The 120,148-nt window shown below is 37.5% G+C and overlaps 6 protein-coding genes across 9 annotated transcripts; 2 read left to right on the forward strand and 4 right to left on the reverse strand.

Moving 5' to 3' along the window:
* Nucleotides 1–8,712: 8,712 nt before the first annotated feature.
* On the reverse strand, nt 8,713–11,347 carry LOC147762341 (uncharacterized). Its single transcript, XM_087010179.1, has 3 exons — nt 10,902–11,347; nt 9,917–10,726; nt 8,713–9,568 (listed from the first exon to the last, which is right to left on the reverse strand). The coding sequence occupies exons 1-3, from the start codon at nt 11,345–11,347 to the stop codon at nt 9,382–9,384; spliced, it is 1,443 nt and encodes a 480-aa protein (XP_086866305.1). The 3' UTR covers nt 8,713–9,381.
* Nucleotides 11,348–13,232: 1,885 nt separating this feature from the next.
* On the forward strand, nt 13,233–39,252 carry LOC106156355 (uncharacterized). Of its 2 annotated transcripts, none has more exons than XM_013531570.2 (3): nt 13,233–13,494; nt 35,454–35,707; nt 36,072–39,252. In XM_013531570.2, the coding sequence occupies exons 2-3, from the start codon at nt 35,472–35,474 to the stop codon at nt 37,087–37,089; spliced, it is 1,254 nt and encodes a 417-aa protein (XP_013387024.2). In that variant the 5' UTR covers nt 13,233–13,494; nt 35,454–35,471; the 3' UTR covers nt 37,090–39,252. The 2 variants fall into 2 exon arrangements, with proteins under 2 accessions (XP_013387024.2, XP_013387023.2); XM_013531569.2 differs by lacking the exon at nt 13,233–13,494 and adding an exon at nt 30,357–30,553.
* LOC106156370 (uncharacterized) lies at nt 17,987–24,323 on the reverse strand. Of its 2 annotated transcripts, none has more exons than XM_087012280.1 (2): nt 23,039–24,323; nt 17,987–22,312 (listed from the first exon to the last, which is right to left on the reverse strand). In XM_087012280.1, the coding sequence occupies exons 1-2, from the start codon at nt 24,316–24,318 to the stop codon at nt 19,069–19,071; spliced, it is 4,524 nt and encodes a 1,507-aa protein (XP_086868406.1). In that variant the 5' UTR covers nt 24,319–24,323; the 3' UTR covers nt 17,987–19,068. The 2 variants fall into 2 exon arrangements, with proteins under 2 accessions (XP_086868406.1, XP_086868405.1); XM_087012279.1 differs by having other exon boundaries at nt 22,991–24,323.
* A 12,122-nt stretch (nt 39,253–51,374) lies between the features above and the next one.
* LOC106156383 (uncharacterized) lies at nt 51,375–64,729 on the forward strand. The gene is made up of 5 exons (XM_013531602.2): nt 51,375–51,669; nt 52,553–52,649; nt 55,832–56,368; nt 57,199–63,650; nt 63,862–64,729. The coding sequence occupies exons 3-4, from the start codon at nt 55,863–55,865 to the stop codon at nt 63,632–63,634; spliced, it is 6,942 nt and encodes a 2,313-aa protein (XP_013387056.2). The 5' UTR covers nt 51,375–51,669; nt 52,553–52,649; nt 55,832–55,862; the 3' UTR covers nt 63,635–63,650; nt 63,862–64,729.
* LOC106156384 (L-fucose kinase) lies at nt 58,250–92,289 on the reverse strand. 2 transcript variants are annotated; one of them, XM_013531605.2, is made up of 29 exons: nt 92,205–92,289; nt 85,261–85,328; nt 84,571–84,722; nt 84,194–84,244; nt 83,794–83,919; nt 82,660–82,741; nt 81,264–81,355; nt 80,815–80,844; nt 78,650–78,730; nt 78,182–78,301; nt 77,028–77,208; nt 76,419–76,561; nt 75,977–76,144; nt 75,153–75,275; nt 74,787–74,888; nt 74,445–74,569; nt 74,008–74,085; nt 73,289–73,431; nt 72,664–72,812; nt 71,097–71,252; nt 70,594–70,755; nt 69,924–69,958; nt 69,643–69,746; nt 69,280–69,417; nt 68,709–68,803; nt 68,057–68,275; nt 67,630–67,729; nt 66,998–67,221; nt 58,250–66,343 (listed from the first exon to the last, which is right to left on the reverse strand). In XM_013531605.2, the coding sequence occupies exons 2-29, from the start codon at nt 85,322–85,324 to the stop codon at nt 66,251–66,253; spliced, it is 3,336 nt and encodes a 1,111-aa protein (XP_013387059.2). In that variant the 5' UTR covers nt 85,325–85,328; nt 92,205–92,289; the 3' UTR covers nt 58,250–66,250. The 2 variants fall into 2 exon arrangements, with proteins under 2 accessions (XP_013387059.2, XP_013387060.2); XM_013531606.2 differs by lacking the exon at nt 80,815–80,844.
* Nucleotides 92,290–92,804: 515 nt separating this feature from the next.
* Nucleotides 92,805–117,847, reverse strand: LOC106156368 (phagosome assembly factor 1). The gene is made up of 14 exons (XM_087011053.1): nt 117,631–117,847; nt 115,775–115,857; nt 111,423–111,506; nt 105,664–105,707; nt 103,884–103,963; nt 102,924–103,003; nt 102,383–102,486; nt 101,928–102,040; nt 99,713–99,789; nt 98,858–98,998; nt 98,425–98,507; nt 98,035–98,143; nt 97,506–97,637; nt 92,805–97,182 (listed from the first exon to the last, which is right to left on the reverse strand). Exons 1-14 carry the CDS (start codon nt 117,692–117,694, stop codon nt 97,108–97,110), a joined length of 1,269 nt encoding a protein of 422 aa, XP_086867179.1. The 5' UTR covers nt 117,695–117,847; the 3' UTR covers nt 92,805–97,107.
* Nucleotides 117,848–120,148: the final 2,301 nt, after the last annotated feature.

The following is a 120,148-nucleotide window of genomic DNA, read 5'->3' on the forward strand; positions in this document are numbered from 1 at the left end:
TTTTTTGTTCTTTGCAATTAGTTACTTTAAAACTTGCGTTGATTATCTTTGAAACTATTATTTTTCAACAAGCGTTGGTTTTACTTTATAAAATAGCTGACATTGACTTATCAATTCACAGTTTTAAAGCATGCAGCAATTTGCGTTGTTTGCAAATGTGGCCTTAAATTGGTACAATATATTCGCTCGGTCTATTTATACATAAAAAACCTCGTTTATATAAAACGGCCGAGAGGACTCGAGTCACCTTTGGTTTGGGGTCACCTAGCACATGATGACCACTTTAAAGGAGTTTTGGGCGGTTTTATCTCAAAGTGACCACTTACAACACGACGATGAGTCACTGAAATTGAGGAAATGGTTTATTATTGCTTGTGTGATGTTTTAAAGTACACCGAAGTTTACGCACATGAAACCTACTATCCATCATCTTGTGGGTTTGTAAATTCTTTGGCGCATGCAGGTAACGGTCTAAATTTTCTGTTGTCAAAAATTATGTTTTCTGATTGATTCCCGAAAATAATATACATGTATGTCTACTCGTTTCTCAAAATTTAAAAGGATACTCATACTTCACACTACCTTGAAATTTTGATGGATTGATTTTTTTCTGTAACCAATTAAAAACACGAATTTCATAAATTGTAGAATGGGCAATAAATGAATAAATAATGAATGACTGCATGAATAAATATGAAAATATAGTAAATATGTAAGTACACAGATGAATGTACAAACCATAGGGTTTTCCAGAATGGGAATTTGCATTGTAATGAGAAAATGGCGTGCACGTTTCTGCCGTTATGAACAGATCTTGTCGAGATCACCTTGCACGGTTCGCGATAGCGTAACAGGACTGTCCTTTGTTTTGTAACACTTCAAAAGCGTTGCAACAATTCATTAGGGAGGTCTTATCTACGGGAAAGCACTAACTGAAAAAAACTGCTATGACCAGATAGGCAAATGCAATCACTGAATATTGCATGCACGCACACACTCTACTGCACGCACACGTACACGTGCAAAGGTGCCCCGTTACTTATAGCACTCTTTTTATTTTTAGTTTTTTAAATTATTATTATTATCATTTTTAAACTGGTCCTTGTTTGCCGTTTAACCTTATATTTGAGGGTTTATTTATATTTAAAGATGATTTGAAAAATGTATAGAAATGTTCCAGCGAATAATATATCTCACCTCAAAAAGTACTACAAAATGTCACTTCAATTGGGTAAAAGTATTAGAGTTACAGCAACTGAATATATATTATTAAAAGTACCATAGCGAAATGATAACTACAGAAGATATTAATTTCATACAAAATGAGACGTATTTGGTGGCAAGCACGTAGATATGAAGTGTTGAACGTAAGCGAAAGGTTGGTGGCATAATACGAATTTTGATCATATTTTTTATACTATAAAATAGTCTGCCCCGCCCCCCATATCGTACGACCCCCCCCCCCCCTCCCCTGTGTGATCTGGTATTGCGTTGCATATAGGTGCATTTAACATTTTCCGGTGTTTTGAGCTTTAGAAATATACTTCCATAATGCTTATACCGAATGCACCTTTATCCGTCGACAATAGCAGGGGCGGATTGAGGTTGTCTTCTGGAAGGCAGTCAGATTTTCAAGTTTACATTGACGGGTATCTAATTTTTTTTCTGTTGGAAGACGGTCAAAACTGGAGGATGGATCAACAAAGATACTTGTTATTTGGAAGACTGTTAGAAAATAGCTCTGTATCCACCCCTGAATAGCTATACTGTATATCGATTCATTGTTGATAGTAGACGACACAAAGTTACCAAAACGAATTAAAATTAAAGACAAGAGAGCGACATGCAAATTTGTATTATTACATCGGAGAACACTTTGACTGCTGCAAAGTTCAACAATTGAACTTTTCGAATGATAATATTTTGCATAAATTATCAAAAGCTTTTCAGGTTAATCTATCTTTGTCTATCGAAGCCATGTAATTAGTTAATTAAATGAATCGGTTAAATAGATGGGACGGCAAGAATATTATATAAATTGCCAAGATTCGTTGTAATCGGACAGATTATCGGAAAAAAATTATTTGCATTATGCTATTTCGGAGCGGAGAGAGAGAGAGAGAGAGAGAGAGAGAGAGATGCTTGAACATTTTCAAGACCTATTTGAAATTTGATATATTTGATTGCTATTCGTGACAACTTATTTTACTTGATATTATTTTGCCAGGTGATAAAAAAACAAACGAAGAATACAAACCGAAGATGATTTAATCACATTTAATAATAACACCTTTGAAATACATAAATAATACTGAAAAGAATTATACAGATATACTAAAGATGAGAATTAAAGCTGGTTTTAATTTACACACATTTATCATTCCAGAGTCGGAGAAAAATAGCTTGACACTATTAATTAACACACATTTCTCATTCCAGAGTCGGAGAAAAATAGCTTGACACTATTAATTAACAACTACTCTTTATATGTGGTTGATTCTCATACAAGAATACAGTTATGCAATTTACTATTTCGGGCCTTGCTTTAGTTTTTTTTTCTCACACTCGTCAGACGAGTCAGGGAAGCAACGAAGTCAGCGGCATAAAACTTTCATTGTACAGTTCATTATCGCATACTTCAACAAGGACAGCGGCTTAGTGTGTAATTATAAGTACAGTCCAAGATAATTATTCTGCGATTAAGTAGAGACACGAAACGCAAATTATTCGAAATTTCTTATCTTTTTTTTTCTGCTCACAGGACCTTTCGTGCAGTATTACAACCATGAAATTACATGCCATGTTTATGTTGGATTGTGGCACATAACACAGAGAAGAGAAAAAGCTATTCTCCATAGATGGGAGCTGTAGACGGGCTTTGACTTTCCAAATGAATTATAATAATAGTAGATGCCATTACGCAAACTGGAAAATGAATTAAAATCTGCGAAAGGCCCCATGGGCAGAAAATTCGCTGTGTTAAGCAAAGGACTTTTTAACAATTGGAAATTGAAACTACAATTCAATAAGAACAGAGAGTTGAAATTACAATATCTTTAATATTAACAGATGCCTCCTTATAATTCCAAGTCCAGTTTGAGTAGTGAGTTCGGTCGATCCACGATTCAACTCATCATTCGATCCTATACTTCGTTTATAAACAGTGCGGCACAGGGCGACGATTCAGGTGCGCCTTGCCACTTGGCTCATATCATAAATCACACTAGGGAAGCTGCTTTTTAAGAAAAAAAAATCCTACAGAAATACATCAAAATTGTTTTGTTTAATGGACAAGAAGCAGTCTTCCCTATCACCTTTATACAGATAACTTTCATGCATCACCATCAGAGCCGCTCATTCCTATACCTTTGTAGTTTTATTTTCATCTCTTTTCTATCTCAAGTCTATCGTCCTTGATTGCTGTTCTGTTGGCCGTATGGACTGGTTCCATAATTGGTGCTGGGGTTTGAGTAACTGTTCTGATTACCGTACAGACTGGATTGACTTCCGCCCACGTTGTTCGGTGAATAACTGCTGGACGATGTCCCAGAGGGTGTGTTAGAAGGGGAGCCATTGTTCTGGAGAACAGGGACGCCGTTATAGATAGGAGTGCCAGGCGGAGCTGGGTTAAAGTTGTTTCCTAAGCCAGTCTGTGTAAACTGAGACGGTTTCACGTTGTTTAAAGTGTACGTATTTGTACGCGGTGCTGCTCCTGGGAGATTACTGTAGGCGCCGGTGTACGCAGCGTACGGGCTGTATCCGTTCTGAGTCTGTACGCCATAGGGACTGCGACTGTAGATCGGACTGGGACTGTTGTACTTGGCGACAGGCCGTTGATAGCCACCACCGATCTGCCCGCTGTTGCCGTAATTGCTCGTTGGGTTTCCCGTGTAGCTATTGCCTCCAGTGTACGAGCCTTGGCCGCCAGTATAGCTGGGGGATCCAGTCAAGGTACCTTGATTACCATTATAATTTGGGGTACCGGTTAACGTGCCCTGGCCGCCGTTGTAGCTTGGTGTGTTTGTGTACTGGCCTTGACCTCCGGTGTAACTTGGGACTTGACCACCATTGTAGTTAGGGACGCCAGTGTTGTATTGCCCCTGGTTGCCTGTAAGGGTGCCTTGGCCACCGTTGTAATTTGGAGAACCAGTTAAAGTACCTTGCCCGCCCGTGTAGCTTGGTCCGCCCGTGTAAGACCCTTGTCCGCCAATTAAAGTGGGTGTGCCTGTAAGGGTGCCTTGTCCGCCATTGTAGCTCGGAGTGCCTGTATATTGGCCTTGTTGTCCAGCATTATAAGTTGGAGTGCCTGTGTAAGAACCTTGGCCGCCATTGTAATTTGGAGAACCAGTCAAAGTACCTTGCCCGCCTGTGTAGCTTGGTACGCCCGTGTAGGAACCCTGGCCTCCTGTATAACTGGGAGCGCCTGTAAATGTGCCTTGACCGCCATTGTAAGTCGGAGCGCCGGTAAACTGACCTTGGCCGCCCAAATTGTAGTTAGGGGAGCCTGTCAAAGCCCCCTGGCCGCCATTATAGACAGGAGCTACAGCCTGACCGCCGTTGTAGGCGGGCACGCTACCATATCCACCCTGACCCCCTGTTATAGATCCCGTGTACAAACCTGGAATACTACCCTGATTTCCGCCATAGGGAGTTTGGGAGCCGAGATACTGGCCTTGAGGGGGGCCCTGTGGGGTGTTATAACTTGGCACCGCGCCTTGGTAAGGGCCCTGTACTGTATTGATAGGTTGGTTGGCAGTATACCTGCCGCCATTTGCTGGGATTTGGCCGTACTGTGCGCCGCCCGTGTATTGCGTGGGACTGGGGACTACCCCGGGAACACCAGCAGGTGCCCCGCCTGTGAACTGTGGGGTTCCAAAGCTTCCTGGCAAACCTCCGTAGCTGACTCCTGGGATCTGTCCGCCGGCGTTGTAACCACCGGGAGCGGGGCCCGCCGGGAGTCCTTGGTACTGACCTACGGCAGGTAGACCCTGGTATTGTCCGGTCGGGGAGACACCCAGGACACCTCCATATTGCTGGGCAGGACCTCCCGGGGGTGCTGTCAGATATTGCCCCGGACCGCCTGCTGGGAGACCGGGCTGGGCATACGGGCTGTAATGAGGAGCTACGCCTGGGTACTGACCTTGGGGAGCGTAGGGCCCAGCCGACGGGGCGCCGAGTGGAGAATACTGTGGCAGCGGTGGCTCATCTAGCCCATAGCTTGCTAGCTGGTCCCTACGCGTCCCTGGGATACCGGTTGTGGCGTAGTCAGTGTAGTCGGAATATCCGTCTGGACTTGGAGCGGCGCCTGCTTCTAGGTGGTTGGCGGAGGCGCAGACAGCAAGTAGAGAAAAGGCTAGCCAAACTAGCGCCATGTTTTTGCTTGTTCGGGTCGGATAACAACAATACTGCCCAGTGCTTTTGATGAAATCAAGTGCTGTCGATGTCCGTGTGAGTGTAGCACCAGGTGGTAAACGAATGACCTGAAAGATGATGACTTCAGCCGTAATACCCTTTTCACTTCCTCCTGCCTCCTCGGGCGACAGCGATCGTTTACGCCGAGGCTATCAATTCCATTTTTACTCCTATACCTAATTTGTGCTAATGATATACGTGGATTCTCTTCCTTATTCTAGACTCCGAAGCGTGAGATTAAATCAGCCAAATAATGTCCCAAATGTTAAGGTCCCCCCGCAAATTATACTCCTCTCAAAGGATTAAGTGGGGTTTTTAATAAAGACTCCGTCTCGGGGATGAAATGCTAAGCAAAGGACAACTGAAACTGATAAGGAATTTATTCAGATATTAATTCATGAATTCTAGTGGTAATTTTGCTTCGCGTGACTTAGAACACACACACAGGGAAGCTATTAGTCAAGTACGTTTACAATATCTGTACATTTTATGCTTATGATCACATATTAGCGTACTTGAACAACATTAAGAGTTTTTAATTGGTTGCCAAATAAATGATTATGAAAGGTCTCACCCCATAATAAGATATACGCCATACGTGTGTTATTTAGACCTCGGAAAAATCTTTATCTTCAGCTGCTTTGTATATCTTTTCTCATCTGAGAAAGTGCTTACTTTGTCCATCAGTGCGAAATCATTAACGGAGGCACCCGGGGAATATAAAAAAAGAAATTTGAGTCATTGACATCCTGCGATTTATGTACTTATAATAACTGTAATCTGTAAGCTTCTTATATTATGAAAGCGTTGAAGATTATGTTTGTAAGATAGAATAACTAAAAGGACATACAGTTAAGCGATCACGCAAATTTTAGATAAGTCTACTTTGCGTTGTTATGTTCAATATAATGTTATTGTTGCAGTAATATTGTCTTCTTAAGTCCTTCCTTGCAAAATAGCTCTCAGCTATCTATTTATGATTTAAGGAGTCATTTGAATGTTTAATATTAGTTTTATTCGTAGTATACTTTTCGAAATCCTGCTAGAAATATGTTAACAGCTAACGTGCAGTGTGAGTATTGATGTGCGAATGTGGTATATTTTATGACAAACTGGATGCATCTATAATAGTTTTGATTTTAAAAGAAATGCTTACAAAATATTTGGATTGTTTAGGATGGCGTAAAATGAATGTCTTAAACTATAACTTGATTGGAGATATGGAGAGGAGAATGCTTTCGTCTTCTCGTGGATAATATTCTTGCACGTTTTTACCTTTCCGACTTCAATACTTTATATATTTTTTGAACATATTTATTCATTTATTTTATTTACTTGCAAATCTTTGATATGCTTTTTGATAAGATATGGTATATTACGTTTTTAAAACTTAAGTAATATTCTCGGCAATGGCTTCTTATAAGTCAATTAACATGACAAACTGCCTGCCAGTACGTGTTTCTTCCACAGTACACAGCAGAGAACTTATATTTAATTGCCAAATACTTTAAGTTGGCGTTGAACCGAAAGAAAATTCGCGGATTTGATTTAGAAACAAGCGTTAGTGAGTTTGTATTCATTTCCTGAAAATTTGACGTCATATTGAAGTGGTGCCCTCTTTCGGCGAAATGGACGATAGTGATATAATCAGAGTGACCTCAGTTGATGTTTCCTGTAAAGAGCTGAGAATATTGAATGTTTCAAAAATGGTACAAATACATCATGTAACAACTAACGCCAACCACATACATATAGGTCAGTTATTTTGAAACGTGCTACAGGCTACAGTGCTAACTACATGTAGTTTGGAAGGTGGTGTAACATCACACGGTCATTTCCATGGTAGTTTTTATCTGTTACTTATACTTTCTGCCTGACAAAGAAAAGTCCGCCCTAAGTTTAAGAGGACCGAGAACTTTCTCCCGCCATGAAAACAACACACGCTGGTCGTTTAGATGAGCCATTGATAACGGATTCACTGTGCTGGTTACAGCAGCTTTAATGGCGTCTGAAATTTAGACTGATTTTATCCTCCTGAGTCTAAACAATTTGTGTAAATAAACGCTTGGCCGCCACAATGAATAAAAAGTGTAACTTACGTTAGATCTTTCTTAAGTTTTTACCAAAAAATTGTCAAGTGTTATCTGACAGTCATCATTATAATAGGAGTATTCTTATTCAAATGATGCATACTGTTATCGCAGAATTTAATGAGGACGTGAGGAACGCTTTATCTGATAAAAAATAGTCGTCAAAATTATTCTCTAACGATACGTGTGTATCATTTGGTAAATTTTACTCACAAATCACACGCTAACGTTGTTTGAGCTATCTAAACACTAAAAGTAATTTTTGTGTTAATTTTTTACAAATTTTCTTCCCTTCTTTCTTTAGATTTTTATATTCTTTTTGTCTTGTTTTATTTATTTATTTTATTTATTTATTTATTTTTTTGCAATTACGTTGATTTATCGCAGGGGGTCATGGTTTAACGGAGCACACCAGATAAAGCCTAGATTACATTTGAAATGCGATGCCCGTACGGTGCACGTACATGTATACTGCCCGCGATACCCTTTTCGAACGGCATCTGAGCGGAGGTAGACGGTGGCCGTGCGAAATCACACGGAATCGTACGAATTTAAGGCCATGTAATGTAGACATACTCGGCGTAGCCCGTAATTCCTCACGATTTCAAAAAAAAAAAAATCGTGCGGACTATTTCACCGCACTGCGCCCGTGTAAATATAATCTACGCTACAAGGTACACAGAGTTCTGTGGTCGCCAGACTAAAAAATGACTGTGGAGGGCACAGCTATACAGAATTTTCCAGAATGTTATCCAAAATATGATTAAGGTGCATTCAGATCAGATGTTTCGCAGACTGACTGATCCTCCGACTAAATATAACCTCGGAGTCGGGATTTAATCCGTTTAATGGCGTGTGTGGAGGCGGGGGGATCATCAGGAATAAGCGGCATCGCTTTTTTAAGAGGGGTCGGCCATGTTTAGTCGGCAGATCAGTTAGTCCGCGCGGATCATCTGTTCTGAGTGCGCTCTTGGTGATACATGTACATACCCCGTGCACGATGCATATCCTGCAATTACTTTAATACGAAGACTAAAAATAAGACGTGCTAAATTTCTTCTTTTTTCTTCCTTTTTTCCCACATGGTTTATGTAAAACTGTCGTATCTGGTTATAAAAACGGGCATTTTAAAGGTTACCGTGCAGCTTTTGTGCTCATAAAATACTTGTACTTTTCGAAGATCAGTAATAATGTTTTGATTACGTAAATCTTGGGTAGATACACGTTTATTTCCAAGCACATAACTGTTGTAAATATCTGTTTGTATATGCCATCGAGTGATTATGAAGGCTCTGGTGTGAAATTTACATGATAAAAAGTAAAAGAATGCAAATTAAGACTTGATAAATTGTCTGATACGTCACTTACACCCCATTTCCATAGATTTTTAGATCGATCTATCCCTGTGGGGAGTCTCACTAGATTACTGTCAGCTTGGCCGGCTTAAGCGTCTGTCCCGCCCACTAAAAGCTGTAAGGGGGTAATTATCTATGGTGCCCGCTCGGCTGACTGCAATTTAGTGTGAACCCCCAGGGAGTTAGGTCGATCTAAATCTTAATCTTTAGATCGATCTAAATCTCTGGGAAAGCACCCTTAAACTGCCAGTTTGAAAAGCAGTCTTGCGGACCATTTATAATTTTGTGCCATTCTTCCCAAAATAGAAGAATAATGTACATGCATCAGGCGCGTTTATCAGTCCCCAAGATAAGCGGGATTCTTTGATTCAGTGTCCATAAATGTTAAATACGGATTTAATCTTTTACAGAAAGTACAAAGAAAGAACACAGTTTAATTTCTCTTTCCAATAGAGGTCACCAGGGTCGCCGCTACAAATAAGGCGCAGCTCCAGCACCCTGGAACTGATTCTGCCCTGGCGACTCTAATATGGGGCAGGGGCTTTGGGCTTTTTGGGATAGAGTGGTCTTGGTAGGATGGATCTGCACTGTTCACCGAAGGCTTTGTCAATCACGTAACCGTTTCCACAGCAATCTTGGGTTTTCCTATTGTACACGTACTCGTGGGCGCAGCATCCCTCCGTCTTGGTATCATAAACCTTTGAACCGCACCTGAGAGAAAACGTATTTAAAAAAATGTCACAAATTATCTCATTCCTGTATTTGATCCCTTTATCCGGGGATTCTCAGTAAAGGGGCCCAGTCAATGTAACCAGCTCAATTGTCTGGTTCTCGTCATCGCAAAGCAACACGAAAAACATCATGGATCACAAAGATTTCCCAACTGTACCAAATACTTTAAGTTTCAATTACATTGACTACTCCTTAGCGAGAACCCTGCTGCAATAGATCGATCGTCATAATACGATAACTTCTATTCTGAACACAGTCTTAATTTGGTTACTTGCCATAAAGAGAGAGAGAGAGCACATAGAAGCGAAGGGTTGTTCTAAGTCTTACCTGCCACCGTAGTTGCTTCGATATTTGTATCCAGCATCCGGAGCATAACCAGGATCAGCAGGAGCAGGGGCGTACCCAGCATCTGGGGCATAACCAGGATCAGCATGGGCGTAACCAGCATCAGGGGCATAACCAGGATCAGCAGGGGCGTACCCAGCATCGGGTGCATAACCAGGATCAGCAGGGGCGTAACCGGCATCCGGAGCATAACCAGGATCAGTAGGAGCAGGGGCGTACCCAGCATCTGGGGCATAACCAGGATCAGCAGGGGCGTAACCAGGATCCGGGGCATAACCAGGATCAGCAGGGGCGTATCCAGCATCCTGAGCATAACCAGGATCAGCAGGAGCAGGGGCGTACCCAGCATCTGGGGCATAACCAGGATCAGCAGGGGCGTAACCAGCATCCGGGGCATAACCAGGATCAGCAGGAGCAGGGGCGTAACCACCATCCGGAGCATAACCAGGATCAGCAGGAGCAGGGGCGTACCCAGCATCGGGCGCATAACCAGGATCAGCAGGGGCGTAATCAGCATCCGGAGCATAACCAGGATCAGCAGGAGCAGGGGCGTAACCAGCATCCGGAGCATAAGCAGGATCAGCAGGGGCGTAACCAGCATCCGGAGCATAACCAGGATCAGCGACGTAGCCTGCAGGTTTACCAACTAGGTACTTCTTGCCCCTGCATTGTTCACCTTTGGCCTTCTCAATAATGTACTCATTGTCGCAGCAGTCCTGTACCTTCCTGTTGTACACATGTTTATAGCCACAGCATCCCTCAGTCATAGTGTTGTACACATTCTTGCCACATCTGTGCGAGAAAAAATCGTACTTCATTTACCTGGGATCTCCATCTTTTACAGTAAAGTATATAACAAAAGAAATATATTAGTTAAGGTTTGACTAAGAAAGGAATGGATCAGTAGAATCTAAACCTAAAGATAAATTTTCATGTGCACAAACAAAAAAAATTGCAAATTTCTTACTTTCCAGCGTAGATGGCTGGGTTGGTATAAACAGGCTTTTTGGTGTAAGCAGGTGCCGGAGCATAGCCAGGGTCAGCAGCGGGGTAAGGAGCATCCTTAGCATATCCAGGACCAGCAGCGGGGTAAGGAGCGTCCTTAGCATATCCAGGACCAGCAGCGGGGTAAGGAGCATCCTTAGCATATCCAGGACCAGCAGCGGCGTAGGGAGCGTCCTTAGCATAGCCAGGATCAGCGGCGGCGTACCCAGCATAGCCCGCCGGATCAGCGGCGTAATTAGCACCACCCAAACCAGCGTATACAGGGAATTTCACACCAGTGGATGCTTTACCTTTGGCGTATCGGCTGGCTCTGGAGTACCCACCTATTGTTAGAAAGTTGGATGTTGCACTGTCAAGAGCAAGGGCTGTTAAGACAGCCAGCACTGTGACCACCTGCATCGAACCCATGTTTACGGGAGTCGCTGATTGTCAACTCTGAGCGGACCACCGCAATTTCGCACCTCCTATATACGGCCTGTCGGTCTCATTAAGTTTTATCAATTTTCCCTTTGACCCCCGTGAACAATGGGATATTTTGACTCGTTCCTTGTGAATTGTGAAAATATCCACTTTCCAGTCAGCGTTGATGTTATCGGGTTTAGATTCCCTTGGTGGGTGTGGATGATGAAAAAAATGTCTGTGTTTCAATTTGCTAATATCTTTTTTACAGATTGAAAGAATATTTTGGTGACGTGCATAGTAGGTTTCAATGCTGAAATTTTTAGATAAAAGGGGAAAAGCAGTTGCTTTATACAGCTTATGTCCACATATTTTAATGAATGATGTATAGGTTTGAGAGTTCATTTTTAGGATATGTTTATGAGATACTTAGAGACGTTATAAAGTTGTGTAAACGTGTTTCAAGCGGTATGAAAGAGCGTGGAAGCCCGCGAACGATTTTCTCTGAAGAGAACCGTCAGAGAATTTCTTAAGGGAAAGTCATAATAGCTGAAAACAAGTTTTACACATTGGCAAAGTTTTCATAGTTTTAACTTTATCCAGGATTATTTTATCTATTTTTTTCACATCTCTTATTGCTTGTTGAGCTTTACAATGTTCACAAAAATGTTAAAATTGATATTTTAATCATATCTGTCATGAAGATGCTTGTCTCCGTACAAAATTTGACAAGTTTTTTGTATCTTACCTTCTTTTTGACTCTGCACTTTGTCCCTAGCTGATTTTTATTTTCTCCCGATTAAAAAAAGTATTAAGATAAGCCTCATTGCATGTTAACCTACTAGACAACTAGTCTTTTCATTCTTATCTTCCAGTATTAAGTGCAAAAAAAACATACACACACGAGAGGTGTGACTTCTGTAATGATGAACTTGGTTAAAGTGATTTAGATAACGCCGAGACCTTTAATTAACATAGTTCAAACTCTTTCCTCAAGATCAATCGTCTATTGTTAAAAATTTCAAGTCTCGCTCCTGATGAGACATCGGTATTGGAATTTAACAAAGCTACGTGTAGCGTACAAACGGAATTTGCCAGTTTCTTACCCACTCTTGAAATATCTCGATTTATAGTTTCTCATACGAGTCCCGATAGGGTGTTGAATCAGAAACTACTGCTGGAGTCTCTAAGGGAATCATTATGAGTCCAAATGTGTAGCTTTTTGCCTTTGCTTACAACGATGAGTATCTTCAACGTAAGCTGCAACTATAAATTTATATATTTTTTTTCAAGTTTCCGACAGCAATATTATTTGTCACCCGTTTCTAAAACACTTTTTGTCCGTAAAGATAAAATAATCTCCATGATATTAGGGAAATGTAACAAGACAAGGCTTTTTAAGAACCGCTGCCTGTAGCACGTTTCAAAATAGCTGACTTATATGTAATACAGGGGTGGATTGAGGCCGTCTTCTGGGTCTTCCGAAACACACAGATTTTCAAGTTTACATTGCCCGATATATATTTTTTTACCGTCGGAAGACGGTCAAAAATGGAGGATGGATCAACAAAGATAATTTGGAAGACTGTATTGGAAGAAAGTATATCTGGTTCCTGGATCTGCCCCTGGTGTACGTGGTTGGTGTAAGGTGTTACATAATGTATTTGGACCACCTCTACCTTTGTATTTTTTTCCTCGTATAAAGCGAGGGGGGGGTAAATGTTTGGAAACGCAGGACAGAAACACGTGCGTAGTCATCGATCTTTGCAAATGTTTGGGAATAACGACCAAAAACCATGCTACTAACAGACGAGGTAAATCAATATATAATTTGGAGCTCTATTTCATACCTTCATGAAACTCCAGGTGGATTAGAGTTGGGTAATGATTTTCCCTGTTTTTACTCTACAGACAAGGGGGTTGTTTGTACAGGGCACCTGAACTTTAAGCTTTAAAAATCAGTCCACGTACCTGTATACTTTGAATATGTGTATGCACTGTGCATCAGCACAGTAAATGATGGACATTGTTCATGTACTTATTTACATCATATATGTAAGAGGATAAAGATGGCTGACGGGGCGGAGTACGTGACTGGCTGAGCTGTGGAAATTTGCCATCGGATCAAGGGATGCACGAAGGGAAAAAAGTACGGGGTGAGTAACAATACTGTGATGCCACCTTGCATCGATGGAGAAGCTTGATTCTCGATATACTGTGGGAAAAGGCTGCTTTTGGACTTTTTAACATCGATGACATTAGTTGCATATTCTGAATACTGTTCATAAACTCAGGCGAACACATTGTAATACTGATCGAGCTAGCCTAATAGCCCTGTTAACCGAAATTGCAATAGCCATCTTGCTACCTCATTAGTCATTACGAACGTTGTCCAACTGTCTAAATATGAGTGAAACCATGCAGTGCTTTCGAAAAAATGAACGCGGACATTACAGAACAAGAATGTCTTTTCTTTGTTAAACAAATGCCTAACGGTAAAGAATTGATGGATTCACTGCTGAATTCTATAAGGTATTTTGGTCGAACACCATTTACTGTGTTCGTTTCGATATTCGTATTAAATGCAAAGCATGTCCACATCGCGAAAGCAAGGCTTGATAACATGTCTACCTAAGGGAGAGAAGAAGAAAGAATAATTAAGCAACTGGAGACCTAAATGTTTACTAAACGTCGGTTATAAAATTGCGTCCGCGTGTATTGCAAACAAAATAAAACCACTTCTCAATAGAATGATAAGTAAAACGCAGTTGGGATTTCTTAAAGGCCGATATTTTGGGGAGTGCACCCGTATGGTGAATGATTTAATGGAAAAAAAAACCGAGAAAGAAAACATATCGGGAGTTTTACTACTATTAGACATGGAAAAGACTTCGATTCGTTGTCCAGAATGGGGTTTCATAAAAAAAACACTTCACTTTTATAATTTTGGGGAAGAAATGGTAGGATGGTTAAGAACAGTACATGAGGATATTACAGTTGAATTCAAAACAATGGTCACTTATCTAAATTCTTTGACATCAGAAACTTCCTGTCATTGCTCTGAGTGAACATCTTAACTAATTTTGTGAGGCAAGCCCTTGGATAAAACAAGGCTTTTTGGTTTTACTATTATTAATGACACTAGCAAACGCCCTCGTCATGTGCCTGGTTCCGCTTTCCACGGGCTGATAATCCTGTTTTAATGGACGATGTGCCACTAAGGGAGGGTGCCATTACTCTCTATCAGTGGTCAGCTGGATGACAAGGTCATTTCTGTACCAAAACTCTCCCTTGGTCATAGCACAGAGTTGTGTGCAGAATTGGCCAGATAATTATCTGTTAATATCTGGTGAGCTGGATGACGAAGCCATTTTTGTGCCGGAATTTTTGCTGGTCACAGCACAGAAATGCGTGCAGAACTGGTCAGGGAATTATCTGTGAAAATCCGGTGAAAAAATCTCTTTGGCCCAGGTAGCGGATAGGGTAACGTGAATCTGCCCACTTTTGAAATGTTAGATAATATACTGTCAGCCATACATGAACCCATAGTCATATTTTCGCAAGAAGTTGGGAGTTTGTTTGACATACATACCAAGAGAATGTACTCGTATATCACCGAAAACAACCCCTCAAACAGAATAAAGCGTATATCACCTCGGCCACATAGCATTTCTAGGTATGTATTGAGTTGCCATGGACAAACTGAGGTGTTGTTTGTAAGTAGGAAATCTCTTGATTCTGATATGTTGAAAAGAAGAGGCTAAAAAGGTTTCAAATGTGGCAGAATAATAAACAAGTCGTTTACGAAATCTGGCCCTTTTTACCACAATGGCACTGTATTCACTCGTAACAAGGTGTTTTTAACCTATTACGTAAGTCGTTCCCATATTGTAAATTATGATAATAAACAACGACAATAATAGATGTAAGTATTTATATTCATTCGATTTATATAAAAATATATCGTGACTGCTGCCTGAGCTCCTATTTCATTACGAAAAAGGGAAATAATAGAAAAGAAAAGATTTACTAAGGAAGATAAAGAAGCACAAAAAAAAAGAAAGAAAGAAAGAAATACAAACCCCATGCTACATTTAAAAATCTTAAGGGCACCTACTTTTGGATGTTTTTGGTTCAAAAATCGCATTTTATTTTATTGGTGATCTTTTTATCTTTTATTTTAACCTCGGCCCCTAGGACATCGCTGGTCGTTTTTTGTCTTTTTTATTGCCTAGTTTCCTTTTCAAGCCCAGTTCTGATGCTTGTCCATACCAGAGGAATATAAGATTTCGAGGAACACTTTCAAGAAGTAAGATATTCAATTACTGCCGTGAACCCTAAGTTGCATGAGAAAAACGCTCTGCGGCAAACGCATTCCAGTTACATTTTCCCAATATGTCAAGTAAGCGGACAGTAATGCACGAACAGTTGCGTGCACGTTCAAGCATATATCATGCCAAATTGCTGTTTACATCTTTTCAAATTTACCACGCAAACAAATCAATCAACTGAGTATTTAGAAGTTTATTTTTCAGCAGTGTGTCCTTGTAAAACTCATCTAAACAGCTGCACCCTCACAAGTAAACCTTCGGTTTTTTTGTGGAAATAGCCCCCTCATACAAAGTTTAGACTGGTGCGTTTTACTGGCAATAATTAAAAGACGTTTCTATAAGGTTTGTCTGATCTTTTTACTGACTGAAATTAATTGAAAAAAATGCAACAACATGATAATGTTCTGTAATGCTGGACATTTTGTTATAGACGCTTTATTCACTGTAGTGTATACATCTACGTTTGTAGATGAAAATGTAAAATAGAAATGTAATAACAAATAAGTATGCTATTAACCAATGATATACTGTGACTATTCCTAACATGATTAATCCCCAAGTTACTCTTACTTCTCGATTGCCAGAAGATGCAGCTGTCATCTGGATCTCTCCGACCAAAGGCATACTAAGCTAATGCAGTCAGGGTTTCTTTTTCTTGGCATTTCATAATAATGGCAAACTTTTCATCCATTGTTATTTGGCCGAAGTTTATTTAGCGATATGTCAATGCCTGGCACAGTGTGGTTTGCATGACGTTGTAGAGGGGGGGCACGTTGTGAGAAAGTGTCATATGATGCCTGCTTCAGTCTTGAAATAGTACGTACTTCCTCGTACTAACTTCACCCAACGAGAAAGTTGACATTTTTCCGTAATATTAAGGCAAAAGAGGATTCAAAAGTGAAATCAACAGAAAGAAATTAGCTAATAAGTAAACAGTGTGTCTGCCTTACTCTTGTGAGTGTTGCGCACTTGTGAGATATTCGCCCCACAGAAGTGCGCGTGACAATAAGGACACTTTCACGCATTTTATCCCAGCGAACGATACTGCTGCCCTCTACTACGCTTTCCAGTTGGCTTTTTTTTCTCAGCAGACACGTTATTTTTCATAAGACAAGATCAGTGATTTTATTTCATCCAGGAGTTGCTCTCTGTCCATTATATGTAGTACATCAAACATGGTGCCTAAACATAAATATAAATAACGTAAACCCATAATAAATACGCTTTATCAACACTAGTGGGGTTCAAAAAAAAACTTTAGAATATTTATAAGTACTCACAGCAGTCCCAAATTACTGAAATGTATACCGTGGTCAAGAATTCTCTTTAGACAAAATAGTAACACCAGAAGTATTCAAACAAAATTTAATATGACAGCCTCAATATCTGCATATATACTTTTGGAAAATACGGTCGAGTTGCATTTGGGGTCTTTATTCGTTTCTTATCCTTCTTCTTTATTTTTTCGTTTCGATTAATTGTCTATTTTTCTATGTATTTAAAAATCTGCCAGTTGCTCGTTCTCTTGGCAACACCAGTTAAACACAAATTGCAACTTCCCCCACATGCATTGAGTTAATTACATAAATGACTTTTATAAGAATTATTTCCAAAGTCATTAGGTATGGCATGCTCTTACTGGTCTATTTTATAATGAAATGTTCACAGTTCATGTGCTTTAGTATACACGACGATTTTACCTGACAAATATCATTGACAAATTGCGTGCATTCCCTTCTAGGAGGTGACAAGGGTCTTATTGGGAGTGAGAAACAAAATGGGTGAAAAGAAGTGGTTGGCAACATGCTGATAAGATGAAAGCAGGCACGACGACCTTAAGTCGTGCTAGATGCTAGATGTGCTTGGCACCCAACGACAATTTACTTTACCAATCTAAAACACTCTTATTTTACTTATTTTTTCCTAGCTTGGTGGAATATCATATCTGTTCCACAACAGATGAAAAATACAAAAAATACACAATAATAGAGACTCATGTGCACTCTTGAAATAGGTAAGGCCAAAGAGAAGTGAAAATAAGTTTAACAAAGAGAGGGGGGAGGGCGTGTAATGTAATGCATTGCAGCATGGTTCCAATTCAACAAGATTAAGTACTGAATGTCCAACATATGTCTAATTAACTACATTGACAGCCAGGGTTATATCTCACTTGTCAATCACCAAGTAATGCACTTTTTCAGTGTCGTATAATCACTGTGAGCTTTGTATTGTGAATTTTGTTGATCCGAAATCGATAATGAAAAATAGAAGATTACACGCCATTGAGTTTAGGCAGTCGGATCATTGCCTTCCTGCATTAAATGCCCCAAAGTCACGACAAAATATCGTACGAGAGTTTAAGATTAAACAGGCAGGCTTTTCTCCAGTTGTTCCCCTATCCCATTAAATGGTAAAAATATCCCATTTCTTTGAAAGCATATTTATTACAGTCCAATATTTGGTGTTTACCAACACGACAATATGACTTTGCTCCAATGTTGAGTAAACACAAACCAAAACCTAAATAATGATTTACTGAGTTTTAATTTAATACCTAAAGCGCATGCAAACTTTATACCATAATTTCACTCGTGACCATATAAAATGACCTCCGCCAAGGCGGTTATGTTTTATTTTCCCTTGGTTTGTTAGTTTTAACTAAAACAGCCTAACTCAAAACGTTTAGGACGGATTCTGATAACATTTTCACGATATGCCAGAAATGGCCTAAATTAGAATTGATTTGCTTTTGGAGTTGATCCATTATTTAATTAATTGATTGGTTAATTAATTAATTAATTAGATTAATAATAATGTTACTAACTGAGGTGCCTTGACGGAGGTCGACTGCGCTGTTCGAGTTCACTGCCACCTAGCATTATATCTGTAGCATTTCAATTAAGTATTTTTTTTGTTTTGTTTTGATAGAAACAAGATACTTTCCATTAAAACAAAAAATAAGTGCTTACTCCAAAATACAAGATACTTATAAGAAGCAGATTATTAAACATAGATTACTAGTTCAGGTGCGTGTATGTGATTAGTAAATGATATAAAGTTACCGTATGAGGTTTTTCCAAAAACATATAAGTAATGATACACGAATTTGACGTACACAAACATATCTTAATTTCTCAATGTTATTTTTATTACAATGCTGTGCTCGTTTGAAAGATTTGCTACTGTTTTAATTATTGCCAACCGATAAAATGTTGTTACAAACAAGTATATATATTTATAAGTATATACTTATTGTAAATGGTCAAAGTAATGCTCATATCCCTGATACGCCTCACGTGCATTTATTAACAAAGTATATAAGAATAGCTCGATGCTAACGATTTTGTGTTCTAATTTGTTTGCCACACTACTGCCTTCCGTTAAGCAACGAAAGTAACGTTACTGATACGGGTATCCCCTGACTTGGTTCCTGGCCTGCTGTCCAACACCGCTGTTCATCTTGTTAGACCTCATTACGTAGGAAGGGACAGTTATCCCATTCGTTGAGGCACCGTTGTTGTTTCCCACTTGTTTCTTTTGGGAGTTGTTCCCAGAGTTACCACTGGAGTATCCAGGCGTATTGGAGTCGTAACCAGGAGTAGTTGGGCCATACGACGGACCATTTCCGTTCCCAGAATTGCCGTAAGACGAGGACATACCATTTCCAGAGTTCATTGGTTTGTAACCATTAGAATTTGGGGGATACGATGGACCATTTCCGTTCCCAGAGTTACCCCCATTTGACATCTTCATCATTGAATCACCATTGGTGCCATATCCAGTCATTTTGGGTGGATAACTATTAGGAGCTTTGTTTTGACCGTTAGACGATGACATACCATTTCCAGAGTTCATTGGTTTGTAACCATTAGAATTTGGAGGATAGGATGGACCATTTCCGTTCACAGAGTTGCGCCCATTCGACATCTTCATCATTGAATCACCATTAGTGCTGTATCCAGTCATTTTGGGTGGATAACTATTGGGAGCTTTGTTTTGACCGTTAGACGAGGACATACCATTTCCAGAGTTCATTGGTTTGTAACCATTAGAATTTGGGGGATACGATGGACCATTTCCATTCCCAAAGTTACCCCCATTTGACATCTTCATCATTGAATCACCATTGGTGCCGTATCCAGTCATTTTGGGTTTATAACTGTTAGGAGCTTTGTTTTGGCCGTTCGACGAGGACATACCATTTCCAGAGTTCATGGGTTTGTAACCATTAGAATTTGGGGGATAGGATGGACCATTTCCGTTCACAGAGTTGCGCCCATTCGACATCTTCATCATTGAATCACCATTAGTGCTGTATCCAGTTATTTTGGGTGGATAACTATTAGAGGCTTTGTTTTGGCCGTTAGACGATGGCATACCATTTCCAGAGTTCATTGGTTTGTAACCATTAGAATTTGGGGGATACGATGGACCATTTCCATTCCCAGAGTTACCCCCATTTGACATCTTCATCATTGAATCACCATTGGTGCCGTATCCAGTCATTTTGGGTTTATAACTGTTATGAGCTTTGTTTTGGCCGTTCGACGAGGACATACCATTTCCAGAGTTCATGGGTTTGTAACCATTTGAATTTGGGGGATAGGATGGACCATTTCCGTTCACAGAGTTGCGCCCATTCGACTTCTTCATCATTGAATCACCATTAGTGCTGTATCCAGTCATTTTGGGTGGATAACTATTAGAGGCTTTGTTTTGGCCATTAGACGATGGCATACCATTTCCAGAGTTCATTGGTTTGTAACCATTAGAATTTGGGGGGTAGGATAGACCATTTCCATTCCCAGAATTGCGCCCATTTAACATCTTCTTCATTGAATCACCATTGGTGCCATATCCAGTCATTTTGGGTTTATAACTATTAGGGGCTTTGTTTTGGCCGTTAGACGATGACATACCATTTCCAGAGTTCATTGATTTGTGCCCATTAGAATTTGGGGGATAGGATAGACCATTTCCATTCCCAGAGTTGAGCCCATTTAACATCTTCTTCATCATTGAATCACCATTGGTGCCGTATCCAGTCATTTGTGGTTTATAACTATTAGGGGCTTTGTTTTGGCCGTTAGACGATGACATACCATTTCCAGAGTTCATTGATTTGTGCCCATTAGAATTTGGGGGATAGGATAGACCATTTCCATTCCCAGAGTTGAGCCCATTTAACATCTTCTTCATCATTGAATCACCATTGGTGCCGTATCCAGTCATTTGTGGTTTATAACTATTAGGGGCTTTGTTTTGGCCGTTAGACGAGGTCATACCATTTCCAGAGTTCATTGATTTGTGCCCATTAGAATTTGGGGGATAGGATGGACCATTTCCATTCCCAGAATTGCGCCCATTGGACATCTTCATCATTGAATCACCATTGGTGCCGTATCCAGTCATTTGTGGTTTATAACTATTAGGGGCTTTGTTTTGGCCGTTCGACGATGACTTACCATTTCCAGAGTTACTTGATTTGTGCCCATTAGAATTTGGGGGGTAGGATAGACCATTTCCATTCCCAGAGTTGCGCCCATTCGACATCTTCATCATTGAATCACCATTGGTGCCATATCCAGTCATTTTGGGTTTATAACTATTGGGGGCTTTGTTTTGGCCGTTAGACGATAACATACCATTTCCAGAGTTCATTGATTTGTGTCCATTAGAATTTGGGGGGTAGGATAAACCATTTCCATTTCCAGAGTTGCGCCCATTCGACATCTTCATCATTGAATCACCATTGGTGCCGTATCCAGTCATTTTGGGTTTATAACTATTGGGGGCTTTGTTTTGGCCGTTAGACGATGACATACCATTTCCAGAGTTCATTGATTTGTGCCCATTAGAATTTGGAGGATAGGACAGACCATTTCCATTCCCAGAATTGCGCCCATTTGACATCTTCATCATTGAATCACCATTGGTGCCGTATCCAGTCATCATTGAATTGCCAGCGGTGCTGTATCCCTTTAATTTAGGTATGTAACCATACAATGTTTTAGGCTTACCGTTATCGTTAGCGGTTTTAGATTGACCGTTAGACGATGACATCCCATTTCCAGAGGGCATGGGCTTGTTCCCATTAGAATTTGGGGGGTACGAAGGACCATTGCCATTCCCAGAGTTGCGCCCATTTGACATCTTCATCATTGAATCACCATTTGTGCCGTATCCAGTCATCTTGGGTTTGTTACCATTCATTATTTTAGGCTGATAGTAACTTGGAGTCATTGAATCGTAGCCCTCAGTTGTTGGGCCGTATGTCATGGAATCGTAGCCACTAGTTGTTGGACCGTTATATACATTACTGTCATACCCAGTTGACTTCATTTGGGAATCCTCGTATCCAATCATTTTTGGTTTACCGTTCGACGAGGTACTGCCATAGCTTGGAGTGGTGGAATCATACCCATTAGTAGGTGGTTGGTAGTAGTTGTTGTTGCCTTGTTGGGTCTGCCTTTGTGTATCGTAAGAAGATGGCGGGTAGCCATATCGTAGTCCACGTTCGCCTAGGCATTGCTTCGGCTTTGTGACGATATAGACGTTGTTGCAGCAATCTTGGGTGGAAAGTGTGTAAACCTTTTCATTGCAGCATCCCTCTAAACTAGTGTCATACTGGCCATCGCCACAACTGGAATGAAGAATATTAAGGGGGAGTCAATAAAATTATGAAAATGCAACTGTTCTAATTTTCTATTTAAATATAATAAACCTTCCTAACGTCCAGCAACGTCCAGTATTTTTTTTTTTTTTTGGGGGGGGGGAGGGAGAGAGAAAATACCGTTTTCAGTTTTAAGGTTCTCTTTAGCACCAGGACAACTTCAGTGCATCTAAATGATTTAAAAGGCAATATAAAGCTTGGAAAAAAACACTGTCAAATGATATCACAAGGTCATCTATTATGATATCCTTCGGATTTTTCCGGCTTTCCTTTGAAATCACTCCAAATGGGATTTTCACTTCAAAAAGTGATAACTTACAAGCAAACAATTTCCCCTTTAAGGTTATTTCACGGACAGCCCTTTTCTTGTGGCGCGTTAAAGTATGTATTTTATTAATGTTGTTGTTCATAAAAATGGACTCTTTTGTCACTTTTATATATTTTGAGTACACTGTAAGTGAGTTCCTAAAAGGGATTTGATAATAAGCAGGAATAAGTTTTGACAATTGGAGAGATTTCAGTGTCCCTTGCAATGCTTACAAAAACCCAGGATGGGAGGAAAAAGGTTTTATACCCGTAAGCCTTACAAACTATAAAGTAGATTGAAACCTAAAACATTATAATTGCAATGTGATTAGAATAAATTACCTTCCCATATATATGTATGGATCAACAACTTCATATCCATATCCGTACCTGCTGGAAGGACCATTGGTGTTTCCATAGCCATTGGAGTCTCCGTTGCCATTACTGCCATAGGGGTCTTGGGTGTCTCCATAGCCATTGGAGTCTCCGTTGCCATTACTGCCATATGGGTCTTGAGTGTCTCCATAGCCATTGGAGTCTCCGTTGCCATTACTGCCATAGGGGTCTTGGGTGTCTCCATAGCCATTCGAGTCTCCGTTGCCATTACTGCCATATGGGTCTTGGGTGTCTCCATAGCCATTGGAGTCTCCGTTGCCATTGCTGCCATATGGGTCTTGGGTGTCTCCATAGCCATTGGAGTCTCCGTTGCCATTGCTGCCATATGGGTCTTGGGTGTCTCCATAGCCATTGGAGTCTCCGTTGCCATTGCTGCCATAGGGGTCTTGGGTGTCTCCATAGCCATTGGAGTCCCCGTTGCCGTTGCTGCCATAGGGGTCTTGGGTGTCTCCATAGCCATTGGAGTCCCCGTTGCCATTACTGCCATAGGGGTCTTGAGTGTCTCCATAGCCATTGGAGTCTCCGTTGCCATTACTGCCATATGGGTCTTGGGTGTCTCCATAGCCATTGGAGTCTCCATTGCCATTACTGCTATATGGGTCTTGGGTGTCTCCATAGCCATTGGAGTCTCCGTTGCCATTACTGCTATATGGGTCTTGGGTGTCTCCATAGCCATCACTGCCATATGGGTCTTGGGTGTCTCCATAGCCATCACTGCCATAGGGGTCTTGGGTGTCTCCATAGCCATCACTGCCATAGGGGTCTTGGGTATCTCCATAGCCATTTGAGTCCCCATTGCCATTACTGCTATATGGGTCTTGGGTGTCTCCATAGCCATCATTGCCATATGGGTCTTCTGTGTCACCATAACCATTGGAGTCTCCGTTGTCATTACTGCTATATGGGTCTTGGGAGTCTCCATAGCCATTACTGCCATAGGGGTCTTCTGTGTCTCCATAGCCATTGGAGTCTCCGTTGCCATTACTGCTATATGGGTCTTGGGTGTCTCCATAGCCATCACTGCCATATGGGTCTTCTGTGTCACCATAACCATTGGAGTCTCCGTTGTCATCACTGCCATAAGGGTCTTGGGTGTCTCCATAGCCATTGGAGTCTCCGTTGCTATATGGGTCTTGGGTGTCTCCATAGCTTGACGAACTGCCATAGCTGCTAGAGTCAACGTAGCGAGCCTGGGAACCGCCCGAATGCTTTGACCATGGTGCACTGAATAGTGCTATGGCAACAAGCAGCATGCGCGCATGCCCTGCTGTCATGGCTACGGTTTGGGGTATTGGTGGAGAGTGGCGATCCGTTGTTCTACGACTGCTTTTATAGCCAGAGGCGTAAATTATTAATGCGTCTAGTCATATATTATAGATAACGAGTTAAAAGGGCAGCTTTCCCACAGCCCACTTTTTATCGGTTTTCTATCAATGCCATTTAACTGTTATATTGCAAATGTCACAATATAGCGGTTTTGATAGCAAACATGTTCACGTCACTTCAAATTGGATTTTTATGGAACATGTAATGGCTAGTATGTGCAAATACTATACCATCAAACCTACACTGAAATGTTTGTTTTTATTTAAAATTGACTGATAGTTGTTTCTCAAAATCTCTGCTTCTCTAATACAAAGAGCAAACCTTACAAAAAAGAGGGAGAAAGAAAAGATTAGTTTAAGAACTGCATGTACAGAGGCATTGCACAAACCTATAATTGCACCAATTTCCCAAATATCTCCTAAGGATTTAGAGTGGTGTAGTGGCAAAACAAAAAATCATTTTCTTATTGATTACCGGGGTCCAGCAGTTATACTGTCATATCTTATGGACTGTTGAACCAAAGTCTGATTGTCTTCTATTCTTGTTAAGTGAACTATTTATAATGAATACATTCGTATGCTTTGTACCTTTGTGCGTTTCTTAAAATTGCCTGGAATGGACCGGTAAATTGTCATAGAACATATGTTTCACACATTTCTTGGCTGATTTTTCTTATTTCACGAAGCGTCAACACGTGAATTGTTAAAACCTGTTTGAATAATAAGATATAAACCTCATGTCATCAGGGGGTGATCTGTTATGTTAGAATGGCGCCATTTAGATTGACAACCTCCCACTAAATGCATAATGATTACAGAAAAGAGAAAGGCGGTTTCTTGATAAAACCTAACATGACTTATATGCAACAGCAGAACATCACGCCCCTTTTCTCAGTTTCTTCTCCATAATTCAAACGTGAGAGCAACTCTTGATCAAATATGTACAACCTTCAAAAAAAAAAAGGATTGGTTAAAAGTTGTTGTCATCGACTTTTATATGGGACGCAATTGAAAAATCCAAAGCAGATAAATATCCAATTATTCGTTTTTTAAAAAAACTTATTTTTATATACGATATCTGTTTTTACGTCTGACATCACATTACTAGCTTTGGCTCATTAAATTAGGGTTCTCTACGTGGTTGGTGGGCGGCCCCTTGTGCAAATGACATAGTGTATAAATACTAAGCGGACTGCGTAAGTTTTCTTAGCTGTGACATAAATGGTAGTCCACTATAGAAGCGATGTCCTTTTGCCATTACTCTTTATTGATAACGCAATATGCTGGCCTAGATACGTCAGGCAAACCAACCTGTACGTATCAAATGGGACACTGGACTTTTGCATGTATCCCTAGGACTACTTTTCTTATCACGCTGGCTTTACAATTTAATGCCGGACTTTTTTTGGATCTACTTCAAATCTTGGCACTATTTCACATCCCTGAGAAGCATGCAACTCATCCAGAATTACTAGTACCACCACGAAAAGGTTATTGTAGAAGCCTTTTTAAATAAACCACATCTTTAACAACCTTTTTTTTTACATAGAAAAATTGAGTTTCGTCGCACTATATTGTGAAAATCACTTTGAAACCATGTCGGTTACGTATCTTCAAATGACGTGTTTACAAATTATGTCACATCTAATTCTTTTTGGGGCTGGGGGAGAGGGGCGTGAAAACGTTATTTTGTATCGAGGGTCACATGTTATGGGAGGCACACGCAAGGACAAAATAAGCTCTGTGTAATCTAATTTACTATCTTGATATATTTTGCCTTGACCATTTTGCCATACATTCCCGTAACTCCGCGTTAAATTTTAGCATAAATTATCGAGAAATTTGCATTTACTATGAGTCATTTCTTCTAACTGTGGGGCAATACACTGTCTTAGCTTGCGTCGATGCCTCCCGAAGAAGACTTTACTTCGTAATTGTTTAAATTTACCATTTCACATGGAATTGTAAACGTTTCTTGAGTAAAAATGAAGCCTGAGACTGTATTTCAACGCGTTGAAACGGTGTCACGTGGTGCCCAACAATACCATTTTGTTTTGACTTATTCTGTGAGTCAACTGACCTTTATGGCCGTCTGACAAAATTGTTATTTCATTTGTTGCTGGGTTTTCTCTCATCAAGAAAATAAAAGAAAAGAAAATTGAAACGATATATATGTAATGCAGGTACTTTAATGCGGGTCATCAAACGCATGGGAATAAATTGCTCGTACAAATTGTTTTCGGCAGTAGAACAGGGAAAAGGAAACACGTTGGCCGTGTACAAAAATTGTATCCATTACTTACACTCACATGAAAAGTTGGCTTTGACAGTCATTAAAGCATTTAGACGTTAAAACGTCATTCTCATTAAACAGTGTCAACAATTGGAATGAACACGGAAAATAAATGACACTTTGATAATAAGATTTTCAACAGCAAGAAAGAAATAGCGTTTTACTACCTTAAGTATTTTGAATTATAGATTTTAACCGCTTTACCGATCTTTATTAGAAAAAAGTTCTATATTTTGTTCCAAGTCACACAACACAATACGAGTTTCAATCAATATAAGATTTCTCTGAATTTGAAAGGCCTTTTTACTAAAACCCCGTTCACGTTGGTCGGCGTCCTTTCTACGTGCTTTGTGCGTCCATGAAACTGACATCGCTGCGGTCGTAAAAAGGAGGCACAAGCATCCTTTTGGTTGCAGAATAAATGCTCAATGATTGGCCAGTTGTCGGCACGTAAAGTATTATTTTTTCACTCTCAAACCGGGCCGTACTACGGGACGCAGAAAGGACGCCGTCCAGTTAAGTGTAAAGGGGGCTTAAAGGACCTGTGGACCAAGAAGTTACCTAAGACTTGGGGCACTCTGAGTAGGGGCGCGTTGGTCATTCCCCTCCACCGCGAAGTGCATTTCTACATACAAAGTGCATTTCTATCTACAAAGATCAATCAAAATATTTGAGTCGTTTAAGATTTAAAAAAAATAACGATCAGAAATTAGTTTCTTTTTATTGTTCACTGCAGGTTATGAGGTCTTTGACCACTGCCATTCCTAGCGCACTTTGTATAATTTATCGAATATCTGTCAATATATTTCATCAGGCCATGTGCCAATTGTGAAACTGATGAGTCGGAGCACGCCATACCACATACAAAAAACTACGATTAAACACGCGAGATCACAGCCTTTGAATGTCGTTGGGATAAGAATAATGTTTTTTCTAGAGATAACCAGGTGTAACGTTTGTGTTTTCAAACCTTTTCAAATGCATTGTTAGATAAGACACCTGTCTTCGGATCATATACAGTTGTCATGAAATACCATTATATTCGACAGTAAACGTAGTCGTGTTAAGTACGCATGTTACCAGGGGCGGATCCAGGATTATTTGAAGGGGGGTCCAGTTTTTAGGAATGACAGGTCACTGATCAATGCAAAGTTGACCTCGCCCCACCCTGCCCTGCCCCAGCGTGGGGTTCAGCGGGCCCCGAAAGTTTTTGGCATTTTAGAGGTCGAACGGTATCTTTTAGTACAGTTTAGCACGATGATTCAGCTAGTCAAAATTCTAATTTCAAGAGGGGACCATTGGTGTGATTTTTTTCAGAAATCGAAGAGGGGTGGATCAGGACCCCCCCAAATCCGCCACTGTGTCACGATTACTGATTTAAACCAGGGGCGCAGACTTACATATACACTGTATATAAGGAATGCATGTTTGTCTCTAGATTTTTTTCAGTTAGAGAGAGAAAACTGTTTGCGAATAATCAGGCTCCTAAGCAAACTTGTCGTTTCTATCTTTTCTTCATATTATTAATTTTTTTTCACTTGAATAATTATCTCACTTAGCCTGCTGTGGGTGTTTTCGGTCTTGTATGTTGCGCGTAGTTTTTTTTGTTGTTTTATTTTCTTGAAAAGTACTATTTTTGAAGTTGTCTTTGACATTACAAAAGTGGACTGTTGTACTTGCCCGTGTATTAGGACAACATTCAAGTAGGTCTACCGGGCCGAGTAATCATTTTGGTACCTTCGTATTTTCAGCTGCGTTGTATCTGTGACGCTATAAAAAAAGATTATATGAATGTGGGGTATTTTGAAGTACTCTGTCTGTTTGTTATTCCATATTTCGGACACGTAAGCATAATCCCCCATGCCAATTATATTTTAATGCCGAGTCAGTCTCCACCCGCAAACAAGTGCAAGGCACAGGTTAGTACATAATTTAGAGGAATCATGTTATGGCCAGGCGTAAGATGTTACCAGTAAAATATGACAGTGACTCAAAATTACTGCCATATTTTTTTACTTTGAGGACCCGGTGCCTGCGCACCTTATGAATGGTTATCATTTTCATGGTTGCTTTAATTGATTAAAGAGACTGAACAGAGAGAATCAAATTGATTCAGTCTCTTGATAGTGACGATGGCGACTAGACGGACCAGCCCTAAAGAATTACACGGTCGACTTTTACATAGTTTTACATAGTTAACATAGTTTTCTAGAGTAGATGAAGAGAGACCTCATTGTTCATTGTACAACGGTGAGAGTCAGTGAAGAACGGACTAGATCTCACTTCAAATGACTGTAGGCCAAAAGAAATACAATTGCGCCTCTCAAAGGGGCGGATCCAGAGATATATTCTGACAGTCTTCCAAATTATCTTTATTGATCTATCCTCCATTTTTGACCGTCTTCCAACAGAAAAAAATTAGATACCCGTCAATGTAAACTTGAAAATCTGACCGTCTTCCAGGAGACCCAGAAGACGGCCTAAATCCGCCCAATAGAGTTAATGCGCAGTAGCTATTGCGTCCTAACTTTTTCTGAACTTCAGAAAAAGTTAGGACGCAATAGCTACTGCGCATTAACTCTACGGGGACTCTCGCTGAATTCAATCAGATAAAGGTCTAACTCGCCTCCTGTTTCCAATATACTCGTGCAATCACCAGCTTCTCTGTATTCAACTCAATAGTCAGTCTGTAGAACTATAAAGTAAGCACAAATTCGATCAATGTAATAAAAAAATTAACATCATCTTTCCCTTTTTCTCTATAACATATTGTGCAAAGTGTGCCTTCTATCTCTTTATAAACAAATTAACAAATAATGAGAACGATAGCACCTGAAACGATGGATTAAACTATTCAAGAAAACATAGAATAGATAAAAGTAGTACAGTAGGCGCATCTGTTAATAGAATTCCACAGCTGTCTAATGTCGATGCATGTTTCTTTTGTTATACACTGTACAGTTAGTTTAACTATGTTAAAAATATAAGTATGGCAAGCACACTCGACGGTCATGTTTGACTTTCCCAGGTGAAATTATATTCGGTGCATAACATAAAGATGATGATTAAGGAGTACTTTAAGATATGCTTTTTATGTTACCAAGAGAAATGTTGTTTTCTTTTTTTGCGCAGTTTCACTATTATTAATAAAATATTTCATATTTATCTTAAAACTGTCACTCGTGACACCGGAATATGCGGCAGAAAAAATGTTGAAATGCTCTTCACAATTGCTGAATAACTATGTAACCCTTCAAGAGATATTGTGAGGGAAAAAACGTAAATCCATTCGTTCTCGTAATTTCGAACGCAATGCTAAGATTTCGTAACAGCACCGAGTTTTTAATTCTAAATTTCTCTTCCACCGCTCTTCCACCGCTCTGCAGTACCTTTTCTTCCTCCTCTAATCTGTACTTTTCTTTCTCTCTCTCTTTCTGAGCTCGCGCGGGTGGGGTGTGCGTGCATGCGTGTGCGTGCAAGCGTGCGTGCGCCTGCTTTTTGTGTTTATTGCGTATGTATGCATGAGCATTTGTATGTGAGTACGAAGTGTTTTACATACGTTCTCTGCACCTGCATACCTTCTGGTGCCTGAGACATCCATCAACCTACCAAAACCCGTAATTACTAAACTATTACCCTCGTGTCTTGACTATGACCTGTGCTGATGCCCCACTAGCAAATTACACTTGTCACACAAACTCTGTACAACAGTGTCCGTATTGGCGAGTAGGAGAATTACGAACGTTTAGGGGAGGTGAATGGACAATTTGCTAGATCATGGACTAGCAGCGGAAAAGGTCAGATTGTGACTTGGCCCGCCGTCCCACTTGAAGAGATAGCGTTTGACGTTCCTGTTGGCTCTTTCCGAGGCCGTCGCTCCGCGGGTCACAGGTGAGACGATTGTTTTGCGGGTCTTCTAATTATATTTCTATAAAGGTGTAATTTGAAAGAAAATACATTTTGAAAAGAAAAAGGGATAGATAGTTGAAATTTGTGGCGTTTCTGAAGCAAATGAGTTCACCACCATATTCTGTCAACGTTGCAGATGTTTATTTGAAAGATGAAAGAACTTACGTTTTTAATCTGGAGATTCCTTGCTGTGTGAATGTGTGGGTTTTTTTAAAAATTATTATTCTCCTTAACGAGCATTAACTTCTAGAGTAAGATGTGATCAGTTACAGTTCAGCTTTCACCACTTGACTTTATATTGTTAAAACAAAACCATGTACAATATGGTTAATTGACTTTTGAGGAAAAAAAGCGGTACAACCTATACTAGTACGTTATTGGTATATTTTCAACAATCAACACATGAGCCACGTTTAAAAAATAGAACAGCAGTCGATGTGCCAGACGGTCCTGCCTCCCCGCCACAAAAGGCGTATTCGTCTGCATTTAAGTTTGTGAAAAATCGCAGTTTCCATCTACGAACAGATAATGCTTTAATGACATGCATTTTACTTTTAATAAAGACGTTGGAAAAATTACTATTTACTCCTCACAGCGTTGATACGAGCAAAACTTCCTTTCTATACTTAACTTCGCGAAAATTTCCGTGGAATTATTTATTTATTATAATACCGATTAATTTTTTTCATTGGTGTATCATAACATGTTTGAGACATTAATAAGGACGTTTTTAAATCTCGCCGCCTTAAACATACACTTTAACTTTTCTACGCAACACTGTGTTACTGATTTAAACCAGGGTCACAGCTAACCTATATATACACACTGTATATTAGTAATACATGTTTGTCTCTAGATTATTTGCAGTTAGAGAGAGAAAACAGGAAACTCTTTCTGTCACCACATCTTCGTAGATGTATGAACAGGATCTGAAACTTGAGTTACGTGTTGTCTAGTGGACGCCATTTTGTTACATCACTCTGTTTAAAATGGATTTCTATCATAAAATATTTCCAGTTATGTTAAGCTGAATATTGCGGGTGACGTTCTCTATCTTTTATGAAGCGCATTTTAACGCGTACTTATTACAAACAACTAATACCTTTGTTTGAAAATTTGTACAAAATTATGCAAAGATCACTCAAGTAAAATGGTCATTTCTAATGTCTTTCCCATTTCAGTACTTTGGTCAACGTTAGTTTCATATATAGGCCTACATGTAGTGTCTTTGTGCAGGGTCCATCATCGGTAACAATTTTGCTTTCAACATTTATCAACCCATCTCGGAAGTTCCATTGTTCATTTTTGTCTGTAACTAATATTCTAATGGAAGTCATTTATAGAGAATTTTAGCGCGTATTTATTACACTCAACTAATACTTTTGTGCGATGGACATTTGTTTCACGACCCTTGGAGATAGCATCTGTCCATACATTATTTGCCAAAAACAATAACATCTGTCTTTACCACTTGGTCCTTCTTCAGCTCACAATATTTAGTATTCATCTTTTTTCCGACGCAACACCTCCTTGCCTACGATAAGGCGGTTAAATGACACTTCTTCGTGCTTCATTCACAACACGCTTATTGTTTAATGACCTTCGGGTGCATGGGGACGGGCATGTTAGATGTCTTCTACCTTTAATTGGTGCACTCACGGCTCTACGAACCACGCTAACAACTTTAACCAGCACTGTCGCATTTTTCTCTTTTGCGCTTTAGCTTGTGTATTCTTATCTTTAAGGTTCCATGCGGTGCTTTTCTCTTTAATTATCAGTTGTTACCGAGTAATTTTACCGGTTGGGGAGAGCAGACGACAAAGTTCGGATAAAATCCATACCATGCCCACCATTTTCGCGCCCAAGAAAGTATGGAAACGTTTCGGACATTTTGATGTATTACTGGATTTCTTATTTCTTACTAAGTGAAACGTTCAGTGGATTTTCCCTTTATCTTATTAAAAGCTTGAACACAATATTCAAGTTTCTTCTTCGGTTTTTTTCATTGCAGCTTCAAAATTTAACTAATCGATTGGTTAGAAGTTTCATATATTTTTAAAATTTCGGTTTGAATCATATTACTGTATTACAGTTGGAATAGGTCCTTTAACATCGTGATTAAGATCTTCTCCCTAGATAGCCTCCCCAGTGATAGGGTCATTTTTACCCGATGATTTGAATTTTACGGCCATTTATATGTCATTCTTTGGGCGGGTGGCAATAACTCTCCCCACAGTTTTCAAAGTATTGCAGGAAACCCTATTAAGTCTTTTTAAAATCGTCTCTTTATTATTTTTGTCTCATTTTAAAATACATGTATCTACCTAAACGACATTAAGCAGGAAAATCTCTTTTTGATCTGCTCACATTTCGGAATGCTAGTGTTTCACGCAGAGTAGATAATCGTAGGGATTTGTCAGTATCTTCTTCCTTTCATGTACTGTATATTCTGACACGTTTAGATGTTTGATTCTACCCTTGTTATTCTGCTGCCTTATTGAGGTATGTATCATCAGTATCTTGTTTACTTCACCGCGTTTGCTGATTTAACTTTACTAGTAACAGGTTCAGTTTAGCAAAAGCGAGTCAGTTGAGTTGAAATTACTGAAAGTTTTGCTTACATTTCTCACTCTCGTTGTCTTTTTTATTCATGACTTGCCATTTTTAAAGACATTCGTATGTCTCCGTAGTTAGTATCACCCTATATGAAATAGTTTCCTGGACTGACGTTGTTTTGAATCCAAATATTCCAAATGCCTGTCAAGAAAACTTGATCGCATGTTTAGTTGCACCTTTTTAATGAAAATGACTTCCGTCTGTTCAGATATTCCATTCTTACGCAAACTGAAAATGCGGAGTAGTAGGCTTACATGCGAAATCCCATTCTACCTAAATAAGTAGAAAAATATGTGGTTTTAAAACATTAAATCATGTTGTGCTTTGGGCTTGGTAGTTAATAGGAGAATCGGTGGTAAGTAAAAAAAAAATGGTTGGACACAGTTTATTTTTAAGCTTTAAGAACATTTTCTCTGCAAAAAAAAAAAAACAATGTAAAAAAACAATGGCACTGCCCATTTCATGTACTGTAATGCTAATACCATTAATAGAAATATTTGAAGAAGAGGAAGATGCTTTTTGTTGAACTGTTTGCATTGGTTTGAAGTAATATGTTGCATGCCATGGGGGGGGGGGGGGGGGGCGAGTAACAGGCACAGGTCTGTGTTTTTGAAAAGATTCATGTATTGGGGCATGTAAAATTGGTCCTAATATGTATGAAGTTAGTTGCAGTGTTGCTTTCATAGTCACTTTTGTTATATAAATTGGCAGTTTGAGAGATAATACGTGCTAGATGGGGTCAAAAATTGATACATTGTCTGTGTGTCCACCACATAATCGACTTGTCTGTTCATTTAACAATGTAGAAAACAATTTTGGTCTCATCAAACCTCATTCCAGCTCGAATTACCACGAGTTTAAACTCTGGCAGGTCCAATCCAACTCTGTCAATCATCGTACCGCCCGGCCATTACACTTGCTAGGCCGAGACTTGCGGAGAATATTATGAATAAACATTGGCAGGGGAAATGTCGTAAAGTAGATTTCAGCTTTAAATTTAGAATAGAAGTTTGGTGAACAGACTAACTGTTGTATCTTCTTTGCCATGAAGCATTAAAAGGTCTGGTATTTACTTAATATATTTATATATAGAATAAGGGTACATGTATGTTTTTAAGGACAGTTTGCGGTTTAAGGTTAGTCAGCTATATGCTCTTTTAAAACAATAGATGTCCCCAGATTTGGACACTGTCACTATATGCGTGTGCTAAACTGCAAACTATTCCGAGATCATATCTTGCAAGAAAATAAATACATTTTTGCACTCTCACTTAAATCATAAACTATCATATTTAAGGATATCTCTTCGCTTTCAAGAAGCAAAGTATACACGCACAACTCACGTGTCCGTTTGTGCTTTTAGAAAAAGCTGGTTGATCAGTCACTAGATAAACTATAGAGATTTTATGGACTAAAACATTGATCGAAAGGATTAGATAAACTTACAAAGATCACTTTGTGTTTTATTTTCTTGATCGTTAACATCATTTCTTTAGCAGCATGGTTTTGATTTAAGATTGAGACTAAAATGACGATTTCTTTGAATTCCTTGTCTCTTGTACCATGTCCTTACTATGACAGAGAAGTTTCAGACTGAGTTCCCACAGATTTAGATCGATCCATCCGGATCGACCTTACTCCCTGGGGGTTCACGCTAAATTGCTGTCAGCTTCCGGGAGACTAGCGCGCACAAAAGTTAATTACCCCCTTACAGCTTTTAGTAGGCGGGACAGACATTTAAGCCGGCTAAGCTGACAGCAATCTAGTGAGACTCCCCAGGGGGATAGATCGATCTAAATATCTGTGGGAATGGTCTCTTAGTAGCAGTCCGATGAATGCACACATGTTTTTACTCGTGATATTAGTACATGGTCATGTTTTACCATAATAATGACATGGCCCTTTCTGTACAGTTGAATAATTTTGGTCATGTTTTTGTGAAAGAAGAAATACAAAAGGAAAAAGACAAAAACTGTTTTTATTATTCATCACTTGCATTGTATTGTTACTCAGGAAAATGGAAATGACGTAATAGAAACAGCACGAGATGCGTATTTAAATGTGTATGTTTAATACAGACACACAAAACTGTTTGAAAACATTTTATTCTTTTTTCAAGTAAGAATTTTTACCATATTTAAAGTGTCTCTTCTACGACGTAATTTTTGAAAGAAAAAATTAATAAAAAAAACGCAACAGCGCCAAGTTAGAAACCTGGATATCCATTGGACATATCATATTTTCTAAATATATTGTCTATTTTCAGTTTAACATTGTCTCCAGCATGGCGAAGAGGATGTGCCTCTTGGTCGTAGGTGTGCTGCTATTGGCTGGATCCAGTCACGAGTCAGGTTTTCAGGGGAACAAGATCGTCGCCTCCCTCGATATTGTACCGAGAGAGACGATTCCAGTCGTGCCATCATATTCTATTCAACTGGATGGACCTGTTACAGTGAATGCATTATCTTCTGCCTCCTATTACCAGTCTTTATCGGATCCAAAGAGACTCCCTAGAACCAGGTAGGCTACATACATGTACAAAACTTTCTTCATCCAAAGGCGGACACACGGGCACAAGGTGCAAAAGTAACTTACTTCAGACCCACTTCAATACTTGGAAATGCAGAATTGCCGAGCAAACCAAATTACATATTCACAACCTTGTGCTCTTCCCTACCCTTTTACACCCTAGCTTGTTTTTATTTTTTGTTTGTCAAAGTCACCTTCAAATGTGCAATACATAAATCACAGATATACTAGCAGATGCGTTTTGGTAGAATACGACTAAAATGAAAGAGACACATAATGAAGTCTACTATAGTTTATTAGTTCTTTCTTGTCTTGCTGCATCAGTCCATTATTTCAACCCGTTTCTTCTCTTCAGATGTGACCGCGTCAATGAGTACGACACCAAGTCTCAGGCCTGTTGTGGACAATCCACCACCCTTCCCAACGGCGTCAGGTGTTGTCAAGGCAACGTATACAACAAGGCGGCCCAGTTCTGCTATCGAGGCGTGGTCCACTACTACTTGGACTTCAATCCGATTCAACAACCACGTCCCAAATGTGGCCAGTATTACTATCACTACCAAGATCAGGCCTGTTGCGCCGGCAAGATCTATATCCCAGCCAGCCAGGGGTGTTGCAACAACGTGGTCTTTACCTACGCGACACAGATGTGCGTCGGCGGACAAGTGCGAGAACATAATTCCTACGCCCCATGTCCAGGATTCCACACCGATCACCCGTCGCAATACGGTTGCTGCAATGGCGTCTCGTACTTGTACAGCACGAAGGGATGTTGCCAAGGCAATGTGTACGACCTTGACGTGAGCAAGTGCACCAAGGACACGCTGACTGTTCATAGGGACGGAAAAAAGCGCTGTGGCGGGCAGGTTTACATCCAGCACAACCTCAGCTGCTGCCGAGGACTGCTCTACGATCACAACAAACAGACTTGCTGCGAGGGGCGCGTCCTCAATGCGACCACCATGTACTGCCAAGAAGGCCGCGGGCTCAGATATGACAAAATGGTGCTCTGTGGCGCGATGCAGTACGACCCCACGCGCTTCGGCTGTTGTCATGGTGATCCCTTTGATCCTCGTCACCAGGGCTGCTGCGCCTATACTGTGTTTTGGAAGAACCAGTACACGTGTACCAATGGTTACCTGTACCCCGTGGCCGCTGATCCGGTCGGATCCGGAAACCAGATGCCATATTGCGATGACGAAGCGTTTGATCCTTCCAAGGGCAAGAGATGCTGTGGCAAGCTGACGTATAAAACCGGGTTTGAGAGCTGCTGTGGCCAGAACCCCTACTTCAGAGCACGACAGGTCTGCTGTGAGAGCGATAACGGCCAGTATTTCAGAAGATCCAGAATGGTCGGTTGCAGAAGTTTTTAACTTTTAAACTACCCGCTAATGCAGTTTTTTCTTTTGGGGAAAAATTGTTACTTTCAGGCCACTCTTAAAGTGCTTTGGAAAACGTGAACGGCGGGTACACTTAACAGATATTAAGAAAAAAATTGGACACCATGAATATTTTCGTTTCTCGTACTTTTAGCCTAAAAATTAAGTGTTAATAGTGACTCATCGTAACGTCACCTCAATTTATTTTTTGAGCACGTCGTAACGTCACCTCAATTTATTTTTGGTCTGAACTTAAAGCACCCCGCTTGTGTCCTGTTATGATCACTTTTGGTTCTTTTTTAAGGTCACTCGCACATAAGGATACAAAGTAAGTCACTTTGTAGATGCCATCCTCTTCACATGAAAATATTTTAAAGATGATTGCAAGTAAATGTACACAAAATTTTGATTGACGTTTACACTATAACTATTATTTATCTACCTTCAATCTTTTTGTCGCTCTTCTCAAAAATTAACCTGAATCAAAGTACCTACTCTAGTGAAGACACATATAAAATAAAGTAGCTTAAAATATCAGCATTTTAAGTTGTAGTCAAATACACGTTCACTAATTTTTATAGTGAACACAATACTGAAAATTATCATATACGTTTACTCTATCTGACCACCACCGTCCTATTCAATAATTTTCTAAAAAAAAAACTAAATCTATTGTTTCTTTGTATCTAATTTCTTCCTCATTTGCTTCCATCTCTGCTGACTATTTTAGTTTATGTAAAAGAAAACAAATGTAATAAAGACCATAGTAGCAGGCCACAGTGCTGTATACCCCCTAGAACGGAATAACCTGCAATAGGGTCAAGTGAACCTAGACTAGATTATGCTGGGTGGCTAAAAACGATACTAATATCTAAGTTCAATAAATTCAACAGTTTTCAAGCTATTGCTATGGAATTTAAGAGATGTTAGGAGAGCCTTGGATAAATGCTGAAAATTTCATGACTCTACCTCTCTTAGTTTTGGCACACCGAAAAAATTAAAGTAAAAAAAATGTCAACCCGGCCTATGTCACTCCTGACAGTTGATTTCAGGATCGAAACTGCTTCACTCTCAGACTTGAAGTTTTCACGGTTGAACAATAATAATGTATCAAAAATCTGTGCAAAAATTTCAATTCCAAAGCTTGTGAACTGTTGAAGTTATTGAACTTTGAGATTAGTAACGTTTTTTTAGCTACCCGATACACAGCCCCTGCCCCTCTGATATACGTCAATTTATGATATCTCGTTTGAGACTGACTATAACGTCATATGGGTAGCGGTGTTATCTGGCGTGGAGGGGTATAGTTTGTGGTAGGACGGTTTATCACCCGGGGTATTCTCTGGCTTGGCCCGAACTGGATTTAAACCCAGCACGGGCTCATTTGGCCTGCTACACTGGTATTTAGAGGAAGGGGAGAGAGAGAGAAGTGTGGTGTGGTATGACTAGGGATATGTCGGAACCACAAAGTGCCATACTTGAAAATAAGTTCTGTAGTAGAATTATGCTTTGCATAATGATTATTTGTTAGCTGTTGAAGAAGATTGGCAAAAGCCTGAGAGAGCAAGTGTGAACAGGGAAATTTACATCACTCGGTTAAAACTTAAAGAGGTCAAGCCACACGGCTAATTTTTTTTTATCTACCTGTGAAATTTGATGCTTGAGGAATATGTCTTGGCAGTAATTCACTTATAACACGCGAATGTGTGTGCCAAATAGCTCAACTGACTCCATTTTTAATCTGCGCGTGAAATTGCTAATCAGTTAATACATATCCTATTATATTAACTTCTGAGTAGTTGGACTTCAAAATGTCCTATATTTTGCAGAATCGGTTTCAGCTTCATTTTGTACCATCTAAATGGCAGTTTTTTCCACATTTGTTTTGTAAAGAGAGTTTTGGGCTGACATAAACATGAACACCTATTCATTACCTCATAGAAAAGGCAGTCGAGTTGTCAGGGGACTGAAACACAGGATGGAGAAGGTCTTTTTATTCCCAATTTATATTATCATATTTATTATATACAAGCTATGCGTCAGCGTAGTTATATGCATATTGTACTTAAAGCAAAATAATGCGTGGTAACGTGATGGTGAGGGGGAAAGATATTCTGTATGAATTTTGGTCATGAAATAAAAACTGGGTAAAACAAAGGCGCCTTTTGAATTGCTTTCTTTTGCACGTGTTATACATGCACTTCTTAATGCAGATGACATGAGTGTGTGGTCTAGAAATACGCGGAAACTTATTGACTGATTTGAGAATACTTCTGATCAGAGCTTTAGTGCTAAAACTCTATCGTTTACTCCGATCTTCAAGTCTCATATCCTGTTTCATTCCTACGAAGTGTACGATTACGAGTGATCTGTTTTGGTTCGAATCAAATCATTGGCATTCGTAAATGAACAAGAGCACGCGGGTCTCTCTTAACTCTCCTAAGTAAACGCGGCAAAAGACGTTCGCACACTCAAGCGCGCGCACACACACACACACACACTCACATAAACAGGAGCTTAGACTAGTTGTATTTATGATAATATGTTTATTTGATGTTAATCTCTAATAAACATGCCCTTTGCTAGAGTAGCTATAGATTTTAGTAGTTTTCAGTTTTAAGTGACGCTTACGTTTCAAATTTCTCTTGCTCGAAGAGGGTGGAAGTTTTGCTAAATTTACATTACATAAATATGAGAGGGTCGCTTTCAGTTGCAGCATGTTCAGGTACTTAATAATAATAATAATAATAATAATAATGCTTATTTGAAGCTGAAATAGTTGGATTATACAATAATATAAATCGTTAAATTCATGAAATAAGAATAAGATAAATAATTGAATTGTAAATGAGAAGTGCTAACATGAAAGAAAGCATTTGGTACTCCGAGGATATTTAAAAAATACGTTAAGATTAAGATTCATTTAAAAACACATTAAAAGTAAGGTAAAGGAAAAGTGCGGCGACGGAATGGCATCTTACAACAGACGAAGGTCTGATGGGTGTGGTCTACCGCTGAAATTCACAGTAAATTGGTGGTCGGGTGTTGGTTCTGCCACGACCCCAGCAACCTGGGAGGAAGACTAACATGGAGATATTTTCTTAATACCAATCACTGCCTCTCCCCGAGGGTCAAGTTAAACTGGAAATGTGACTTAAACGCATCACCAGTTTAACTTGACCCTCGGTGAAAGGCACTGATTGGTATTAAGAAAAGATCTCCATATTGATCTCCCGCCCAGGTTGCTGGGGTGTTGAAAAGTGCATGACGGAGGTCCATCTTTGCTGGTATCTCGATCGCCTGGTCAGGGTAGAAGTACACAGGGCGTGCATAAAGTAAACTTAGACCGGCGTCTTTTACATGACCAGTTTCGACAAATAACTTAATGGACTTAGTGCTAGTAACTTCATTTCTCCAAAGATCGTGATTTGGGTTTTTAATACATCCCTTGTGACCATCAATTATCTCGTACCTGAAATGAAGGAATTGATTGAAAAATTGCGTTTTTCTGTCAAATGAATCCATGATTTTATTTTAAGCCAGGTATAAATAAACGCAACCTAAACTTTCAAACCAAAAAATTTGCTGTCTTTTTACCCAGAAAGATCAGTAATAATCCATTTATTGATGATGTACAGACTGTGTTACAAAATGTGGTTGATCGATTCAGACCAATAGATATTTTTTTCAACTATACTACAAATGAATTAACCAAATCAAAGTAAGCTACTTTTTGCATTGATGCCTTTGGGAATTCAGACTAATTTATTCCAGGACTGCACAAAGATAATAAGTATTTTACCATGGTAAAAAGAATGCACGTAGAATTTAACTTTTCGATTAGAATAGTTTTGTACCCCCAAAACCCTACAAAGTGTAGAGATTTTTCTTACTGTTTTTTATTCATTTTCAATCTATTGTATTTATTTATTTATTTATTTATTTATTTATTTATTTATTTATTTTTAGACTTTAAGATGCTTTAAGATGGCTTTACTCGGCAAGACTCGTGTCAGCTCTAGCTTCTGTTAACACCAGTGGATGTAATTATACTTTTAAATTGTAGCCATTAAGACTGTGAAAGTGACAATACTTTTCCACAGGACAAGAAATTGAGCCAATAACGTTGAGAAAAAAAGAGCGATTGCAAATGACACAAAAATTATTTATGGCTTTTGCTCTAACCAAACAAGACGAGGTTTGCAATAATCTAACCTCGTTAAAGTTTTCAATCTTTTCATCTTTGTCTGTAAATTATTCAGATTATGTATCTAAAGGATTGTTGTGACCAAACAAGACGAGGTTTGTAATAATCTAACCTCGTTAAAATTTTCAACCTTTTCATCTTTGTCTGAAAATTATTCAGATTATGTATCTAAAGGTTATCAAGATATGGAGCTCATTAACACATAGTTATTTCGATCATGTAAACATTCTTGTCTATCATGTTAATTAATCATGAAACAGCATTTTTACACGCGTTAAATACATGAAGAGTTAAGATTAAGTGATGCCTTTTCAATACTGCAGCATTCAGTTCATTTTGATTTTTTCTGTTATGAACACGCAAGATTAAAATTAACGTTCATCACTTAAAACTAATGATGGCCACTGATAAGTAAATGCCCTTAAAATGTTTTTTGGAGATTTTGCAAAAAAAATGTCTCACAGCGACGCTTAGCGCGATATGAATGAAAAAAATTATATGGCGAGACGATCATTCATTATCATTACTGCAGTTGTATTTTCTCGTTTGCGACCGATCTCTCAACTGGCTGAATTAATTATGGTTAATGGAGAATCCCATGAATTTGTTATTAAATCTAGCTTATGTTGTTTTTGTAACCTTTGCCTGAAGTAGCGGATTTAGGGGGGTGTCAGAGGGTCCTGACCCCCCCCCCCCTTTGATTTCTGAAGAGTCCACACCCTAATGCCCTGGTGCAGCTCCATCAAGCTCTTCGGGACGAATGGGACACAGGGGTGGATCCAGCATTATTTGAAGGAGGGGTCCGTGGATGCAAAGCCGACCCCACCCCCCACCCCCTTGGCGTGGGGTTCGGGGCCTGGTGACGGCGAACGGTGCCAATTTGGTACGGTTTAGAAATACCAGTATGATATATCTGGTCAAAATTCTTATTTCAAGAGGGGACCATTAGTGTGATTTTTTCAGAAATCGAAGGGGGGTTCAGGACCCCCCCCCCCCCCCGACACCCCCCTAAATCCGCCACTGGGACAATATCCCACAAACAGACTTGTAATCCTTGGTAGAGGCATGCCGCGCCGCCTACAGGAGATATTTGCAGTTAGCCGTAGACACACACGATAATCGACACAAAAGAACCTTGGTACAATACAAATATAGACCAATTTTTTAAAACTATTTTGCTCAGTTTTAATATGTGTGTTTTATCCGTGCAAAGACAGTTTAAGTATTAATTCTGTAGAGTTTACTTATGGAAAATTACCTATGGAAGTATCATACAAGACAATTCAATAAACCTGTGAAACTTAAACGTTTTTTTTAAAGTGTCCGTCTATGTTTTAAGGAGACAAAAAAACAAAGGAAGAAAAAAAGAAATACCAATAACCATATGTTTATAACAGTTTATGCTGTACCTTAAGGTTGAATGAAAATCCTGTCTTTTCTATCACAATCCCCCTAGTTTGTTCATGCGACCTACAGGTATGACAACTGGTTTATATGCTCAATTTCAAGTGTGTTGACTTTGAAATGCGTATTATTTTATTTATTTATATTTGTTGTGTTTGTATGTGTCATTATAATTTTATAAACCCCTAATCCTCTTTTCGAGATGGATACTATTGTGCCTTCTCATAAACCAGACTATAATTCAAACCGAAGCGTCCGCACGGAAAGTAGGTGACCTCTTCATTATTATGTAAATCAGGAGAACGTTTTGGTGAGAGGTGCTCAGATAGGACCAAGGTCAGTAGAAGATGGAAAAGAAGAATGTCCCATGCCATATTCCTGTTACTGCCACACGTAAACCGAAAAGATGCCACCGAAACCGACTGTAGTATCAAGTAAGTTCCGTACAGATGGTAGGAAATGTATTGTAGCATTTCTTAGTTTTGCAGTGACGATATTTTCCCCGAAATGGTGCACTCTAGGCATAATGACCATGGGGACATCTAACTGACGTGAAGGATACTGTCTCTTAGCTTTCCTTCAGTGCCTTTTGGGCACCCTTTTGTTTTTGATACAGTTAACTTTCCATAAGGTTTCAACATAAAAATATATGTTTGTATTATTTCAAAGCTTAATTGCGATTTGTTCATTATAATGCAAAAGATACTGACACGAATTGCTGTAATGTGCAAGTACTGCTTTATCCAAGCTTTATCAGATTTTTAGATATTGTTTCATGAATGTGAATTTATTCCTTGTATTCCAGTGACTCTAAGTACCGTTTACGAAGATACCAGATGCGTCCTACTCAGAGACAGCTTTCGTGTTCGACAAAATATAACCCCACACCCATGCCAAGATCGACTCCTAGGTCGACGCTTGTCTGCTTGTTAATTTGCAGGGACGACATTTAGTACGGAATATTATGCTTGCTTTTGGTTGGAACATTCTGCTCCAAAACGTATTTCAAATTAAAAGTTGAATAAAATAAGCTTTTTTTAAAGAAACTTTTCAAAGAAATTAAATCCATACTAAGCGTCCGCCCTGCATGACGTCGGTTTGCTTCTCTTGGTAATTGTATGTTACTATGTTGTAATACAGTACTCTATCTGATCATGATGTTACGAGGGCAATTTATGTGTACTTTTGAGTCAAGTTGATACCCGTCCCTTTTCGAACATGAAACGGCAGATTTGAAGTTCTTATTTAGCAGAAATGTCCGTATAAAAATAAGTGATTGTTTTAAAATTATCATATATTAATTTCCAAGAAGAGAAATGTTTTCTATTTGTCACTAAAAATACGTGTGGGCGAATCTGCAGTATGACACCTCGCTGTGAACTTGAAGATGTAATCCTATTCATTTTAAATGATGTTGACTTCTCTGAAGGAAAGACATTGCAACCGCATTACGTTAAATGTATATAGGAAACGTTCAATTACATTTATCATTTGTGCATTCGAAAAATAGGAAAAGATGTAAGTGTTCTAAAGACGCCGATAATAAAACATAAAATATCTTAGAAATCCCAAAATTATTTAACGGGAAAAATGTGAACACGTTACTGCAGAATTGTCCACATGTATTATAACGATCTTTTAATAATTATGAATGTGGCACTGTGGCTGTGAATAAACTTTCTCTGGTTCTCGGCGTTTTCAGTGTTGGGCGGGGATCAAATATCTGTTTTCTGAAAGTTAAACCAAGGGGTGGGGTAAAGATTGCCATCCAAAATAAAAATTAATTTCATATTGCAGTAGTAGATATGATAAGAAAACTCTTCCTAAAGTTGGCTTTAAAATTTTCCCACGATTAGGATCATTTATACATTGTATGCCGTTTAGGACTTGTATTACAAAAAAGAAGTGTCGAAAAATGGGAAATAGACTTCATTTAGATAACCTTTGTCCATTAAAATGTTTCTGTAGGACTGATATTAATCATAACCTTTTGCATTTCTTATTTTCAAAATCCCTTAAGCTGTCGCAAAGCCCAAATTTCGGGAGGTCATGGGTATTCTGAAAGGCTTCAATGCATTTTTAGACCGTCAACTCTTGTCAATTTTGCTCAAAAAGAAAGTGAACAATTTATAATTCCATTCTTACAGTTTTTATGTCAGTTATTTATTTAAGAATGTTACGGGATTATCATCTTAAAATGTTATTTTGTTCCTCTAAACCCTAATTTCGATAATCTACCAAAGGGTATCTAAACTTTAATACTTCTTTTGGTTTGAATTTTTCTAGTGAAAAACATGCCTAAAACGTGAATAGGAATTTTCTAATAAAGTTTTTTTGTATTCTCGTGCATTTTAATCTATTTTCGGGAGCGAAGGGTTATTTAGATAGACAGGTTTGGTGAGATATCAGTCCTGCATTCCTATGTTGTGTTATTTGTGCTTAGTGTCATCACTGAAAACCGAGAACCAGAGTTAATTTTAAGTGAATGTGAAAAGTCACATGAAGTACATTGATTTTTGTGTAACCTTTTCAGTTTTCTTTGTATATTTTCTTTGTATCTTTGTATGTTATTCTGAATTTGGCAAAGACTTGGATAATCTTGTAAGCTTCCCATGTCTTTATGTCGCTCAAGATTCCCATGCTTTGCAAGTGTAAATTTTCATCCACAATTACGCACTGTATTATATTTATTTTCGGATTTAATGCAAAGAAAACAAAAATATCGATTGGCAAAACATCCTGGAATCTTACAAACATGAAAAAATATTGGCGACTGTTCGATTTTGTGTGCAAAATTCAACAAGACGACATAGTACAAGGTGTGCTTACATGCGCGTGTGCATTAGTGCACGAATGGCGCTTACAGCAGATTATACGCATTTTTAAAATTGTTACAACCTCTGAATTTGGACGGAAATGTTTTTGATTTAATTCGATGATGACAAAGCACTTACGTCAACTTTGACAAAAATTTGGCAAGTAATGTTTGTTAAAAATCCATTTTGTTCATTATCAGTTCTTGCCAAATTCTTTCAAATGTTACAATCCTGAACTTTTTTTGTAAATCTGTATTTTAGTAACAATGTTCAAATGCATAAAATCTCGACTTGTTTTACATACAAATATATACTGCCTTTTTTGTTTGTTTTAATTTGGGGCATAAAATGTTATATTTTCATTATTTTTGTAAAAAAAAAGCTTTTGTAAATAATTCATATGACAATAATAAACGCGCAAATGCTTTACTTCGTTCAAAACTGAAAAGTTTATAGTCCTAGCTCGCCTCGAACTCATCAACTCCTGTTCACCATCCTGCCGTCTTATCTATTGAGCCACCGACTCTTCTTACATTCTATCCGTTCTAAGGATCCTCTTGTCGCAGTTTAAATTACTTATCTAGATTTTTTTTTGCAAAAGGTAATTTGCTGGGACCTAGAAGCGCCAGGTTTCGAACCCAAGTCTTGCTGGGTCCGAGACTCGCGTGCTATCCACTCCTCCAAGTGTTCCCGCCCACCCACCCCTGGTAGACTTTTCTTTTATAGTAACTAAAGGGAATTTTGAAAAGCCCTTTTGGAAAAGAATCTAATATGTTCCAAGTACCCAAATCGAACCCCAACCCTTAGAGTTCCACCGAGCCAATGAAAACGCCAAGTCATTTTGCATATAATTGTAAAGTACTTTATTTGAACCAAAATAAACTGCCACTGGTGTATTCTCATATTTTCAAATATCCACTTGTTAAAGATTTTAAAAATATTTTAATCACAATAAGTTTTGAATATTCAGATATGTAAAAACAAAAATATTGATATCTGCATTAACTCGCTCAAGTTTAATTTGATAAATAAACTATCTAATAAACTACTTGGCTAATGTTTGATCTCAGATAAAATATCAATCAGATTTTACAATTACATTTTAACAAAAACAACGGCAGATCTAATATTTGTCTCACCCACACCACCACAGGTAAAAATCGAAAGAGACTCACTCTGATATGATAAATTATGATTTTAAAAGTTACAAAAATATTCCAAATTGTCGAGAATTTCATAGCGTGGCACCATTTAAAAATACCATGCATCTGCCATTGTTTTAGTTTCATTTTATAACAGTTATTGCTTGTAAGGAAAATATTTTTACTATGCTTTACAAATAATTGTCACAAGCCGTGTGTGAAATAAATTTTAACATTTTACAGCAACTGATACAGCCAAATACACCGAGAGATTCACTTCAATGGGGAATGTGAAAAAAAATTCCCCTAGAGACAATGATTATTGACAATGATTATTGAAAAGCATTTTAGCAATTGCAATATGTGTAAATATCAAACCCAGGCAAAAAGGAGGGACAAATCATGGTTTTACTTCCTTGCAGTTATATTTTATTTTAAAGTCCAACAATTTGTAACAAATGGTTTAACTTGTACCATGCGATAACGTAAACACCATTTCTGCATCTGTTGCTCTTATACTGAAGATGGTGCTGAGATAGAATTTGTACAAAGCAGCAGAGTTTTGAAAATGGGAAAATTTGGATAACATGACTGTTCCCTTCATCTTTATGCAAAAGTGAGATCTGTCCAACAAATTAATGCCACAAATGCAAGCCATAATTAACAAATAATTACAAAAAAATATTGCACACTCTACTCACCTTAACTTTAAAAAAAATAGATTATATTAAGATTACAATTCAGATGAGCAAATTTATATAAATAACCAAAACCGTTCAACATATATCCATGTTCTTTTTATGCACAGTTTAACAGGTAGACTTGAATTAGCAGCATTAGTTGACAACTATATGTAATTTACGCAAATTGAGTATTAAAGGTGCGTTGCATTGCTCAAACAAAATGATCGACTGTGGTCCGTAAAAATGACATTTTTCACTCAACAAGACAGCAAGTTTTCAAGCTTCAAAAGAGTATACAATTACGAGTTTTAAGTACTAAATTTCGAGTACTCCTTGCTATGGAGATAAAGTTAATGTTTTTCTCACGTGGTGATAGAATTATGGAAATTTGGAACCCCAAACGTGGTTTTCAGATCGAAGTTTTCGAAATGTTTTTGGGATAAAGGGGAATTTTTTTTTTTTTTGCTTTATTAAAGGTCTAACCCTCATTTCTGTCTTCAAAATTAAGAATTTTACAACAGGTATTAGAATTGAGTATAAATATTGTAAATGCCAAGTTCCTAATGATGAATAAAATGCTCGCAACTTAGAAAATGAAAATATGAATTTTAAAAATCTTTTGATAGAATTTTGTCAACTAAGCATCAAATAATTTAAAAATTGAATTAAATTGATTATGTATTATTTGTAAGATCAATAACGTAAGACTGCTTCAGTATGTTTTATTTCTCTCCATAGCATTTTAAGGAACGTAAAAAAAGCAACATAAAATAACAAATGTGCAAAATTACGTAAACAGATATTTCAAGGAAGCTGTTTTCATCTTTTGATTAAAAGGTCAAACTGAGCTTCACTTGCCAGTTTCCCTGGACAAGAAAAATAATTCCGTTTTTTTAGCATTATATTTACTTTGAAATATCATTTGAAATGTCAAGTCACAACTTGCTGCCTTGCTGAAGAATACCGCATATAGTTTTACAAACGTTACGGAGGCAAACTCATTATAATTATAGTAAAACATGTTTAAAGGTATAAGGGGCGGTTTTATATTTTGGTGAAATAAAACCAGTCTTGTTACTAATGACTACGCAATTTTAAATATGCTGCGTTTTGGATTTTTACAAAAGTCTTTGAAATTTGGAAGCAAAAAATCATGGTAAATTGCTTTAGACAACGTGATATTGATATTAGCCATAAATGAGAAATATCAAAATTACGTTCAAATTTAACTTGCAAATTGGTGATAGCAATTCGCCCCCTATGCCTTGAAAAGGGTTGCTTTCATAATCAGCCACGCAGAAAGCATTGTAACTATTTACTAGGTCACATACTTCAGTGGGTCGAAATATATCATTGTATGGTATTATTTGTGAAATCATGCCAAAATAAGAAATGGAAGTACAACACTAAACCTTTATCCTGTCCGTTAATCTTCAATTGCGACTCTTTTGCTGAACTATAATTATGACTCAAAATCTTATTCAAATCTACTTACAAAATTTCAACAGCCAAAATTTTAAAAGAGCCATTCCACAGAATTTTCCCCATCTCGATTATTTCGCCTGTAAAACTTAATTTCACTACTAAATCTACCGATGTAGTTTCAAGTTCTGTGAAGTTAACGTGAGGTACAACATCCCTGTCATGAGGTGCGTGATGAAATAAAGGTGTCATGGAGGACACAAATTATCACGTGGGGAAAATTTTGGTGGATGGCAAAACCCAGTGTTCAACATACAGCTGTCAAACTCATTTTTAAAATGCATCAAAGATAAGTTTTCGACAAATACCTAAAGCCATTGCCTTAGAACGTTTCGTTAAATCGGTTAAAACTGAAATATCCATATATATATACTTAGTATCCTGGCCGCCTCGCATCCACACCCTGGTCACGCAGAACTGAAGAAGTGACATCTCTTCCAAGGGTTTATGTTTCAAATGATCCATGGGGGTAGGAAGCAGGAAAAGCAAGGTTCTATTTATCAGTTAGCATAAATTGACAGACAAAACTTGATAAACAATGTACATGTACAAAAAAATAGTAATGCTCAGAAAGCTTTTGTTTCCCGCATATTTCGAAATACACCAGATTGAATTAATTAAATTTAGCTTCAGACCCTTACACACCCCAAAGTAAAATGGCATTTTGTAGGTCACTAGCTATCCATATATGGTCTATGCATACTGCAATCTGAGCAGTTTTTGCCTAGTTTGACAAACCAAACCGTTCTATAGCGCCATCTGGAGGGGAAAAGAAATTATCTTCTCTGCTGCAATCGGTACCTTAGCAGATTGTTGTAGCGTGTGTGTGTGTGTGTGCGTGTGCACGCGCTTGTGCGTACTTAATCTTTAGCACCACAGAGATGGCGATAATAATGCAATTCGAACTGGCATATATACAAATAAATTTATAGTCATTTACGAGAATCACACCAACAGTACATGTTATCTACAAACTGTACGGGCATTACCTCTGCTCACGGTCAGCTGTCATCTTGGATCTATTAATTATATGAATCCAAAAACCATATAAAACGACCTTAAAATACTACATCAGTCTTCCATAATGTAAAAATGCAATGATAAAATAAATAAACCCATTATATTACCTTTAATTTAATTTAATTCAATTTTAGTTCATTATTATTTTAATTAAATTAATTTATTTATTCGTTTTTATTCACTACCACAATATTTCATTCCAACCCCTCAGAGTGCCCTCTTTAAATAAAGTTTATCATCAGCATCATCTCGTTTAGCGCTCTCGCATTGAGATAGATTCTGTATAAAATGGAGTTGCCTTAAAATACTTTTGAATCTGAAAGAACTTCATATTCGATGATAACGATTTGTGGTAACGACCTTCAATAATCCATCTATATCAACTCTACAAAATAGCTTTAAATTATTCACAACTGTTAGACCCGCACAAGAATATAAAAAGAAAAAGTCGCCAGCGATAATTTTTTGTCAGTATTTACACGTAAATGTTGCAAAATTGGTTGTCAGTGACATATCGACCTTTTACGTGCGAACGACCGCCGAATAATGAACTCCAACTTAGAAAACCCTATTTATTCTGTAAACTTCGTTGCATATTTAAAATCTATAACAAAGGCGACTGTTGATCCTCTTCAACCTAGGTTCGTCTACCGACTTATACCAGTGAAATTTGCTTTTAGCATTTAATTACTACTGAGGTTTGATATTAAATTACGGCTCTGAAAAAAGTGTTAAAATATCGCGTCACACGGTCGCAGGCCATTATAGACGGAACTTCCCCAGTCGTATGCTGCGTCACCGTCTTAGTGACAATGGCGTCCAGCGCATGTTTGTAAAGAGGATATATCTCAAGTTTCCTTTCTTTCATACAGGTAGATCACAGGCTGATTAGAATCGTATTTATCGTATACTAATTAGTCCACCTGATAATGTCCTTGTCGTTATTAGCATTCCTAATTAAGTGACGTATGTAAGACAATTGAATCTCACCTAATGGTCACGCGTCACGACCCATTGTGGTCCGATTTAAGGTTATTTCTATCACTTAATTTGATAATCATAAGTTTTCAAATTGATAGCGATACCACAACATTGGGAAGAAATAACATAAATGACATGCCGATCTTCGGCTTTCAATGGTCAGTCTCCTACCACTTCCTTCCAAGTGACCAAAAGTCACGACTTCGATAAAAAAAAACACTGAAAAGCCCATCTGCAGCTGCGTTAATTGTAATCCATAACTGAGTATATCATTGACTCGAAAAAGAAGTCAACGTTCCTAAAATCGCTCTGGATGCTTTCATCGCTTGCTTAATAACTAACTTAATCACTTGCGCAAGATTGCTATCACCATTCCTCATCAGCATCGGGCCAATCATCGCTCCAATGGTACTGGCTGGAGATTACGCTGAATTTCCCTATCTCTCTTCTAAAGGGAATCCTGCATCTTCTTGGGTCGCCGCGCGTTGCAATTAAGTCCCAATTATTCTCCACGATAACCCCAGTGACCCACGGCACCCTGCCTTATTTCCTTAAAAACTCCTGAATGCATTAAACTCGTCGTTAGAATTAATAGCGGGCTCAGGTGAAAGATAACGTTGGTCGACGGAGTCAGACCGTTGAATTAAGCGAGGGAAAAAAGTACACGATGGTCCCCCTTTGCTAAATAATCATCGAGGGCAGCTGAGCGTTTAAACGATTCTACACGGTCCGTGAACATCGAGAGGCTCTAGGGTGAAGACGGAAGTTGCCGTGACAGAGTGGATCTCTTTGCACCACCGTCGGGCCACGGAGTAGCAGGCTCCCAGGTTTCATGTAGGGTAAGATATAGAAATCCGCCATTTTATAAAGATTTTAGCAATTATTACATAGTTATGTCATTCTTTACGTTTATTTTTGATTTTTTAACGTTTTGCATTAATTTTGAAAGTACATAATTGGTATAAGACGTATGATTAGTTGAATGGCAATCACTACAACATCCCCCCTCATTGTCAGTTTCGTAATACTTTACGTAAAGTCAACGTACATAAATGTCTTCGTGATACAGTAGTATCAGTACAGACAAGGGGGCATCAGCCGTGGTGAGTTAGCAAGGAATGCGTACGATATTTTGTCTTATTTTGTGTAATTTACCAAGTGATGATTTTAAGTGATATTAGTCAATTTTGAATAATTCCTGCATCCATAAACCGATATCTGTTAGCAACAGATTAAGCAGAGGTCAGAGTAAAGAGAAAAATTATTTATTGAAACTGGAATAAAAAAGTAACGCCATTACTTCTTAAGGGATTATTGGACAAATTATGGGCCGTATCTGTCCCTATTCCATAGACGTGATATCGAATGTGTTCATTATCTTTTACTGATGTTGTGTTTTAAAATAAGTCTAAGACCTCGTCTTCGGCGTCACATATGGACGGAGAAGGTTACAGTGATATCACTTTTTTTTAATTTTCTACCTGTGTCCCATACACAAATTGTAAGGGGTTTTATAAACTTTATGTGAATTTATTTATAGTATTCTGACATATTTATATCTGCCAGATCAGAACTTAACTTTTGTGAGAGTAGAAAACCCTTGTAGCGTGTTGTCTAATTTGCTATTCGTTTTTAGTATTTTCTTTTTATCGTGCCTTTTTGTTTTGTTTGTCACAATCTATTCTCTAGTTTTTTGTAAACATACTATGGGTCTATTTCCAGGGCTAATAAAGACAAGCTAAGTGAGAGGATATTGTCAAGAGAATCATCCAGACGCTAGCGAACGCTAGTGAAACTGGGAAGGTTATTATAACGCCCCGTAAGTACACCTATTGTTTTGCGATTCCGCATAAATTATTTTTTTAATTCTGATCGCTCGAAACGGAGAACTTATTGATGTTGTGTCTTTGTAAAGATGAAACAAAGCAGTTCTGTTTAAGATGAAATCGCTTTGAAGGTATATCGATTTTAAGTCACGCAGTTGAATTTCTAAAACAACTTGCTATTTTAATATATTCCCATAAACAGCGAATGAACTAGAATGTATCATATTTTCTTCGTTTTTTATTATTTTTTCTGTTCGAAAACCGTTCATGAAGATTAAGGCATTAAAAATTTTCAATCCTTGCTAGCGTGCTTAACCACAATTCGCCTTCATCTTAAATTATGCATACGCAAACTTATTACCTATTCTTGTTAAAAATGCAGATTGTCTGATTCAGATGGCAAGATAAGAGTTCTTGGTTCGGTGTGAACCGTATATTAAGTGTAAGGTATAATTTGTAAAGATTTTCCGCGTTGTAACAATTGTGCAGTGCAAGGTTGGATGCAAAAATGTATATGAAGTACATTTCAGACAAAAAACTCCTGGACAAAACTTTGTTTTCATGTCCATCGAATATAAATTAAAGTTTAATATGGCCTATAAATCGCATCACCCGACTTCAAATCTAGTTAAAAATACAGCGCATGCGCAAAATAATCTAGAATTTCCCGGTCGTGACGTTTATAATGAGGGTATGATACGACTCCCCTCCCCCTTTATTATATCTTGTAGATAGAAATGAATATATACGCCGTGTAATTTTGCCTCCTCTATCATGCGTTTGTGCAGTCCGTATGTGTCATTCATAAGCAAATTGTTCAGATGTCTCGAGGAATTATAGATCTGCAGGGAATCTATCTAGATTATGATACGGAGCGTGACAAGGAAAAGTATAGACAACATCAACTTGACAGACATTTTGTCTAATCTAATCATGTAAAAACTATGCACGCCGCTTTACCTATGTAGTGTTGGGTCTCCAGGCCCGTAGTCAGGGGGCTCCTGGGGGGGGGGGGGTTCGAAAGACCCCCCCCCCCCTTTTTTGCCAGGAAAAGGTCCCCTATGTACATGAAGGTTTCATGATAAAAGGTCCACTTTTTAAGAAAAAAAGAAACCCCCTTTTGAAATTGCTGGCTACGGGCTTGGTCTCTTTTGGTTATCGGTTGAAACAAACGACATTGTTCTTCGGGTGCGGGAAGGAGAAAAAGTTGAATGTCACTGGGTAAGTCGGGAAGCTCCAGGAACTTCCTTGTTCTGGTGACAGAAAGGGGGGGGGGGTAAAAGTCAACAGTCTTTGTGGGAAATATCATTTCATGTCTTTCTAACATCTATTTATCCGACAATCACGAAGTACATTAATTTGAAATGTGCTCATCTCCATTGCAAGATTGATTACCTGATACAGTTATCTGGACATAATTTTTCGATGTTTCCAGCGATATCCTATTTTGCCTACTTATTGCTTATTCAAGGTGAATTTTCACATTCATTTTAATTAAGTGGGACCTAATTGAGGTACGTTGATTAATGTGGGACATACGCCGACAAAGAAATGCAAATGTGCTGCATTTCATTTATTAAAGAATCTATTCTACATTTTTATGATATCTAAAATTGTGAAAGTTTAAATTTTTTGTTCATATAAAGGTATAACACTGTCAAGACGAATTCATCACTTTTAGTGAACCTTTTACGCCAATTACCAAAAGAAAGAAAATAAAGGAGTTTACAAAGAGTGGGTTTTAAGTTCAAATTGAATCGAGATAAGATGTACTGAAACAGGCGCGATGTTTAGACGTTGGAGATTTTATTAACGATATCAGCTGTTGTAACTTTGGAACAAAGAAAAACAACTTTTGTCTCAGACAATCTAAATTATCACGTGAAATCACTACAGACCAACATAAAAATTAATACCACATAATCGTCAACCCGCGAAATATGCAGTGGAACAAAATATCTATTAAAATTACAAATTAGCTTGAACATATATAGATAAATCAAAGAGAAATTCCACCGATCAAACGAGTTCTGGTTTTAAAAGTTATAAATAAAATGCGGCTTGTTACGGGCAGACAGATATGTATCTTTTTTACCCCCGAGGCCACGAAAGTGTGCGTCATTTTGTATACCTTCCTTCGAGGAGACTAGACCGTAGCCGCCGCGGTGGGGTTTTACATTAAAAGGTGGTATTTTCGATTACAACCCGATTTTTGTATAGATAAAAATATGCATCTCTTCTGATTTCTTTTTGATAATGATGACTACTATGCACTGATGATAAGGCTGATACTTTTTGTTATTCGAGAGTAATAAGAATTTTGTGGTCCAAACGTTTTTATATGTGTGATGACTGGTATGTACGTAAAATATAATAGAAATAAGATGAAATAATTTTTCAACCACTGCCTTTACACGGCTGAAGACGGCACTCGTTATTTTATGACAATAACCGAAAAATAAGATCCATCAGTATCACAACAAAACATTTTACACACACACACACACACACACGAAAAAAAATGTATAAGAATAAAGCACCATACAAATACAATGTACAAGGGTATTTTAATTCCTTCCCCCAGAATGTAACGAAAGTAAATCACAAAATGTAAAATCCAGTTTGCGTACTTCGCTTCACTGGATATTCGTTTACCTCGGCAACCAAGGAATGGTGATATTCCTCTAATTATATAAACTTAAGGATATGGACAAAAGAGGTCGCCACTACCAAGAGTAGTCTTCCTTGTAATCTATGTTATATATTCTGATCTTATATGTACATGTGCGTTCACACGCACGAGGAAATGGGAGGTTTCGTAATCTCAGTATAAGATATAAGACCGTTTATACATATGCCGATGTATATATGATGCAGACATTACTTGGGAAGCATTGAAAGAAAATTCATTTTATAAAGAAAACGATACTGGGTATTATGTTTTTTTTAGCGTTTTTCAAATTTAATATATTTAAACTTAATTCTTTTTAAAACATGAGATATTCTCGTTCTTGTTATTAACTACGTAAAACAATAACGTTGTCTATTTAATTTGTCGCTTTAAATAGAATAAAAAGCATAATTTAAAAAAGTAGAAACTAGGCAACTATAATAACTGTTCACCCTATTACCTATATATTTACATTATTTCTTACATTTTTTATTTCTCTTTCAGTACAAAAAAAGAAAACAAAGATTTTAAAAAGATGAAACCGAGAACCATCATGTTTTCCGCCAAAGAACTGACAATACTGTTGGTATTATGCCACTGTCCAAGACTCATTTTAAGCACACTGGACACAGGGACATCTCTTTATAGTGGACTTGGCAGCTCTAGCCTATATGCTAGCCCTTACAGCACAAGCGCTTATCAAAGCCCATACGGAAGCGCGAGCAGTTCTTTATTCGGGAGCTCTTTGGGAGGACAGTATGGCGGACTGAACAGCCCGTATTCATCATACGGCGGTGGTTACTCCAGTCCCTATTCCTCCAGCCGATACGGTTCATCAAGCAATGCGTACGCTAGTCCGTATTCCAGCTCGTACAGCAGCCCGTATTCAAGTTCTGGTTATGGCGGATATGGATCGAGCACGTCGTACGGATCTCCCTATGGCGGCTACAACAATGGATATGGCAGCGGATACGGCAGTGGATATGGCAGCGGATACGGTGGATATAATACTCCGAGCTTCGGCGTCAGTAACAGAGAAAGGTAAATTGAGACCTGATATGTTTATTTCTTATATTCTTTCTCTCTCTCTTTTTATTTTTTAAAATTATTATTATTATTATTATTATTATTATTATTATTATTTTGAGAAAGAGAGAGAGAGGCTGGTTAAATAAATCGGACTAAGGTTTCCCATACATCTTTGCACTTCGGTTTTCGAAATAAATCGGAATACCATACTTGTACTCTAACATTAAAACTACGGCTAAGAAAAACTACTAAAGTTTTGATAAAAAATGTTAAGACGGGGGAACTTGGCACTCAGCACGAAGGGGTTGAAGCAGGGGCCTGGTCTGGCAGTGGAGAAATGATACGTTTGTTAGCTCTAAGCGCCTAATATGGCAGCTGGGCTGTATCCTCCCCAGGGAGGTGAGAGCGACTATAGAGTGCAACAGGGCCAAAAATGACCAGGATTCTCTGACTTAAATAAATTTCATTAAAAAAATAAATAAATAAAATAAATAAATAAAAAGTATATAAATATATTTTTCGGGTTGCAATATTTCAATAAAGATTATTATTATATCATAACGGACAGGCGTTTTAATCTGGGACAAAAGTATGTACATGTAGTGTACATTCAGAGGGACAAATGGAGTATTTAGTTTAATGGCAAATATGCAATATTTTGATAACAGATAAAAAGAGAAGTACACATACACAAGATAAACTGAGTTCGAAAAGATGATGTATTTTCTAATCGATATTTTTATGTAAAAAACGCGTGCATATTTTTTCTTCAGAATAGTTCATATAAAATAGTAAGTTTGTCTAGAAAACGGAAGTATATTAAATTTTCATCCACCTTTCAGATGCGGCTATCTCCTCATCAGCACCAGTACCCAGGGATGCTGTGAGAACGTTCCCTACGTCCTGAGCCAGGCTGAATGTTGTACAGGCCAAATCCTCCCCCGTGGTCAGTGTCTCGCCGCTCAGGTGGTCTGCGGGGGCATGCTGTACGACCCCCAGTTTAAAGAGTGCTGCGGGAACACCACGGTGGACATCGGTCTTTGCTGCAGCGGCGCACCCTGCGGTATCTGTAGCGGAGTCAGATTCGACACCACCAGGCGTGAATGTTGCCAAGGTCGACTGGTCGAGTTCGGCTATTGCTGTGACGGATTCCCTTGTTCGTACTGCGGTAACATTAAGTACAATCCGAACCGAGAAGAGTGCTGCGGCAATCAGCTCGTCCCGATAGGTTTTTGCTGCGGCGGAAGACCTTGCTCTATTTGCGGCTCCTATCCATACCAGCCCAACGAACAGGAATGCTGCGGTGATACTACTCCTGTTGAGAAAGGTTACTGCTGTAATGGCGTAGAGTGCGCCCTCTGTGGTAGAACCAAGTACGACCCAAGGGCCGGGGAGTGCTGCGGGGGTCAGGTAGCTGACAAAGGCATGTGCTGCGACGGGTACCCGTGTGGTATTTGCGCCGGACAGAAATTTTTCCCTCAGAATGACGAATGCTGTGGAGCTGCCCTCGTCCCGGTTGGCATGTGTTGTGACGGTTACCCCTGCGAAGTCTGCGGTGGTTTCAAGTACAACCCACGCGTGCAAGAATGCTGTAACGGCAAACTTGTTCAGCTCGGTATGTGCTGCGACGGAATCGAATGTTTCGAGTGTGGCCTCGATAAATATAACCCTACTCTTCAGGAGTGCTGCTCTGGTATCATCGTCGAAAAGGGCTTCTGCTGTGACGGAAAACCTTGCTCCAGCTGCGGGCCACTAATGCTTCAGTACAACCCAGATTCGCAAGAGTGCTGCAATGGTACAGTTGTGACCAATCTCGGGTTCTGCTGTGACGATCGTCCGTGCCAGGCCTGTGGGTTTGGTCTTTTCAATCCTTTCACCCATGAATGCTGTGGAAACAAGGTCGTGAGAAAAGGCATGTGCTGTGAAGGAGAGGTTCCCTGCAGACTTTGTAACGATCTCAAATACAGTTACCTCGTGCAAGAGTGCTGCGGCCTTGACCTAGTTAATAAAGGTGACTGTTGCCGTGGAGTTACATGCGAAGTGTGCGGTATTTATAAATTCAACCCTGTAGAGCAAGAATGCTGTGGCGGGCAAGTTGTAGACAGAGGCGGATGCTGTGACGGAATTCCATGTCAAATGTGCGGGCTGGATAAGTACAACCCGAACATCCAAGAATGTTGCGGTGGAACTCTGGTCGAGAGTGGCTTCTGCTGTAATGGAATCCCCTGCTCAAGCTGTGGTCCGACGAGTCTGCTGTATAACAGAAACACTCACACTTGCTGTGATAACCAGGTGGTCCTGCCTGACATGTGCTGCGATGGTATACCATGTGGACTGTGCAGCTCCGCCAAGTACAATCCAGCCCAGCAAGAATGCTGTTCCAACCAACTCGTACCAAGAGGAATGTGCTGTGAAAACGTTCCCTGTGCATTGTGCGGACAGAATAAGTATCATCCCCAGCGACAGGAATGCTGTGGCCAGACACCAGTTGATCCAGGAATGTGCTGTGAGGGCGGCGTCCCTTGCGGTGTTTGCCTTAGTACCAAGTACAACCCCACCCGTCAAGAGTGCTGTAACAACAGGCTAGTGGAAGCCGGCTTCTGCTGTGATGGTGTCCCATGTGCCCTCTGTGGAGACTTCAAGTTTAACCCCAACACACAAGAATGCTGTGGTGGCCAAGTGGTTGAGACCGGGTTCTGCTGCGACGGATTCCCGTGTCAAATCTGTGGTGATGTCCGTTTCCATCCTCAGCGGCATGAATGCTGTGATTTTGCTCTTGTAGAAGTCGGCAACTGCTGCAATGGTTATCCATGTCAGATTTGCGACACCAAGAAATTTAACCCAAGAGAATTTGATTGCTGCAACGGCCTGATTGTGGGTGCTGGAATGTGCTGTGAGGGGATCCCCTGCTCCCTCTGTGGGGTCAACAAATACCACCCACAGAAACAAGAATGTTGCGGAGGAGTTATCCCTGTCCTTCCCGGCATGTGCTGTAATGGCAGGGAGTGTCAAATGTGTAGTGGACTGAAGATCGATCCAAGACTTCATGAATGCTGTAATAACCAGGTCGTAGACGCAGGCATGTGCTGTGGTAATGCGTTGTGTGGACTGTGTGGAAGAGAAAAGTATAACCCTAACCTTCAAGAATGCTGCGGAGGCTCTGTGGTTGAGAAGGGTTACTGCTGCGGTGGAAAACCGTGCGGTATATGTAACGATGCTCTGTTTGATGTCGTGACTGAAGAATGCTGTGGAGGTGCTGTAGTCAAGCAGGGAATGTGCTGTAATGGACAGCCTTGCAAACAGTGTGGCTATGGTTTATTCAACCCCACAACCCATGAATGCTGTGGTACCATGAAAGTAGTGAGAACTGGCATGTGTTGCGATGGTCAACCCTGTGGCCTCTGCGGCTCATACAAGTATAACCCACAAGCCCAGGAGTGCTGTGGAGACCGTCTAGTAGAGAGAGGATACTGTTGCAATGGCTATGTCTGCTCGACATGCGGCGTTTACAAATACAATGCAGTGGACCAAGAATGCTGTGGCCAAAACCTGGTGGTTGATAAAGGCATGTGCTGTGATGGCAATGCTTGCTTGATGTGTGGTCTGGACAAATACAACCCTGCAGTCCAGGAATGCTGTGGTGGTGCCCTGATAGAGAAAGGCTATTGCTGTGAAGGAGTTCCATGTGGAATCTGTGTAGACTTGATGTTCAACCCACAAACCCATGAATGCTGCGGTTCTAATATTGTAGAGAAGGGGATGTGCTGTGATGGGTTCCGCTGCTCCATGTGCGGCACCTTCAAGTATCACCCTAAAAAACAGGAGTGCTGCGACAACAAGCTGGTTCCTTTTGGTATGTGCTGTGATGGCTATCCATGCTCTCTGTGTGCCGAGAATAAGTATAATCCTCTTGCTCTCGAGTGTTGTGGATCTCAGCTAACCGGGCGTGGGATGTGCTGCAATGGGCTACCATGCCAGAGATGTGGCGGAATCAAATACCATCCTCTCAAGCAGGACTGTTGTGCAGGAGGTTTGGTCCCATATGGTATGTGCTGTGCGGACAAACTTTGCCAGTTTTGTGGGGAAGCCAAATACAACCCACTCGAACAAGACTGCTGTGGTGGCCAACTTGTCAGGAAAGGACTGTGCTGTGAGGGAGTGCCCTGCTCTGTCTGTGCTGAAAACCAGTTGTACAACCCAGCCAAATTTGACTGCTGTGATGGGCGTCTGGTGAACGCTGGCTTCTGCTGTCACGGCGTGCCTTGCCAGGTGTGTGGTGACAAGCTGTTTAATCCACAGGATCAAGAGTGCTGTGGCACAAGCCTTGTGACCCCAGGACTTTGTTGTGAGGGTACCCCATGTGAGAAATGTGGCGACCAGCTTTTTAGCCCAAAGAAGCAGGAGTGCTGTGCAAACTACCTCGTCCCACTGGGCATGTGCTGTGACAACTACCCCTGCTCATTATGTGGTCCAGAAGACACCAAGTATAACAGACACAAGAAAGAATGCTGTGGAGGAGAGGTGGTCCTATTTGGTGGATGCTGTGAGGGAGTGCCATGTGCAATGTGCAGAGATCTAAAATACAACCCACAAACCCATGGTTGCTGTAGCGGTCAGTTAGTTCAGTATGGTTTCTGCTGCAATGGAGTGCCCTGTGCCATGTGCTATGATGAAAAATTCAATCCACAGACCCATGAGTGCTGTGATAAAATAGTGACCGAGTCAGGCATGTGCTGCGATGGTCTTCCATGTGGTATATGTAACGGCATCAAGTATGACACAGCCAAGCAAGAGTGCTGTGGAGGCCAACTTGTTCGAAAAGGTTTTTGCTGTGATAACGCCCCATGCCAGATGTGTGGAGACCAGAAATTCAGCCCTGTCAAGCAAGAATGCTGTGCCTTTAATCTTGTACCAGTTGGCATGTGCTGCGATGGTTATCCATGCGACATCTGCGTCAATGAAAAGTACAATCCACACAAGAGTGAATGTTGTGGTAATGAGCTTGTTGCCTATGGTATGTGCTGCAGCGGCTTGCCTTGCGCCATGTGTAAAGAGCAGAGGTTCGATCCAAGAGAAAAGGAATGCTGTGGTGACGTCCTTGTAGAGCCAGGCACCTGCTGTGAGGGTGTACCATGTGGTCTTTGTAACAACAGAGTGTATCATCCACTTAAACAAGAATGCTGTGGCAGCACTATTGTAAATAAAGGCTTCTGCTGTGAGGGATTTGTCTGTGGATACTGTGGTGATTACAAATTCAACCCTAACACATACGAATGCTGCGGTAACTCTGTGGTCAAGAAAGGTTTTTGCTGTGATGGCGTTGAATGCCAAATCTGCAGTGGTAAAAAATACCATCCACAGAAGCAAGAATGTTGTGGTGGCACTCTGGTGGAATTTGGCATGTGTTGTGGTGGTGTCTTGTGCCAGACTTGCGGTGAATTTAAATACAACCCTATCAACTATGAATGCTGTTATGGCCGACCAGTTGAAAAAGGTTTCTGCTGTGAGGGTTCACTTTGCGTTGACTGTGGTGGGTTTAAATTCAACCCTTACTTTGAAGAGTGCTGCGAAGGTAACCCAATGAGAATCGGTTTCTGTTGCGGTGGAAACAAGTGCCCGACGTGCGGAAACCAGCCTTTCGATCCAACACGTCACGAGTGCTGTGGGCGCAGAGTCGTTGGACTTGGTCTGTGCTGCGGTGGCGTAGAATGTGTACAGTGTGGCAACAACAAGTATAACCCAGTGAGTCAGGAATGCTGTGGGGGTGCTGTCACGGAGAAAGGCAACTGCTGCAATGGAGCACCATGTCAGATTTGCCGAAACGTGAAATACAACCCCTTGGTGAATGAATGCTGCGCTGGTAATCTTGTCCCAGCAGGTGACTGTTGCAATGGAAGCCCATGCTCAACCTGTGGTATCTCAAGATTCGACCCTACTGTCTCCGAATGTTGTGCCGGCACAGTGGTAGATATAGGCATGTGTTGCAACGGCGTGGTATGCGGTGTGTGCAGTGATGTGAAATTCAACCCCACCGTTCAAGAATGCTGTGGCACATCTTTGGTGCTGCCAGGCAGCTGCTGTGGCGGAGTCGAATGCGGGATATGTGGCTTCTACAAATTCAACCCAGTTCTGGAAGAGTGTTGTGACAACAGGAGAGTGACACCTAAAGGCCTGTGCTGTGGTGGCTTTGAATGTGGTCTTTGCGGTGGTGTGGCCTATCCACCTCAGTCGCAAGAATGCTGCTCTGGCCAAATCGTTGATCTAGGTTTCTGCTGTAATGGCGCACCATGCATCCTGTCTTCTAGCGGATCAGTGATTGGAGAAACTGGCACACCTGGTGGCAACTCCATAGCAACTGAAGCTTCCTGTTTGGGCGTGGCTTATGACAGTGGGACCCAAGAGTGCTGCAATGGCCAGGTGGTTCCAGCCGGTCAGTGCGTCCTGACCCCTCCAGTTCAACCAAACACGGGCAACCAGATCCTACAGAAGTGCGGTGGAGCCAGCTACGATCCTTCTGTGAATGAGTGCTGTGCTGAGGTCTTGGTAGAGAGAGGCATGTGTTGCGATGGTTGGCCGTGCCGACTCTGTGGCACCGTCAAATACAACCCAACTGTTACCGAGTGTTGTGGTGATCTTTTGGTGGACGTTGGTCAGTGTTGTAATGGCCAGGCATGCCAAATAGTCCAAGTTGAACGATGCGGTGCTGACACATTCGATCCGACTTCTCAAGAGTGTTGTGGTGGTAGGGTCGTTCCAATGAACTTCTGCTGCGATGGTGCAATCTGCGACACATGCGGAGGACAGAAATACAGTCCCGTGACCCGTGAATGCTGCGGAACCACCATTGTTGAGAAGGGCTTCTGCTGTAGTGGGAACATACCATGTAAGCAGTGTGGCTCCCAGCTGTATGGCCAAGGAAAAGGCTGCTGCGCTGGTGTAATCTTTGACCTAGCCTCGCAGCTCTGCTGTGGAAATGAAGTCACAGACTCCGATACCCATTACTGCTGTGATGGCAAAGTCTGTCACAACGATGGTGACACCCCACCATCTGGCGGCAGAGATCCAACCACCTGTGGTACTTACAACATCAATGTTGCCGTGGAAGGTTGCTGTGGTGATAAACCATACTATAAACGTGATCAAGTCTGCTGTAACAATAACATCCGGTCCAGGTCGACCTGGGAATGCTGCCAGCACCCGTCTGGGTACCAGGTTCCTTTGCCAATGGCAAGTGGCGGCTGCAAGTCGTTAAATTTCCCTGTGGTCCAGCCAGCATGATCAACAGTGGTGAAAGGTGGGTGTGGCTGTTTTTAATATGGTTATTTCAGAAAATTTGGAAATTATATTTGAAGCATGATTTAATTATTCTTTTTTGTATTAGGATACATAATGTTTCTGCAAGTTATTTTCGCAAAGAAATATCACTTTATTAAAAAAAAACTCCTAAAATTCCTTTTTTTCCTATTTTATGATTTACTCTTATGATTGTTTTTTTCTCTCCTCAGGTACGACAGTCTATCACTTGTGGTACGAAGTCTACAAGTCTTAGGGGGAAGTCTAGGATGAAATCCAAAAAGAAGGAAAACTGTCAAAATCTCTACATATGATGACTTAACTAAACATCTGTACTACTGGTGAAAATTTCATTTGATCACTTACTATATCATCTATCTTCCCTTTCTCCCCAATGAAAAAGGTCCTGTATTTTTAGTTGAAATACAAATTAAATCCATTTCATTTCTCCATTCTTTCTGACTTTTGTACTTTCTCAGTACAAAAGTCAACTTCATAAGTCCTCATATATTGAGATTTTGGATGTTTTACTACGTGTTTTCGTCATCGTTTTTGCGATGTATCATGCATAAAAGCTTTAATTTCGAGACAGCCTGAGCTGTTTTATCATCTTTTTTTCTTTAAGAATTGTATAGTTCTTGCATAACCTCTTACATAACGTTTAACTTATTTCTAGAGCAATTGGAGTGATTTGAATTTGTTTTGTGTACTGACAGTGTAAACTGAAACACTTTGTGACGACTAGATACAAATATTGTTAATTCAAATAGTGTATGTTTTGGATAAAAATTGTGAAAATATTTGCTTGTTACTACAAAACACTATTAAGTAGAATAAAACTGTCGCACAATTGTCCACCAAAAATTAGCTGAAATGATTCACTTCAGAGATCAACATAATTCAATTGATGAGAAGGGAGATTTGAGTCGAATTGATTGAATTTTCCCATTCCCCCTTTTTAGATATGCAAAACAATATTGATTGGTCAATATACTTATTATATGTTATGTACATAAGTAGCGAAGTGTTCATTAGTAACATGGGTGTCAATGTTTTAAGCCACAATAAATATACCAATTACATCAATGTTTTGTTTTTCCATTCACTGATAAGAAAATATAAATCTAAATTCCTCAAAGCTTTGTCATGAAGAACAAAGGCAAGTACAACACGTCCATTGATGGGATACATGAAACATGCCTCGTGTTTTTGAAATAGTTAATTAAGATATAAATTAAACATAAATTTTTTCGGCCTTTAGTGTGGGGTCCAGAGAGAGAGAGAGAGAGAGAGAGAGAGAGAGAGAGAGAGAGAGAGAGATAACAAAACAGAGTTTAAATCATTTCAATTCCCCAATTCCCTCTCCTTGTGTTAATGATAAAGTCACAAGAAAAATAATCACACAAGACATTTGCTATTATTTACACAGGACGTATAATTTGGAATGCACTTGCAATGATACAACAGAAAATAGAGTTTGAATCATTTCAGCTTATATCAACTTATAGACTATTGTGTTTAATGACATAGTCACAAGAAATAGTCACACAAGACATTAACTATTATTTACACTTTCATATGGAATGCATTTGCATTAATTGACACAACACAGAGATATGGCTTTGAAATCAAGATTAATTGGTTTTCAACCTAAATGTTAAACTACTGCATTACATAGATCACTGAGCATTTATGCTTAACCCACTCACATGGCAGTGATTAAAATTCCAAATACTTTCTGGGCAATATCAACATGGACATCTGGTCAACACGCAAGAACAACTTGTTACAATATAGACATACTACACATCCCAAACAGGAGGCAGTATTTTTGACTGAACACATAAACATAAGACATTTTAAAAATAGCAACAAATCATATTGACAAAAAAGTTTGACTGAATACAAGCAAAATTAGTTCTTTTTTCTGAGTAAAATATTCTGAGCAAATCTATTACAACAGCAACACTAAAGAGACAGTGCCAATTTTTTTTTCAGTGATCACTAATCTAAAACAAAACAAAACAAAAAACAATAACAACACAAATATTGCATCAAACTGAATGATCTGTGCCCAACCTTCTACTTCATACCCAAATGCATAGTATTAATGCCCTAAATGGATAAACATTTCTTATATACTACATTTCTCAAGTAGTTTAAGACATGCTACTAAATACTGAACCCCAACCTTTGCTAAATAACTGTGATTTTACCAGAAGTTTACCAAGAATTCATGCTGCAGTAACTGTTATGGCCAGTAACTGTTATGGTCATAAGGCTAATTTAAGAAATTCAACTTTTAGCATATTTACGTACAGTCTGCCTCATCTGTTAGATTGTCAGGTTTTGAGTTACAAAGACAAAACCAATAAAATACATTATTGTGTAAAAAATATATCAAATATATATGCCTGACAGCAATATATCTTTACTTTTGTCTGGTGCACTATCTTGGATAGTTTTAGCCATGATTAAACACAAAGACACACACACACACATGTGCATAAATGTATATATTTAGAACCAATATCAAATCAACATGACCAATCGGTCATACATTGCGAGCTATGTTATCATCTTTTATGTGAAACTCACTCCTTAACACTTGTAAAAGTCATTGGCGTCTTCAATCCTGAGAGTCAAACCCTCCATGTCCACTGTGCCTCTGTGAACTGTAGCCCCATCTGCACCCTGGGAAATATAATATAATATAATATAATATAATATAATATAATATAATATAATATAATATAATATAATATAATATAATATAATATAATATAATATAATATAATATAATATCTGCTCTACAAATTAACAACAAAAATGTCCTAACTGAAGATTAAAAACAGATAATTTACGTATTTGGACAACTAAAATATCAGAGAACAGGGAAATGAGACAAATAATAATACAATATATATAATATCTGCTCTACAAAGTGATAACAAAATAGTCCTAAGTAAACATTAAAACAGAGAATTTATGTCTTTGGACAACTGAAATATTAGAGAACTGGTATATGCTTCTATTCTTCAAAGAAAGGAATATAAAATAGTGTACAGCCTGTTTGACAGTGGTATTATCATACCTCTTGAACAGAATAAACAATGAAAAGAAATAATATGGAGTTATTTCCTACATAAAACAAAATCAAATCAGTTCCCTTGATCCTATGGGGTAATGGATACACTGTGTTAAGCATTGTTTCAGCTGTCAACACCTCTGGTTATAAATTTACATAACTCCTCAAGTTCTTGTATCACAAATAACAAGGTTTTGAAAATGAAAATATTCATAATTCTTTTAGCGAAACCTGGTCTGTAACTGCTAGTATTTCTGTACCTCCACTTTCGCCAATGCTTCCTTCACAACATCAAATGAGTTTGGCTCCTTGGTAAGAATGTACATGAATCCCCCACCGCCAGCCCCTGCTAGTGTTGAGCCGTAAGCATAGGGGGCGATAGCGGCCATCATGGCCCTTGTGGTTGCCGAGTCACTTCCAGTCGCCATGCGAACTTTCAAAACCCAGTAGGTGTTTAAACATTCACCAACTTTGGCAAAATCACCTGCAAACAAACAACTTAGCTTTGTAAACAGATGGAATAAAATATTGCATGGAAATTGGAGTACAATAATTTTATTATTATTTTTTTTTTTTTTGCAATAAGTCTAGCAACCCTGAAAATTTATAAAATATTTTGGCTTTGAGTTTGGCACTCATCAGTCTTATAGTAAGTGTTAGAAAATAATTTAGCATGCCAAAGACTGAATTTACAGAATTTTGTGTTAAAATCCTCCACATGCCAATGTCAATTGGCTCAAAACATTAAAAACTTTTTGAAATTTTAAAAGACTTAAGAAAAACATTTCACATTGAAATTCTTTATGCCCTGCTGCTCTGTGTGACAAAAACATTGGTAAATGGTCACCAGGTCTGAATATGCAAAATATTTTGCAGTCTGAAATTTTTTTACCTGCTTCTAAAGCTCTGGCAGACTCCCATGCAATATTCACCAGTTTGTCCTCTGTTTCCACAATATCTGGGTCACGGGCATACCAATTTCTAATGCAATTCTGAAATGAGGAAGGCTATGCAATGTTCTACCTGTATATAACCAAAACAGAGTACAACCAGTTCATTTCCTCAAAATAGAGTAAAACCAGTTTTAGGAAATGATAATCATGATGAAATACAATTCTGCAGTACATTCGATCTAAATGTTCATAAAGAACATAAAATATCCCCCTTTAATTATCCTATGTAATGTGAATAATGATTTCAGACAGGCATTTTGAACTTGTTGCTTCAATAAGAAAGTCCTAATTTTGTGACACTAGGGGAAGGGAGGGTTGACTTCGCAACCCAATTATATCAACTGTTAGAAGAAGTTTTGTTTTAACCTGCAATATATTTCTTGCCAATCTCGTGGTTCCTGTATACACCAGAATGAGCCGCTCGTTCAATGCTTTCATCGTTTCCTTTGACACATTCAATGGAGTGTAGTCCACAAATAAGGGGAGTCCAGCTTTGGAGTGGCCTATCTTGATTCCACCTACAATGCCACCTATCTGATCTTGCCAACCACCTCCTGTTGTCATCAACTGCTCAAGATTCAATACCTGGAAAGAGACAAATTATGATAAAAACTTGAAAATTCCATCCCTTGAAAATTGATTAATATCTTTAAATGCCTGAATCTCACTTGGCCATATTAGGTAACAAACAATTCAAAATTATTGAGAGGCCCATTTTCAAGTTTGATGAAATTTTCAAAGTGAAAAAAAAATTACTCTGGCAGAGACTCGTCTCTAACAAAATTCTTAAGACTATCTGAATGTTCAAGTTTTCACCACTACGCCACGCCCTTGTAAGCTTTTTTTTTTTTTTTTTTTGTGACAGTGATAAATGTAGCAAAATTATACTATTTACAAAGTATCCACATATAACACAGAATCACTATTTTTTAAATTAGAAACACAAAGGCAATCTTATACAAAAAAGTCAACAGGTTTCTATAAATACAACATAATAAATATATATGTTAATACATACAGCATGCAGCAAGGAGCTGGTATCATAATGTTTCCCTACAGCTTTCCCCAGTGCAGCAATGGCTGCCCCTGCCAGTATACTGCTGGTGCCAAGACCTGGAAAAGAAAAGATGTCTAGGCTGATATTTCTATACAATGTAGGAAATCATTTAAAAGTAGCCCTCAACCTTTATCTTATCCCAAATTAAATGGCCAAACCAAACATAATGACTATGTAAAATAGAACTTGAACAAAAAAAGGTCATAACAACACCACTGCACACTACATCCTTTCAGATTCTTCAGTTTTGGTTCTAAATCTAATTAAAAAAATGAAATATTAATCACTTTTCACATTTCGGAGGCTTACAACTATGAGAAAAAAATAATACTTTCTCCCTGTGTGTGTGTGTGTGTGTGTGTGTGTGTGTGTGTGTGTGTGTGTGTGTGTGTGTGTGTGTGTGTGTGTGTGTGTGTGTGTGTGTGTGTGTGTGTGTGTGTGTGTGCATGCCTGCGTGTGTGTCTGTGTGTACGTGTGCGTGCACATGCATGCACTTGTGCAAGGTACACAGTGATACTTATACTCAACATACCTGATCCCCTTGGCAAATTTGACCAGGTTTCTATTTCAAATCCCCCCTGGTAGCGCTCAGTGAGTTGATCTTCTAGGCTCTGACTTGACATCAAATCTACTATCTCTGTCATGCACACAACAGCCTTCACCAAGGCAGCTAACAGAGAGAGGGCCAAAGCTTTATGAATATTTTCCATAGTACAGAAATATTAAAAGATATTTTTTAAGGAGAGTTACTTGACACTTTTTTAAAACATTCTCTAATTAAAGATAAATAAATAAATAAATAAATAAATAAATAAATAAATAAATAAATAAATAAATAAACAATTTGGAATTTCTTCAATCATTAAAAAATATCAGCTATAACAATTACAATTACCTGGAGCGTGTGGCTTGTTGTAGTTCTCTAGATCTGACAACTGCTCACAGCACACCCTGGTGGTAGTCCCGCCCTCCCCGCCAATCACTGAGATGATGACAGGACTGAAGAAATACACCAATCAGATGGGATTTACTTTTACTGACAGATCACTTGAGACTGAATGTGGCAAGAAAAAGACTTTTTGGGATTTTGAAAACTTTTATAGATTTCTAATTGAAAAAACTGTTGCCTTACTTCCATCAGTTGTGAGTGTTAAGACTCATATAATGTATGCTTACACAGGAATTCTTCTAACTTTCACTCCAATTGGCTTCTGAAAAAAAAAAACCCTAGTTAAAACATGTAGTAAAATAAATGGTACAGTAAGGTATTACAACATGACACTACTTCACAAATGCAATAAAAACATTACAGTACTGGAAAAGCATTCATAATGCAGACCTGCATCAAAGACTTTATTTGTAAGAAAGTATAAACAACTGACATTGTATGTGCTTTGAAACACTTTCAAGAAATATATTATCACATTAAAACTACAAAACTGAATAATAAAAGTATATATGGTTTTTGAAGGAAACTGTGTGTAATAGATTTTTAAAACCTTTCAAGGAGGTAAAAACATTACAGATTTTACTCTGCTCTTTTAAAACCTCTTGTAATTTCTAGGCTTCTGATTAGTCGACTAGCATGGCCTTTTTACTAACATTTTCTCATTATTTGATCAATTGCCGGGGGGGGGGGGTTCAAATGAATTATATTTTTGGCCAAGAAAAAGTCCTTTTTGAATCAAAACGTGATGTAGGTTCTATGCTATTAAAGCAGAAGGGACCAGTTTTTTTTTTTTTTTTTTTTACAAAAAATACCCCCCCCCCCCCCTTTGATATAGCTGACTACAAGCCTGGCTTACATATTCTATACTTGTTAAAGAATACACAACAAAAAGCTTGCCTTGCCATCCACCAGTAGTGCTAAGTCCACTACAGCACCTCCATGCTCATATGTGATTGGTGGAGTGTCAGACCAACCCCCAGCAAAGTCAGCCCTGGCAGGTGCCTCGGCAATGACCCACTTGTTCATGGGAATGGGCTCCGTAGGGGTGATAGTGATGAACTAAATTTAAAAAAAAAAGTGAAAGATGACATCAAATGGCAACTTCTATTTCAGATGTTATTTCTTAAATTGACCCAAGAAATTGAAACCAATCATGGTTTACTATGTCTTTAACAGATCCATATACCAAACAATGTTAACTTTTCTGTGATCCAATATTTTGAACTAGTAAACAGTTTTTCAAAAGATGGCATGACCTGCTTGGGCTTCATGCTACATTTCCTTCCTCATGTAGAGCCAAGCACCATTCCAAAACACAAAAAACTTTAAAACTCTCAACAAAATATTTTCTGTAAGGAAATGCTCAAGAAAATAGCTGCCTTAGACAGCAAGTTCCATACATTCTGTACAGTTTGGACGGCTTTTCTAATCAGGATGTGAGCAGCACCCTCGTAGTGTCTTGCCGCTCTGATCAGGTGTTCAGGTCTGTCCAGCCACTTTTGTCTTTCCTCTGCCATGGCTCTCACCCCCTCGCGGATACTCTCCTCAGTGGCTTGCTGGAACATGAAACACAATAAGGCTTACGATTATGTGTGATGAATTTTAAAAAGCTCCTAAATTTCGAACAATTTTAGAATCGGCTATCTGGAGTTTTTTTATGGACCATGAATTTTGACCAGTAAGCAATTTTGCATGATCTTGATTCTAGTGAATTTCGTACAGCTTAAAAATTGGCCATCGGGCTAATTCGGGCTCATAAAAATCTAACAGACTGACATAGGGCCTAGTGATGAACAGACAACTTCTGGTCAAAAATGACAGAATTTCACAAAATTTGAACATTTGGAATTTCTGAGCACCTCCCATTTCATGAATTTCTACCAAAATGATTTTTTCCTTATTTTAATTAATTTCTTCTGTACGCATTTCATGGCACATTACTGTAGACTGACTTCTGCATACTTGTATGTCACTCATTCCCTTTGTATTGAAAGGATGATTTCAAGGCACACAGTATGTGTTTTTATAGCAAAAAGATTTTCTGGAAATTCCAGAAAATTTTCCTTAGTAACAAAAGTATTTTGTCTGCACATATTTTTCATAAAATTGTAATTTATATTCTTGTTTTTCCAGTTGTAAAGTTCTATTTTTTAAAACTGTTATGAATAAAATTTAGGCACTTATTGTTAATATTACGACTCAAAAATAGGGAATTTGGAACTCAAAAGCAGATCACAAGATCATAATTTTGTTAACAGTTTTTGACTTGTTGTACTGTGGAGATAAAGAGCTAGGTATTGAAATTTCCAGAAAAATTGACATTTGCTCTATAAAAGTTGGACCTTCTTCGTGTGCCTTAAAATAGCTTCCATACAAAAATAACGACAACAAAAACAATAATAATAAAAATAACAGATGTAAAGCCGTCTTGAGATGAAACAAAATGAACCTTGGCTTCCAGCCTACAGATGAAAATTCATCTTACTTTTAAGAATTATTGATTCAAAGCATGTTAATAAATACATTTTATAAGATGTTATATAATATCACACACTAGATATGCATATATACACTATACTACATTATATTACATCATATTATCAAAATACATCAAATAAAATTGAAACAATAGCTTTTATTAATAAGCTATTGAAAAGCAATCCAATAGCCCAATAATATTTTCTTTTTTTAAATAAGGTCATTGCTCAATCATTTCAACTAGGAAAAGTGTGCATTTTACAGGTATTGTGTTTTTTTCTAAGTAATAAATTCTGGAAATTAGATCACCACCTTTGAGTGGTAGCAACGCATTTGAAAAGCAGACCAGCTAACAGTTCTATTTCAATCAGTAAAAGCACCAAAATGCCACAAAGAAATTTTTAATAATTACAAAATTATGTATTTGCAAAATTGATATTTTTTTGCCTGTTGAAATGATTGAGCCATTTCTGAAGTCTAGTTGCCAACCTCTAGTAATTTGTATGCCTTGCTCCAAGCTTTATTAGCAGCAGGACCACTCCTCATCCCCCCTCTCTTGTTAGCCATAAACCCCAAGACATCTGCCACCTGAGCCAGAGTTCTTGCAGCCAGTCCGGGGTCAATAGTGCTACACGCAACTACATATATACAAATCATATGATTTATTACTAGATGTATGTTGTTTTTTTTTAGTATAAATCATACAAATTAAAATTATATACTATATACATAAGTTATATATTATAAATAACATATGAATTATATAATCTATCATGGGAATGTTATATGGTTCTTGTTCTGTTGCAAGTGTTCAAAGTGTGAGTATGATCTTATTGTATTTTTTTTCTGTAGCAAAAAATGAATTACTTATGAGGAAAATAGTCAAGTTTGTATGTATTTAGGCAATGTGTGCGTGCATGTGTGTGTGTGTGAGAGAGAGAGAGAGAGAGAGAGAGAGAGAGAGAGAGAGAGAGAGAGAGAGAGAGAGAGAGAGAGAGAGAGAGAGAGAGAGAGAGAGAGAGAGAGAGAGAGAGAGAGAGAGAGAGAGAGAGAGAGAGAGAGAGAGAGAGAGAGAGAGAGAGAGAGAGAGAGAGAGAGAGAGAGAGAGACGTACACTTGTCCAGTGTCTCCAGTATCTCCTGATGATGACCGTCCACTGCTGCACTATTGAACAGATTGAGGAGGGCAGAGGTGCGGTCACTGTGGCCTTGCAGGACATCCCAAATCTGCTGGCAGCCAATTCGGTAGAAAAGGTCCCTGGAAAAAACATCATGTTTCAGACTTGTCAGTTGTAAAGCTTAACCTCATTTTTCAAAAGTAAAATCACTGCTCCATTGTAATTATATTGATATATGATGTTTAGAAACCTGTAAGCCCTCTCAATGAACATGTCTACTATGATGATGGTGATGACTATACATACATTTTTTATGGTGTGAACACTGTTGACTGACACAGATATTATCTAACATCTAATATCTATCTTCTTGTTGTCAAACAAAATATCTGCTCTTAAAGGTCAGTGACTGCTTATAAACTGTTGTCATAAGTTAGCATTGTCTATTGCATTCTTGAATAACTCATTGTTTTTGTCTTTTAAATCTTGTGCTTTCCTCTTTTAGAAAAATCTAGGTGATAGTGTAATATGCATATTTCAACACAAGTAGGTCGTGTCCACAGACATTTAAACCATTTTTTTTAAATTATCCAACGCCCAATTAAGTGCACTGTCAAGGCCCTGACTTCTACGAGGAGACATTTTGTATCACAGTTACACTCTAGGTCAAGGTCAAGGTCAAGGTCATGGTGAAGGCAATTGTCAAGGTCACTCACTCTCTTTTCTTCAGCTCCAGAGCTAGGTCCACACATTTCAGTATTTCCTCTAGAGACAGACGCCAGGATGCTCTCCATCTGCAGAGTTAAATATAAAAAATTGTCAAACTACAACTTACATTAACAGAACAGAGCCTACATTTTTAATCCATTGAACAAAATGTTCATGAAATACATCCAACTCTTGCTAGCAAATAAAAAACAGGTAATGACTAACAGAATTTATTATAAACTCACTTGGGAGTTAACAAAGAAAGAAGTAAAAAGAGTTTTACAGAGTAGACAATAATATCCAGGAAATACTGGAAGTGATAAATAAATAAATTAATTAATAAATAAATTAATTAATTAATTAAAAATAAATAAATAAATAAATAAATAAATCCACATATATAACTACTTTAAGCATGTCATCATTACATATACAGTGCACATACTTATCCAACAAGTTATCTTTCTTGTCCATGCCCATCAGCCATGTGATATCCTTCAAGCTGATAGGCTGCCTGATGTGTAGAACAGGAAATAACTTCGCATTAAACAGGGATTTTTCATTGTCACTCTGGAAGAAAAAAAACAACAACTGTGATATATCATTATTATATGAAGAATGACACAGGTAAATTATGGGCTTGAGTTATATTAAAGAAATAAATTGTAAACATTTCATTGGAGTCTTCAAATTGGATGAATCCAACATTCGTAATTTTATTAATTAATAGTATTATTTATATTATATTAATAAAGACTAAGTGTTACAGTACACAGGATGTGCATACTTTCTCAGCTGGCCAAAGGTCATGCTTGGTCACTCCTGATGAACGCAGAAACTCGTACCAAGGCCGGTTACAGAAAGTACTCTTTTCTTGCCATATTGGTATCTAAAAGACAATAAAAGCAAAATAAAGACAAAATAGTTTTAGGCATGTCATTAGGTACAGAAATACCATAAAATATGCCATATCAAGGTTGCATTCTGTCGAGGTCACATCCAATACTAAGGATATAGTGTATGGGTCATATTGGTTAAATTGTGTCTAGGTCACATACAATACCAAAATTATGTCACTTACAAATCTTCTGTATAAATTTTCTTTATGCAATAATCCTAAAAACCGAAGACCGAGTCCTGGCCACAGACTTACTTTCAAGATGTCATGTACGCCAAACACAACAAGAACATATTGTCTGTTCTCATCTTTCCCCATAGAAAGCTTGATATGAAATCCTTGAAGAACAATATCATCAGGAATGCTGAACTGGTTTTTCTGAAACCAAAGATTGGGAACCTGTTTACCACACAATTTCAATAATTTCTTGCCTCTTAAAAGGATGAAATAATTTACCAATGTTCTGCTACAATAAAAAAATGTTGACAAGAATAATCATGCTTTATGGTATAAACAAAATCTGAACTTTATTTAAGTATTTTGTCAGTCACAAACAATGCCAGATTTTGCCATGTGTGCAAGCTGCCCCAGTTAATTGCAACCACCTAAACTGGAAAGATTATGGTAATGACTCGATCTTTTCAATGGACAAAAATGATCAAACTTTCAGATACATCATTTTAAAATAAAAAAAATTATATTTTTATAGCATTTGTGTAGCTTTTAATGCATAGAATAGAACTATAAGGTAGTTTGCTTTGCAATTTTGTTGTAACCACTCAATAGGAATACTCTTATTATAAGGAATTCTGACTTAAAATACAGTATCTGTAAAATTCACAATTTTTCCCCCATTGAAAAGATCTAGTCATTACCGTATATTAATTCTTTCTCTCTGCCCGTGCCAAAATCTTGACCTTTGACAACTAAATATGGCATGGACTTATCTCAAACATCTCTTTATCTCTCTCTCTCTCTATCCCAACCTGAGTCAAATCAACCCCTTTTAACACCACAGTGGATTTCCATTTTGAACTGGTTTTAGTTTAAAATCAGTCAGTGTGTGGTCCCAGTCTCACCTTGAACTCCTCTGGCGTCAGTGCCACATTGTTGAGCACGCAGCCCTTGCCAACTGTAATGTGACCTTTGAGGTCACAGTGTGAGATTGTTGTCCTTGCTGCCACAGTAATGTGACCTTCAATCATAGAATTTAGAACAACACAGCTGCCATCTATTGTTGCATCTTTCTAGATTGCAAAAAAGGAAAATAATAGCATTAATAGGCTATAAATAATCTGTGTGGTTATTCAAAATAAAATGGAAGATGTATTATACGAATCAGAGGCAGTACTCTTATTATCAGCACCATATAAAAATTATCTACTCTTAATTTCTTTTCAGTAATGAGACTTCTAAATGCAAAGTTTCACCAGATAATGTTGTTATTACAACATTTATATGGAATTGTATACTGTTCTTTTTTTCAAAGTCTAGTTCTGTAGGTCTTGTTAAATAACTTACAGTTATGTGAGAATGTGCCATGTTTTGCCACATGACATTGCTATTACAACTGGCCAGAGTCTTAAGGGGGCACTCCAGGACATGTCTGCGATGTTGCTCCCCAGTTCTGGCCAGATATTCAAAACCTCCATCTTCTATCAAAACTAAAAAAAATAGAATTAAGTTAAGAAAAAATGCACTAAATGTATATGGAAAGGAGTTCTTATAGGTCTAGCAAGGAGTTCCTAGTCTAGTATGGAGTTCCTATTTTAGCAAGGAGCTCCTTGTCTAGCAAGAAGTTCATAATCTAGTCTGGTACTGTAAAATCAATACGATGAAAATCAAACAGAAACAGTGTCTGCTACTTCAAATCTAGCATGCTTGTTAAAGTTAAATGCATTTCATGATTGTCATCAACTGTTTTGTTTATTCTTCAGCTTATTTTTTCACTATATTTCACTAAACTTCTACACTAGATACTTAGCATCAATAATCCTTAGTTGCTGCATAACAAACAAGTTTGAACATAAATAAATTTTGCTATTGAACAACCAAAAGACAAAAATAATTCTAAAAAAGCATAAATATTTTCGGTCCTGTCAAATTATTTTTCTAGTTTCACCCATTAACCTGCTTTTAGCTTCAGTCCTGATAGATTTCGCCACAGTAGTCTTCTTGCTCGCTTGTAGACATCTGTCTCACTGGTTGCCATGGAAACAGGCGTGTCTTTTTTGCCTTCCACATTATCCACGTACTGCTGTTCAGTTATGGCACTGCACATGGGCAACAGGAAGTCATAGAAGAGGGACAGCTTAAAAAAAAAATATCAGAAAAAAATATATATTTATTTCAAAACCAATACATGAACATTTCAGCAAGGGGATATATTGTATAACATTTGTTATTTTTGTACACTGTAATTCAATAATTTAATATGTTATATTATATCTTAACATAGAAGATCCTAATAATTAATGAAATACGTCATTAAACAACAACAAAAACCAAAAGCTCAGGTACAAAGATGTGATTGAATCCAAGTAGGTTAGAACTGATGACCTCGATACAAAAGGCCAGATATCCACCATCTTGTGTGAACACTGCCTTAGCATTATGTTCCCTCTGGTATCTTCAAAGTATTATTTGCATGAGCCTGTAATAGGCAGCTTTTTATCCACACTGTCTAACCCTCATCTACTAAGGACGTGATTTGGATGTTTATGATACCAAATAAAATAACAACAGTTACTGTTAATTGTTTAGATTATGCAAAGGTTTGTTTTATGACACACAAAAATAACAATCTCTTTATTGTGAGGTTTGTCATAACACAAATTGTTCAGGCTTTAAGCTAGATGAGTTTGAGTGGAGGAGGGAGGAATTGGCTTGCAAAGTTCCGCTCTGAATCAGAATTGGAACTACATTTTATCCTGATTATCAAGTTGGGACCACATAAGGAGGTAAAAAAGACTACATTATCAGCTCAAGAACCCACCCCCTTTGAAATTGCTGACCACAGCCCTGACAAAGAACAGTGATAAAAAGTTCATAGCCTTGTATTCACTTAACAAAATATCAGGCCTGCTGCAAATTGGCAGCAAATTTGCAGCAGTTTTGCTGCAATGTTGCTGCAAACTGCAATTTCTTCTTACAAATTTTCACCAAATTTGCTTCAAAATGGCTGCAAATGAGCAGCAATAAAAATTTTTCTTACAAACTCGTTACTGCAAACTTTTAGTATTGCTGCAATATTGCTGCAAACTTTTCAGTTTGCTAAGGGTTACCTCCAATGGTTTGGCTCCTGAGTCGAGTCCCATGTATGTGCAGGCATCCAGTGGAGGGAGATAGTGGAACTGGGACAGTTTCTCGGCCACTTTGGGACTCAGGTACATGACCCCCACAGCCTGTATACAGGAGACAACAAACTTAAAAAATATCCTGCCCAACACTTGACATTTCATCACTATTAATCTAATAAGCTTGATGATATTTGTCACCAATTATTTGTCACCAATTAACTGATGCTTTGGCTGATACATTTGATTTTTATAAAGGTTCATAGGCATAAGCCTATTCCAAATTAAAATAATTATTCATGTGAAAGTATGAGAAAGTGTGAGAAAGAAATATATTGCAGTTTCATTTTTGATACTGTTGATGAATTACAATTAAATAAAGTTAAAACTGTACAATTGTGTGTGTGTGTGTGAGTGCATCTGTGTTGAGTTAGATGTGCATGCATGCATCCGTACTATGGGCACTTTGCCGTTGTTATTGGCGCATTTTGCTATTTCTTCTGTGCTGCCTCTGAATATAATCTCTTCCACAGAACCCTGAAAATATTCAATTTTAAATGTGGTAGAAAAAAAACAGGAGTTCAGATTATTTCAGTAATGAAACAGTTTTAAGACTTAAGCATTAAAATATCCAATGGAAATTGAAAAATCAAAAATTATAAATGCATCTACTTAAATCCATTCTTTTAGCAGAATACCTGACTTCTATTTCAAAACAATAAGCATGAATGTGCAAACAAGCCAGTAACAAATCTTCACATGCAAGTGTATATAAAATCATGTATTCTGACATTGTTAAGCAGGCCTACATGTTGCACATCATGTACTGTCATTTGCATGCATAGCATTTGACCAAAAACAGCAATAAACTTCATCATATAGTTCAATGTACCCTCATGTACCATGAAGTGCAGATACAATGTGCCTCGGCTTCTGCATAACTTAATTTCATAGTCTCCATATGTGAGTTAGCTATAAGCTGGCATATGCAGAAAAATTAAACATGAAGAAGCTGATACACTTTGGATATAAAAATTAGCTGAAATGTTCTACAATGTCTAGAGTTCTTCAGATACCATGCATACATTATTTTCATTAAAGTTAACCAAAACAAGGCGCTAATCTGCGACTATCCACATTGATTTACTATCTGCTTGTCAGGTTTTTGCCAACTGGTATTTGGGATAAAGCCTATAGCAAACTGGAATTGTAAAATAAAGCTTCTTGAGGCATGCTGTCCTAAAGGGCACACTATTTGTTTGCTTATTTATTCATTTTTTTCTCAAATATATTTGCTTGAATGATAATAAACTTGTCCAAACAATGATGTGGTTTAAGTGACAGCCACTAGGTGTCACCTAATTCTGCACACTCTGTTTCCTGTCCAATGCATTTTTGTAATGTTAAGTTGTTTTGTAATTTCATAGTGAATATATGGAAATATGTAAATCTGTTCAGAGTTGTATATAGATCGAAAAAAAGTCAAATAAATAGTAATAAATGTTAAACTATCACTAGCATTGTAACGCCTGGCTCAAGTATTCAAAGTATTTTGAGATTTAAGTGAGGCTAGTGATGCCATTTACTACAAATGATATAAAATTTAACAAGACAATGTTATCTGTGCCATGATAGCTACCTACAATCAACATGCAAACAAACCAACAACAACAACTAAAAAAACCTAGGTTTTTTATTGACTAAGAAATTATTGAACCATGCAAAATATGCTGATCAGAAGACTCTCATCATATCAATGCTAAGCTACTTGTATATAATTAGTGTCAACAGAGTATAGATACATTGCACCAACAGCAATTCCTCAACTGTTATAGGGTATAGAAGTAAGGCTTTGAAGTTTCAAGATTTGGCAAGATTTTGACATTTGGGTGGTCTAATAAACAGTGACTACAGCTGTGAACATGTTTTTTTTGCTTCATTTTGGGGTGTAGTCATCGGAGTACCAAGGAAGTGTTTTTTTTTTTTTTTTGTTCTCTGTGGATAACCTCAAACATGGCAATTGGAAAAAACTGTGGTAACAAGTTTTGACAATCATAATACAAACTTGCAAACAAGATGGCGAGATTCCCTGGAAATGGGTACATTGTGCAATAACATCGCAATATTTGCTCTATTATTGCACACCTGCAAATGATGCTTCGCTGCGCTATCTAAAGTACTGGACCTGGTAATAAACCATTACAACATTGCTATAACTGACACAGTGACTTTACACTCTACTGAACCAGAAGTAAATTATAAAGCAGTGCACCTTCCACGAAGAGCTTTCACAGAGGAGATCTAGTGTGCAATATGAGCCAAATGTCATATATATATCATGGACATACATATAGATTTTTCCAGAGGGCCCAATCTACAAACAGATTGCATACTGGTGTGCTCATGCAGTGACATATCAAAATGCATTCATATATATAGTATGCCTCTGGCAAGATACAAACCTAAAATAGTGCTTATACAATACAAAATATCATAATATTAAAACCAAAGGCTACCTAATTTTTTCTAAGTGGCAAACTGTCATTTTGCAATGACATCAAAAAATATCATTTTATGACGTTTGTGATTTAGAATTATTTGCTACCTCATGCTTTTTATACCTGTGTTATTCCCTTACTACCCCTTAGGATCTACAATCATAAATAATGAAATCAAAATTCTGTTTAATTTTTAATTCAGATCAAATTTTAATTTCTATCAATGTTTTGTCTCATAAAATGAGACTACTTTTTATATTTATTATCTTGATTACATGTTGCAAATGCATAGTCTTATGTAATACATAAATTTATGTAATACATAAATTTAACCAAATACAAATCAAATTCTTAACTTGACTTCCATTATCATTTAAGAAACACTGTAACAACATGAGCCATTATGTGACACACAAACCATGGGCAATACACAGACCTGGAGATCACATGATCTGGACCTTGAGATCACATGACCTGGACCTTGAGATCACATGACCTAGACCTTGAGATCCCATGACCTGTACCCTAAGATCACATGATCTGACTTGTTTTTACAGCATGCATATTCTTACCTCTGGTCCCATTTTGTACACACCATGTGCCTTGGCGTACTCGGGATTACCAGGCACAGAGATGGCCATTATATCACAGTTGGACAGGGGAACTAAAAAAACAACCAAATGATGCCAATAAATATCCAGTGCTGCATAATGCTGGGAAAGTATAATTTTATTTAAAAGAAAATACTAGTAATATTGTAACAGTTTAAAAAGAGATAAAAGGGCATTAAAATATTATATATATGTAATTATTAATGAAGTTATAAAACTACCTAAAATTTGACAGCGCCTAGCTTGTAAAACTCTAAGTTGATGTCTCAGTTTAAAATTTGGTGATATAAATCTCTAATGGTTAAAATGGGTCTTGGAGAAGGTCATGTAGCCAAAACTTGGCTTGTTTTTAGTAAAATAAAACCTTAGAAATGTCCTTCCATGTATGTAATGACAGCAATGATCAGTGCATCAAAATAAGTCTAAGTGTAATATTTCAGCCATTTCAGTATAACCAGAGAGGTGCGTTGTGTTATTTCTTTCTTTTCTTGGACTACCTGTATAAAATGATCTGTAGACCATGAAGGCCTCTGATAATGTATATAGCCTTTGGATGCCCTAGCTTTTAAATTGTACATGTACACTATACTTGATGTGTAGTTCATGCCAGGAGATCATATGATATGTCTGGGTGGCAGTGACTTCAATACACATACTGTGGTCATTTTTGTTTGGAAAGCAGTTCTATAGGGGGTGATTTAGCTTCCTATATTGTTATTTAGTTCCAAAATGTTTTCAAGTTCTTTTAAGGCGCGCACACACACACACACACACACACACACACACACACAGCACTTCAATGGAAGATATGATCTGTCCAACTAAATTTTTTTGGCAAATGTTATTTCACAGTGTACAGGTGCAGATGGGGTGTATAACAGAAAACTTAGTAAAAGCTTGGAATAGATGCTGGTGTTCTTTCAAAATAATATTCTATCGAGTTTTGAGGTAAATAATGTACTATCCATGTATTTCAACTTGGTAATTGTGATCATGAAAACCATTATAGCCTTTGGAAAAAAAAAAAAAAGAGTCACAGTAGGAAAAACACCAATATGTATAGCACATTAAAATATCTTACACGCTTTAAGGACATGTAAAAAAATTCATAACTGAATGCCTCTGGTGCTGGCAGCTTTCATGTTTGCATTTACTACAGTGGGAAGTCATAAAGAGCGCACACAGAACAGCGTACTAACAGATCCATGGATTAAATATGGCCGACCCACTTGATTGCTTGTTGTGTAATCCCTATGGAAAACTATTCAGAGTCTAATCAGGAATTAAGCAGCATATTTGATCTGCTGTTCTGTTAGTCCGCGGCTCTGACTGCGCTCAATGATAGTGTTTATTTTACCTTGTTTAAAAGGCTGGTCTGGTACTGTGATGAACATGTCTGTACTGCATACCCATACTCCTGGTGGGGTATTGGGCGCAAGCTGAATGGAGATATAGAAAAACTAACATAAAATGTATACATACCACTGATATAATACTTAACTGTTTATCTTGACACTGAGGATTGGAGAATCTTAGCCGTATTGGAAGAATACTTGGCAAAAGTGCCCAAGGCCAACAACGAAAGACCTTCCTTGACAATTTTGAATTTCCAACAAGACAGCACTTGGTTTATGGCAAAAAAACACAAACCTTTGGCAAATTATTGTCAAACACTGCATTGGTGATGGCACATGAAGAAGAAGATACAATACCACTGATTCAACAATGGATAGGCACGCATTTTTTAAAAAAATATTTCTATACTAACAATTATCCCGTATTGTTTATGCCACATGAAAATTGAGGATTGGCTTGCATGTATCACACAAGAGAGAATCAACTCATTACATAAAAGTTTGATTCTGATGGCAGGCAATATAGCCTAACTGAACAGCTGGTATATTCACAGATATACGTAATACTATATAAAAGATGAATACAGACAGGCAAAGAACTGAATATAGGCAGGTAAAAACACCATGATGGAAGGTTATAAAGTTTAAACAAAATTTTCCTCCAAAGTTTCAGCAAAGACATGGACAAACACAGCTGCTACTTACAAGCCAGCCGAAGCTGACAAATGTACAGACAACCTATCTCAGCTATAATATTAATAAAAAACCTAATACACTGAACAGTCACAGTTCTAATAAACCCCTGTATATAACAGTGAGAAAATTGAAGGAAAAGAGATTCTTGAAAGTTTGGTAGTGGAGTTGTAATGTTCTAAAATTATGTAAAATGACACTATTAGAAAAGTGTCTGCCGTTTGGAAGATACAGTGTCCACAAAATCATAATTATGAAAAAATAAACATTGTTGAACTTTGTGGAATAATGATATCATGCCCAATTCTAATTTGGCAAGGAGAGCTGCACTTTAAAAATGTTGACAGTTCTTCAGTAGAAAAGTTAAAACTAAAATTTAGGAATATGTGACATTTTTTCAATATTTGCTTTTTTGGGATCATAAATTCTGTACAGCTACCTACCTGATTTGTGACAGTGTCTAAAATGAAGTCAAAATTGCATAGCAGGGAATCATACTTGGATGACTTGTAGGACACTGGCAGTGTAGTAAATGCTTTACCACAAGCATCAAATGGAAAATCACGCCCCTTTAAAAGATATTGGCATTATATGAATAATATCAGATTATTCTTACTAACTTTTTAGCCTAAAGAATTCAAATAAATGAATTTATTTACAATTATGAGGTTGTCTTTTTCTTTGTGGAATTCTTTTTTAAAAGATCCAATTGCAATCCAGAAAAATTTTATAAATAATCTTAAAGTACAGGTTTGAAAGAATTTTTCACTTAAACATATTAGCATCATTCAATCACAAATAAATAAATAAATTGACAAGTATGAGTGAAAATTAGCCACTTACCAAATGCATGATAAGAATATGTACATTTTGTAACACATCGCTGTTAATAACCTGCAAGAATAATTAGTTAACATTTATGAAATTAATTTAAAGTGCAAATCTTAATGGATACCAGCAGACAATTTCAAAATCTTATTGACAGATCAGCCAAATGGAATTTTTTTAAAAGAAAAATTAACAATTCTCAGCAACAAAATAATCACAACTGGCTAGCTGTTTTAAATTTAAGCCAATAAAATTGTTTATTTAATATTAGAACAAACTCAAGTTAATTAAAAAAAAAAAACAACAAAAACTCTAGACAGATTTTCCAGTCAACCAACATGAGAAGTGCAACAGGCTCATGCCACCCAGGGGTCACCCCCTTAACTACTTACTGTGTACCCTTGCTTTGCACTGAGATGCTCAGACACCACCAGAAGAGCATTCAGGGTGGCTCCTCCGCTCCCAACTTGGGAAGCGGGGTCCTCCACTGTAAGAAGCAGGACATCCTCAGCTATGAAGCCTTTCTGTTGCCTCGTCTCAAGTTCTGAAATGAGTTTTTTTCCAACATCTCTGTGATAGCTTACTCAAATTATTATTTGTAACAAATTGCTTTTAACATATTTCCTGCTGCATTCTTTCTCATAAGACAATGGTTTTCACAAATTATTTCTTATTTCCTGTTGCACTGTCTTTAAAAGAAAAGTGTCTTGACTTAAACAAATTGTTTGTGTGATATTTCCTGCTGCATTCTGTCTATATCTTACAGATTCCCATTAACTGAAGATACAACATTTCTTTTCTACTGTGGAGAAAGCATTTTAAAAAACACATTTACTTTTGAATTAATTTGAATCTTACTTATTTTTTCACATATTCTTATTGCTGATTTAATTTGACAAAAAATCCTAAGTTTTGTAAGTATCATATTTAATTTTACTATCACATCTTTCAAGAAGCTGTAATGGGATGAAAGGAAATGCATCACTATCATCATCTATTCTCATTATGACTCCCTTGAATAATTTTTATAAACTTGAAAAAAATTTATTCTAGCTACTAGTACTCGTCCAGATCTTCCTTACCTTTCTGACAGGCATTAGCACTGTGCTTGTTCTGGCAGGTGAGCACAATGGCTGTCCACTTCATTATGCTGGCCAACCATGAAAAACAAAAGAATAAATAAGTTAAACATAAAAAAAGACAAGAGTTATGATGATATAAATAAAGCTGACATTCCAATCCAAAGCAGCACTGGTGCTAGCTGTTACTATCTATACATACACATACACATACGTGCACATGTGCACACACACACACACACACACACACACACACACACACACACACACACACACACACACACACACACACACACACACACACACACACACACACACACACAAAGACAGACAGAAACAAACCTGCATGCACATACACACAAACACACGTGCAAACACACACACTTGTGATTGTATTTTTTTTAATTTTTCTTACTTACCAGCCCAGGCAAACAGCACCCGACAATTTATAAGGCTGCGCTCACATGAAAAATCTATTTTCTAAAAATCTATTTGCGGTATCTTGTGGTCATGGTCTGTGCCCTGAATACCACGTGGCGTAATTACTGGCAGCGACGAGAATTAATTACAGCTTTGGAAGTAACTGGCTTGCGCTGCCCATAATTACGCCGTGGGGTATTCAGGGCACAGACCGTGATCACAAGATACCGCAAATAGATTTTTAGATTTTTAGAAAATAGATTTTCATGTGAACGCAGCCTAAGTCTCATAACACTCTTTAAAATGTTGAAATAGAAAGCAATGTTGTGTCTTTCCATCTTGGCTGACAAAAACAAACACAAAATCAATGATATTTTCATACACTGAATGACCCTTGTTATGCCTGACTTAGCATAAAAATAAAATAGCAAGGACAAGTCTGTTTTATGTGGTTCCCATAGTCCTGAACCAGTCAGTGATTAACAGCCAAGCTTGGCTGAACCTTGGACCTAAATAGAGAAGGACAAGAAACGCGGCATCTTCCTTTGAAGCTATGTGCGTTCGGGTAAACATTCGCCTATTGTCTCACATAATCTGTTTTGATAGCTCCACGGGCGTCTGAACAGCTTATTATCAAGGTAGCGCGCGCTGTGCTTTGGTGCATTTCTATTGTTTCTCTGCATTGATAACGCAATTTCTCGCAGTCCCTCGTGGTTGCTATGATACAGCATTGCCGCCATCTTGCAGTTGCGAGCACACAGGTTTCCGTCAACACGTGGAAATTTATTGAGGGGTTTTCGGCATTTTTCCCCGTTACCTCATAAAAACGGGGTGAGAAGTTTGTCTTCAATACCTGCTGCCTTTCCCTGTCCGTGAGGTAGTCTCTGACAGGACAGGAATATGCACCCAACGACCGGAAATCTCATTCCTACATGTACCAGTAGCTGTGACACCCCGGAAGATCAATCAAATTTACACAAGAACTGACTGCTGGTGAATCAGACAAATTAAAAATGGACCTTTTTAGCATGTTTGTGAAATTATATATTACCATTAGGGGCCACTCATTTTGCAGACAGCTTAAAGAAAAGTACCAAGAATCTGTGTCTGCATCTACGAAAGAAAAAGGATTGAGAAAGTCTCTCAAAAGGAAGAGTAGAATTACAGCTTGAATTATTACCTAGATTTTCAACAAACAGACAGTATGATCTTGTGCATTTATAACATTTGGGTTTTTTCACTTAGCAATTAAGATCTTAATTAGAAATTTCATCTAGGTTTACATTAATTTTAATTAGTTATTTAAGAGTCAGATTTGTCGTATTAGTTTGGTAGAAAATAATACACCAGGTACCAAAATATGGCTTTCTGTTTTCATAACTGAAAAGCAGTCGTAATTCAAGAACTTATTATAAGTATTTATTATATTTGTTTTTTTCATTCAGCAACTATCTTTCATTTATATTTCGCTTTATTTTTCATTAAAAGTTACCCGTTTACAATATGAGATTAATTTCACCAATACTGATCTTATGGTAATAAAAAATGCATATATTTGATATAAAAAATCTTTTTTTTATTTCTTTTCACTTCCTTTTTTTTTTTTTACACAACTTTAAATAATAAAAGATTTGATAAATAAGACGCATATCACTGCAAGAGGGCCAATATCAAATGTGAGTATGAATTTTATCAGGATCAGATTTTTTAAACCTGTAGTTAGTGTATTCTGAGGTAATTGAATATGCAATTTCAATCAAGCAAGAAAAAACTGTCTAAACATATAATCCATGTTTTTTACATTTGATTTTTTTTTTCATTATAAGATAGGAAATATAAAACAACTTGAGTACATTCCAATATTTATTATTATAAAAGTAAACATTAAATTTTTAAAATGCTTGTTACAAAGCTAGTGATGATGAATATACATGTGCAGTTTTCTTGTCTTGTCTCTTTTGTGAAAGTCATGTTGGAGTTATTTCCTATTTGTATCCAAGTAGTATTAACTTATTTATAAAAGGTATAAACTAATTTCTCATTGACCTATGTGAATTACTGTTCAAATGTTTAATTAGTGAGTCTCCTCTTGGGCAATGGTGCATTGTCCAATTTTAACTTTCCGGCATCTTGTGGAGAGAATCTGGAAGAGAATAAGAATGTTTTTATCACAAACTACTATAAATGACAATTGCCTTTTTTACTTCTACTTGGACATTTGAGCCACAGGTAAGCCTTATCAAATGCATCTCAAGATTCTACCTGTCAGGTAGATTTTCCCTCTAGTTAAATTTACTTCCCTTGTTAGGCATGGACTTTCTAGATCATTATCAGCCAGGTAACTAAGCCGTCTGGCCCTTTGATGATTTGATAAAGCCAGCTAGGTGCTATCCAAAGGCATGTCTCATGATTATTTCAAAGATTTAAAGCACCTGATAACAAGATAATGCAATGTAGCAAGGCAATTACAGAGGTGAGACTCTTATCACAAATGTGATCAAGATCTACTTTTATGACCATTACCCGAGTAAATATAATCATGAACTTTGCATGTGTACATGTCCACATATACACTTTCACTATAAGACCAATGAGGGTGTTTGTCAATCGTCTTTATTCTGTTTAGGGAATCCAATTTAAAAATGAAAAACTAATAATTATTATTCTCAAACTGGAGCAGACTTTAGCCGGTCATGTGAATATACATATATACTTCAGAGTAGAGTTAATGTCAACTTTGATAAAAGGATATTAAAAGGCCCACAGGTGCGTTTTTTGTGTGTCACAATTGCATGGGTGGTGCCATATTGCAATGATAGCCCATATTAAGAGTTAAAAAAATAATAATTATCATTCTCAGACTGGAGCTGACTGGAGCCGGTAATGTGTAAATATATATATACTTTCGAGCAGTGTTAATGTCAACTTTGATAAAAGGATATTTAAAGAATCACAGTTGCGTTTTTGTGTGTAACAATTGCATGTGTGGTCTCATATTGCTATGTTAGCCCATATTGAGAGTCAAAAAAATAATAATTATCATTTTCAGACCAGAGCTGACTGTAGCCGGTAATGTGTAAATATGTATATACTTTAGAGCAGTGTTAATGTCAACTTTGATAAAAGGATATTAAAAGGATCACAGGTGCGTTTTTGTGAGTCATAATTGCATGTGTTGTGCCATATTGCAATGATAGCCCATATTGAGAGTTATAAAAATAATAATTATCATTCTCAGACCGGAGCTGACTGTAGCCGGTAATGTGTAAATATGTATATACTTCAGAGCAGTGTTAATGTCAACTTTGATAAAAGGATATTAAAAGGATCACAGGTGCGTTTTTGTGTGTCACAATTGCATGTGTGGTGCCATGTTGCAACGAGAGCCCATATTAAGAGTTAAAAATATTAATTATCATTCCATAATTCGGGCTCACTTAAGCAAGTAACATAAACCTATACATATAGTACACAGCGGTGTTGATGCCACCTTTATCTAAACCGTACGTAAAAAATACCAGACCTAAAACGATGTCGGCGAGTCGAATAAATCGGAGAGGAATTGCGTCATTTCAATTCAAAACACGATTTGAGGTTAAATTATTACCGCATCTATGGCTAATTATTTACATAGAGGTAAAATTTCGAGACTAGAAATATTTTTCTATCGGATCATAGCTAAAGACAAGTATTCGACACCGCAGTTGTACAATTTTAAACACTCATTTTACGGCAACAAACACGATTGCCTTCACCATATTGGGCATTTTGAATTCCTCCATGAACAAACATACCTTATTCTCATCTAGCATCCAAAATAGCAAAAGAAATTGTACTTACATTTTATCTCTATAAGTGTCTTGACTCATCCACCCGAACGTTTTCCTCGCCTTATCACCAGCTACCTGTCCAAATGACACAAAAAGTCATCAACAGCCGCGATATGCTCGCTACCTGTACGGGAGGTCACCTGATCCGAACGCACATCGTTTCGCGAAGAGCTCGCGCTAAGCCGATTATCCTTTGATCTTTCTCCGCGTTACTTGTCCTTCTCTATTTAGGTCCAAGGCTGAACCATTGTGAAAAATTAAGAACAAATATCGGCTTTTACAATACACATATACAGTAGCAACTGGTTCTATTTTTAATTACTGGTATAGTGTATCCATTCAGTGATTCACAGCTATGTTTGACTTAGCTACTGTGAAAAATAAAGAACAAATATCGGTATTTTCAATCCACATATAGCCAACTGATTCTATTTTACTGCTATACTGCATCTTTTCTAAAGATATGTTCTAGAAATCTCTGTGGTATTCATTTTGCCTAACTGATGAGATTTTGACTCTTTCAAGGTGTATTTTACAAAATTGTTTATAATACAAACATGGTTCAAATTTGGTAAATTTGGCAGGATTATTGATAAGACTAAACTTAAAAACCAAAAATAAATTGATCAGTTTTTGAGAAATATTGATAATTGATCACCATTGCAGATGAAAAATTGTACAACTATTTTAATTTATCACACAACTTTAATTTAAATTCAAATCTTTTACTTCGAATGAGTTTTGAAAAGCAATTTTTATCATTTTATTTTGAAGTTTAAAAAAATGACATTTGATTAATGGACGGAAAATTTTGACACAGTGATAAATTTTTACTAGTACATAAGCAATAAAAACAATGCGCTTTATATCACAATGCACCATTTTTTTTAATGGGAAATTAAACTATTTTTTAAGTACATAAGTAATCTATTGAGTCAAATATAAATTGTGTGGTACTTGTGTCCGGAACATATATAACTTCCAAACATACTGAAATCAATCAAAAGATCATCAATGAATAATAAATACTAGTACTCTCAAATGATGTTAATAATGCAACATACTGTTAGTAAAAAAGACGCTTAAAAAGCTGCCTCTACCAGCATGTGACATTTTACAACCTGATGAAACACAATATAAGATAAATTCTACACTGACAGGCCTAAGCAACATTTTCCATGAAGCGGCTAAAGAGGCTGGGTGTTTAGTACGCACTAAATCTACACGCAAGCATGGGTGGTTCCCACATATCAGCAAATTCTGGTAGTATACATGGACGTCTAATGGTTGCCCTTGGAAAAGCATAATTTATACTATACTACTATTTCCTTTTATGCCGTCAGGCATCTTGGGCACCAATAAAGATATTCCACTGCTCTCTGCCACGAGCTAGGTGTTGAATGGTTCTCCAGATTATTATATTTATGACTGCTACAAAACAGTTGTAAACACATCTGTTAAGGAAGTTTGTCACTCTTACCCCAGAATACTATTAATTCACATATCAATGAAATAAATTATCTGTTTTATATGAATTATAAAGTCAAAGGACCACAGGCTAATGTAACATACTTTGCCAGTGGCAATCTATTGTAGGTCTCTATCAGATGTGAATCTTCTCTCTGTTCACCTTTATAGAGCTGTATGACTACAACATGTACATAAGGCTGTATAGAAATGATTCTTTTCTTATATAATGCCACAAAACTATTACTCATTACAGGACCTGCTTCATTCTTATTTTGCAAAACTTGTCATTTGCATTATAAATACAAAAATATTAATCTATTAAAAAACATCAAGTGCAGAACACTGAAGCAAAGATTCACACAACGTCTTGGTCCTATAACAGGCCTACCCAACTACCAGACTCGGCACATAAGGATCCTGAATTAACCGGTATATCGGACCACACTACCCGTTTTCAAGGTGTGTGTCAGATCGCATTTCGGAGTATCAGTCAAAACACCGACAGGATGAGCCCATTTTTTTCTTTCATTTTAGTACATGATGATAAATTCCAAATTAGCTCATGATGATGGATAAAGAAAAATGACCTAAGCCGAGAAAAACCATGAAAAAACAACTCAAGTATGAGGCCCCCTAAATATGTGGTCTACTTTTTTATCTAAAAAATCATGCAGCATTTTGACTTATTTTTTTCTTCTTTTTTGGTGCATGAAGGCCATTTTCTCCGGATATGTTTGTGGTTTTGTCTCTTTAAGGTATATTTTCAAAGAAAAAATATAATCCGTATCATGACAGATTAAGGGACAATTAAGGGGAAAATATGCTTATGTGTATTATACCGGTAGATCTACAGGTATGTCTAGACACCTTATGGCAAGGGCCATATAATATTGATCCTTAATAATCAGGTCATCGAACACAGGTATCTACACTAAAAGATTTAAGTTGAACTTCATTAATTAAACTCAGCGGTACTACTACTAGCACTAGTATTAGTATTAGTAGTCGTAGTATTAGTAGTACGCGTAGGCGGAGCTACATTTATGACCCCGCGTATGACTTTCTGTTTACTACAGTATATCTTTTAGTTGCAAGTGGGAAAGTGCATCCACCGGTCTGGTCCTTCACCCATGAAGCACGATAAATCATTACTAATTACTGCAAGAGAACTCACCACATGTCGTTTCATTAAGCTGAATCAAGCCGATTGATAACAAAGCCACTTACCTTTCGTTTATCGGGTGTCAAATGTCCCGACAAGTTCATGTATTGGAGAGACCATATATATAAATAGTGTTGGTGCGCAAAGCATTCTGGGATACTGATTGCGTCGGTCGAGTATCTCTTGGCTCACCTAACACATTGGCTATTGTTCTTGATGGGTATGTGTGTGTCTTCTTGTGTGTGTGTGTGTGTGTGTGTGTGTTTAAAATTATTATTATTATTATTTTTAATTTGAGAAGAGGGTAGGGATGGTTTACGAGCTTTGTAAACTCACATGATGAAGAGGGGTATTTGTAGCACATAAGATGGGAAGCTGGAATATCTGTAACTGCCATAGGGAATACAGTACATAAGTGTGTACCAGAAATTGAATCATGTCCTTTTTTTCTGCTGTAAATTATAGTAGGTACACGCACTTTGATTTGTTGCCAAATATGACATCAGGGTGCATCTCTGCCAAAACTTGCAATTCGACATAAAAAAAAGAACGATGAGCAAGAATGTGCATTAGCTTGATAGTTGATCATTTATGAATTAAAATTTCATATGTGAAGAGACTAATAATAATATTATATTGATTTTACATATATGAAGAAACAACTATTTCAAATTTTATGAACAGTCAATATTTATTTATTTTTTTCAAATGAAATACAACTACATAGTGATGTGATATCTGTATTACCATATGAATTCCAGTACAAAGCACAACTTTGTTCCTTATCAGTTTGTCTTTATAACTTCAAAACATGAATACTGTACAATTCCACTTCATTATATACAAGTAGAATTTCATTCATCCTGCACCTTGGGTGAAATAGAAAGGGCAATACAAACCCACCACTCTCCTGACCTTCTACGATAAATAAATACCCATCATCCATTACAGTCATCTTATTAGTTGTCTGACAATAAAAAAATGAAAAACATAGTCAAACCATTTTAAACAAATTGAAATTGTATAATTAACAATAATGTCTGCTGACAAGTTATTTTTTCTTTTCTTTAAAATTTGGAAGAAATGCTGTACAATGACTATCTGTGTAATTAAATGCAACCCAGTCCAAGGCAGGAGATGCATGGAAACACCTTACAGCAGTTTGATCTATGCTCAAGATCAAAACACATTTAGACTCAAAATCTCATGCTTTTGGATTCTTTCTATTTGCAAGGTTCTTTGAAGAGATTTTTTTTGACAATTTTCCTATCTAAAATACTCTTGGTATGGAAAGACTTCTTAACACTGGGTAAAACTGACCTTTTAAAAGTGTTAAGTTCAAAACATCTCAATCACTCCTAAATTTAGAATTACTGACCTATACCTTTGTAAATGCAAACACTTCTTTTAAGAACATTTTCACACTCTTCAAGAAAGCTTTTAAGCTGCAGCATAACTATGGGGCATGTACTATGGTGAAATAAGTGCACATTCATATCAGAATAATAAAATTTGGCAACTTAAATTTAACCCCCCCCCCCCCCCCTTCAAGAAAAAAAAAACTTGTCTGGAGGTACCTGCCCTCCTTGTGCTCTGAGAGGATTATACTGTATGGTGCCTGTTATCACCTAAATTGCTGCACAAAATAATTCAATTAAAGTCAATTTTTGGTTTAAGATTATTCTGGGCATGCAGACAGCATATCATCCTTAAATAATTCAGAATTGATATGTTTACAGCTCATAATGATGCAACTGGAAAAAACTCCAAAAAAAGACAGTCATCTGACCAAATCAGTTTTAACAAACGATCAATCTCGGCTCTGGAAGCAGAGCAAAAAGATCCAAATGGAGATATAGAGCACTTTCAGAACAGCGGACTAACAGATCCACGGATCAAATATGACCAATTCACTTGTATGCTTGTTGCATGATTCCCGTGGGGAATCTATTTAGTCTTATTGGGAATTAAGCAACAAGCTTTTTAGTGGGTCGCCATATCTGATCTGCAAATCTATTAGTTCACTGTTCTGAATGTGCTCGTAGAGGCTGTTTTCTCAAGGTCCTGGTATTATGTATATATATATCTCTCAAAACCCAACTTCTGGCACAACGAACAACCACAGATATATATACATGGATGTATACAAAAAACGGGGGAAAAATGCATAGATAATATGGTTATCATTTTGATAACAGTTGCAACTAAATCTGATTTAATCAACTTGTATTGAACAAATGTAAATAAATAAAATTATGCACTAACATTACATAGAAATAATCCTGTAGATTGGTCTTTTTAAGTCAGTTAAATTTGAGTTTCAGTTAGCTTTACAGTATGAAAAATGACATTGAACTAAATACATGGCATGTTAATTTGTTAAACTGATTGCATTCAGCGAGAGTCCCCATGGAGTTAGATCGATCTATGTAGACTGTTAGTTTAAATGGGAATGAACACTAAATTTTGTTAAAAAAAGCGTAGAAATCCCTAAGTAACTGGAAAGTGACTAATCACAATCTATCAACTTCAAAAAATTAACATAATACACAGAGTTCCAATATTTGTTTTACAATGTTACTAAATGAGATAACATAAACTGAAAAATTTCTTTTTCTTTTTAAATCTGATCCAAATGACTTTGTTAACTAAAGAGTCTGGCTTTTACAAGGAAGAAATACAGTGTGGAAAAAGTATTATATAAATTCCTACCCACCCCACCAATTTCTTAACAAACCATCTCATATAAATTTCTGTATTGTCATTATCTTGTTCTGCCACTAATATACCATATAATAATATTATATATAATATACATATTTATGAGGATTAATATGTGGATACCAAAAGCTGGAATAGTAGATTTCTGACTTAAGATTTTTAGCACAAAAAGGTCTGCTATTTATCTGCCATATGATACAAAGTATTCACTAGACTGTAAGCTTTCCATAACTATTCATACCATAAAACAAACATTTGAGTAAACAAGATAAAACCTTTAACAACTGATGCTGCATTGTTTGCATGAGATCAAACTAAAAAAAAGAAAGAAAGAAAAAAAATGAACCATGGACTAGTGACTTGGATATTTATAAAATATTTCAATACATTGTGATTAATAACAAAAAAAAGTTTATAGGAATTTCACATATTTCATGAATTTGGTGAACCTCATGAAAGGCAAGATTTCTAGCTACGTTAAAATACATCACAGCCAAAAGACATGTTACGCCATGTAAGAGGGTCATATGAGCAAAGAGACCAGGATATGGTCTTAAAGTGCTGTAGTGTTACTTAGTTACAGTGTATTTGAATCATAATTATCTTCAGGCCCTTTTCACTTCCATGCAGTACAATTTGCTGTTTAACATCATTGTGACTGACAACTTAAGAGCCTGGCTATTATGCAATATAGTCATCTAAGAAGCATTCTGAACAGATGATTCGAGGACTAACTGATCCACTGACTAAATATGGCTGACTCATTTAAAAGCAGCACCAATTAATTCCCTGATGTTCTCCCTGCCTCCACCTGTCCTGTCGCTGCAGGGGCCAAGCAATTAAACCTCGGAGCGACAATTTAATCCATATAATGGCACCTGTAGGGGAAGGGAGACCATCAGGAAATAAGCAGTATTGTTTTTAAGTGAGTCGGCCACATCTAGTCTGCGGATCAACTTGTTCTGAGTGCACTCTAAGGGAGCCCAGGCACTTGACACAGCCAGTTAAACAGATTAATTTTGATTGTGTAAGTATATGTTACCCCCAGCCAAAATGGTGTGAAACAGTAAAGTGTAAAGCACTATGTGAATAGGGCCTTAAATATTAGTCAGTTACAAACTTTAAGACAGACCCATAAAGGGGGGGGGGGGGGGTCCTCTGCACCCTAGGTTTTTTTCTTTCTGCATGCATGTTCAGTAATAAGACAGAATATTGCTTCCTCCCCCTCTTCCACCCCCTCCCCTTCAGGTGAATATAATAAAAATTGTTCTAGATCTGCCAAAATTCACTGCTGTAAACCATTGGGTAACCTAGTTTGCATTTGTCTGATCATTCAATGTAAGATGTTGACTTATAAAGAAATGCCCATAAATATTCCTAAAAATTTGAGACCGCAGATTTCTGAAAAATACCTCCCCAGAAGGATTTTTTTACATTAGGACAAGACAATACTGTTCATTGTAGGAAATTAGCCCAATGGTTTGACTGTGGAGATCCAAAACAATTCTCATCTTCCTGCCTTCCCATCCCCATCATATCTACTTCAAGTTGCCAAGACAACAACTTTGTGTTAAGAGAAAAATATGTTTCCTGAGAAAAGATTTTTCCATAGAAATCAAGGCATACTGCAGTCCCTTAGAAATTCACCTATCCTTAGATATTCATAATAATATATATATACAGTCATAAATTCACCATAGATGTCACGTGCACATATTTTACATCTCTACATGTAGATAAGAGGAACAGTTCCAAAGCAGGGATAAGGGAATGGTCTGTGTTCCTGTCACACACACTTGTTCTCCTTGCATTATTCATCTACACAACAGTTCTCAGTCTGAGGTCTGGTCCATCTCTGCACATGGTTGATAAATATCTGCAATTGCTGGCATGTTTTCTATCATGATATCAATTCAAAATCCCATCAGTCCTAATTTAAGGCCCCCATCTGTCTTCTTCTGTACATGACTGCTTTCCAACCGATGTATTAAAATTCTTCTCAATGTTGACCTACGTTTAAAAATTCAATATGGCCGTCAATAAGTAAAAAAATCCAATGTCTGCCTCATTTTTGGTTTCTCATTATCAAAGAAACTCCACTCCACTCGTAAAAACTCGTGCTTTTGTGACTACGTCTCGTCACACTCTCATTTCCAGGTTTCCAATGTGACTCAATGCTCCCTATTGTGACTCAACCATCTGTTTGTCCCTGCCATAGTCAAGAGACCCTCGTTGCCCTGCGCTGTGTCAAGAAGAAGACAAGGTTTGAGCTCCTGAGGGTTGATATAATGTCACTGATGCTATATGGTTGTTCTGCATCACCTGTAGGATAACAAGGTAAAGTTAATAACAGCCTGAACTGGCTACCAGGTACTGGTATCTGTCTAAACTTCATCTTTTGATACAGAGATGGATACCTTTCTCTCTTCAGTGGTTTACAATTTATAATATGTTACTCATAAAATGCAATCAAAACATTTATATGTTTTATTGGATTCCATTTTTAAGGGGATATATATCTTAAAAGTTTCACATACCATAAAAATTGATCATACATAGCAGAAATATAATATGTGAGAGAAATATCTTTACAATACTTTTGTCCTTGCATAAATAAAAACACAGCCCCACTCAATTAAAAATACCTCATATATCATGTCCTGTACCCCATAACAGAAAGTGGACCCAAATGGGTTGGTAGTATTGGTGCTGGAGGCTCTGTTCAGCACCACTGGTTTCTCCATAGGCTTTGCTAGAAACCTCTCCACCTCATCCCACTGCAATATGATAACAATAAAGTTTAGAACACTTAATATTATGTAGACAGTTTGACTGTTACAGTATGTAAATGACACCATATAAAATGGTTCATATTACTTCTAAATTTTTTAGAAAATCTCTGTATGACCTGGCAGAAACACATCATCTATTTGCTGTGTTCAGTGCCACGACAGGGCATAAATACTGTTATAGGGTATACATGTGTTTTGACAAGGCATATATACTATTGTAGGATATTGAACTGTTGTGACAGGGCATAAAGACACTGCCATGGCATATCAATATGGTGAAAAAAAAAGCTGTGGCGCGTGTACACAAAATCAGTACAGGTGTAGAAATATACCAAAAGACTACTTAAGACAACAATTATCCCCTTTAGAAGGGAACCTTTACCTTGGTGTAAGCAGTAATGACCATCTGAGGATCCCCCACTGCTACCAGCGGCTGCTCTGAGGGATCCCTGGGTACAGAGAGGGATATTCTAAAATCACACCTACTATACCTGGGGAAAACAAAAATAATAATAATCACCAGACACTTTTTACATATTTCTTTTTCAATTTTTTCTGTTGTTTCTGTTGCAACTTCATATTTCTTTTTCAATTGTTCATGTAGTTTCTGTTGTGACTATATATTTCAATTTCAATTTTTCATGTTGTATTTGTTGTGACTTAAAAGAATCATGCGTGACAGCATACTCATTGTAAAAAGTGTGTGTGTGTGTGTGTGTGTTAAAAAGAGAGAGAGACAAAGAGAGAGGGGGGGGGGGGGATCCAGACTCACATGTTGAAATTATAATGTCCAGGATAATTGGTATGTAGCACAAATTTCTTCACCTTATGAGTATTAGCATCAAACAGTATATCCTGAAAATATGAAAAACACTTCTTGAATATTTAACAAGGGCATTTCTAGGACATTTTACCTTTTTGAATAACTGAATATCAAATCAGATCTTCATTAGTTTAAAACCACACACAATATGTGTGTGTGTGTGTGTGAGAGAGAGAGAGAGAGAGAGAGAGAGAGAGAGAGAGAGAGAGAGAGAGAGAGAGAGAGAGAGAGGGTGTTTTTAACAAATACTTCTATACTTCTAATTCAGAGAACAGGTGTTTTAAAGTGTTAACATATTTTTATACACATATCATACATATTGGTAGCAATTATCATAACATAAAAAAACAAGTGTGAGACATTATTTTTCTATACCACTTACCACACCTAAGGTGACATAGTTATAGAAATAATCTGAGCTACGAGATCTAACAAGTCTGTGAGCTTCTGGTGAGTGAATTCTCATCTTATCCTCTGCCTTGTAAAACATTTTACTGGGGCTTCCTAAGGCACTTGTCACATCCTGAGAAAAAAGAAGGGTTAAGTTGATTTTTTTCAGTGATATAAAACTGATATAAAAAAATCTTGATCTCAATCAACTCATGTGCATTTTTTTATTTGGTACACCTGAAACCAACTTTTTTTTTAAATTTCTTTGTGCTGCAAAATAAAGAAAAAACAATTCAACATACTTGGCATTTTCTTCAGAAAATAACATAATTTTGCTGCTCCCCTTACAAAGTGCAGATAGGTCATCATACAACAAAGGGAAACGTCTCATATTAAAACGAAAAACAAAATTAACTAATCAAACTACACAAAAGCAAACCAAACAGATACAGTTTTTGTCATATGTGCTTATGTCAACAGTTAAGTCCATTGTTTGTGGAGGTTATTTACTTTAAGTTATTTATGCCCTTATATTAAAGGTGATAGGTACTACATTTTCTCTGATATTTTCTCTCCAGTTTGTTCTTACTTGCTTCAGGCGTGTATTCTGATTTTTGTATGTATGTTACTTTGATTGAAAACAATTAACAATACTAAATAAAAAAATAAATAAAATGCAAAAGAAGTAATATGAAGGCCAGAAAAATTGATGAAAACAAGAAAATTAATTAAAACAAATAATGTAAAATTGAAATCTTACTTGATCACTTACTTAAAAAGTCATTAATAAAAACTTATTCATAAATTTTTTTAAATAAAAAAAATTTAACTAATCTGATGTTCATACCTCAGAGGAATCTCCAAATCTCACTCGCCTTTCAAAAGTTTTTCTTCTCATCTCTGACAACGATCCTGGCCCCGTGCCTAGCAACAGAAATACATAGTTCATAATAAAGATCATATTCCTTTCTTATTGGAATGGACACAATAAAGGGCTTAAGAACGAATAAACAGAAATTAAAACTTTCAGTCTGTGTGATCAGTCTCACTGAACCCTCCCTCCTCAAACAAACAATATTTATTTAGAAATGTCAATAAAGTTTAAAAATTCAAACAGGAATCAATTAACCATACAATATAACGTAGAATTTTTACCTCCTTCCTTCCATATAAAGTGGGCGAAAAAAGCTCGCTCTATGTCATAGTCAAATGTGAAAATTTTTCATCTGGACATGTTACTGATTTTTTTTAAATAGATAAATCAGTTTTAAGGTATCACTGGGTTTTGTCCTAGTTAAAAATGGACATTCCTGTCAGCATACTTTTGATTACTTCAGCTTAAAACAGATAGATCAAAATGTTTAAGTAGTTGTGGCACTCTAAATAAAAATCACAGATACAAGACTCTTTAACAAACTATGTAGGCTATTATTATTATTATATTACTAGCTAATATCAATTTTCATCATATTTCATGAAAGAAAAGTTTTAAGTAAAAACAGTCCTAGCCAATACCGATTTTCATTGCATTTCATGAAACAAATATGTATTTAGTTTGGAGTATGTAAATTCCCCTTTTCCTCTCCAGCTTTAATCATTCTATACATAGCCATTTCAAAAATATCACTTAAGATGTCTACATAATCACAATTATACAACCTATTAGAAAATGTCAAAACCCTCAACTGACCTTATTTCCAAATGGGTTTAATTTCACCAAATGTGATAGCAAGACAAATAATTTCCTGCTCTTCAATCCCCAAGGAAGCATTCATTTGTGATATTCAGTGTCATAATACCAAGGGCTAGACTTTCACTCCTAACCTGATACCCTCAGTCTAGAATTTTCTTTTTCCAAAAATAAAATACATTACATATGCAATTGTGTCTCTCGGTGCTCCCCAAAAAGACATTTATGTAATATTCAAGTTCCTATTTTTTTCTCAATCACGCCTTGGGGAGGACTTCAGGAAATACACTGTTTGACCTAATGCATATACGCTGAAGATAAAGGAAAAGGGAAACTAATACCTTACATAACCTCTGAGTCAGTAAACAATATGCACAACTGCCTGTTATAAAACACTATTAATTGAAATGGCTGGATGTGTGTCCTCTCTTGACACTTCATAAGATACCTGCTTACAACTAGAAATCATGACGCGTATGTAAACCATAGATATCTAAAGGTGGATAAGGCTTCCCCCAGACGCTGTTTGACTATAAATAGATTAATAAGTAGCATTAGTTCTCAAAGATAAAAATCCTATTTCATAACCACCCAGCACTTATTCCAGCCTAACCTGTTATGCAACGAACCAGGAGGCGTCGTATAAACGATCATTTACATTACTGTGATGCTAAATGGAATATGAACTGTATCAAGAGCACATGGGTTGAAGTGTGTACAATTTTTAGGCTCATGGGGTATGGACTACTTATTGTATTGAGGCCCAAGAAGAATGGAGCATGCAGAGAACCTGTGTGTGTGTGTGTGTGTGTGTGTGTGTGTGTGCGAGTGCAAGCGTCAGCGGGTACATCTGTGTGTATGTGTGAATGTGTGTGTATAATAGTAAGAAGTATATAATGGCCAGTATTTATCAAATGGACAGGTGAAAGTTGAAGATGGGTGACAATATTGAAAATCCTGAATACTTGAAATTTCTCATCGCATATACAGACAGAAAAAAAAATCCAAATAAAGACTGATAATCATGATATCAGACATCATCCTGAAAACTTCCACCCATGATCAAATGCCAAAGTATTGACATAAGAGCATTCTTTACTGTCCCAAGTCCTACTGAAGTTCTAAATGAATATCGTGATTTGCAATGTGATAAAACTCAAATGCATATATTCTAGATTTAGTATTTCAAATGAATATCAGCTTGGGCCTACTCTAACACATTTCTCAATCACTTTATTACTAATTTCTTTTTTTTTCTTCAAAAGAAACTATTTTAGCTCTTTTCTCAGTCCAGTTCTCTGTAAATCAGTTAACTTTGAAACTTTTCCTTGGAAAAAAAAAAAAAACAAATCAATTTTTGTTATCTCGTTACCTTCTGTGACCAAGTGAAAGCGAACTTCTTTGGTAGTGTGGTTCTCACGTAGCACCTCTAAACTTTCCAGGTAGCAATTTCCATAGAAACTCTGGATAGGGAGCAGTGGAGCTCTGGTGAGAAGGAAAAAAATGCTTACCATATATGCATCTGATTATATCATAATACAATGTTATTGAAATGATAGAATATTTGATTTTTTTTAACAAAAGAGAACACAATAGTCTAAACTGATAAATAAGTATCTTAACATAAAACACCCATAAGGGAAAACTGGACACAAGTTTTAAAAAAATCCCAAAATCATACATCCAGAGGTTTCTTAACTTGTAAGAACATCAACTAGTTGATTTTTAGCATTCTTGGTATTAAACTATTTCATATTCTTTATGCCAAAAATATTTATATTTCAACACCCGACTTAAAGTTTCAAAGTTTAATTTTCAATTCCCTACCCTGTATTGGCTAGACTATTTCCACTAAATATACACATTTTAGACACAGTTGGTGAGGCCCCATTTGGAAACTGAAGTGACCCCAGCCCGTGTGCATATCTGGGCTGAAATATAAGAGAGAGAGAGAGAATAAGAATTAATGCATCTGTATTGTCTTTTTTCAACACAATTTATTCTGAAACAGACATTTTAGATGTGCAGACGGACCATGAACTATAATATACTCTTATTGTAAAATATACTATCTGAAGGCTGATAGAGATAAAAGTTACATTCTAATCAGTCACTTATGTCACATGTTTCATGTGTTATGGACAGTAGTGCTGTTACATATACAGACTCCAACTTGAAACAGAAAGTGGTAGAATATTCTGACAAACCAAATGACATGATGTTAATTAACAACATAATCAACTAATTAAAATGGTGATATGAAAAATCAATATTTTTTTATCAGCGCATTTAAACAATGAAGAAAAACACTAGACCAATTTATTTATTATATTTTTTTTGCTTATGTCCATTTTAACATGATTCTTACCTCAAGTTTTGACTCAATCGGGAATGTAAATGAGAGCCCTCGGAAGTTTAATACAAATACCTGCCGTTCTGAGTCATAAACTAGAATGAGAAAAGCAAATTCTTGGCATCAGTTTATTAAAACACTAGTTTAGGTGTTAAAAGATAAAAGTTGTAATTTTTCTTCAATTTATAAAAAGCTAATATTGAAGTTGTGTTTACCTCCAATATTGCCAAATCTTAGCTAGATCGAAAAAATTTCAATAGCTGTTGATTAAAGAAAAATAACTACTTTATTGTTATGACATAACACAGCTGATGAAATTCTTCTCTGACCTGAGCAGATGTTATTAGATTCAAAGCAACCTGCATGTAAATTCACCTAAAACACAGTTGACTTCATAATACTGGTCTAGAAGCTTTTAAGAAAAGAGGGGCAACAATTAACATACCTTAATGCAAAGCTGCAGTCACAACAATCACAAATAACTATGTCAGAAAAGACAACGAAAAAAGAAGCAGGCTTTTTGATTCTTGTAAAAAGCAACTTAATCAGCTGGGTAAGTCTTAGTAAGTTATGATATCCTTAAAACCAACTTGGGGACTTTTATCTAGTGAAACATAACCTCCCATGCTCTATAAATGGATTAGGCGTTTGCTAACACTAACTGCAGATCCTTTAGCACTAACACCAATATTAACCACATAACCCACAAATTAACCAGCACTACCAAAGCAGATGAATAATTCGTGGGTTTTGTAGTTAATATGGGCATAAGTGCTAAAAGATCTGTGGGCAGTGCTAGTAAATCTTAACTCCTTAAAACTGAATTGGGACTTTTATTTTGTGAAACAGACTTCTCTAGTCCAAGTCTGAGAGCTGGCCCCTATCTACCCTGTCTTGGGTGCTACTGTTTCCCCTACCTCCTGGATGTGTTACCCCCATCTATCCTGTCCTGGGTGCTAATGTTTTAATCCTTACCTCCTGGATGTGTGGCGCCAAAGGACTGGTCTATCTGGGCTATTGTGGGCTGGATGTGAGGAGTGTTGAAGTGGACACCACTGCAATGAAATAAACAATAACATAATAGCTGTCAACCATGTTAAAAAAATTGTGAGAAGTGATAAATCTTTTTTTTTAATTCTGCACTTATCTATTACTGTAATTGTTCACATGGCAGATCAACCATGGACAAACTGATCTACGGACTTATTAAGGCCAGCGTCACTTATTAAGGCACAGCGTCAAACAAGCTGCCTTATCCCCTGATGGTCTCCCGACCTCCACACGGGCCATTATACAGATTAAATCTCAGCTCTGAGGTTAAATTGCAAGGCACCGGCAGGGACGACAGGTGTGGATGTTGGGAGACCATCAGGGGATAAGTCACAGGGTTCTCCCCAGGCCTTTATAGCGTATTGGCAGCGATACGCATTTCTTTTTGCCGACACGTTTCTTTAAGGTAAAAATTCAGTTCGGTGAAGTTGCAGGGTTGCCTGTCATGATTTATGAGAAATTTGGAACAAAAGTCTTTTAAAAAATCATTTTTGATGCATACTAACGTCTTTTTCTCTTCCTAGACGGTACTGAAAAGAGTGACCTACTTTTGGCACAAAACACATGCAGTTGCAAAATGAATTGTGAACAAACTTACCGCCAAATTATGAAAGTGAACACCCTCCAGAACTTCACAAGACAAAATTTATTCACATAACAGGCTCACTACTGAATATTTATTTGGTTAAAAATCTTTGTGCTCTAGAGATAAAGACCGTTCCAAAAACAGAAACTACACAAGTACTGTGCAGGGTACAACAGCCAGATTGATCTGGATGAACTAGATATATCTAGTTCGTTGTCAAGGCAACATACTGCCTGTCAATCAAATACGTTGCATGCTATCTACTTACTATAGAACGTGAAATCTTTGGGACTGAAGAGCTTGTTGAAATATTGTTTATTTGCCAAAATAAAACATGAAATTTTGTATGATGTTTTCTATAATGACTTTAGCATCACCTATATTATTTACAGTTAAAAATTTAGTGCTGGAATATGATAAATTAACATTGCTGTCATATACCAGTGTGATATTGATGTAAGTTAGATATTAGTAATAACAAATATGAGAATTTAAATAAAAAGGGCGACTTTTTTTATACTGCTTTTATTTAACTCATATATTACAAAAATCAAACACATGATAAAAATTTTTCCTCCGGAGGGCACATCCCCGGACCCCCCCCCCCCCCCCCCCCCCCCCCCCCCCTTTGTACCTTGCTTTGCAAGCCTCGGCACTCTCGCGAAAAAAAAAAAGGGCTATTTTCAATTTCTGGGGAGAACCCTGAGTCAACATTACTTTTAAGTGGGTTGGCCATACTTGATCTGCGGATCTGTTAGTCTGCAGATCAACTTGTTTGAATACGCTCTTCTAGTGATACCAATGGGCTGTTTGGCCCAAAAAGAAATTCAGCACCCGTGAAAATGAATAATTGTTTATCTGTGAACACAAATGTTCTCAATGCGTTTCTGTTTATAATTAATTTTTGGCATAAACTCAACTGGATGTCTTAAAATCTTCACAATACTTATTGGCTTTAGTGTGTTTTAACACTTTTTTTTTTGGAGTGAAATACTGAAAAAAAATTTTTAAGATTCCATGAATTTTCTTTTAACCTTCGTCTTAACAAGAATAGTAACAAGAACGTCTTCATAGTAAAACACTAATACAATGGCATTCAAAGATAGCACAAGTACTTACCAGTACTTAAGTTTGACCTTGTTAAGGTTATACACTTCTATTATCTGTAAATGGAACAAAATCACATAAGATAATCTTATAATAGCCTAACTTGATAGCGAAAAGAAAACATATTGACTGAATAGTTATGAAGAGCCGCTGTTGTACTTGACAGCAAAAGCCTGCAATCAAACCATAGATTATTCCTACAAAATGACAAAGGCAGCAAAGCTGTCAAATATACAGACATAAAGCAGGTCATAATGATAAAGACACATAACATATCACACAGACATCGCCAATTTTTAACAAATTTCTACCATTAATGAGGAAAAATGTTAATTTAAAGGAGTTTGAAGTCACGCCTAGAAATTTTGTAATGAGGGGAAAAAGGGAAAAAATTTCACCAAAAGAAAAAAAAAATGTTCTGTATTTAGTTTCATGTATCACTCCAAGAGGTTTGAGGATAACAAGCTATTTATTGAAATAACAGTAGAAAGTGCACAGAAACGAAGACATGAACAGATGCAGGTTATGACTATATGTACAGACACGCTGAATAAAGGAAAATTTCTTACGTGCCTTTGTACTTTCACAGGTATACTTTCCGAGTCTTCAAATATCCCAACATCATATTTCGATGGAAAATTCCATCATATGAGAAAATATCAGACAGGATAAATTTACCAGTAAACAGCAGAATTTTCATCACTGTCACAGAATCAATGGGACCCCCCCCTCCCCCCACACACACACACACGTATCACCCAAGCACAGTTAAAAACTGATTTAAGACTTGTGCCATTGATCTTCCACCCACCTACTCATCATGCAACCCTTTATTTCAATAAATTTCATATTTCAGTAAATCTGTTTCCTCCTAGAACTCACTTAAGGACGGAAAATAAAGTTGGACCATTTGAGACATATTAAAATAATGAACCATATCAAATTTAGCTAAAAACACCAAAAATTTCAAAATAATTTTTAGTAAAATATTAATAGATATTGCATTTGGTTACAATCTTCTATGCAAGGGTAATGACCAAGATCATTGGCTAATGTTATCAATATCAATATAGCCCAGTTATCAATATTACTAATTCAATCCAGTAATTCTGATCTAATTTTAGCCTAACTGAAATCCTACTAAGAGTACACTGACTATGTACGGCAGTGTCTTAGACCCATCCCACAAAGAGGATTTTGTTATAAGTATTCATGTATCTGATGTGAACCAAAGACATATATTCGCTTATTGGAGATTAAACCTTCAATTTCTGAACCATTTTAATGAGGAGCCGTGCTACTTTATGCATTTGAACTTTGACATGCTGGTTTGGCTTCCAGATTAAGCTTACTAGATCAATTAAAAATTCCTAGAAATTTAAGATTAAATCTTAGGTAACTATAGCGAAAAAAAAAAAAAAAAATTCCCCCAATCCTCATCTGGATAATATTAAGTCTGAAATCCCAGGCATGAATATGTGGTTTTGTGACATTTACTTGTGGCATCACTTTACATCTCTCTTAATTCTGGATCATACACTGAACCCCCCCCTCCCCCCACGCCACCCAACACACACAAACACACACATATATACGCGTGTGCGTATGCGTGGATCACTAGAATTCAGGAGTCTGAGACACATGGACAAGCTCCTGATTCTCATCGATGAAATTAAAATGATGAGCAGCATGATGTGCCAAGAGCAACATTCTTTTTAAAATTCTGATCTAAAATTTACTTAAATCAAATACTGGTTGTTTTTGTTTTTTTTTTTTTTTTGCAGCAAACTAGACTAGTAACAAAAAACTTAAGTGCAACTTTTAGTGGAAAGACTACTTTAATGAAATTGATTTCTTTTGATTCATGTTATAAGCATAGCAATAACTTGAAAAAAATAAACATCTTATTGATTCTGTCTGGCACATAAGTACCATAATAATTATGTGATATTCCATGTCTCCCATGTACAAGGCATGTCTGGGTTAGAAACACGCCACGAAACAGAAATCAACCCCTTTTTTACTGTGTGTGTATCCGTTTTATAATCACAAAACTTTATAAAGTAATTACCTCGGAAGAAAATTGATTAATACACATGCGAAAATAGATAAAGGGAAATACTGGAAATAGGATAAAGAGCAATGAATTCACTAGTTACGTAAATATATATGCAGGTAATGAGTTTTCACTGCAGAAAAAACAAAAGTTAACTAAACTAGTCAAGATTTTGATTCAAGTCGCAGGTTGCGTTTCTGTGTAAATGCAATTTTTAATTCATCTGTGTGCTTTCAATTTTTTTATACATAGGTGAATGTGAAGAGCAGTTATAACAAATGAATTACTATTTATTAGCACCAGTAAATGGAACTGGCTGGCAGAGGACAGATGCACTACACATGTACTAAAAGACTGTTTTACTTCCGAATCACTAACATTAAGGGACCATTCCCACAGATGTTTGGATTGATCTATCTCCCTGGGGAGTCTCACTACATTTCTAACAACTTAATCAGCTTAAATGTCTGTCACGCCTAGTAAAGCTGTTAGGGGGTAATTATCTTTACCCCCTAGCTGATTCGTTAGGCGCGACAGACTTTTAAGCCAGTTAGTTGATAGCAATTTAGCAAGACTTCCCAGGGAGTTAGACCAATCCAGATAGATCGATTGAGGCATGGAAACCCAGTTTAAGGGATCATTCCCTGACCCTATTGTGCTAACTGTGGATTGTTCCATCTCCAAGGGGATTCTCACTAAATTGCAATCAACTTTAGCGGCTTAGATGTCTGTCATGCCTACTGAAGCTGCTAGGGGGTAATTTATTATCGTTAAGCAGCTTCAGTAAGCGCGCCAGATATCTAAGCTGCTTAAGCTGAAAGCAATATAGCAAGAAACCCCTTGGAGATGGATCGATCTTATTAAATCTTATTAGATCGATCCAGGTATGGGAACCCAGTCTAAGAGGGCATTCACAACGGATGATCCTCGGACCTACTGATGTGTAGATCAAATATGGTGGTCCCTACATGAAAGCAGAGCCAACTCATCCACTGCTGGTCTCCACAGCTCCTAGGTTTAATGGCTAGAACCCTGCACAGGGATGGCACATGTGGAGGTTGGGCTTAATCCGCGGATCAGTAGATCCAAGGATCATCTGCTGTGAATGCCCTCTAACACTGAAGCTTCTGATATGTTCAAATTATGCCTTTATATATATATATATATATACACACACACACACACACACACACACATGCTTGAACAGTAAGCAGTGGAATTTTTGGTCTGAAGAGCAAAAAAGTTTTAAACAAAATATCACAATAGACTTCTGTTTATCAAAATGGCATCTCATTTAAATCACATTTCGTCCCCTATTTATCTCTTACTCCTGAACAATTTTCTCCTCAGACATCAAATTTCACAAAACACATGTCTGTAGACTGACGAATATTAACAGAACTTAGCCTGTCTGTGTCTTCCTCTTAGTATCGGAAGAAACCCTTACAAGGTATGTAAGACCTCTTGACTGAAGCCTTGTAAAAGAGAGATAACTGCTGCAAAATTTAAATGTGCTCGATACGAAATTCTGATCCCCCAACAACAGAACATGAACAGCACAGGCTTCAGATTTCCCTGCTACTAAAATAGGCCACAAAGATAGCTTTGGTGTGCTAGAGACCTAAAATTTCTGCTAAAGTATTATTTTAAAGCAGGGCTTTTCCCAGGATTGGGGGTACAGACCGTCCAAAATTACCACCTGCAATTTCCTACCAAATTTCAGGGAGTCCAAGTATGCCCAAAGCCGTCACATTTTCAAGAAATTCATAAGTCTTTGAAAATTCAGCAGTCTTTGAAAATATAGGCTGTCCAGTGGTGCTGGAGGCTGTCTAAATGACAGCTGGGCAGTCCACTGAGAAAACTCTTGTTTTACAGTTTTCTTAGGGGCCATTCAGAATGGATGATCCAAGTACTAACTGATCTGCCGACTAAATATGCTTCAAAAGCTTTTGAAGCATTTAAAGGATTTTTAGTCATATCTAACCAATTTACCTTGGGTAAATGCTTTTTCCTCCACGTAACCTATATACCTTATGATCCTCCTTTTCTGAGACTTGCCTTAACTCTGTAACCATCCGAGAAAATAAAAAGCCCTTAACCGACCTGCCATCATTTTCAAACTTCTCAATCCTAGCATGCTCAATTCTCACCCTGACTTCCAGATTCTGAGCTGGATGACAGGTGATGAGGTTCATCAGAAGGGGGATGAATTTGATTATTTTTGCTACATTGATTCCTGGTATGTATCAGTTACAATATGATCAACGGTATTACTTATCCAAAGATATGTTTAACAAGAAGTGGTGATTGCTGTTTAAAATCCTACACGTTGAGAATAAGTAAAGAGACCAATTATTCATAAGTAAGAGAAAATTGCTTTCTTTTCGAAGGAAATTTCATTTTGGCAGGGAAATCCAAGATAAGATTCCTTTAATTACATAAATACATGTACAAACAATAATCTCGGTATATTCGGTATACTATAGGCTTTCAACTTCAGACAGAGAGCACGCTTACATCTGTTACATAAACAGTTCAATATCAAGAAAGGTATTCTCAGTGCTTTTTCCTGCATGGTGCATGTGTTCATTCATTTCATTACAAAATTATTTCCAGGCCATAAAAATAGAAAAAAGGAGTTTTGCCAAGAAAAAAGGAAAAGATAGAAATATATTTTAATATAGGGATAAATAAGAGCTTGGCGCTTTGACAGAGGGGCAAACATATATATTCAGCTCAAGGTAGATCGATATGTTAAAATGACCTAAATTGGTCAAAATAGCTTTTACCCCCCCCCCCCCATTTCTTTTATGGGAAACACTTATCTAGATATTAGTGCCATAAAAATAAACACTTTTAGAGCAAAGGTGTCATTTTTTGTTGTTGTTTATTCACCTCCTTTATCACCAATTTAACCTCTTTTGGTATGAGTTGTCAGTGCGGAACTACTGTTGCACTTGACAAGCTCTTCAAATTGCAACAAACATTAGGTCTCTAGCTTTAAGGGCTCCAGATTTAGAGGGTTTTCAGTTTTGGTATCTAATGGCTGCCATTCCTGTGAAAATGCACTAACTGACCTCGAACCCAGGATGGTAAAGAACATCCAAGTTTAACTTCTCACTATAATATCTATGCCAATCGGCATAAACACATATTTTTTTCCACAGAAAATTAAAATGTTAACAAAAATTTGGCCAATTTGCCCTTAAAATATGGATCAAAGGTCAAATCCAAGGTCATATTCTAAATCTCCACATGACTTTCAGTTAGACTTCTAAAGTACTTTTCCACAATTCCTTTGGTAAAGGAGATATTAGCTTTTAATATTCAAAATATGCTGATAAAAATGGAAAAAATAAATAAATAAAAACAGCGAAACTTATTGAAAAATGGTCCAATCAAGCTGATTTTTAAACTCAGCCTGTTTTTTTATAAATATTCTTCAGTTACGTAAGTTTGAAGACCAAAGTCAAATCGTTTTCCAATGACGTGTTTTCTCTGAAAGTGCACTGGACAAGAGCCACAACAGGCGCAGGTGATGGCTATATGTACAGACACTTGGTGTCTGTACATAAAAACCACTTGTGTTATAATTTAGTCAACCCAAAGCAGATACCCTGTATGCAATAAATAATACCTTGTCACTGCACCTGAAATTTAATCATTATCACCAAGGACATCTCTACAAAATTACAATGATTACACTATGCTTTACCTTTAATCTCTGTGTATAGGAATCATAGATCAGCTTCACTCCATCTTGAGATAGGTTCAACACTAGGTCCATATCCAGAGGAACCTAGATATAACAAGAGATAAAAAGCATTCTACAATGACATTTTTTCTAAATAGGAGTCGAAATTCTGATTTTTTTCCAGAGGAGCATGATAAATCATACACCCACACAAAGAAAAACACTTATCGTCATGTGTACTTCTTTTAAGTACTGATGATATTAACTAGAAAAGCTCCCAGACAGCACAACCTCCACAAGACATATAATTACCTAATAATTAATTATTATTTGGTTAATGAATAATTTTATCACCACAAAAATCTGATTTTTTTCCTTTGCCCATTTGTGACCTATCCTGGAAAGTTTCATCAAAATCTGTTAATCATTTTAGACTTAGTTAACTAATAATTGATATCAACACCAAAATCTAAGTATTTCTTCCTTAGCCCATTTGTGACCCATCCTGCAAAATTTTGTCAAATAGTTGTTTCTCACTTTCTGACTTCATTATAACTAATAATAAATGAAAAATTGATTAACAAATGGATCACCATAATGTAATCAGTTCTTTCTTGGTCCATCTGTGACCTATCCTGAAAATTTCATCAATATCTATTCCTTACTTTTGTATAAAAACTACAAACAAACAAATAAACGATAATGATCACCTCCTTTGGGGGAACTAATAAAAAAGCAGTAGGGTCACTCTCTCTGTCAGCATATTCCGAAAGTATGTAAACAATTACTGATACTTCTTATCATACTGGTAACTTGCTTATTAACACCTAATTGAAAACATGAATAACATGTTGAAACTTTGAGACTAGCTGCAACATGTTATTCATGGTACAACAACAATGCTGCAACGGTTCTTAAAATAAACATTGTTGACTAATTCTTGCTATCTTACCAAAGCTGATGACATTTTATAAAAACAAAAATCAAACTGAATCTCAGGGTCATTGTATTTGCTTAGAGCTAATAATATCCATTTCCAGCTCCTAGATCACTGTTTTTCCTTACTGGTGAAAAATCTAGAAAATGAAACTGAGCTGCAATTATATGCATGTAATTTGTTCAGCGTGGGTGTATTAATGTTTGTCATTCCTAATGACTGCCATAGCATCCAAAATGACATTTTTAAGAATTTTGGTCAAATGTATAATATAGATATGCAGAGGAAGAAACTGAAAACATATGCAATGCACTATTTCTTTCTTTTTTTGGGGGGCAAAAAAGAAAAAAAATTCCAATTCTCGAAAAAACCCATTTTAATTTTATTATTCCTTTTTATTCTTAGAAAAATTAAATTTCCACTATTTCTTTTATTACTTAGAAAATATCCTTCCAAAAAACCTTCAAAATTTATGAAAAAAATAACGTCACTAACAGTTTGCCTGCGTCAGTTAATAATAGAAGCATTTCTAAGAACTTTACGTGATAAATACTAGCTATTACGGTAAATAATCTCTACATATGAACATATTTCTTCTCAAAACAGTAATCAGTTATGACATTTAGATATTGAATAGATATTTAAAAATTGGGGGAAGTAATTTGGGTCCATGACAAAAAAACAATTAATTTCTTTGCACAAGTGATAAATGATAAATGATAATTCTTGAAAAAGAAACTACTGAAATGAATGAGGAATTTGAAATTTGTGGTTTATTACCATAGTTTCATGTGCTAAAGCCTCCACAACTAAACATAGAACAGTCAGGTAAAAGACACACTATAAATGGCCTCATACAGATTACTTCCTGACATGCTACAAACACAGTGCCCTTGGCGAGAATGCCAAAAAGCTTGCCTGTGCATGCAATCACTGAAAAACAATACAACGTAAAGCACAGCCTGTCGTCATGCAACGTAACAATGACATAAAATTTGACACCAAGAATTCCTGCCATGATCTGATATGTTGCAGAGGGGAGGAAAAAAACAGATAAATTTCCTGGATTTTGCCAGCGCATGTGAACACCTGTGTGGGCGCTTGCATGCGACTTTTCCTAGAGCCAATGGGTCGATCAATTTCTCCTGAATTTCATTAAGATACCTGGTACACACAATGTGGAAGTAAACATATCTGACCACAAATGGAAAAAATAGCACTGATGACATGGGAAGAAGATGCAAATATAACCACAGATTCACGTTTTGTAGGTCATACATTTCCTCCACCATGGAATACAAAACAACAAGTAATTAATGAAAACCATGCACATTTCTCAAACAATCTTTCAGTGTGCCTGTAAAGATCCAAATCTGATGTCTTCTTTTCCCTTTCTTTGCAGAAGTCAATTAAATTTTAACTTTCTTTATCTGCAATATGTAATGCTTTAATACTCATCTTTTAATCATTACTAATTATTTAACATTGGAATCTCTAATATATCATTTTAGGATGACGGTCTCTTTGGCAGCACTAATTCACAAAAAAAAATTATTCAGAAAAATTAATGTACAAAGTGCTGGCAAATTTGTCAATTAATATCCAGAGAACTCTATTTATTTTCTCTCTTAAATGTAGCTTTAACATCAAATGTGACCAACTTTTTTGAAGTGCATTTAATACTGTCACAGCTTTTGACATGGTCTTTTTTCTTTTGTCCATCCAGGTTCATTCTTTTTCAACACCAATGCAGTTTGATTGCTTTCTATAATCAGAAAATCTTCATGACTGACCTTTGCTGAATCTCAGTCAGGGTTTAATTTTGATCATCTAAACATGCTGTCATTGATGACTGGATCAAAAATGAGATAACTTACATTTGTTTGCTATCATCCTTAAAATCAGTCACTTGTACAAATAAAAGTGGAGATCTCTTGCAAAGAGTCACAGTGAATCAAAATCAACAAAGCCAATATACTGGGTCTTAATCGATCGATTTCCAGCTCATCCTACACTGGAAGCAGTGAGTGAATCCTACTGTGTGCTGTACATCCTGATACCTTTTTTTTTTCAGATGTGCCTATGTTTTCTACTGACAGATTTTTTTTTTTACCTCGGGTGACTTCACTGATAAATGTTATCTTTTTCATGTCACAAGATTGGGGGTACTTTGCATGTTTTTGCCATTTTTCATTGTTACCAAATTATCTTTCACCATGTCATTTTATGTACTGTATTTAAATTTTTTGACAAAGCTTCAATGTTGTATCTCAAATATGATATTGCTAATACATTTGTATTCATTGAAGTATTTACCAAATCACCCAAACAAAAGAATGATCATTAAAAACCTTTGAACAATTTTATATTTCAAAAGGCCTGACAGACAATTTAGCAGGAATGCGGCATTTAAGCATCCAATCATATGCACCGCTCTCCATGTCAATTCACAAAATATTTTACTATTCAAAATCACTATCACTTTAATTTTTACAAGGGTAGGGGGGAGGGTTGTTACCCAGTACCAAAATTTTACTCTAGTCACTTATCAAATCCTTTACCCTCTTATCTCTGTTATGTTATAAGCAACAGGAATCAAAAACTGCAAACATGCTGAAAACACCCTATATTTACCTTCAAATAAGTGTCAACAATGGAACGAGGACAAGAAATGCAATTTAGACTAGTTAGGAAATTTAGTTAATTAACCTGTAGGGCAAAGGTCCTACCGTACAAAAACGTCATAGAATAGATCCCTTGCCTTCCCCATCTTTCATTGAAAGGAAAGTCAAGCACCTAATATGATAATGGGGACTATCCAAGTTGGCCTAAAATTATACTTTTGGCACTATATGATATCCTATGTACTAGATATATGGCACTAGCTATAGTCATATTTTGCCTTATGACGCATAAGAACTTCTTTCACAGCTTTTATCAGCTACAGGTTTTCCGCTTTGCAAAGTCATGTCTAGTTAAAACCCACAATGCAACACAAATCTATTGTTTTGGTATTCAAGCAGCTACCAAAGCACGAAAATATCAAGAGGGTCATGGTAAGGAGGCACGCCTCCAGGATGGCTCTGGAAAAGAACTTCTGTGAACAAAAAATTGATTTATGGCATTTCTCAAGTTGGGTCAGCTAGAGCGGGGGGAGGGGGTGGGGGGAGAGGGGGCTTAGTTGTCCACTTAAATGTAAACTGAGGATGTACCCTTGTAAAAGCAATGTCCAGGTATAGCTTACCCTGCAGCAGTAGTTCAACAAAGGAAAAACTCGTATTTCATCAATACTGGTGATTTTAGTCAACTAAGCCGATCTGAACTTGTTGGAAATATCACCTTCTATCTCTCAAAAATAACACAGGTTTAATAATTACACAATAGCAAAAAAGACAAGGAGATAGGAAAGGAAAGGAAAGGAAAGAAGAAAGGATACCTGGTCGCTGTACCATACTTGAACTCCCTTGATATTGCGATCGTGTCTCTTTAGTATGTTCACTGTCTGGTAAAATGGTTGTCCTGAAAATAAAAATCTTATTTCATACAGAAATATCTTAGATTTAACAAATGGCTATGTCTTATCTAATCCCAACCCTTCCCTCACTCCCCCCCCCCTTTTTTTTTGGGCAGGGCGGGATAAGTTCTGACAGCAATGAAGTTTCACAAACATTACTGTTTTATTTTCAATAACATTACATTGACTATATTTGACTTATCAAATTGGTATAAATTTGTACACACATACACACACACACACAAAAAAAAAAAATCTAAACCAAGTCTGCCCACGCTCGGCTGTCACCTTGATTGGATAGTAAACGATTGTCGTAAAATCGCTAAATGATATTAAAACCGGGTGCATAAACTTGAAAACCACCTACAACAACCTTGGACTACCACATTAATCCAATACAATGCAAACATAAACTATAACAAGTGGTTAAAGCCTTCAAACCGAATGTCGTAAAGTCCCCATATACCTCCATAGAGACAATAAAATAGAATGAGCTTCTGAAACAAACCTGATCCAGTTCCAACAGAATAATCGAAATAAAATACTGCCGGGCATCGGAGCGGCCTAAAACTTGGCACGCTTACCGCTAATACTGCAGGCTACATCATCCCGTCGCTCGTTTGTAAATTCCGTGCATGGCATACGCACAATCAAACCGTAAAAAACAAATTCTCGGGGTGTCGTTGGCCAGGTCCACTCAACAATCCAATTCAGGAAATGACGTAACCGCAGAGGTCGCATTGTCCAATGGCATGGCTTCTTTTTCGTAATGGTAGGTTAGAGTGGACCTGGCCAACGACACCCCGAGAATTTGTTTTTTACGGTTTGATTGTGCGTATGCCATGCACGGAATTTACAAACGAGCGACGGGATGATGTAGCCTGCAGTATTAGCGGTAAGCGTGCCAAGTTTTAGGCCGCTCCGATGCCCGGCAGTATTTTATTTCGATTATTCTGTTGGAACTGGATCAGGTTTGTTTCAGAAGCTCATTCTATTTTATTGTCTCTATGGAGGTATATGGGGACTTTACGACATTCGGTTTGAAGGCTTTAACCACTTGTTATAGTTTATGTTTGCATTGTATTGGATTAATGTGGTAGTCCAAGGTTGTTGTAGGTGGTTTTCAAGTTTATGCACCCGGTTTTAATATCATTTAGCGCTTTTACGACAATCGTTTACTATCCAATCAAGGTGACAGCCGAGCGTGAGTCTGCCCTCTTTGATGAGTATATCACACAGATTCAGTTTTTTTTTTAGGGCCCTGGGTCTTAACTAAGCCCCTTTAAATTGTGTCGCATCTATCACACTGAGTCTTGAGTGCAAGGCAGATCATCATATTTGGGAGTGACTAATATAATGATTTACCAAATCTATTATCACTGAATGCATTAAATGATATTAAAGGGACTGTTCACATAAAATAGTGTTACTCAGCAATTCCATCATGCAACGTTCAAATAAGTGTTCAATACTGCCTTAGTGATTGGCCATGAATTAGTAACTAGTGACCCAGCCACCAGCTGATTGGCGACCTTGGACTTGACCCATTTTGTTTAACAACTTCATCCGTACCCTTTACGAAAAAAAATTTTGTCAAAATATGCTGAGATAGAACTAATTTTCAGAATCATGCTTAATCGAAAACACTGTAATTTAAACTTCATAGAAAACCACTGTAAAAATTCATGAACGACTGAAGACAATTTCAAGTGAATATTTGCAAACATGACGTTTCGTCATTCGCAAGAAACTGCGTTGGACCTGAAGTTGATACTCACCCAAAATAAACTCCCATTGCTCATTCCCTAGAGATCTTTCTGGCACAACATCGAGGTCCAGCATGACCACTGTCTCTCTGACACTGTCTTAGGCATGCGTTTGACACAAAAATGGATGCTTTAATCAAAAATTACAACGCATGTTTTCATTGTTCCGAGGTTTGTTTTGATCAGCGCCATTTCATATTCAACGCATGCGCAAAAAATTGTATTTCCGGATCAACACCCATACTTCCGGTTCGGGCATAACCTTTGTTACCGTCGGATAACAGGGTAATTTTGTGTACTTATTGACCTTTAGAAGCATCCTGTGTCCCGTAATATTGTCATCAACACTAACGTGCTATAACAGCAATTTCAATGTATAGTTTTAAGGACATTTATGTCGTTTTAGTAAGTGATGATGGCACTTGCAGTGCCTACCAGCAACACTCAACAGAGCAGTCAGCGCACTCTGAGCTTCACGAACCTCAGGGTACAGCTAGGCGATGTATCGTTGGTTTACCACTCCCCTGCACCCACCCTTCCTTTGTATCATAGAAATTCTGTTACAGTAAACTCTCGAATCCACGGTGGTTGATCGATATCTTTTCCGTAAGCCTTCTGACGTTTTCGAAGACCGTTTACTCGTTGACTGGCCTTGGATTGGTTTATCGGCGTTTTGTGACCTTGAATTTTGTAAAAATTGATGTCATTTTTATCGATTTTTTCAGTTTATCTGCGAAATTGTTTAAGATTTCCAGAAAATGTATCTTGGAGTCATTATCCAGCGAATATCAAACCAGCATGTTGGGTGGGGCGTGGGGAAGCCAGGCGTAGTGAGTTGGGGTAAACATCTCTGAAAGAAAAACGCGATTTTTTTTTCATTCCTTCTTTTGTCGGTGCTTTCCCACAAGCAAGTTAACGTGTCTTTAGCAAAACGTGTTCTTAGATATGTTAATTCTTTTTCTGTTTGCTATTTTTCTATTGCATTTTACCGGCCACATTTCTCTGCTCTTGATAATTCCCTAACAATTAACAGTTTTATTTCATGTAATGCTGTTATTCGAAAAATTCCACCCTAATCGTTCTAATTTTGAAATCTTTTTGTTAAGAGCCAAGCATATTTTATGGAAACAACTGTCGATGAATTGTACCTACAACATACATATTTGGAGAATGTATTCTCAACCATGCAGTTTTTCGGCCCCTGTCACCCCCCCCCCCCCTCCCGCCACCAACAATATATATAACCTCTTAGCTGGGATTGTGAAGTGTATGAGGTATTCTTTGATGACCTGAGTCGGTTCGGTCGCTAATTTAGGTAAATACAATGTCCTGATCGCTTTGACGCCTAATTAATTATATACCTGTACACCGTAATCGGTTGCCTTAACGTCTGAATCAGCCGAAAAAGCTTGCTGAACACGAGCAGTGGCATGTGCATTTTAGAGATCGCTGCCTGCAGGAGTGCGTGGCGGTAATGACTGTGCTCATGTTCTGATAGTGGGCCCACGAAATACGCATGGGTGTTAGACCCATCTTCAGTTAAGTGGTTACAGCACCACACGGGCATGAAATTGTTAATTAAGCACGAAAAATGGGAGTGATCATGATTTACACGTTAAACGAGCTGGGTCGGCGTTGTCGCCTATGCGTTCCGGCAAACCCTAATATCAACCACTTTTTCGGCTTGCTTAGACATTGACACGATTAAATGCAGTACGTTTTGATTTCATTTACATGTATGTATATATATAATCTAGTTTTAGTCTTCTTTCAAAACTTGCCCTTGTCCCTTGGTCTAGGTGTCGGACCTTTCCTGAACCAATATCCTCACCATATCCATATATCATAGGTCAAGGGATTCAAGTGTGTTGGACGTGTTTTCACATCCGGAGAGGGCTGTGCGACGCATCGCAATACCAGACTTAAATTTCATGGCCGTTCAAAATGTTTCGTTTTAGTCCCATATATAATTGACGGTGATTTTCTTTACAATATGAAATATAAATTGAATCAGGGCCTGGTTCATACCGGTTGCGAGACATGCAGGAACTTTCTGCTTTGTTAAGCGCCGCATATTTGATAAAGATCATCCAAAGCCAGATAAACCACTTCAGTCCTGTGACATTTTACTTGTCAGTTAATCGACTAACCGGGAAACGCAGAGACCCCAGAACGGAGTAACTGGTGCTAAGTACATCGGAGGAGTTATTACTAACTCTTAGTACATGTAGGTGTCGGTGGGTTGCCGTTTACTATAGAAAAAGGCGTGAAAAGTATATTTAATTAATTGGTATCTGTTGGGACTAGAGGTAATGATATCCCTCAAACGAATTTCCTGAAGATACCAGGAAATATGAAATAAACACCAAAAAACAGGCTGCACATTGTGTGGATAGCGGATGATGGAAACCAAAATTGGCGAATAAAAAAGTATCAGCGGTAAATAGAAATACCAAGTTAAATACATGTCCAACAATTTTTAAGATGCCTGAAATGACAAGTTTGCATTTCGCACTCACTATTTTGTACC

The sequence above is a fragment of the Lingula anatina genome, chromosome 4 (assembly GCF_051362555.1).
Source record: "Lingula anatina isolate TDL-2025a chromosome 4, LinAna3.0, whole genome shotgun sequence".
Classification (NCBI taxonomy): domain Eukaryota; kingdom Metazoa; phylum Brachiopoda; class Lingulata; order Lingulida; family Lingulidae; genus Lingula; species Lingula anatina.

Excerpts from the sequence above, each read along its gene's own strand:
- LOC147762341 (XM_087010179.1), bottom strand. The coding sequence starts at position 11,347 with ATGGGTTCGATGCAGGTGGTCACAGTGCTGGCTGTCTTAACAGCCCTT. Across the intron at positions 10,727-10,901 it reads CCAGCCATCTACGCTGGAAA|ATGTGGCAAGAATGTGTACA; the intron begins GTAAGAAATTTG and ends TTTCTCGCACAG. Across the intron at positions 9,569-9,916 it reads CGAAGCAACTACGGTGGCAG|GTGCGGTTCAAAGGTTTATG; the intron begins GTAAGACTTAGA and ends GTTTTCTCTCAG.
- LOC106156370 (XM_087012279.1), bottom strand. The coding sequence starts at position 24,318 with ATGACAGCAGGGCATGCGCGCATGCTGCTTGTTGCCATAGCACTATTC. Across the intron at positions 22,313-22,990 it reads CCATACATATATATGGGAAG|TTGTGGCGATGGCCAGTATG; the intron begins GTAATTTATTCT and ends TCTTCATTCCAG.
- LOC106156355 (XM_013531570.2), top strand. The coding sequence starts at position 35,472 with ATGGCGAAGAGGATGTGCCTCTTGGTCGTAGGTGTGCTGCTATTGGCT. Across the intron at positions 35,708-36,071 it reads AAGAGACTCCCTAGAACCAG|ATGTGACCGCGTCAATGAGT; the intron begins GTAGGCTACATA and ends TCTTCTCTTCAG.
- LOC106156383 (XM_013531602.2), top strand. The coding sequence starts at position 55,863 with ATGAAACCGAGAACCATCATGTTTTCCGCCAAAGAACTGACAATACTG. Across the intron at positions 56,369-57,198 it reads GGCGTCAGTAACAGAGAAAG|ATGCGGCTATCTCCTCATCA; the intron begins GTAAATTGAGAC and ends TCCACCTTTCAG.
- LOC106156384 (XM_013531605.2), bottom strand. The coding sequence starts at position 85,324 with ATGAAGTGGACAGCCATTGTGCTCACCTGCCAGAACAAGCACAGTGCT. Across the intron at positions 74,570-74,786 it reads ACCTTTGGCCAGCTGAGAAA|AGTGACAATGAAAAATCCCT; the intron begins GTATGCACATCC and ends TTTTTCTTCCAG. Across the intron at positions 71,253-72,663 it reads AGGCATACAAATTACTAGAG|CAAGCCACTGAGGAGAGTAT; the intron begins GTTGGCAACTAG and ends TTCATGTTCCAG.
- LOC106156368 (XM_087011053.1), bottom strand. The coding sequence starts at position 117,694 with ATGCTGGACCTCGATGTTGTGCCAGAAAGATCTCTAGGGAATGAGCAA. Across the intron at positions 103,004-103,883 it reads TGGCGCCACACATCCAGGAG|TTTATGACTCAGAACGGCAG; the intron begins GTAAGGATTAAA and ends TTCTCATTCTAG. Across the intron at positions 98,508-98,857 it reads ACTATGTCACCTTAGGTGTG|GATATACTGTTTGATGCTAA; the intron begins GTAAGTGGTATA and ends TCATATTTTCAG.